The sequence below is a fragment of the Schistocerca nitens genome, chromosome 6, assembly GCF_023898315.1.
Source record: "Schistocerca nitens isolate TAMUIC-IGC-003100 chromosome 6, iqSchNite1.1, whole genome shotgun sequence".
Classification (NCBI taxonomy): domain Eukaryota; kingdom Metazoa; phylum Arthropoda; class Insecta; order Orthoptera; family Acrididae; genus Schistocerca; species Schistocerca nitens.
This window is the reverse complement of record NC_064619.1, coordinates 758,420,217-758,564,395: the sequence shown is the minus strand read 5'-3', so window position 1 is coordinate 758,564,395 and position 144,179 is coordinate 758,420,217.

The following is a 144,179-nucleotide window of genomic DNA, read 5'->3' as shown; positions in this document are numbered from 1 at the left end:
AGCAATACTACCTCGGAGACAAGTCCGCTGGAGGACGATGTATTGAATCGCGACGCTAATTGTGTGTTCCATGGTCATTAAGAGCCTCTGATCTTTACAATTAACTGTCAGTTTTGCGTCGTATTCGGAAAACTAGACTCACAGGAGAACGACCATAAGGTGCCCGAGGCAGCAAGAGACCCTTGGAGACAGGTCGGCTGTAGGACGATATATTGAATCTCGACGCAAATTGTGTGTTCCATGATCATTAAGAGGCTCTGAACGTTACAATTAACTGTCTGTTTTGCGTCGGATTCGAAAATCTAGACTCACAGGAGAATGACCATAAGGTGCCCGAGGCAGCAATAGACTCTTGGAGGCAAGTTGGCCGGAGGACGATGTATTGAATCGCGACGCAATTTGTGTGTTCCATCGTCATTAAGAGGCTCTGAACGTTACAATTACCTTTCAGTTTTGCGTCGGATTCGAAAAACTAGACTGACAGGAGAACGACCATATGGTGCCCGAGGCAGCAATAGACCCTTGGAGACAAGTCGGCTGGAGGACGATGTATTGAATGGCGACGCAGTTTGTGTGTTCCATCGTCATTAAGAGGCTCTGAACGTTACAATTAACTGTCAGTTTTGCGTCGGATTCGAAAATCTAGAAACACAGGAGAACGACCACAAGGTGCTCGAGGCAGCACTAGACCCTTCGAGAAAAGTCGCCTGGAGGACGATGTATTGAATCGCGACGCAAATTGTGTGTTCCATCGTCATTATCAGGCCCTGAACGTTACAATTAACTGTCAGCTTTGCGTCGTATTAGGAAAACTAGACTCACAGGAGAACGACCATAAGGTGCCCGAGGCAGCAAGAGACTCTTGGAGACAAGTCGGCTGGAGGACGATGTATTGAATGGCGACGCAGTTTGTGTGTTCCATCGTCATTAAGAGGCTCTGAACGTTACAATTAACTGTCAGTTTTGCGTCGGATTCGAAAATCTAGACTCATAGGAGAACGACCATAAGGTGCTCGAGGCAGCACTAGACCCTTCGAGACAAATCGCCTGGAGGACGATGTATTGAATCGCGACGCAATATTGTGTGTTCCATCGTCATTAAGAAGCTCTGAACGTTACAATTAACTGTCAGTTTTGCGCCGGATTCGAAAAACTAGACTCATAGGAGAACGACCAAAAGGAGCCCGGGGCAGCAATACTACCTCGGAGACAAGTCCGCTGGAGGACGATGTATTGAATCGCGACGCAAATTGTGTGTTCCATCGTCATTATCAGCCTCTGATCGTTACAATTAACTGTCAGTTTTGCGTCGTATTCGGAAAACTAGACTCACAGGAGAACGACCATAAGGTGCCCGAGGCAGCAAGAGACCCTTGGAGACAGGTCGGCTGTAGGACGATGTATTGAATCTCGACGCAATTTGTGTGTTCCATCTTCATTAAGAGGCTCTGAACGTTACAATTAACTGTCTGTTTTGCGTCGGATTCGAAAATCTAGACTCACAGGAGAACGACCATAAGGTGCCCGAGGCAGCAATAGACTCTTGGAGACAAGTCGGCCGGAGGACGATGTATTGAATCGCGACGAAATTTGTGTGTTCCATCGTCATTAAGAGGCTCTGAACGTTACAATTACCTTTCAGTATTGCGTCGGATTCGAAAAACTAGACTCACAGGAGAACGACCATATGGTGCCCGAGGCAGCAATAGACGCTTGGAGACAAGTCGGCTGGAGGACGATGTATTGAATGGCAACGCAGTTTGTGTGTTCCATCGTCATTAAGAGGCTCTGAACGTTACAATTAACTGTCAGTTTTGCGTCGGATTCGAAAAACTAGACTCACAGGAGAACGACCAAAAGGTGCCCGGGGCAGCAATACTACCTCGGAGACAAGTCGGCTGGAGCACGATGTATTGAATCGCGACGCAAATTGTGTGTTCCATCGTCATTATCAGGCTCTGAACGTTACAATTAACTGTCAGTTTTGCGTCGTATTAGGAAAACTAGACTCACAGGAGAACGACCATAAGGTGCCCGAGGCAGCAAGAGACTCTTGGAGACAAGTCGGCTGGAGGACGATGTATTGAATGGCGACGCAGTTTGTGTGTTCCATCGTCATTAAGAGGCTCTGAACGTTACAATTAACTGTCAGTTTTGCGTCGGATTCGAAAATCTAGACTCATAGGAGAACGACCATAAGGTGCTCGAGGCAGCACTAGACCCTTCGAGACAAATCGCCTGGAGGACGATGTATTGAATCGCGACGCAATATTGTGTGTTCCATCGTCATTAAGAGGCTCTGAACGTTACAATTAACTGTCAGTTTTGCGCCGGATTCGAAAAACTAGACTCATAGGAGAACGACCAAAAGGAGCCCGGGGCAGCAATACTACATCGGAGACAAGTCCGCTGGAGGACGATGTATTGAATGGCGACGCAGTTTGTGTGTTCCATCGTCATTAAGAGGCTCTGAACGTTACAATTGACTGTCAGTTTTGCGCCGGATTCGAAAAACTAGACTCATAGGAAAACGACCAAAAGGTGCCCGGGGCAGCAATACTACCTCGGAGACAAGTCGGCTGGAGCACGATGTATTGAATCGCGACGCAAATTGTGTGTTCCATCGTCATTGTCAGCCTCTGATCGTTACAATTAACTGTCAGTTTTGCGTCGTATTCGGAAAACTAGACTCACAGGAGAACGACCATAAGGTGCCCGAGGCAGCAAGAGACACTTGGAGACAGGTCGGCTGTAGAACGATGTATTGAACCTCGACGCAATTTGTGTGTTCCATCTTCATTAAGAGGCTCTGAACGTTACAATTAACTGTCTGTTTTGCGTCGGATTCGAAAATCTAGACTCACAGGAGAACGACCATAAGGTGCCCGAGGCAGCAATAGACTCTTGGAGGCAAGTCGGCCGGAGGACGATGTATTGAATCGCGACGAAATTTGTGTGTTCCATCGTCATTAAGAGGCTCTGAACGTTACAATTACCTTTCAGTATTGCGTCGGATTCGAAAAACTAGACTCACAGGAGAACGACCATATGGTGCCCGAGGCAGCAATAGACCCTTGGAGACAAGTCGGCTGGAGGACGATGTATTGAATGGCGACGCAGTTTGTGTGTTCCATCGTCATTAAGAGGCTCTGAACGTTACAATTAACTGTCAGTTTTGCGTCGGATTCGAAAATCTAGACTCACAGGAGAACGACCACAAGGTGCTCGAGGCAGCACTAGACCCTTCGAGAAAAGTCGCCTGGAGGACGATGTATTGAATCGCGACGCAATTTGTGTGTTCCATCGTCATTTAGAGGCTCTCATCGTTACAATGAACTGTCTGTTTTGCTTCGGATTCGAAAATCTAGACTCACAGGAGTACGACCATAAGGTGCCCGAGGCAGCAATAGACCCTTGGAGACAAGTCGGCCGGAGGACGATGTATTGAATCGCGACGAAATTTGTGTGTTCCATCGTCATTAAGAGGCTCTGAACGTTACAATTACCTTTCAGTTTTGCGTCGTATTCGGAAAACTAGACTCACAGGAGAACGACCATAAGGTGCCCGTGGCAGCAAGAGACCCTTGGAGACAGGTCGGCTGTAGGACGATGTATTGAATGGCGACGCAGTTTGTGTGTTCCATCGTCTTTAAGAGGCTCTGAACGTTACAATTAACTCTCAGTTTTGCGTCGGATTCGAAAATCTTGACTCATAGGAGAACGACCATAAGGTGCTCGAGGCAGCACTAGACCCTTCGAGACAATTCGCCTGGAGGACGATGTATTGAATCGCGACGCAATATTGAGTGTTCCATCGTCATTAAGAGGCTCTGATCGTTACAATTAACTGTCAGTTTTGCGTCGTATTCGGAAAACTAGACTCACAGGAGAACGACCATAAGGTGCCCGAGGCAGCAAGAGACCCTTGGAGACAGGTCGGCTGTAGGACGATGTATTGAATGGAGACGCAGTTTGTGTGTTCCATCGTCATTAAGAGGCTCTGAACGTTACAATTAACTGTCAGTTTTGCGTCGGATTCGAAAATCTAGACTCACAGGAGAACGACCGCAAGGTGCTCGAGGCAGCACTAGACCCTTCGAGACAAGTCGCCTCGAGGACGATGTATTGAATCGCGATGCAATTTGTGTGTTCCATCGTCATTAAGAGGCTCTCAACGTTACAATTAAATGTCAGTTTTTTGTCGCATTCGAAAAACTAGACTCATGGGAGAAAGACGATAGAGTGACCGAGGTAGCAATAGACTCTTAGAGACAAGTCAGTTGGTGGAGGATGTACTGAATCGCCACGCAGTTTGTGTGTTCCATCGTCATTAAGAAGCTCTGAACGTTACAATTAACTGTCAGTTTTGCGTCGGATTCGAAAATCTAGACTCATAGGAGAACGACCATAAGGTGCTCGAGGCAGCACTAGACCCTTCGAGACAAATCGCCTGGAGGACGATGTATTGAATCGCGACGCAATATTGTGTGTTCCATCGTCATTAAGAGGCTCTGAACGTTACAATTAACTGTCAGTTTTGCGCCGGATTCGAAAAACTAGACTCATAGGAGAACGACCAAAAGGAGCCCAGGGCAGCAATACTACCTCGGAGACAAGTCCGCTGGAGGACGATGTATTGAATGGCGACGCAGTTTGTGTGTTCCATCGTCATTAAGAGGCTCTGAACGTTACAATTAACTGTCAGTTTTGCGTCGGATTCGAAAATCTAGACACACAGGAGAACGACCACAAGGTGCTCGAGGCAGCACTAGACCCTTCGAGAAAAGTCGCCTGGAGGACGATGTATTGAATCGCGACGCAAATTGTGTGTTCCATCGTCATTATCAGGCTCTGAACGTTACAATTAACTGTCAGTTTTGCGTCGTATTAGGAAAACTAGACTCACAGGAGAACGACCATAAGGTGCCCGAGGCAGCAAGAGACTCTTGGAGACAAGTCGGCTGGAGGACGATGTATTGAATGGCGACGCAGTTTGTGTGTTCCATCGTCATTAAGAGGCTCTGAACGTTACAATTAACTGTCAGTTTTGCGTCGGATTCGAAAATCTAGACTCATAGGAGAACGACCATAAGGTGCTCGAGGCAGCACTAGACCCTTCGAGACAAATCGCCTGGATGACGATGTATTGAATCGCGACGCAATATTGTGTGTTCCATCGTCATTAAGAGGCTCTGAACGTTACAATTAACTGTCAGTTTTGCGCCGGATTCGAAAAACTAGACTCATAGGAGAACGACCAAAAGGAGCCCGGGGCAGCAATACTACCTCGGAGACAAGTCCACTGGAGGACGATGTATTGAATCGCGACGCAAATTGTGTGTTCCATCGTCATTATCAGCCTCTGATCGTTACAATTAACTGTCAGTTTTGCGTCGTATTCGGAAAACTAGACTCACAGGAGAACGACCATAAGGTGCCCGAGGCAGCAAGAGACCCTTGGAGACAGGTCGGCTGTAGGACGATGTATTGAATCTCGACGCAATTTGTGTGTTCCATCTTCATTAAGAGGCTCTGAACGTTACAATTAACTGTCTGTTTTGCGTCGGATTCGAAAATCTAGACTCACAGGAGAACGACCATAAGGTGCCCGAGGCAGCAATAGACTCTTGGAGACAAGTCGGCCGGAGGACGATGTATTGAATCGCGACGAAATTTGTGTGTTCCATCGTCATTAAGAGGCTCTGAACGTTACAATTACCTTTCAGTATTGCGTCGGATTCGAAAAACTAGACTCACAGGAGAACGACCATATGGTGCCCGAGGCAGCAATAGACCCTTGGAGACAAGTCGGCTGGAGGACGATGTATTGAATGGCGACGCAGTTTGTGTGTTCCATCGTCATTAAGAGGCTCTGAACGTTACAATTAACTGTCAGTTTTGCGTCGGATTCGAAAAACTAGACTCACAGGAGAACGACCAAAAGGTGCCCGGGGCAGCAATACTACCTCGGAGACAAGTAGGCTGGAGCACGATGTATTGAATCGCGACGCAAATTGTGTGTTCCATCGTCATTATCAGGCTCTGAACGTTACAATTAACTGTCAGTTTTGCGTCGTATTAGGAAAAATAGACTCACAGGAGAACGACCATAAGGTGCCCGAGGCAGCAAGAGACTCTTGGAGACAAGTCGGCTGGAGGACGATGTATTGAATCTCGACGTAATTTGTGTGTTCCATCTTCATTAAGAGGCTCTGAACGTTACAATTAACTGCCAGTTTTGCGTCGGATTCGAAAAACTAGACTCACAGGAGAACGACCATATGGTGCCCGAGGCAGCAATAGACCCTTGGAGACAAGTCGGCTGGAGGACGATGTATTGAATGGCGACGCAGTTTTTGTGTTCCATCGTCATTAAGAGGCTCTGAACGTTATAATTAATTGTCAGTTTTGCGTCGGATTCGAAAATCTAGACTCACAGGAGAACGACCATAAGGTGCTCGAGGCAGCACTAGACCCTTGGAGACAAGTCGGCTGGAGGACGATGTATTGAATGGCGACGCAGTTTGTGTGTTCCATCGTCATTAAGGGGCTCTGAACGTTACAATTAACTGTCAGTTTTGCGTCGGATTCGAAAATCTAGACTCACAGGAGAACGACCATAAGGTGCTCGAGGCAGCACTAGACCCTTCGAGACAAGTCGCCTGGAGGACGATGTATTGAATCGCGACGCAATTTGTGTGTTTCATCGTCATTAAGAGGCTCTGAACGTTACAATTACCTTTCAGTTTTGCGGCGGATTCGAAAAACTAGACTCACAGGAGAACGACCATAAGGTGCCCGATGCAGCAATAGACTCTTGGAGACAAGTCGGCCGGAGGACGATGTATTGAATCGCAACGCAATTTGTGTGTTCCATCGTCATTAAGAGGCTCTGAACGTTACAATTAACTGTCAGTTTTGCGCCGGATTCGAAAAACTAGACTCATAGGAGAACGACCAAAACGAGCCCGGGGTAACAATAGTACCTCGGAGACAAGTCCGCTGGAGGACGATGTATTGAATCGCGACGCAAATTGTGTGTTCCATCGTCATTATCAGCCTCTGATCGTTACAATTAACTGTCAGTTTTGCGTCGTATTCGGAAAACTAGACTCACAGGAGAACGACCATAAGGTGCCCGAGGCAGCAAGAGACCCTTGGAGACAGGGCGGCTGTAGGACGATGTATTGAATCTCGCGCAATTTGTGTGTTCCATCTTCATTAAGAGGCTCTGAACGTTACAATTAACTGTCTGTTTTGCGTCGGATTCGAAAATCTAGACTCACAGGAGAACGACCATAAGGTGCCCGAGGCAGCAATAGACTCTTGGAGACAAGTCGGCCGGAGGACGATGTATTGAATCGCGACGGGATTTGTGTGTTCCATCGTCATTAAGAGGCTATGAACGTTACAATTTCAGTATTGCATCGGATTCGAAAAACTAGACTCATAGGAGAACGACCATATGGTGCCCGAGGCAGCAATAGACCCTTGGAGACAAGTCGGCTGGAGGACGATGTATTGAAGTGCGACGCAGTTTGTGTGTTCCATCGTCATTAAGAGTCTCTGAACGTTACAATTAACTGTCAGTTTTGCGTCGGATTCGAAAATCTAGACTCACAGGAGAATGACCACAAGGTACTCGAGGCAGCACTAGACCCTTCGAGAGAAGTCGCCTGGAGGACGATGTTCTGAATCGCGACGCAATTTGTGTGTTCCATCGTCATTAAGAGGCTCTCAACGTTACAATTACCTTTCAGTTTTGCGTCGGATTCGAAAAACTAGACTCACAGGAGAACGACCATAAGGTACCCGAGGCAGCAATAGACTCTTGGAGACAAGTCGGCCGGAGGACGATGTATTGAATCGCGACTCAATTTGTGTGTTCCATCCTCATTAAGAGGCCCTGAACGTTACAATTACCTATCAGTTTTGCGTCGGATTCGAAAAACTAGACTCACAGGAGTACGACCATATGGTGCCCGAGGCAGCAATAGACCCTTGGAGACAAGTCGGATGGAGGACGATGTATTGAATGGGGACGCAGTTTGTGTGTTCCATCGTCATTAAGAGGCTCTGAACGTTACAATTAACTGTCAGTTTTGCGTCGCATTCCAAAATCTAGACTCACAGGAGAACGACCATAAGGTGCTCGAGGCAGCACTAGACCCTTCGAGACAATTCGCCTGGAGGACGATGTATTGAATCGCGACGTAATATTGTGTGTTCCATCGTCATTAAGAGGCTCTGATCGATATAATTAACTGTCAGTTTTGCGTCGTATTCGGAAAACTAGACTCACAGGAGAACGACCATAAGGTGCCCGAGGCAGAAAGAGACCCTTGGAGACAGGTCGGCTGTAGGACGATGTATTGAACCTCGACGCAATTTGTGTGCTCCATCTTCATTAAGAGGCTCTGAACGTTACAATTAACTGTCTGTTTTGCTTCGGATTCGAAAATCTAGACTCACAGGAGAACGACCATAAGGTGCCCGAGGCAGCAATAGACTCTTGGAGACAAGTCGGCCGGAGGACGATGTATTGAATCGCGACGAAATTTGTGTGTTCCATCGTCATTAAGAGACTCTGAACGTTACAATTACCTTTCAGTATTGCGTCGGATTCGAAAAACTAGACTCAAAGGAGAACGACCATATGGTGCCCGAGGCAGCAATAGACCCTTGGAGACAAGACGGCTGGAGAACGATGTATTGAATGGCGGCGCAGTTTGTGTGTTCCATCGTCATTAAGAGGCTCTGAACGTTACAATTAAATGTCAGTTTTTTGTCGCATTCGAAAAACTAGACTCATGGCAGAAAGACGATAGAGTGACCGAGGTAGCAATAGACCCTTAGAGACAAGTCAGTTGGAGGAGGATGTACTGAATCGCGACGCAGTTTGTGTGTTCCATCGTCATTAAGAAGCTCTGAACGTTACAATTAACTGTCTGTTTTGCGTCGGATTCGAAAATCTAGACTCATAGGAGAACGACCATAAGGTGCTCGAGGCAGCACTAGACCCTTCGAGACAAATCGCCTGGAGGACGATGTATTGAATCGCGACGCAATATTGTGTGTTCCATCGTCATTAAGAGGCTCTGAACGTTACAATTAACTGTCAGTTTTGCGCCGGATTCGAAAAACTAGACTCATAGGAGAACGACCAAAAGGAGCCCGGGGCAGCAATACTACCTCGGAGACAAGTCCGCTGGAGGACGATGTATTGAATCGCGACGCAAATTGTGTGTTCCATCGTCATTATCAGCCTCTGATCGTTACAATTAACTGTCAGTTTTGCGTCGTATTCGGAAAACTAGACTCACAGGAGAACGACCATAAGGTGCCCGAGGCAGCAAGAGACCCTTGGAGACAGGTCGGCTGTAGGACGATGTATTGAATCTCGACGCAATTTGTGTGTTCCATCTTCATTAAGAGGCTCTGAACGTTACAATTAACTGTCTGTTTTGCGTCGGATTCGAAAATCTAGACTCACAGGAGAACGACCATAAGGTGCCCGAGGCAGCAATAGACTCTTGGAGACAAGTCGGCCGGAGGACGATGTATTGAATCGCGACGAAATTTGTGTGTTCCATCGTCACTAAGAGGCTCTGAACGTTACAATTACCTTTCAGTATTGCGTCGGATTCGAAAAACTAGACTCACAGGAGAACGCGGCAGCAATAGACCCTTGGAGACAAGTCGGCTGGAGGACGATGTATTGAATGGCGACGCAGTTTGTGTGTTCCATCGTCATTAAGAGGCTCTGAACGTTACAATTAACTGTCAGTTTTGCGTCGGATTCGAAAATCTAGACTCATAGGAGAACGACCATAAGGTGCTCGAGGCAGCACTAGACCCTTCGAGACAAATCGCCTGGAGGACGATGTATTGAATCGCGACGCAATATTGTGTGTTCCATCGTCATTAAGAGGCTCTGAACGTTACAATTAACTGTCAGTTTTGCGCCGGATTCGAAAAACTAGACTCACAGGAGAACGACCAAAAGGAGCCCGGGGCAGCAATACTACCTCGGAGACAAGTCCGCTGGAGGACGATGTATTGAATCGCGACGCAAATTGTGTGTTCCATCGTCATTATCAGCCACTGATCGTTACAATTAACTGTCAGTTTTGCGTCGTATTAGGAAAACTAGACTCACAGGAGAACGACCATAAGGTGCCCGAGGCAGCAAGAGACCCTTGGAGACAGGTCGGCTGTAGGACGATATATTGAATCTCGACGCAATTTGTGTGTTCCATCTTCATTAAGAGGCTCTGAACGTTACAATTAACTGTCTGTTTTGCGTCGGATTCGAAAATCTAGACTCACAGGAGAACGACCATAAGGTGCCCGAGGCAGCAATAGACTCTTGGAGGCAAGTCGGCCGGAGGACGATGTATTGAATCGCGACGAAATTTGTGTGTTCCATCGTCATTAAGAGGCTCTGAACGTTACAATTACCTTTCAGTGTTGCGTCGGATTCGAAAAACTAGACTCACAGGAGAACGACCATATGGTGCCCGAGGCAGCAATAGACCCTTGGAGACAAGTCGGCTGGAGGACGATGTATTGAATCGCGACGAAATTTGTGTGTTCCATCGTCATTAAGAGGCTTTGAACGTTACAATTACCTATCAATTTTGCGTCGGATTCGAAAAACTAGACTCACAGCAGAACGACCATATGGTGCCCGAGGCAGCAATAGACCCTTGGAGACAAGTCGGCTGGAGGACGATGTATTGAATCGCGACGCAATATTGTGTGTTCCATCTTCATTAAGAGGCTCTGAACGTTACAATTAACTGTCAGTTTTGCGCCGGATTCGAAAAACTAGACTCATAGGAGAACGACCAAAAGGTGCCCGGGGCAGCAATACTACCTCGGAGACAAGTACGCTGGAGGACGATGTATTGAATCGCTACGCAATTTGTGTGTTCCATCGTCATTGTCAGCCTCTGATCGTTACAATTAACTGTCAGTTTTGCTTCGTATTCGGAAAACTAGACTCACAGGAGAACGACCATAAGGTGCCCGAGGCAGCAAGAGACCCTTGGAGACAGGTCGTCTGTAGGACGATGTATTGAATCTCGACGTAATTTGTGTGTTCCATCTTCATTAAGAGGCTCTGAACGTTACAATTAACTGCCAGTTTTGCGTCGGATTCGAAAAACTAGACTCACAGGAGAACGACCATATGGTGCCCGAGGCAGCAATAGACCCTTGGAGACAAGTCGGCTGGAGGACGATGTATTGAATGGCGACGCAGTTTTTGTGTTCCATCGTCATTAAGAGGCTCTGAACGTTATAATTAATTGTCAGTTTTGCGTCGGATTCGAAAATCTAGACTCACAGGAGAACGACCATAAGGTGCTCGAGGCAGCACTAGACCCTTGGAGACAAGTCGGCTGGAGGACGATGTATTGAATGGCGACGCAGTTTGTGTGTTCCATCGTCATTAAGGGGCTCTGAACGTTACAATTAACTGTCAGTTTTGCGTCGGATTCGAAAATCTAGACTCACAGGAGAACGACCATAAGGTGCTCGAGGCAGCATTAGACCCTTCGAGACAAGTCGGCTGGAGGACGATGTATTGAATCGCGACGCAATTTGTGTGTTTCATCGTCATTAAGAGGCTCTGAACGTTACAATTACCTTTCAGTTTTGCGGCGGATTCGAAAAACTAGACTCACAGGAGAACGACCATAAGGTGCCCGATGCAGCAATAGACTCTTGGAGACAAGTCGGCCGGAGGACGATGTATTGAATCGCAACGCAATTTGTGTGTTCCATCGTCATTAAGAGGCTCTGAACGTTACAATTAACTGTCAGTTTTGCGCCGGATTCGAAAAACTAGACTCATAGGAGAACGACCAAAACGAGCCCGGGGTAACAATAGTACCTCGGAGACAAGTCCGCTGGAGGACGATGTATTGAATCGCGACGCAAATTGTGTGTTCCATCGTCATTATCAGCCTCTGATCGTTACAATTAACTGTCAGTTTTGCGTCGTATTCGGAAAACTAGACTCACAGGAGAACGACCATAAGGTGCCCGAGGCAGCAAGAGACCCTTGGAGACAGGGCGGCTGTAGGACGATGTATTGAATCTCGCGCAATTTGTGTGTTTCATCTTCATTAAGAGGCTCTGAACGTTACAATTAACTGTCTGTTTTGCGTCGGATTCGAAAATCTAGACTCACAGGAGAACGACCATAAGGTGCCCGAGGCAGCAATAGACTCTTGGAGACAAGTCGGCCGGAGGACGATGTATTGAATCGCGACGAAATTTGTGTGTTCCATCGTCATTAAGAGGCTCTGAACGTTACAATTACCTTTCAGTATTGCGTCGGATTCGAAAAACTAGACTCACAGGAGAACGCGGCAGCAATAGACCCTTGGAGACAAGTCGGCTGGAGGACGATGTATTGAATGGCGACGCAGTTTGTGTGTTCCATCGTCATTAAGAGGCTCTGAACGTTACAATTAACTGTCAGTTTTGCGTCGGATTCGAAAATCTAGACTCATAGGAGAACGACCATAAGGTGCTCGAGGCAGCACTAGACCCTTCGAGACAAATCGCCTGGAGGACGATGTATTGAATCGCGACGCAATATTGTGTGTTCCATCGTCATTAAGAGGCTCTGAACGTTACAATTAACTGTCAGTTTTGCGCCGGATTCGAAAAACTAGACTCATAGGAGAACGACCAAAAGGAGCCCGGGGCAGCAATACTACCTCGGAGACAAGTCCGCTGGAGGACGATGTATTGAATCGCGACGCAAATTGTGTGTTCCATCGTCATTATCAGCCACTGATCGTTACAATTAACTGTCAGTTTTGCGTCGTATTAGGAAAACTAGACTCACAGGAGAACGACCATAAGGTGCCCGAGGCAGCAAGAGACCCTTGGAGACAGGTCGGCTGTAGGACGATATATTGAATCTCGACGCAATTTGTGTGTTCCATCTTCATTAAGAGGCTCTGAACGTTACAATTAACTGTCTGTTTTGCGTCGGATTCGAAAATCTAGACTCACAGGACAACGACCATAAGGTGCCCGAGGCAGCAATAGACTCTTGGAGGCAAGTCGGCCGGAGGACGATGTATTGAATCGCGACGAAATTTGTGTGTTCCATCGTCATTAAGAGGCTCTGAACGTTACAATTACCTTTCAGTATTGCGTCGGATTCGAAAAACTAGACTCACAGGAGAACGACCATATGGTGCCCGAGGCAGCAATAGACCCTTGGAGACAAGTCGGCTGGAGGACGATGTATTGAATCGCGACGAAATTTGTGTGTTCCATCGTCATTAAGAGGCTTTGAACGTTACAATTACCTATCAATTTTGCGTCGGATTCGAAAAACTAGACTCACAGCAGAACGACCATATGGTGCCCGAGGCAGCAATAGACCCTTGGAGACAAGTCGGCTGGAGGACGATGTATTGAATCGCGACGCAATATTGTGTGTTCCATCTTCATTAAGAGGCTCTGAACGTTACAATTAACTGTCAGTTTTGCGCCGGATTCGAAAAACTAGACTCATAGGAGAACGACCAAAAGGTGCCCGGGGCAGCAATACTACTTCGGAGACAAGTACGCTGGAGGACGATGTATTGAATCGCGACGCAATTTGTGTGTTCCATCGTCATTGTCAGCCTCTGATCGTTACAATTAACTGTCAGTTTTGCTTCGTATTCGGAAAACTAGACTCACAGGAGAACGACCATAAGGTGCCCGAGGCAGCAAGAGACCCTTGGAGACAGGTCGTCTGTAGGACGATGTATTGAATCTCGACGTAATTTGTGTGTTCCATCTTCATTAAGAGGCTCTGAACGTTACAATTAACTGCCAGTTTTGCGTCGGATTCGAAAAACTAGACTCACAGGAGAACGACCATATGGTGCCCGAGGCAGCAATAGACCCTTGGAGACAAGTCGGCTGGAGGACGATGTATTGAATGGCGACGCAGTTTTTGTGTTCCATCGTCATTAAGAGGCTCTGAACGTTATAATTAATTGTCAGTTTTGCGTCGGATTCGAAAATCTAGACTCACAGGAGAACGACCATAAGGTGCTCGAGGCAGCACTAGACCCTTGGAGACAAGTCGGCTGGAGGACGATGTATTGAATGGCGACGCAGTTTGTGTGTTCCATCGTCATTAAGGGGCTCTGAACGTTACAATTAACTGTCAGTTTTGCGTCGGATTCGAAAATCTAGACTCACAGGAGAACGACCATAAGGTGCTCGAGGCAGCATTAGACCCTTCGAGACAAGTCGCCTGGAGGACGATGTATTGAATCGCGACGCAATTTGTGTGTTTCATCATCATTAAGAGGCTCTGAACGTTACAATTACCTTTCAGTTTTGCGGCGGATTCGAAAAACTAGACTCACAGGAGAACGACCATAAGGTGCCCGATGCAGCAATAGACTCTTGGAGACAAGTCGGCCGGAGGACGATGTATTGAATCGCAACGCAATTTGTGTGTTCCATCGTCATTAAGAGGCTCTGAACGTTACAATTAACTGTCAGTTTTGCGCCGGATTCGAAAAACTAGACTCATAGGAGAACGACCAAAACGAGCCCGGGGTAACAATAGTACCTCGGAGACAAGTCCGCTGGAGGACGATGTATTGAATCGCGACGCAAATTGTGTGTTCCATCGTCATTATCAGCCTCTGATCGTTACAATTAACTGTCAGTTTTGCGTCGTATTCGGAAAACTAGACTCACAGGAGAACGACCATAAGGTGCCCGAGGCAGCAAGAGACCCTTGGAGACAGGGCGGCTGTAGGACGATGTATTGAATCTCGCGCAATTTGTGTGTTTCATCTTCATTAAGAGGCTCTGAACGTTACAATTAACTGTCTGTTTTGCGTCGGATTCGAAAATCTAGACTCACAGGAGAACGACCATTAGGTGCCCGAGGCAGCAATAGACTCTTGGAGACAAGTCGCCTGGAGGACGATGTATTGAATCGCGACTCAATTTGTGTGTTCCATCCTCATTAAGAGGCTCTGAACGTTACAATTACCTATCAGTTTTGCGTCGGATTCGAAAAACTAGACTCACAGGAGAACGACCATATGGTGCCCGAGGCAGCAATAGACCCTTGGAGACAAGTCGGCTGGAGGACGATGTATTGAATGGGGACGCAGTTTGTGTGTTCCATCGTCATTAAGAGGCTCTGAACGTTACAATTAACTGTCAGTTTTGCGTCGCATTCCAAAATCTAGACTCACAGGAGAACGACCATAAGGTGCTCGAGGCAGCACTAGACCCTTCGAGACAAGTCGCCTGGAGGACGATGTATTGAATCGCGACGCAATATTGTGTGTTCCATCGTCATTAAGAGGCTCTGATCGTTATAATTAACTGTCAGTTTTGCGTCGTATTCGGAAAACTAGACTCACAGGAGAACGACCATAAGGTGCCCGAGACAGAAAGAGACCCTTGGAGACAGGTCGGCTGTAGGACGATGTATTGAACCTCGACGCAATTTGTGTGCTCCATCTTCATTAAGAGGCTCTGAACGTTACAATTAACTGTCTGTTTTGCTTCGGATTCGAAAATCTAGACTCACAGGAGAACGACCATAAGGTGCCCGAGGCAGCAATAGACTCTTGGAGACAAGTCGGCCGGAGGACGATGTATTGAATCGCGACGAAATTTGTGTGTTCCATCGTCATTAAGAGGCTCTGAACGTTACAATTACCTTTCAGTATTGCGTCGGATTCGAAAAACTAGACTCACAGGAGAACGACCATATGGTGCCCGAGGCAGCAATAGACCCTTGGAGACAAGTCGGCTGGAGGACGATGTATTGAATGGCGACGCAGTTTGTGTGTTCCATCGTCATTAAGAGGCTCTTAACGTTACAATTAAATGTCAGTTTTTTGTCGCATTCGAAAAACTAGACTCATGGGAGAAAGACGATAGAGTGACCGAGGTAGCAATAGACCCTTAGAGACAAGTCAGTTGGAGGAGGATGTACTGAATCGCGACGCAGTTTGTGTGTTCCATCGTCATTAAGAAGCTCTGAACGTTACAATTAACTGTTAGTTTTGCGTCGGATTCGAAAATCTAGACTCATAGGAGAACGACCATAAGGTGCTCGAGGCAGCACTAGACCCTTCGAGACAAATCGCCTGGAGGACGATGTATTGAATCGCGACGCAATATTGTGTGTTCCATCGTCATTAAGAGGCTCTGAACGTTACAATTAACTGTCAGTTTTGCGCCGGATTCGAAAAACTAGACTCATAGGAGAACGACCAAAAGGAGCCCGGGGCAGCAATACTACCTCGGAGACAAGTCCGCTGGAGGACGATGTATTGAATCGCGACGCAAATTGTGTGTTCCATCGTCATTATCAGCCACTGATCGTTACAATTAACTGTCAGTTTTGCGTCGTATTAGGAAAACTAGACTCACAGGAGAACGACCATAAGGTGCCCGAGGCAGCAAGAGACCCTTGGAGACAGGTCGGCTGTAGGACGATATATTGAATCTCGACGCAATTTGTGTGTTCCATCTTCATTAAGAGGCTCTGAACGTTACAATTAACTGTCTGTTTTGCGTCGGATTCGAAAATCTAGACTCACAGGAGAACGACCATAAGGTGCCCGAGGCAGCAATAGACTCTTGGAGGCAAGTCGGCCGGAGGACGATGTATTGAATCGCGACGATATTTGTGTGTTCCATCGTCATTAAGAGGCTCTGAACGTTACAATTACCTTTCAGTATTGCGTCGGATTCGAAAAACTAGACTCACAGGAGAACGACCATATGGTGCCCGAGGCAGCAATAGACCCTTGGAGACAAGTCGGCTGGAGGACGATGTATTGAATGGCGACGCAGTTTGTGTGTTCCATCGTCATTAAGAGGCTCTGAACGTTACAATTAACTGTCAGTTTTGCGTCGGATTCGAAAATCTAGACTCACAGGAGAACGACCACAAGGTGCTCGAGGCAGCACTAGACCCTTCGAGACAAGTCGCCTGGAGGACGATGTATTGAATCGCGACGCAATTTGTGTGTTCCATCGTCATTAAGAGGCTCTCAACGTTACAATTAACTGTCTGTTTTGCTTCGGATTCGAAAATCCAGACTCACAGGAGAACGACCATAAGGTGCCCGAGGCAGCAATAGACCCTTGGAGACAAGTCGGCCGGAGGACGATGTATTGAATCGCGACTCAATTTGTGTGTTCCATCGTCATCAAGAGGCTCTGAACCTTACAATTACCTTTCAGTTTTGCGTCGGATTCGAAAAACTAGACTCACAGGAGAACGACCATAAGGTGCTCGAGGCAGCATTAGAGCATTCGAGACAAGTCGCCTGGAGGACGATGTATTGAATCGCGACGCAATATTGTGTGTTCCATCGTCATTAAGAGGCTCTGGTCGTTACAATTAACTGTCAGTTTTGCGTCGTATTCGGAAAACTAGACTCACAGGAGAACGACCATAAGGTGCTCGAGGCAGCACTAGACCCTTCGAGACAAGTCACCTGGAGGACGATGCATTGAATCGCGACGCAATTTGTGTGTTCCATCGTCATTAAGAGGCTCTCAACGTTACAATTAAATGTCAGTTTTTTGTCGCATTCGAAAAACTAGACTCATGGGAGAAAGACGATAGAGTGACCGAGGTAGCAATAGACCCTTAGAGACATGTCAGTTGGAGGAGGATGTACTGAATCGCGACGCAGTTTGTGTGTTCCATCGTCATTAAGAAGCTCTGAAAGTTACAATTAACTGTCAGTTTTGCGTCGGATTCGAAAATCTAGACTCACAGGAGAACGACCATAAGGTGCTCGATGCAGCACTAGACCCTTCGAGACAAGTCGCCTGGAGGACGATGTATTGAATCGCGACGCAATATTGTGTGTTCCATCGTCATTAAGAGGCTCTGAACGTTACAATTGACTGTCAGTTTTGCGCCGGATTCGAAAAACCAGACTCATAGGAGAACGACCAAAAGGTGCCCGGGGCAGCAATACTACCTCGGAGACAAGTCGGCTGGAGAACGATGTATTGAATCGCGACGCAAATTGTGTGTTCCATCGTCATTATCAGGCTCTGAACGTTACAATTAACTGTCAGTTTTGCGTCGTATTAGGAAAACTAGACTCACAGGAGAACGACCATAAGGTGCCCGAGGCAGCAAGAGACCCTTGGAGGCAAGTCGGCTGGAGGACGATGTATTGAATGGCGACGCAGTTTGTGTGTTCCATCGTCATTAAGAGGCTCTGAACGTTACAATTAACTGTCAGTTTTGCGTCGGATTCGAAAATCTTGACTCATAGGAGAACGACCATAAGGTGCTCGAGGCAGCACTAGACCCTTCGAGACAAATCGCCTGGAGGACGATGTATTGAATCGCGACGCAATATTGTGTGTTCCATCGTCATTAAGAGGCTCCGAACGTTACAATTAACTGTCAGTTTTGCGCCGGATTCGAAAAACTAGACTCATAGGAGAACGACCAAAAGGAGCCCGGGGCAGCAATACTACCTCGGAGACAAGTCCGCTGGAGGACGATGTATTGAATCGCGACGCAAATTGTGTGTTCCATCGTCATTGTCAGCCTCTGATCGTTACAATTAACTGTCAGTTTTGCGTCGTATTCGGAAAACTAGACTCACAGGAGAACGACCATAAGGTGCCCGAGGCAGCAAGAGACCCTTGGAGACAGGTCGGCTGTAGGACGATGTATTGAATCTCGACGCAATTTGTGTGTTCCATCTTCATTAAGAGGCTCTGAACGTTACAATTTACTGTATGTTTTGCGTCGGATTCGAAAATCTAGACTCACAGGAGAACGACCATAAGGTGCTCGAGGCAGCACTAGACCCTTCGAGACAAATCGCCTGGAGGACGATGTATTGAATCGCGACGCAATATTGTGTGTTCCATCGTCATTAAGAGGCTCTGAACGTTACAATTAACTGTCAGTTTTGCGCCGGATTCGAAAAACTAGACTCATAGGAGAACGACCAAAACGAGCCCGGGGTAACAATACTACATCGGAGACAAGTCCGCTGGAGGACGATGTATTGAATCGCGACGCAAATTGTGTGTTCCATCGTCATTATCAGCCTCTGATCGTTACAATTAACTGTCAGTTTTGCGTCGTATTCGGAAAACTAGACTCACAGGAGAACGACCATAAGGTGCCCGAGGCAGCAAGAGACCCTTGGAGACAGGTCGGCCGTAGGACGATGTATTGAATCTCGACGCAATTTGTGTGTTCCATCTTCATTAAGAGGCTCTGAACGTTACAATTAACTGTCGGTTTTGCGTCGGATTCGAAAATCTAGACTCACAGGAGAACGACCATAAGGTGCCCGAGGCAGCAATAGACTCTTGGAGACAAGTCGGCCGGAGGACGATGTATTGAATCGCGACGAAATTTGTGTGTTCCATCGTCATTAAGAGGCTCTGAACGTTACAATTTCAGTATTGCATCGGATTCGAAAAACTAGACTCACAGGAGAACGACCATATGGTGCCCGAGGCAGCAATAGACCCTTGGAGACAAGTCGGCTGGAGGACGATGTATTGAATGGCGACGCAGTTTGTGTGTTCCATTGTCATTAAGAGGCTCTGAACGTTACAATTAACTGTCAGTTTTGCGTCGGAATCGAAAATCTAGACTCACAGGAGAATGACCACAAGATGCTCGAGGCAGCGCTAGACCCTTCGAGAGAAGTCGCCTGGAGCACGATGTTCTGAATCGCGACGCAATTTGTGTGTTCCATCGTCATTAAGAGGCTCTCAACGTTACAATTACCTTTCAGTTTTGCGTCGGATTCGAAAAACTAGACTCACAGGAGAACGACCATATGGTGCCCGAGGCAGCAATAGACCCTTGGAGACAAGTCGGCTGTAGGACGATGTATTGAATCTCGACGCAATTTGTGTGCTCCATCTTCATTAAGAGGCTCTGAACGTTACAATTAACTGTCTGTTTTGCTTCGGATTCGAAAATCTAGACTCACAGGAGAACGACCATAAGGTGCCCGAGGCAGCAATAGACTCTTGGAGACAAGTCGGCCGGAGGACGATGTATTGAATCGCGACGAAATTTGTGTGTTCCATCGTCATTAAGAGGCTCTGAACGTTACAATTACCTTTCAGTATTGCGTCGGATTCGAAAAACTAGACTCACAGGAGAACGACCATATGGTGCCCGAGGCAGCAATAGACCCTTGGAGACAAGTCGGTTGGAGGACGATGTATTGAATGGCGACGCTGTTTGTGTGTTCCATCGTCATTAAGAGGCTCTGAACGTTACAATTAAATGTCAGTTTTATGTCGCATTCGAAAAACTAGACTCATGGGAGAAAGACGATAGAGTGACCGAAGTAGCAATAGACCCTTAGAGACAAGTCAGTTGGAGGAGGATGTACTGAATCGCGACGCAGTTTGTGTGTTCCATCGTCATTAAGAAGCTCTGAACGTTACAATTAACTGTTAGTTTTGCGTCGGATTCGAAAATCTAGACTCACAGGAGAACGACCATAAGTTGCTCGAGGCAGCACTAGACCCTTCGAGACAAGTCGCCTGGATGACGATGTATTGAATCGCGACGCAATATTGTGTGTTCCATCGTCATTAAGAGGCTCTGAACGTTACAATTAACTGTCAGTTTTGCGCCGGATTCGAAAAACTAGACTCATAGGAGAACGACCAAAAGATGCCCGGGGCAGCAATACTACTTCGGAGACAAGTCCGCTGGAGGACGATGTATTGAATCGCGACGCAAATTGTGTGTTCCATCATCATTATCAGCCTCTGATCGTTAAAATTAACTGTCAGTTTTACGTCGTATTCGGAAAACTAGACTCACAGGAGAACGACCACAAGGTGACCGAGGCAGCAAGAGACCCTTGGAGACAGGTCGGCTGTAGGACGATGTATTGAATCTCGACGCAATTTGTGTGTTCCATCGTCATTAAGAGGCTCTGAACGTTACAATTAACTGTCTGTTTTGCGTCGGATTCGAAAATCTAGACTCACAGGAGAACGACCATATGGTGCCCGAGGCAGCAATAGACCCTTGGAGACAAGTCGGCTGGAGGACGATGTATTGAATGGCGACGCAGTTTGTGTGTTCCATCGTCATTAAGAGGCTCTGAACGTTACAATTAACTGTCAATTTTGCGTCGGATTCGAAAATCTAGACTCATAGGAGAACGACCATAAGGTGCTCGAGGCAGCACTAGACCCTTCGAGACAAATCGCCTGGAGGACGATGTATTGAATCGCGACGCAATATTGTGTGTTCCATCGTCATTAAGAGTCTCTGAACGTTACAATTAACTGTCAGTTTTGCGGCGGATTCGAAAAACTAGACTTATAGTAGAACGACCAAAAGGAGCCCGGGGCAGCAATACTACCTCGGAGACAAGTCCGCTGGAGGACGATATATTGAATCGCGACGCAAATTGTGTGTTCCATCGTCATTATCAGCCTCTGATCGTTACAATTAAATGTCAGTTTTGCGTCGTATTCGGAAAACTAGACTCACAGGAGAACGACCATAAGGTGCCCGAGGCAGCAAGTGACCCTTGGAGACAGGTCGGCTGTAGGACGATGTATTGTATCTCGACGCAATTTGTGTGTTCCATCTTCATTAAGAGGCTCTGAACGTTACAATTAACTGTCTGTTTTGCGTCGGATTCGAAAATCTAGACTCACAGGAGAACGACCATAAGGTGCCCGAGGCAGCAATAGACTCTTGGAGACAAGTCTGCAGGAGGACGATGTATTGAATCGCGACGAAATTTGTGTGTTCCATCGTCATTAAGAGGCTCTGAACGATACAATTACCTTTCAGTATTGCGTCGGATTCGAAAAACTAGACTCACAGGAGAACGACCATATGGTGCCCGCGGCAGCAATAGACCCTTGGAGACAAGTCGCCTCGAGGACGTTGTATTGAATCGCGATGCAATTTGTGTGTTCCATCGTCATTAAGAGGCTCTCAACGTTACAATTAAATGTCAGTTTTTTCTCGCATTCGAAAAACTAGACTCATGGGAGAAAGACGATAGAGTGACCGAGGTAGCAATAGACCCTTAGAGACAAGTCAGTTGGAGGAGGATGTACTGAATCGCCACGCAGTTTGTGTGTCCCATCGTCATTAAGAAGCTCTGAATGTTACAATAAACTGTCTGTTTTGCGTCGGATTCGAAAATCTAGACTCACAGGAGAACGACCATAAGAAGCTCGAGGCAGCACTAGACCCTTCGAGACAAGTCGCCTGGAGGACGATGTATTGAATCGCGACGCAATATTGTGTGTTCCATCGTCATTAAGAGGCTCTGAACGTTACAATTAACTGTCAGTTTTGCGCCGGATTCGAAAAACTAGACTCATAGGAGAACGACCAAAAGGTGCCCGGGGCAGCAATACTACCTCGGAGACAAGTCCGCTGGAGGACGATGTATTGAATCGCGACGCAAATTGTGTGTTCCATCGTCATTAAGAGCCTCTGATCGTTACAATTAACTGTCAGTTTTGCGTCGTATTCGGAAAACTAGACTCACAGGAGAACGACCATAAGGTGCCCGAGGCAGCAAGAGACCCTTGGAGACAGGTCGGCTGTAGGACGATATATTGAATCTCGACGCAAATTGTGTGTTCCATCGTCATTAAGAGGCTCTGAACGTTACAATTAACTGTCTGTTTTGCGTCGGATTCGAAAATCTAGACTCACAGGAGAATGACCATAAGGTGCCCGAGGCAGCAATAGAGTCTTGGAGGCAAGTTGGCCGGAGGACGATGTATTGAATCGCGACGCAATTTGTGTGTTCCATCGTCATTAAGAGGCTCTGAACGTTACAATTACCTTTCAGTTTTGCGTCGGATTCGAAAAACTAGACTCACAGGAGAACGACCATATGGTGCCCGAGGCAGCAATAGACCCTTGGAGACAAGTCCGCTGGAGGACGATGTATTGAATGGCGACGTAGTTTGTGTGTTCCATCGTCATTAAGAGGCTCTGAACGTTACAATTAACTGTCAGTTTTGCGTCGGATTCGAAAAACTAGACTCATAGGAGAACGACCAAAAGGAGCCCGGGGCAGCAATACTACCTCGGAGACAAGTCCGCTGGAGGACGATGTATTGAATGGCGACGCAGTTTGTGTGTTCCATCGTCATTAAGAGGCTCTGAACGTTACAATTGACTGTCAGTTTTGCGCCGGATTCGAAAAACTAGACTCATAGGAGAACGACCAAAAGGTGCCCGGGGCAGCAATACTACCTCGGAGACAAGTCGGCTGGAGCACGATGTATTGAATCGCGACGCAAATTGTGTGTTCCATCGTCATTATCAGCCTCTGATCGTTACAATTAACTGTCAGTTTTGCGTCGTATTCGGAAAACTAGACTCACAGGAGAACGACCATAAGGTGCCCGAGGCAGCAAGAGACCCTTGGAGACAGGTCGGCTGTAGGACGATGTATTGAATCTCGACGCAATTTGTGTGTTCCATCTTCATTAAGAGGCTCTGAACGTTACAGTTAACTGTCTGTTTTGCGTCGGATTCGAAAATCTAGACTCACAGGAGAACGACCATAAGGTGCCCGAGGCAGCAATAGACTCTTGGAGACAAGTCGGCCGGAGGACGATGTATTGAATCGCGACGAAATTTGTGTGTTCCATCGTCATTAAGAGGCTCTGAACGTTACAATTACCTTTCAGTATTGCGTCGGATTCGAAAAACTAGACTCACAGGAGAACGACCATATGGTGCCCGAGGCAGCAATAGACCCTTGGAGACAAGTCGGCTGGAGGACGATGTATTGAATGGCGACGCAGTTTGTGTGTTCCATCGTCATTAAGAGGCCCTGAACGTTACAATTAACTGTCAGTTTTGCGTCGGATTCGAAAATCTAGACTCACAGGAGAACGACCACAAGGTGCTCGAGGCAGCACTAGACCCTTCGAGAAAAGTCGCCTGGAGGACGATGTATTGAATCGCGACGCAATTTGTGTGTTCCATCTTCATTAAGAGGCTCTCAACGTTACAATTAACTGTCTGTTTTGCTTCGGATTCGAAAATCTAGACTCACAGGAGTACGACCATAAGGTGCCCGAGGCAGCAATAGACCCTTGGAGACAAGTCGGCCGGAGGACGATGTATTGAATCGCGACTCAATTTGTGTGTTCCATCGTCATTAAGAGGCTCTGAACGTTACAATTACCTTTGAGTTTTGCGTCGGATTCGAAAAACTAGACTCACAGGAGAACGACCATAAGGTGCTCGAGGCAGCATTAGACCATTCGAGACAAGTCGCCTGGAGGACGATGTATTGAATCGCGACGCAATATTGTGTGTTCCATCGTCATTAAGAGGCTCTGATCGTTACAATTAACTGTCAGTTTTGCGTCGTATTCGGAAAACTAGACTCACAGGAGAACGACCATAAGGTGCCCGAGGCAGCAAGAGACCCTTGGAGACAGGTCGGCTGTAGGACGATGTATTGAATGGCGACGCAGTTTGTGTGTTCCATCGTCATTAAGAGGCTCTGAACGTTACAATTAACTGTCAGTTTTGCGTCGGATTCGAAAATCTAGACTCACAGGAGAACGACCGCAAGGTGCTCGAGGCAGCACTAGACCCTTCGAGACAAGTCGCCTCGAGAACGATGTATTGAATCGCGATGCAATTTGTGTGTTCCATCGTCATTAAGAGGCTCTCAACGTTACAATTAAATGTCAGTTTTTTGTCGCATTCGAAAAACTAGACTCATGGGAGAAAGACGATAGAGTGACCGAGGTAGCAATAGACTCTTAGAGACAAGTCAGTTGGAGGAGGATGTACTGAATCGCCACGCAGTTTGTGTGTTCCATCGTCATTAAGAAGCTCTGAACGTTACAATTAACTGTCAGTTTTGCGTCGGATTCGAAAATCTAGACTCACAGGAGAACGACCATAAGAAGCTCGAGGCAGCACTAGACCCTTCGAGACAAGTCGCCTGGAGGACGATGTATTGAATCGCGACGCAATATTGTGTGTTCCATCGTTATTAAGAGGCTCTGAACGTTACAATTAACTGTCAGTTTTGCGCCGGATTCGAAAAACTAGACTGATAGGAGAACGACCAAAAGGTGCCCGGGGCAGCAATACTACCTCGGAGACAAGTCCGCTGGAGGACGATGTATTGAATCGCGACGCTAATTGTGTGTTCCATCGTCATTAAGAGCCTCTGATCGTTACAATTAACTGTCAGTTTTGCGTCGTATTCGGAAAACTAGACTCACAGGAGAACGACCATAAGGTGCCCGAGGCAGCAAGAGACCCTTGGAGACAGGTCGGCTGTAGGACGATATATTGAATCTCGACGCAAATTGTGTGTTCCATGATCATTAAGAGGCTCTGAACGTTACAATTAACTGTCTGTTTTGCGTCGGATTCGAAAATCTAGACTCACAGGAGAATGACCATAAGGTGCCCGAGGCAGCAATAGACTCTTGGAGGCAAGTTGGCCGGAGGACGATGTATTGAATCGCGACGCAATTTGTGTGTTCCATCGTCATTAAGAGGCTCTGAACGTTACAATTACCTTTCAGTTTTGCGTCGGATTCGAAAAACTAGACTGACAGGAGAACGACCATATGGTGCCCGAGGCAGCAATAGACCCTTGGAGACAAGTCGGCTGGAGGACGATGTATTGAATGGCGACGCAGTTTGTGTGTTCCATCGTCATTAAGAGGCTCTGAACGTTACAATTAACTGTCAGTTTTGCGTCGGATTCGAAAATCTAGACTCATAGGAGAACGACCATAAGGTGCTCGAGGCAGCACTAGACCCTTCGAGACAAATCGCCTGGAGGACGATGTATTGAATCGCGACGCAATATTGTGTGTTCCATCGTCATTAAGAAGCTCTGAACGTTACAATTAACTGTCAGTTTTGCGCCGGATTCGAAAAACTAGACTCATAGGAGAACGACCAAAAGGAGCCCGGGGCAGCAATACTACCTCGGAGACAAGTCCGCTGGAGGACGATGTATTGAATCGCGACGCAAATTGTGTGTTCCATCGTCATTATCAGCCTCTGATCGTTACAATTAACTGTCAGTTTTGCGTCGTATTCGGAAAACTAGACTCACAGGAGAACGACCATAAGGTGCCCGAGGCAGCAAGAGACCCTTGGAGACAGGTCGGCTGTAGGACGATGTATTGAATCTCGACGCAATTTGTGTGTTCCATCTTCATTAAGAGGCTCTGAACGTTACAATTAACTGTCTGTTTTGCGTCGGATTCGAAAAACTAGACTCACAGGAGAACGACCAAAAGGTGCCCGGGGCAGCAATACTACCTCGGAGACAAGTCGGCTGGAGCACGATGTATTGAATCGCGACGCAAATTGTGTGTTCCATCGTCATTATCAGGCTCTGAACGTTACAATTAACTGTCAGTTTTGCGTCGTATTAGGAAAACTAGACTCACAGGAGAACGACCATAAGGTGCCCGAGGCAGCAAGAGACTCTTGGAGACAAGTCGGCTGGAGGACGATGTATTGAATGGCGACGCAGTTTGTGTGTTCCATCGTCATTAAGAGGCTCTGAACGTTACAATTAACTGTCAGTTTTGCGTCGGATTCGAAAATCTAGACTCATAGGAGAACGACCATAAGGTGCTCGAGGCAGCACTAGACCCTTCGAGACAAATCGCCTGGAGGACGATGTATTGAATCGCGACGCAATATTGTGTGTTCCATCGTCATTAAGAGGCTCTGAACGTTACAATTAACTGTCAGTTTTGCGCCGGATTCGAAAAACTAGACTCATAGGGGAACGACCAAAAGGAGCCCGGGGCAGCAATACTACATCGGAGACAAGTCCGCTGGAGGACGATGTATTGAATGGCGACGCAGTTTGTGTGTTTCATCGTCATTAAGAGGCTCTGAACGTTACAATTGACTGTCAGTTTTGCGCCGGATTCGAAAAACTAGACTCATAGGAGAACGACCAAAAGGTGCCCGGGGTAGCAATACTAACTCGGAGACAAGTCGGCTGGAGCACGATGTATTGAATCGCGACGCAAATTGTGTGTTCCATCGTCATTGTCAGCCTCTGATCGTTACAATTAACTGTCAGTTTTGCGTCGTATTCGGAAAACTAGACTCACAGGAGAACGACCATAAGGTGCCCGAGGCAGCAAGAGACACTTGGAGACAGGTCGGCTGTAGAACGATGTATTGAACCTCGACGCAATTTGTGTGTTCCATCTTCATTAAGAGGCTCTGAACGTTACAATTAACTGTCTGTTTTGCGTCGGATTCGAAAATCTAGACTCACAGGAGAACGACCATAAGGTGCCCGAGGCAGCAATAGACTCTTGGAGGCAAGTCGGCCGGAGGACGATGTATTGAATCGCGACGAAATTTGTGTGTTCCATCGTCATTAAGAGGCTCTGAACGTTACAATTACCTTTCAGTATTGCGTCGGATTCGAAAAACTAGACTCACAGGAGAACGACCATATGGTGCCCGAGGCAGCAATAGACCCTTGGAGACAAGTCGGCTGGAGGACGATGTATTGAATGGCGACGCAGTTTGTGTGTTCCATCGTCATTAAGAGGCTCTGAACGTTACAATTAACTGTCAGTTTTGCGTCGGATTCGAAAATCTAGACTCACAGGAGAACGACCACAAGGTGCTCGAGGCAGCACTAGACCCTTCGAGAAAAGTCGCCTGGAGGACGATGTATTGAATCGCGACGCAATTTGTGTGTTCCATCGTCATTAAGAGGCTCTCATCGTTACAATGAACTGTCTGTTTTGCTTCGGATTCGAAAATCTAGACTCACAGGAGTACGACCATAAGGTGCCCGAGGCAGCAATAGACCCTTGGAGACAAGTCGGCCGGAGGACGATGTATTGAATCGCGACGAAATTTGTGTGTTCCATCGTCATTAAGAGGCTCTGAACGTTACAATTACCTTTCAGTTTTGCGTCGTATTCGGAAAACTAGACTCACAGGAGAACGACCATAAGGTGCCCGTGGCAGCAAGAGACCCTTGGAGACAGGTCGGCTGTAGGACGATGTATTGAATGGCGACGCAGTTTGTGTGTTCCATCGTCTTTAAGAGGCTCTGAACGTTACAATTAACTCTCAGTTTTGCGTCGGATTCGAAAATCTTGACTCATAGGAGAACGACCATAAGGTGCTCGAGGCAGCACTAGACCCTTCGAGACAATTCGCCTGGAGGACGATGTATTGAATCGCGACGCAATATTGTGTGTTCCATCGTCATTAAGAGGCTCTGATCGTTACAATTAACTGTCAGTTTTGCGTCGTATTCGGAAAACTAGACTCACAGGAGAACGACCATAAGGTGCCCGAGGCAGCAAGAGACCCTTGGAGACAGGTCGGCTGTAGGACGATGTATTGAATGGCGACGCAGTTTGTGTGTTCCATCGTCATTAAGAGGCTCTGAACGTTACAATTAACTGTCAGTTTTGCGTCGGATTCGAAAATCTAGACTCACAGGAGAACGAACGCAAGGTGCTCGAGGCAGCACTAGACCCTTCGAGACAAGTCGCCTCGAGGACGATGTATTGAATCGCGATGCAATTTGTGTGTTCCATCGTCATTAAGAGGCTCTCAACGTTACAATTAAATGTCAGTTTTTTGTCGCATTCGAAAAACTAGACTCATGGGAGAAAGACGATAGAGTGACCGAGGTAGCAATAGACTCTTAGAGACAAGTCAGTTGGAGGAGGATGTACTGAATCGCCACGCAGTTTGTGTGTTCCATCGTCATTAAGAAGCTCTGAACGTTACAATTAACTGTCAGTTTTGCGTCGGATTCGAAAATCTAGACTCATAGGAGAACGACCATAAGGTGCTCGAGGCAGCACTAGACCCTTCGAGACAAATCGCCTGGAGGACGATGTATTGAATCGCGACGCAATATTGTGTGTTCCATCGTCATTAAGAGGCTCTGAACGTTACAATTAACTGTCAGTTTTGCGCCGGATTCGAAAAACTAGACTCATAGGAGAACGACCAAAAGGAGCCCGGGGCAGCAATACTACCTCGGAGACAAGTCCGCTGGAGGACGATGTATTGAATGGCGACGCAGTTTGTGTGTTCCATCGTCATTAAGAGGCTCTGAACGTTACAATTAACTGTCAGTTTTGCGTCGGATTCGAAAATCTAGACACACAGGAGAACGACCACAAGGTGCTCGAGGCAGCACTAGACCCTTCGAGAAAAGTCGCCTGGAGGACGATGTATTGAATCGCGACGCAAATTGTGTGTTCCATCGTCATTATCAGGCTCTGAACGTTACAATTAACTGTCAGTTTTGCGTCGTATTAGGAAAACTAGACTCACAGGAGAACGACCATAAGGTGCCCGAGGCAGCAAGAGACTCTTGGAGACAAGTCGGCTGGAGGACGATGTATTGAATGGCGACGCAGTTTGTGTGTTCCATCGTCATTAAGAGGCTCTGAACGTTACAATTAACTGTCAGTTTTGCGTCGGATTCGAAAATCTAGACTCATAGGAGAACGACCATAAGGTGCTCGAGGCAGCACTAGACCCTTCGAGACAAATCGCCTGGAGGACGATGTATTGAATCGCGACGCAATATTGTGTGTTCCATCGTCATTAAGAGGCTCTGAACGTTACAATTAACTGTCAGTTTTGCGCCGGATTCGAAAAACTAGACTCATAGGAGAACGACCAAAAGGAGCCCGGGGCAGCAATACTACCTCGGAGACAAGTCCGCTGGAGGACGATGTATTGAATCGCGACGCAAATTGTGTGTTCCATCGTCATTATCAGCCTCTGATCGTTACAATTAACTGTCAGTTTTGCGTCGTATTCGGAAAACTAGACTCACAGGAGAACGACCATAAGGTGCCCGAGGCAGCAAGAGACCCTTGGAGACAGGTCGGCTGTAGGACGATGTATTGAATCTCGACGCAATTTGTGTGTTCCATCTTCATTAAGAGGCTCTGAACGTTACAATTAACTGTCTGTTTTGCGTCGGATTCGAAAATCTAGACTCACAGGAGAACGACCATAAGGTGCCCGAGGCAGCAATAGACTCTTGGAGACAAGTCGGCCGGAGGACGATGTATTGAATCGCGACGAAATTTGTGTGTTCCATCGTCATTAAGAGGCTCTGAACGTTACAATTACCTTTCAGTATTCCGTCGGATTCGAAAAACTAGACTCACAGGAGAACGACCATATGGTGCCCGAGGCAGCAATAGACCCTTGGAGACAAGTCGGCTGGAGGACGATGTATTGAATGGCGACGCAGTTTGTGTGTTCCATCGTCATTAAGAGGCTCTGAACGTTACAATTAACTGTCAGTTTTGCGTCGGATTCGAAAAACTAGACTCACAGGAGAACGACCAAAAGGTGCCCGGGGCAGCAATACTACCTCGGAGACAAGTCGGCTGGAGCACGATGTATTGAATCGCGACGCAAATTGTGTGTTCCATCGTCATTATCAGGCTCTGAACGTTACAATTAACTGTCAGTTTTGCGTCGTATTAGGAAAAATAGACTCACAGGAGAACGACCATAAGGTGCCCGAGGCAGCAAGAGACTCTTGGAGACAAGTCGGCTGGAGGACGATGTATTGAATGGCGACGCAGTTTGTGTGTTCCATCGTCATTAAGAGGCTCTGAACGTTACAATTAACTGTCAGTTTTGCGTCGGATTCGAAAATCTAGACTCATAGGAGAACGACCATAAGGTGCTCGAGGCAGCACTAGACCCTTCGAGACAAATCGCCTGGAGGACGATGTATTGAATCGCGACGCAATATTGTGTGTTCCATCGTCATTAAGAGGCTCTGATCGTTACAATTAACTGTCAGTTTTGCGCCGGATTCGAAAAACTAGACTCATAGGAGAACGACCAAAAGGAGCCCGGGCCAGCAATACTACCTCGGAGACAAGTCCGATGAAGGACGATGTATTGAATCGCGACGCAAATTGTGTGTTCCATCGTCATTATCAGCCTCTGATCGTTACAATTAACTGTCAGTTTTGCGTCGTATTCGGAAAACTAGACTCACAGGAGAACGACCATAAGGTGCCCGAGGCAGCAAGAGACCCTTGGAGACAGGTCGGCTGTAGGACGATGTATTGAATCTCGACGCAATTTGTGTGTTCCATCTTCATTAAGAGGCTCTGAACGTTACAATTAACTGTCTGTTTTGCGTCGGATTCGAAAATCTAGACTCACAGGAGAACGACCATAAGGTGCCCGAGGCAGCAATAGACTCTTGGAGGCAAGTCGGCCGGAGGACGATGTATTGAATCGCGACGAAATTTGTGTGTTCCATCGTCATTAAGAGGCTCTGAACGTTACAATTACCTTTCAGTATTGCGTCGGATTCGAAAAACTAGACTCACAGGTGAACGAACATATGGTGCCCGAGGCAGCAATAGACCCTTGGAGACAAGTCGGCTGGAGGACGATGTATTGAATGGCGACGCAGTTTGTGTGTTCCATCGTCATTAAGAGGCTCTGAACGTTACAATTAACTGTCAGTTTTGCGTCGGATTCGAAAATCTAGACTCACAGGAGAACGACCACAAGGTGCTCGAGGCAGCACTAGACCCTTCGAGAAAAGTCGCCTGGAGGACGATGTATTGAATCGCGACGCAATTTGTGTGTACCATCGTCATTAAGAGGCTCTCAACGTTACAATTAAATGTCAGTTTTTTGTCGCATTCGAAAAACAAGACTCATGGGAGAAAGACGATAGAGTGACCGAGGTAGCAATAGACTCTTAGAGCCAAGTCAGTTGGAGGAGGATGTACTGAATCGCCACGCAGTTTGTGTGTTCCATCGTCATTAAGAAGCTCTGAACGTTACAATTAACTGTCAGTTTTGCGTCGGATTCGAAAATCTAGACTCATAGGAGAACGACCATAAGAAGCTCGAGGCAGCACTAGACCCTTCGAGACAAATCGCCTGGAGGACGATGTATTGAATCGCGACGCAATATTGTGTGTTCCATCGTCATTAAGAGGCTCTGAACGTTACAATTAACTGTCAGTTTTGCGCCGGATTCGAAAAACTAGACTCATAGGAGAACGACCAAAAGGAGCCCGGGGCAGCAATACTACCTCGGAGACAAGTCCGCTGGAGGACGATGTATTGAATCGCAACGCAAATTGTGTGTTCCATCGTCATTATCAGCCTCTGATCGTTACAATTAACTGTCAGTTTTGCGTCGTATTCGGAAAACTAGACTCACAGGAGAACGACCATAAGGTGCCCGAGGCAGCAAGAGACCCTTGGAGACAGGTCGGCTGTAGGACGATGTATTGAATCTCGACGCAATTTGTGTGTTCCATCTTCATTAAGAGGCTCTGAACGTTACAATTAACTGTCTGTTTTGCGTCGGATTCGAAAATCTAGACTCACAGGAGAACGACCATAAGGTGCCCGAGGCTGCAATAGACTCTTGGAGGCAAGTCGGCCGGAGGACGATGTATTGAATCGCGACGAAATTTGTGTGTTCCATCGTCATTAAGAGGCTCTGAACGTTACAATTACCTTTCAGTATTGCGTCGGATTCGAAAAACTAGACTCACAGGAGGACGACCATATGGTGCCCGAGGCTGCAATAGACCCTTGGAGACAAGTCGGCTGGAGGACGATGTATTGATTGGCGACGCAGTTTGTGTGTTCCATCGTCATTAAGAGGCTCTGAACGTTACAATTAACTGTCAGTTTTGCGTCGGATTCTAAAAACTAGACTCACAGGAGAACGACCAAAAGGTGCCCGGGGCAGCAATACTACCTCGGAGACAAGTCGGCTGGAGCACGATGTATTGAATCGCGACGCAAATTGTGTGTTCCATCGTCATTATCAGGCTCTGAACGTTACAATTAACTGTCAGTTTTGCGTCGTATTAGGAAAAATAGACTCACAGGAGAACGACCATAAGGTGCCCGAGGCAGCAAGAGACTCTTGGAGACAAGTCGGCTGGAGGACGATGTATTGAATGGCGACGCAATATTGTGTGTTCCATCGTCATTAAGAGGCTCTGAACGTTACAATTAACTGTCAGTTTTGCGTCGGATTCGAAAATCTTGACTCATAGGAGAACGACCATAAGGTGCTCGAGGCAGCACTAGACCTTTCGAGACAAATCGCCTGGAGGACGATGTATTGAATCGCGACGCAATATTGTGTGTTCCATCGTCATTAAGAGGCTCTGAACGTTACAATTAACTGTCAGTTTTGCGCCGGATTCGAAAAACTAGACTCATAGGAGAACGACCAAAAGGAGCCCGGGGCAGCAATACTACCTCGGAGACAAGTCCGCTGGAGGACGATGTATTGAATGGCGACGCAGTTTGTGTGTTCCATCGTCATTAAGAGGCTCTGAACGTTACAATTGACTGTCAGTTTTGCGCCGGATTCGAAAAACTAGACTCATAGGAGAACGACCAAAAGGTGCCCGGGGCAGCAATACTACCTCGGAGACAAGTCGGCTGGAGCACGATGTATTGAATCGCGACGCAAATTGTGTGTTCCATCGTCATTATCAGGCTCTGATCGTTACAATTAACTGTCAGTTTTGCGTCGTATTCGGAAAACTAGACTCACAGGAGAACGACCATAAGGTGCCCGAGACAGCAAGAGACCCTTGGAGACAGGTCGGCTGTAGGACGATGTATTGAATCTCGACGCAATTTGTGTGTTCCATCTTCATTAAGAGGCTCTGAACGTTACAATTAACTGTCTGTTTTGCGTCGGATTCGAAAATCTAGACTCACAGGAGAACGACCATAAGGGCGCGAGGCAGCAATAGACTCTTGGAGGCAAGTCGGCCGGAGGACGATGTATTGAATCGCGACGAAATTTGTGTGTTCCATCGTCATTAAGAGGCTCTGAACGTTACAATTACCTTTCAGTATTGCGTCGGATTCGAAAAACTAGACTCACAGGAGAACGACCATATGGTGCCCGAGGCAGCAATAGACCCTTGGAGACAAGTCGGCTGGAGGACGATGTATTGAATGGCGACGCAGTTTGTGTGTTCCATCGTCATTAAGAGGCTCTGAACGTTACAATTAACTGTCAGTTTTGCGTCGGATTCGAAAAACTAGACTCACAGGAGAACGACCATATGGTGCCCGAGGCAGCAATAGACCCTTGGAGACAAGTCGGCCGGAGGACGATGTATTGAATCGCGACTCAATTTGTGTGTTCCATCGTCATTAAGAGGCTCTGAACGTTACAATTACCTTTCAGTTTTGCGTCGGATTCGAAAAACTAGACTCACAGGAGAACGACCATAAGGTGCTCGAGGCAGCGTTAGACCATTCGAGACAAGTCGCCTGGAGGACGATGTATAGAATCGCGACGCAATATTGTGTGTTCCATCGTCATTAAGAGGCTCTGATCGTTACAATTAACTGTCAGTTTTGCGTCGTATTCGGAAAACTAGACTCACAGGAGAACGACCATAAGGTGCCCGAGGCAGCAAGAGACCCTTGGAGACAGGTCGGCTGTAGGACGATGTATTGAATCTCGACGCAATTTGTGTGTTCCATCTTCATTAAGAGGCTCTGAACGTTACAATTAACTGTCTGTTTTGCGTCGGATTCGAAAATCTAGACTCACAGGTGAACGACCATAAGGTGCCCGAGGCAGCAATAGACTCTTGGAGACAAGTCGGCCGGAGGACGATGTATTGAATCGCGACGAAATTTGTGTGTTCCATAGTCATTAAGGGGCTCTGAACGTTACAATTACCTTTCAGTATTGCGTCGGATTCGAAAAACTAGATTCACAGGAGAACGTCCATATGGTGCCCGCGGCAGCAATAGACCCTTGGAGACAAGTCGGCTGGAGGACGATGTATTGAATGGCGACGCAGTTTGTGTGTTCCATCGTCATTAAGAGGCTCTGAACGTTACAATTAACTCTCAGTTTTGCGTCGGATTCGAAAATCTTGACTCATAGGAGAATGACCATAAGGTGCTCGAGGCAGCACTAGACCCTTCGAGACAATTCGCCTGGAGGACGATGTATTGAATCGCGACGCAATATTGTGTGTTCCATCGTCATTAAGAGGCTCTGAACGTTACAATTAACTGTCAGTTTTGCGCCGGATTCGAAAAACTAGACTCATAGGAGAACGACCAAAAGGAGCCCGGGGCAGCAATACTACCTCGGAGACAAGTCCGCTGGAGGACGATGTATTGAATGGCGACGCAGTTTGTGTGTTCCATCGTCATTAAGAGGCTCTGAACGTTACAATTGACTGTCAGTTTTGCGCCGGATTCGAAAAACTAGACTCATAGGAGAACGACCAAAAGGTGCCCGGGGTAGCAATACTACCTCGGAGACAAGTCGGCTGGAGCACGATGTATTGAATCGCGACGCAAATTGTGTGTTCCATCGTCATTATCAGCCTCTGATCGTTACAATTAACTGTCAGTTTTGCGTCGTATTCGGAAAACTAGACTCACAGGAGAACGACCATAAGGTGCCCGAGGCAGCAAGAGAACCTTGGAGACAGGTCGGCTGTAGAACGATGTATTGAACCTCGACGCAATTTGTGTGTTCCATCTTCATTAAGAGGCTCTGAACGTTACAATTAACTGTCTGTTTTGCGTCGGATTCGAAAATCTAGACTCACAGGAGAACGACCATAAGGTGCCCGAGGCAGCAATAGACTCTTGGAGGCAAGTCGGCCGGAGGACGATGTATTGAATCGCGACGAAATTTGTGTGTTCCATCGTCATTAAGAGGCTCTGAACGTTACAATTACCTTTCAGTATTGCGTGGGATTCGAAAAACTAGACTCACAGGAGAACGACCATATGGTGCCCGAGGCAGCAATAGACCCTTGGAGACAAGTCGGCTGGAGGACGATGTATTGAATGGCGACGCAGTTTGTGTGTTCCATCGTCATTAAGAGGCTCTGAACGTTACAATTAACTGTCAGTTTTGCTTCGGATTCGAAAATCTAGACTCACAGGAGAACGACCACAAGGTGCTCGAGGCAGCACTAGACCCTTCGAGAAAAGTCGCCTGGAGGACGATGTATTGAATCGCGACGCAATTTGTGTGTTCCATCGTCATTAAGAGGCTCTCAACGTTACAATTAAATGTCAGTTTTTTGTCGCATTCGAAAAACTAGACTCATGGGAGAAAGACGATAGAGTGACCGAGGTAGCAATAGACTCTTAGAGACAAGTCAGTTGGTGGAGGATGTACTGAATCGCCACGCAGTTTGTGTGTTCCATCGTCATTAAGAAGCTCTGAACGTTACAATTAACTGTCAGTTTTGCGTCGGATTCGAAAATCTAGACTCTTAGGAGAACGACCATAAGAAGCTCGAGACAGCACTAGACCCTTCGAGACAAATCGCCTGGAGGACGATGTATTGAATCGCGACGCAATATTGTGTGTTCCATCGTCATTAAGAGGCTCTGAACGTTACAATTAACTGTCAGTTTTGCGCCGGATTCGAAAAACTAGACTCATAGGAGAACGACCAAAAGGAGCCCGGGGCAGCAATACTACCTCGGAGACAAGTCCGCTGGAGGACGATGTATTGAATCGCGACGCAAATTGTGTGTTCCATCGTCATTATCAGCCTCTGATCGTTACAATTAACTGTCAGTTTTGCGTCGTATTCGGAAAACTAGACTCACAGGAGAACGACCATAAGGTGCCCGAGGCAGCAAGAGACCCTTGGAGACAGGTCGGCTGTAGGACGATGTATTGAATCTCGACGCAATTTGTGTGTTCCATCTTCATTAAGAGGCTCTGAACGTTACAATTAACTGTCTGTTTTGCGTCGGATTCGAAAATCTAGACTCACAGGAGAACGACCATAAGGTGCCCGAGGCAGCAATAGACTCTTGGAGGCAAGTCGGCCGGAGGACGATGTATTGAATCGCGACGAAATTTGTGTGTTCCATCGTCATTAAGAGGCTCTGAACGTTACAATTACCTTTCAGTATTGTGTCGGATTCGAAAAACTAGACTCACAGGAGGACGACCATATGGTGCCCGAGGCTGCAATAGACCCTTGGAGACAAGTCGGCTGGAGGACGATGTATTGATTGGCGACGCAGTTTGTGTGTTCCATCGTCATTAAGAGGCTCTGAACGTTACAATTAACTGTCAGTTTTGCGTCGGATTCGAAAAACTAGACTCACAGGAGAACGACCAAAAGGTGCCCGGGGCAGCAATACTACCTCGGAGACAAGTCGGCTGGAGCACGATGTATTGAATCGCGACGCAAATTGTGTGTTCCATCGTCATTATCAGGCTCTGAACGTTACAATTAACTGTCAGTTTTGCGTCGTATTAGGAAAAATAGACTCACAGGAGAACGACCATAAGGTGCCCGAGGCAGCAAGAGACTCTTGGAGACAAGTCGGCTGGAGGACGATGTATTGAATGGCGACGCAGTTTGTGTGTTCCATCGTCATTAAGAGGCTCTGAACGTTACAATTGACTGTCAGTTTTGCGTCGGATTCGAAAATCTTGACTCATAGGAGAACGACCATAAGGTGCTCGATGCAGCACTAGACCCTTCGAGACAAATCGCCTGGAGGACGATGTATTGAATCGCGACGCAATATTGTGTGTTCCATCGTCATTAAGAGGCTCTGAACGTTACAATTAACTGTCAGTTTTGCGCCGGATTCGAAAAACTAGACTCATAGGAGAACGACCAAAAGGAGCCCGGGGCAGCAATACTACCTCGGAGACAAGTCCGCTGGAGGACGATGTATTGAATGGCGACGCAGTTTGTGTGTTCCATCGTCATTAAGAGCCTCTGATCGTTACAATTAACTGTCAGTTTTGCGTCGTATTCGGAAAACTAGACTCACAGGAGAACGACCATAAGGTGCCCGAGGCAGCAAGAGACCCTTGGAGACAGGTCGGCTGTAGGACGATATATTGAATCTCGACGCAAATTGTGTGTTCCATGATCATTAAGAGGCTCTGAACGTTACAATTAACTGTCTGTTTTGCGTCGGATTCGAAAATCTAGACTCACAGGAGAACGACCATAAGGTGCCCGAGGCAGCAAGAGAACCTTGGAGACAGGTCGGCTGTAGAACGATGTATTGAACCTCGACGCAATTTGTGTGTTCCATCTTCATTAAGAGGCTCTGAACGTTACAATTAACTGTCTGTTTTGCGTCGGATTCGAAAATCTAGACTCACAGGAGAACGACCATAAGGTGCCCGAGGCAGCAATAGACTCTTGGAGGCAAGTCGGCCGGAGGACGATGTATTGAATCGCGACGAAATTTGTGTGTTCCATCGTCATTAAGAGGCTCTGAACGTTACAATTACCTTTCAGTATTGCGTGGGATTCGAAAAACTAGACTCACAGGAGAACGACCATATGGTGCCCGAGGCAGCAATAGACCCTTGGAGACAAGTCGGCAGGAGGACGATGTATTGAATGGCGACGCAGTTTGTGTGTTCCATCGTCATTAAGAGGCTCTGAACGTTACAATTAACTGTCAGTTTTGCTTCGGATTCGAAAATCTAGACTCACAGGAGAACGACCACAAGGTGCTCGAGGCAGCACTAGACCCTTCGAGAAAAGTCGCCTGGAGGACGATGTATTGAATCGCGACGCAATTTGTGTGTTCCATCGTCATTAAGAGGCTCTCAACGTTACAATTAAATGTCAGTTTTTTGTCGCATTCGAAAAACTAGACTCATGGGAGAAAGACGATAGAGTGACCGAGGTAGCAATAGACTCTTAGAGACAAGTCAGTTGGTGGAGGATGTACTGAATCGCCACGCAGTTTGTGTGTTCCATCGTCATTAAGAAGCTCTGAACGTTACAATTAACTGTCAGTTTTGCGTCGGATTCGAAAATCTAGACTCTTAGGAGAACGACCATAAGAAGCTCGAGACAGCACTAGACCCTTCGAGACAAATCGCCTGGAGGACGATGTATTGAATCGCGACGCAATATTGTGTGTTCCATCGTCATTAAGAGGCTCTGAACGTTACAATTAACTGTCAGTTTTGCGCCGGATTCGAAAAACTAGACTCATAGGAGAACGACCAAAAGGAGCCCGGGGCAGCAATACTACCTCGGAGACAAGTCCGCTGGAGGACGATGTATTGAATCGCGACGCAAATTGTGTGTTCCATCGTCATTATCAGCCTCTGATCGTTACAATTAACTGTCAGTTTTGCGTCGTATTCGGAAAACTAGACTCACAGGAGAACGACCATAAGGTGCCCGAGGCAGCAAGAGACCCTTGGAGACAGGTCGGCTGTAGGACGATGTATTGAATCTCGACGCAATTTGTGTGTTCCATCTTCATTAAGAGGCTCTGAACGTTACAATTAACTGTCTGTTTTGCGTCGGATTCGAAAATCTAGACTCACAGGAGAACGACCATAAGGTGCCCGAGGCAGCAATAGACTCTTGGAGGCAAGTCGGCCGGAGGACGATGTATTGAATCGCGACGAAATTTGTGTGTTCCATCGTCATTAAGAGGCTCTGAACGTTACAATTACCTTTCAGTATTGTGTCGGATTCGAAAAACTAGACTCACAGGAGGACGACCATATGGTGCCCGAGGCTGCAATAGACCCTTGGAGACAAGTCGGCTGGAGGACGATGTATTGATTGGCGACGCAGTTTGTGTGTTCCATCGTCATTAAGAGGCTCTGAACGTTACAATTAACTGTCAGTTTTGCGTCGGATTCGAAAAACTAGACTCACAGGAGAACGACCAAAAGGTGCCCGGGGCAGCAATACTACCTCGGAGACAAGTCGGCTGGAGCACGATGTATTGAATCGCGACGCAAATTGTGTGTTCCATCGTCATTATCAGGCTCTGAACGTTACAATTAACTGTCAGTTTTGCGTCGTATTAGGAAAAATAGACTCACAGGAGAACGACCATAAGGTGCCCGAGGCAGCAAGAGACTCTTGGAGACAAGTCGGCTGGAGGACGATGTATTGAATGGCGACGCAGTTTGTGTGTTCCATCGTCATTAAGAGGCTCTGAACGTTACAATTGACTGTCAGTTTTGCGTCGGATTCGAAAATCTTGACTCATAGGAGAACGACCATAAGGTGCTCGATGCAGCACTAGACCCTTCGAGACAAATCGCCTGGAGGACGATGTATTGAATCGCGACGCAATATTGTGTGTTCCATCGTCATTAAGAGGCTCTGAACGTTACAATTAACTGTCAGTTTTGCGCCGGATTCGAAAAACTAGACTCATAGGAGAACGACCAAAAGGAGCCCGGGGCAGCAATACTACCTCGGAGACAAGTCCGCTGGAGGACGATGTATTGAATGGCGACGCAGTTTGTGTGTTCCATCGTCATTAAGAGCCTCTGATCGTTACAATTAACTGTCAGTTTTGCGTCGTATTCGGAAAACTAGACTCACAGGAGAACGACCATAAGGTGCCCGAGGCAGCAAGAGACCCTTGGAGACAGGTCGGCTGTAGGACGATATATTGAATCTCGACGCAAATTGTGTGTTCCATGATCATTAAGAGGCTCTGAACGTTACAATTAACTGTCTGTTTTGCGTCGGATTCGAAAATCTAGACTCACAGGAGAATGACCATAAGGTGCCCGAGGCAGTAATAGTCTCTTGGAGGCAAGTTGGCCGGAGGACGATGTATTGAATCGCGACGCAATTTGTGTGTTCCATCGTCATTAAGAGGCTCTGAACGTTACAATTACCTTTCAGTTTTGCGTCGGATTCGAAAAACTAGACTGACAGGAGAACGACCATATGGTGCCCGAGGCAGCAATAGACCCTTGGAGACGAGTCGGCTGGAGGATGATGTATTGAATGGCGACGCAGTTTGTGTGTTCCATCGTCATTAAGAGGCTCTGAACGTTACAATTAACTGTCAGTTTTGCGTCGGATTCGAAAATCTAGACTCATAGGAGAACGACCATAAGGTGCTCGAGGCAGCACTAGACCCTTCGAGACAAATCGCCTGGAGGACGATGTATTGAATCGCGACGCAATATTGTGTGTTCCATCGTCATTAAGAGGCTCTGAACGTTACAATTAACTGTCAGTTTTGCGGCGGATTCGAAAAACTAGACTCATAGGAGAACGACCAAAAGGAGCCCGGGGCAGCAATACTACCTCGGAGACAAGTCCGCTGGAGGACGATGTATTGAATCGCGACGCAAATTGTGTGTTCCATCGTCATTATCAGCCTCTGATCGTTACAATTAACTGTCAGTTTTGCGTCGTATTCGGAAAACTAGACTCACAGGAGAACGACCATAAGGTGCCCGAGGCAGCAAGAGACCCTCGGAGACAGGTCGGCTGTAGGACGATGTATTGAATCTCGACGCAATTTGTGTGTTCCATCGTCATTAAGAGGCTCTGAACGTTACAATTAACTGTTTTGCGTCGGATTCGAAAATCTAGACTCACAGGAGAACGACCATAAGGTGCCCGAGGCAGCAATAGACTCTTGGAGACAAGTCGGCCGGAGGACGATGTATTGAATCGCGACGAAATTTGTGTGTTCCATCGTCATTAAGAGGCTCTGAACGTTACAATTACCTTTCAGTATTGCGTCGGATTCGAAAAACTAGATTCACAGGAGAACGACCATATGGTGCCCGCGGCAGCAATAGACCCTTGGAGACAAGTCGGCTGGAGGACGATGTATTGAATGGCGACGCAGTTTGTGTGTTCCATCGTCATTAAGAGGCTCTGAACGTTACAATTAACTGTCAGTTTTGCGTCGGATTCGAAATCTTGACTCATAGGAGAACGACCATAAGGTGCTCGAGGCAGCACTAGACCCTTCGAGACAAATCGCCTGGAGGACGATGTATTGAATCGCGACGCAATATTGTGTGTTCCATCGTCATTAAGAGGCTCTGAACGTTACAATTAACTGTCAGTTTTGCGCCGGATTCGAAAAACTAGACTCATAGGAGAACGACCAAAAGGAGCCCGGGGCAGCAATACTACCTCTGAGACAAGTCCGCTGGAGGACGATGTATTGAATCGCGACGCAAATTGTGTGTTCCATCGTCATTATCAGCCTCTGATCGTCACAATTAACTGTCAGTTTTGCGTCGTATTCGGGAAACTAGACTCACAGGAGAACGACCATAAGGTGCCCGAGGCAGCAAGAGACCCTTGGAGACAGGTCGGCTGTAGGACGATGTATTGAATCTCGACACAATTTGTGTGTTCCTTCTTCATTAAGAGGCTCTGAACGTTACAATTAACTGTCTGTTTTGCGTCGGATTCGAAAATCTAGACTCACAGGAGAACGACCATAAGGTGCCCGAGGCAGCAATAGACTCTTGGAGACAAGTCGGCCGGAGGACGATGTATTGAATCGCGACGAAATTTGTGTGTTCCATCGTCATTAAGAGGCTCTGAACGTTACAATTACCTTTCAGTATTGCGTCGGATTCGAAAAACTAGACTCACAGGAGAACGACCATATGGTGCCCGAGGCAGCAATAGACCCTTGGAGACAAGACGGCTGGAGGACGATGTATTGAATGGCGACGCAGTTTGTGTGTTCCATCGTCATTAAGAGGCTCTGAACGTTACAATTAACTGTCAGTTTTGCGTCGGATTCGAAAATCTAGACTCACAGGAGAACGACCACAAGGTGCTCGAGGCAGCACTAGACCCTTCGAGACAAGTCGCCTGGAGGACGATGTATTGAATCGCGACGCAATTTGTGTGTTCCATCGTCATTAAGAGGCTCTCAACGTTACAATTAACTGTCTGTTTTGCTTCGGATTCGAAAATCTAGACTCACAGGAGAACGACCATAAGGTGCCCGAGGCAGCAATAGACCCTTGGAGACAAGTCGGCCGGAGGACGATGTATTGAATCGCGACGCAATTTGTGTGTTCCATCGTCATTAAGAGGCTCTGAACGTTACAATTACCTTTCAGTATTGCGTCGGATTCGAAAATCTAGACTCACAGGAGAACGACCATAAGGTGCCCGAGGCAGCAATAGACTCTTGGAGACAAGTCGGCCAGAGGACGATGTATTGAATCGCGACGAAATTTGTGTGTTCCATCGTCATTAGGAGGCTCTGAACGTTACAATTACCTTTCGGTATTGCGTCGGATTCGAAAAACTAGACTCACAGGAGAACGACCATATGGTGCCCGAGGCAGCAATAGACCCTTGGAGACAAGTCGGCTGGAGGACGATGTATTGAATGGCGACGCAGTTTGTGTGGTCCATCGTCATTAAGAGGCTCTGAACGTTACAATTGTCAGTTTTGCGTCGGATTCGAAAATCTAGACTCACAGGAGAACGACCACAAGGTGCTCGAGGCAGCACTAGACCCTTCGAGACAAGTCGCCTGGAGGACGATGTATTGAATCGCGACGTAATTTGTGTGTTCCATCGTCATTAAGAGGCTCTCAACGTTACAATTAAATGTCAGTTTTTGTCGCATTCGGAAAACTAGACACAAGGGAGTAAGACGATAGAGTGACCGAGGTAGCAATAGACCCTTAGAGACAAGTCAGTTGGAGGAGGATGTACTGAGTCGCGACGCAGTTTGTGTGTTCCATCGTCATTAAGAAGCTCTGAACGTTACAATTAACTGTCAGTTTTGCGTCGGATTCGAAAATCTAGACTCACAGGAGAACGACCATAAGGTGCTCGAGGCAGCACTAGACCCTTCGAGACAAGTCGCCTGGAGGACGATGTATTGAATCGCGACGCAATATTGTGTGTTCCATCGTCATTAAGAGGCTCTGAACGTTACAATTAACTGTCAGTTTTGCGCCGGATTCGAAAAACTAGACTCATAGGAGAACGACCAAAAGGTGCCCGGGGCAGCAATACTACCTCGGAGACAAGTCCGCTGGAGGACGATGTATTGAATCGCGACGCAAATTGTGTGTTCCATCGTCATTATCAGCCTCTGATCGTTACAATTAACTGTCAGTTTTGCGTCGTATTCGAAAAACTAGACTCACAGGAGAACGACCATAAGGTGCCCGAGGCAGCAAGAGACCCTTGGAGACAGGTTGGCTGTAGGACGATATATTGAATCTCGACGCAATTTGTGTGTTCCATCGTCATTAAGAGGCTATGAACGTTACAATTAACTGTCTGTTTTGCGTCGGATTCGAAAATCTAGACTCACAGGAGAACGACCATAAGGTGCCCGGGGCAGCAATAGACTCTTTGAGACAAGTTGGCCGGAGGACGATGTATTGAATCGCGACGCAATTTGTGTGTTCCATCGTCATTAAGAGGCTCTGAACGTTGCAATTACCTTTCAGTTTTGCGTCGGATTCGAAAAACTAGACTCACAGGAGAACGACCATATGGTGCCCGTGGCAGCAATAGACCCTTGGAGACAAGTCGGCTGGAGGACGATGTATTGATTGGCGACGCAGTTTGTGTGTTCCATCGTCATTAAGAGGCTCTGAACGTTACAATTGACTGTCAGTTTTGCGCCGGATTCGAAAAACTAGTCTCATAGGAGAACGACCAAAAGGTGCCCGGGGCAGCAATACTACCTCGGAGACAAGTCGGCTGGAGGACGATGTATTGAATCGCGACGCAAATTGTGTGTTCCATCGTCATTATCAGGCTCTGAACGTTACAATTAACTGTCAGTTTTGCGTCGTATTAGGAAAACTAGACTCACATGAGAACGACCATAAGGTGCCCGAGGCAGCAAGAGACCCTTGGAGACAGGTCGGCTGTAGGACGATGTATTGGATCTCGACGCAATTTGTGTGTTCCATCGTCATTAAGAGCCTCTGAACGTTACAATTAACTTTCAGTTTTGCGTCGGATTCGAAAATCTAGACTCACAGGAGAACGACCATAAGGTGCTCGAGGCAACACTAGACCCTTCGAGACAAGTCGCCTGGAGGACGATGTATTGAATCGCGACGCAATATTGTGTGTTCCATCGTCATTAAGAGGCTCTGAACGTTACAATTAACTGTCAGTTTTGCGCCGGATTCGAAAAACTAGACTCATAGGAGAACGACCAAAAGATGCCCGGGGCAGCAATACTACCTCGGAGACAAGTCCGCTGGAGGACGATGTATTGAATCGCGACGCAAATTGTGTGTTCCATCGTCATTAAGAGCCTCTGAACGTTACAATTAACTGTCAGTTTTGCGTCGTATTAGGAAAACAAGACTCACAGGAGAACGACCATAAGGTGCCCGAGGCAGCAAGAGACCCTTGGAGACAAGTCGGCTGGAGGACGATGTATTGAATGGCGACGCAGTTTGTGTGTTCCATCGTCATTAAGAGGCTCTGAACGTTACAATTGACTGTCAGTTTTGCGTCGGATTCGAAAATCTAGACTCACAGGAGAACGACCATATGGTGCCCGTGGCAGCAATAGACCCTTGGAGACAAGTCGGCTGGAGGACGATGTATTGATTGGCGACGCAGTTTGTGTGTTCCATCGTCATTAAGAGGCTCTGAACGTTACAATTGACTGTCAGTTTTGCGCCGGATTCGAAAAACTAGACTCATAGGAGAACGACCAAAAGGATCCCGGGGCAGCAATACTACCTCGGAGACAAGTCCGCTGGAGGACGATGTATTGAATCGCGACGCAAATTGTGTGTTCCATCGTCAATATCAGCCTCTGATCGTTACAATTAACCCGTCAGTTTTGCGTCGTATTCGGAAAACCAGAATCACAGGAGAACGACCAAAAGGTGCCCGGGGCAGCAAGACTACCTCGGAGACAAGTCCGCTGGAGGACGATGTATTGAATCGCGACGCAATATTGTGTGTTCCATCGTCATTAAGAGCCTCTGAACGTTACAATTAACTGTCAGTTTTGCGTCGGATTCGAAAATCTAGACTCACAGGAGAACGACCATAAGGTGCTCGAGGCAACACTAGACCCTTCGAGACAAGTCGCCTGGAGGACGATGTATTGAATCGCGACGCAATATTGTGTGTTCCATCGTCATTAAGGGGCTCTCAACGTTACAATTAAATGTCAGTTTTTTGTAGCATTCGAAAAACTAGACTCATGGGAGAAAGACGATAGAGTGACCTAGGTAGCAATAGACCGTTAGAGACAAGTCAGTTGGAGGAGGATGTACTGAATCGCGACGCAGTTTGTGTGTTCCATCGTCATTAAGAAGCTCTGAACGTTACAATTAACTGTCAGTTTTGCGTCGGATTCGAAAATTTAGACTCACAGGAGAACGACCATAAGGTGCTCGAGGCAGCAATAGACTCTTGGTAGCAAGTTGGCCGGAGGACGATGTATTGAATCGCGACGCAATTTGTGTGTTCCATCGTCATTAAGAGGATCTGAACGTTACAATTACTGTCAGTTTTGCGCCGGATTCGAAAAACTAGACTCATAGGAGAACGACCAAAAGGTGCCCGGGGCAGCAATACTACCTCGGAGACAAGTCCGCTGGAGGACGATGAATTGAATCGCGACGCAAATTGTGTGTTCCATCGTCATTATCAGCCTCTGATCGTTACAATTAACTGTCAGTTTTGCGTCGTATTCGGAAAACTAGACTCACAGCCTGAGGCAGCAAGAGACCCTTGGAGACAGGTCGGCAGTAGGACGATATATTGAATCTCGACGCAATTTGTGTGTTCCATCGTCTTTAAGAGGCTCTGAACGTTACAATTAACTGTCTGTTTTGCGTCGTATCGAAAATCTAGACTCACAGGAGAACGACCATAAGGTGCCCGAGGCAGCAATAGACTCTTGGAGGCAAGTTGGCCGGAGGACGATGTATTGAATCGCGACGCAATTTGTGTGTTCCATCGTCATTAAGAGGCTCTGAACGTTACTATTACCTTTCAGTTTTCCGTCGGATTCGAAAAACTAGACTCACAGGAGAACGACCATATGGTGCCCGAGGCAGCAATAGACCCTTGGAGACAAGTCGGCTGGAGGACGATGTATTGAATGGCGACGCAGTTTGTCTGTTCCATCGTCATTAAGAGGCTCTGAACGTTACAATTGACTGTCAGTTTTGCGCCGGATTCGAAAAACTAGACTCATAGGAGAACGACCATAAGGTGCCCGGGGCAGCAATACTACCTCGGGACAAGTCGGCTGGAGCACGATGTATTGAATCGCGACGCAAATTGTGTGTTCCATCGTCATTATCAGCCTCTGAACGTTACAATTAACGGTCAGTTTTGCGTCGTATTAGGAAAACTAGACTCACAGGAGAACGACCATAAGGTGCCCGAGGTAGCAAGAGACCCTTGGAGACAAGTCGGCTGGAGGACGATGTATTGAATGGCGACGCAGTTTGTGTGTTCCATCGTCATTAAGAGGCTCTGAACGTTACAATTAACTGTCAGTTTTGCGTCGGATTCGAAAATCTAGACTCATAGGAGAACGATCATAAGGTGCTCGAGGCAGCACTAGACCCTTCGAGACAAGTCGCCTGGAGGACGATGTATTGAATCGCGACGCAAATTGTGTGTTCCATCGTCATTATCAGCCTCTGATCGTTACAATGAACTGTCAGTTTTGCGTCGTATTCGGGAAACTAGACTCACAGGAGAACGACCATAAGGTGCCCGAGGCAGCAAGAGACCCTTGGAGACAGGTCGGCTGTAGGACGATGTATTGAATCTCGGCGCAATTTGTGTGTTCCTTCTTCATTAAGAGTCTCTGAACGTTACAATTAACTGTCTGTTTTGCGTCGGATTCGAAAATCTAGACTCACAGGAGAACGACCATAAGGTGCTCGAGGCAGCAATAGACTCTTGGAGACAAGTCGGCTGGAGGACGATGTATTGAATGGCGACGCAGTTTGTGTGTTCCATCGTCAATAAGAGGCTCTGAACGTTACAATTAACTGTCAGTTTTGCGTCGGATTCGAAAATCTAGACTCACAGGAGAACGACCACAAGGTGCTCGAGGCAGCACTAGACCCTTCGAGACAAGTCGCCTGGAGGACGCTGTATTGAATCGCGACGCAATTTGTGCGTTCCATCGTCATTAAGAGGCTCTCAACGTTACAATTAACTGTCTGTTTTGCTTCGGATTCGAAAATCTAGACTCACAGAAGAACGACCATAAGGTGCCCGAGGCAGCAATAGACCCTTGGAGACAAGTCGGCCGGAGGACGATGTATTGAATCGCGACGCAATTTGTGTGTTCCATCGTCATTAAGAGGCTCTGAACGTTACAATTACCTTTCTGTATTGCGTCGGATTCGAAAATCTAGACTCACAGGAGAACGACCATATGGTGCCCGAGGCAGCAATAGACCCTTGGAGACAAGTCGGCTGGAGGACGATGTATTGAATGGCGACTCAGTTTGTGTGTTCCATCGTCATTAAGAGGCTCTGAACGTTACAATTGTCAGTTTTGCGTCGGATTCGAAAATCTAGACTCACAGGAGAACGACCACAAGGTGCTCGAGGCAGCACTAGACCCTTCGAGACAAGTCGCCTGGAGGACGATGTATTGAATCGCGACGCAATTTGTGTGTTCCATCGTCATTAAGAGGCTCTCAACGTTACAATTAAATGTCAGTTTTTTGTCGCATTCGAAAAACTAGACTCATGGGAGTAAGACGATAGAGGGACCGAGGTAGCAATAGACCCTTAGAGACAAGTCAGTTGGAGGAGGATGTACTGAATCGCGACGCAGTTTGTGTGTTCCATCGTCATTAAGAAGCTCTGAACGTTACAATTAACTGTCAGTTTTGCGTCGGATTCGAAAATCTAGACTCACAGGAGAACGACCATAAGGTGCTCGAGGCAGCACTAGACCCTTCGAGACAAGTCGCCTGGAGGACGATGTATTGAATCGCGACGCAATATTGTGTGTTCCATCGTCATTAAGAGGCTCTGAACATTACAATTAACTGTCAGTTTTGCGCCGGATTCGAAAAACTAGACTCATAGGAGAACGACCAAAAGGTGCCCGGGGCAGCAATACTACCTCGGAGACAAGTCCGCTGGAGGACGATGTATTGAATCGCGACGCAAATTGTGTGTTCCATCGTCATTATCAGCCTCTGATCGTTACAATTAACTGTCAGTTTTGCGTCGTATTCGGAAAACTAGACTCACAGGAGAACGACCATAAGGTGCCCGAGGCAGCAAGAGACCCTTGGAGACAGGTCGGCTGTAGGACGATATATTGAATCTCGACGCAATTTGTGTGTTCCATCGTCATTAAGAGGCTCTGAACGTTACAATTAACTGTCTGTTTTGCGTCGGATTCGAAAATCTAGACTCACAGGAGAACGACCATAAGGTGCCCGAGGCAGCAATAGACTCTTGGAGACAAGTTGGCCGGAGGACGATGTATTGAATCGCGACGCAATTTGTGTGTTCCATCGTCATTAAGAGGCTCTGAACGTTACAATTACCTTTCAGTTTTCCGTCGGATTCGAAAAACTAGACTCACAGGAGAACGACCATATGGTGCCCGAGGCAGCAATAGACCCTTGGAGACAAGTCGGCTGGAGGACGATGTATTGAATGGCGACGCAGTTTGTCTGTTCCATCGTCATTAAGAGGCTCTGAACGTTACAATTGACTGTCAGTTTTGCGCCGGATTCGAAAAACTAGACTCATAGGAGAACGACCAAAAGGTGCCCGGGGCAGCAATACTACCTCGGAGACAAGTCGGCTGGAGCACGATGTATTGAATCGCGACGCAAATTGTGTGTTCCATCGTCATTATCAGCCTCTGAACGTTACAATTAACGGTCAGTTTTGCGTCGTATTAGGAAAACTAGACTCACAGGAGAACGACCATAAGGTGCCCGAGGTAGCAAGAGACCCTTGGAGACAAGTCGGCTGGAGGACGATGTATTGAATGGCGACGCAGTTTGTGTGTTCCATCGTCATTAAGAGGCTCTGAACGTTACAATTAACTGTCAGTTTTGCGTCGGATTCGAAAATCTAGACTCATAGGAGAACGATCATAAGGTGCTCGAGGCAGCACTAGACCCTTCGAGACAAGTCGCCTGGAGGACGATGTATTGAATCGCGACGCAAATTGTGTGTTCCATCGTCATTATCAGCCTCTGATCGTTACAATTAACTGTCAGTTTTGCGTCGTATTCGGGAAACTAGACTCACAGGAGAACGACCATAAGGTGCCCGAGGCAGCAAGAGACCCTTGGAGACAGGTCGGCTGTAGGACGATGTATTGAATCTCGACGCAATTTGTGTGTTCCTTCTTCATTAAGAGTCTCTGAACGTTACAATTAACTGTCTGTTTTGCGTCGGATTCGAAAATCTAGACTCACAGGAGAACGACCATAAGGTGCTCGAGGCAGCAATAGACTCTTGGAGACAAGTCGGCTGGAGGACGATGTATTGAATGGCGACGCAGTTTGTGTGTTCCATCGTCAATAAGAGGCTCTGAACGTTACAATTAACTGTCAGTTTTGCGTCGGATTCGAAAATCTAGACTCACACGAGAACGACCACAAGGTGCTCGAGGCAGCACTAGACCCTTCGAGACAAGTCGCCTGGAGGACGATGTATTGAATCGCGACGATAATTGTGTGTTCCATCGTCATTAAGAGGCTCTGAACGTTACAATTACCTTTCAGTATTGCGTCGGATTCGAAAACTAGACTCACAGGAGAACGACCATATGGTGCCCAAGGCAGCAATAGACCCTTGGAGACAAGTCGGCTGGAGGACGATGTATTGAATGGCGACGCAGTTTGTGTGTTCCATCGTCAATAAGAGGCTCTGAACGTTACAATTAACTGTCAGTTTTGCGTCGGATTCGAAAATCTAGACTCACAGGAGAACGACCACAAGGTGCTCGAGGCAGCACTAGACCCTTCGAGACAAGTCGTCTGGAGGACGCTGTATTGAATCGCGACGCAATTTGTGCGTTCCATCGTCATTAAGAGGCTCTCAACGTTACAATTAACTGTCTGTTTTGCTTCGGATTCGAAAATCTAGACTCACAGAAGAACGACCATAAGGTGCCCGAGGCAGCAATAGACCCTTGGAGACAAGTCGGCCGGAGGACGATGTATTGAATCGCGACGCAATTTGTGTGTTCCATCGTCATTAAGAGGCTCTGAACGTTACAATTACCTTTCTGTATTGCGTCGGATTCGAAAATCTAGACTCACAGGAGAACGACCATAAGGTGCCCGAGGCAGCAATTGACTCTTGGAGACAAGCCGGTCGGAGGACGATGTATTGAATCGCGACGAAATTTGTGTGTTCCATCGTCATTAGGAGGCTCTGAACGTTACAATTACCTTTCAGTATTGCGTCGGATTCGAAAAACTAGACTCACAGGAGAACGACCATATGGTGCCCGAGGCAGCAATAGACCCTTGGAGACAAGTCGGCTGGAGGACGATGTATTGAATGGCGACTCAGTTTGTGTGTTCCATCGTCATTAAGAGGCTCTGAAAGTTACAATTGTCAGTTTTGCGTCGGATTCGAAAATCTAGACTCACAGGAGAACGACCACAAGGTGCTCGAGGCAGCACTAGACCCTTCGAGACAAGTCGCCTGGAGGACGATGTATTGAATCGCGACGCAATTTGTGTGTTCCATCGTCATTAAGAGGCTCTCAACGTTACAATTAAATGTCAGTTTTTTGTCGCATTCGAAAAACTAGACTCATGGGAGTAAGACGATAGAGGGACCGAGGTAGCAATAGACCCTTAGAGACAAGTCAGTTGGAGGAGGATGTACTGAATCGCGACGCAGTTTGTGTGTTCCATCGTCATTAAGAAGCTCTGAACGTTACAATTAACTGTCAGTTTTGCGTCGGATTCGAAAATCTAGACTCACAGGAGAACGACCATAAGGTGCTCGAGGCAGCACTAGACCCTTCGAGACAAGTCGCCTGGAGGACGATGTATTGAATCGCGACGCAATATTGTGTGTTCCATCGTCATTAAGAGGCTCTGAACATTACAATTAACTGTCAGTTTTGCGCCGGATTCGAAAAACTAGACACATAGGAGAACGACCAAAAGGTGCCCGGGGCAGCAATACTACCTCGGAGACAAGTCCGCTGGAGGACGATGTATTGAATCGCGACGCAAATTGTGTGTTCCATCGTCATTATCAGCCTCTGATCGTTACAATTAACTGTCAGTTTTGCGTCGTATTCGGAAAACTAGACTCACAGGAGAACGACCATAAGGTGCCCGAGGCAGCAAGAGACCCTTGGAGACAGGTCGGCTGTAGGACGATATATTGAATCTCGACGCAATTTGTGTGTTCCATCGTCATTAAGAGGCTCTGAACGTTACAATTAACTGTCTGTTTTGCGTCGGATTCGAAAATCTAGACTCACAGGAGAACGACCATAAGGTGCCCGAGGCAGCAATAGACTCTTGGAGACAAGTTGGCCGGAGGACGATGTATTGAATCGCGACGCAATTTGTGTGTTCCATCGTCATTAAGAGGCTCTGAACGTTACAATTACCTTTCAGTTTTGCGTCGGATTCGAAAAACTAGACTCACAGGAGAACGACCATATGGTGCCCGTGGCAGCAATAGACCCTTGGAGACAAGTCGGCTGGAGGACGATGTATTGAATGGCGACGCAGTTTGTGTGTTCCATCGTCATTAAGAGGCTCTGAACGTTACAATTGACTGTCAGCTTTGCGCCGGATTCGAAAAACTAGACATATAGGAGAACGACCAAAAGGTGCCCGGGGCAGCAATACTACCTCGGAGACAAGTCGGCTGGAGGACGATGTATTGAATCGCGACGCAAATTGTGTGTTCCATCGTCATTATCAGGCTCTGAACGTTACAATTAACTGTCAGTTTTGCGTCGTATTAGGAAAACTAGACTCACAGGAGAACGACCATAAGGAGCCCGAGGCAGCAAGAGACCCTTCGAGACAGGTCGGCTGTAGGACGATGTATTGGATCTCGACGCAATTTGTGTGTTCCATCGTCATTAAGAGCCTCTGAACGTTACAATTAACTGTCAGTTTTGCGTCGGATTCGAAAATCTAGACTCACAGGAGAACGACCATAAGGTGCTCGAGGCAACACTAGACCCTTCGAGACAAGTCGCCTGGAGGACGATGTATTGAATCGCAACGCAATATTGTGTGTTCCATCGTCATTAAGAGGCTCTGAACGTTACAATTAACTGTCAGTTTTGCGCCGGATTCGAAAAACTAGACTCATAGGAGAACGACCAAAAGATGCCCGGGGCAGCAATACTACCTCGGAGACAAGTCCGCTGGAAGACGATGTATTGAATCGCGACGCAAATTGTGTGTTCCATCGTCATTATCAGCCTCTGATCGTTACAATTAACTGTCAGTTTTGCGTCGTATTCGGTAAACTAGACTCACAGGAGAACGACCATAAGGTGCCCGAGGCAGCAATAGACTCTTGGAGACAAGTTGGCCGGAGGACGATGTATTGAATCGCGACGCAATTTGTGTGTTCCATCGTCATTAAGAGGCTCTGAACGTTACAATTACCTTACAGTTTTGCGTCGGATTCGAAAAACTAGACTCACAGGAGAACGACCATATGGTGCTCGAGGCAGCGCTAGACCCTTCGAGACAAGTCGCCTGGAGGACGATGTATTGAATCGCGACGCAATATTGTGTGTTCCATCGTCATTAAGAGGCTCTGATCGTTACAATTAACTGTCAGTTTTGCGTCGTATTCGGAAAACTAGACTCACAGGAGAACGACCATAAGGTGCCCGAGGCAGAAAGAGACCCTTGGAGACAGGTCGGCTGTAGGACGATGTATTGAATCTCGACGCAATTTGTGTGCTCCATCTTCATTAAGAGGCTCTGAACGTTACAATTAACTGTCTGTTTTGCGTCGGATTCGAAAATCTAGACTCACAGGAGAACGACCATAAGGTGCCCGAGGCAGCAATAGACTCTTGGAGACAAGTCGGCCGGAGGACGATGTATTGAATCGCGACGAAATTTGTGTGTTCCATCGTCATTAAGAGGCTCTGAACGTTACAATTACCTTTCAGTATTGCGTCTGATTCGAAAAACTAGACTCACAGGAGAACGACCATATGGTAACCGAGGCAGCAATAGACCCTTGGAGACAAGTCGGCTGGAGGACGATGTATTGAATGGCGACGCAGTTTGTGTGTTCCATCGTCATTAAGAGGCTCTGAACGTTACAATTAACTGTCAGTTTTGCGTCTGATTCGAAAATCTAGACTCACAGGAGAACGACAACAAGGTGCTCGAGGCAGCACTAGACCCTTCGAGACAAGTCGCCTGGAGGACGATGTATTGAATCGCGACGCAATTTGTGTGTTCCATCGTCATTAAGAGGCTCTCAACGTTATAATTAAATGTCAGTTTTTTGTCGCATTCGAAAAACTAGACTCATATGAGAAAGACGATAGAGTGACCGAGGTAGCAATAGACCCTTAGTGACAAGTCAGTTGGACGAGGATGTACTGAATCGCGACGCAGTTTGTGTGTTCCATCGTCATTAAGAGGCTCTGAACGTTACAATTGTCAGTTTTGCGTCGGATTCGAAAATCTAGACTCACAGGAGAACGACCATAAGGTGCTCGAGGCAGCACTAGACCCTTCGAGACAAGTCGCCTGGAGGACGATGTATTGAATTAAGAGGCTCTGAACGTTACAATTAACTGTCAGTTTTGCGCCGGATTCAAAAAACTAGACTCATAGGAGAACGACCAAAAGGTGCCCGGGGCAGCAATACTACCTCGTAGACAAGTCCGCTGGAGGACGATGTATTGAATCGCGACGCAAATTGTGTGTTCCATCGTCATTATCAGTCTCTGATCGTTACAATTAACTGTCAGTTTTGCGTCGTTTTCGGAAAACTAGACTCACAGGAGAACGACCATAAGGTGCCCGAGGCAGCAAGAGACCCTTGGAGACAGGTCGGCTGTAGGACGATGTATTGAATCTCGACGCAATTTGTGTGTTCCTCCTTCATTAAGAGTCTCTGAACGTTACAATTAACTGTCTGTTTTGCGTCGGATTCGAAAATCTAGACTCACAGGAGAACGACCATAAGGTGCCCGAGACAGCAATAGACTCTTGGAGACAAGTCGGCCGGAGGACGATGTATTGAATCGCGACGAAAATTGTGTGTTCCATCGTCATTAAGAGGCTCTGAACGTTACAATTACCTTTCAGTATTGCGTCGGATTCGAAAACTAGACTCACAGGAGAACGACCATATGGTGCCCAAGGCAGCAATAGACCCTTGGAGACAAGTCGGCTGGAGGACGATGTATTGAATGGCGACGCAGTTTGTGTGTTCCATCGTCAATAAGAGGCTCTGAACGTTACAATTAACTGTCAGTTTTGCGTCGGATTCGAAAATCTAGACTCACAGGAGAACGACCAAAAGGTGCTCGAGGCAGCACTAGACCCTTCGAGTCAAGTCGCCTGGAGGACGATGTATTGAATCGCGACGCAATTTGTGTGTTCCATCGTCATTAAGAGGCTCTCAACGTTACAATTAACTGTCTGTTTTGCTTCGGATTCGAAAATCTAGACTCACAGGAGAACGACCATAAGGTGCCCGAGGCAGCAATAGACACTTGGATTCAAGTCGGCCGGAACGATGTATTGAATCGCGACGCAATTTGTGTGTTCCATCGTCATTAAGAGGCTCTGAACGTTACAATTACCTTTCAGTATTGCGTCGGATTCGAAAATCTAGACTCACAGGAGAACGACCGTAAGGTGCCCGAGGCATTAATAGACTCTTGGAGACAAGTCGGTCGGAGGACGATGTATTGAACCGCGACGAAATTTGTGTGTTCCATCGTCATTAGGAGGCTCTGAACGTTACAATTACCTTTCAGTATTGCGTCGGATTCGAAAAACTAGACTCACAGGAGAACGACCATATGGTGCCCGAGGCAGCAATAGACCCTTGGAGACAAGTCGGCTGGAGGACGATGTATTGAATGGCGACGCAGTTTGTCTGTTCCATCGTCATTAAGAGGCTCTGAACGTTACAATTGACTGTCAGTTTTGCGCCGGATTCGAAAAACTAGACTCATAGGAGAACGACCAAAAGGTGCCCGGGGCAGCAATACTACCTCGGAGACAAGTCGGCTGGAGCACGATGTATTGAATCGCGACGCAAATTGTGTGTTCCATCGTCATTATCAGCCTCTGAACGTTACAATTAACTGTCAGTTTTGCGTCGTATTAGGAAAACTAGACTCACAGGAGAACGACCATAAGGTGCCCGAGGTAGCAAGAGACCCTTGGAGACAAGTCGGCTGGAGGACGATGTATTGAATGGCGACGCAGTTTGTGTGTTCCATCGTCATTAAGAGCCTCTGAACGTTACAATTAACTGTCAGTTTTGCGTCGGATTCGAAAATCTAGACTCATAGGAGAACGACCATAAGGTGCTCGAGGCAGCACTAGACCCTTCGAGACAAATCGCCTGGAGGACGATGTATTGAATCGCGACGCAATATTGTGTGTTCCATCGTCATTAAGAGGCTCTGAACGTTACAATTGACTGTCAGTTTTGCGCCGGATTCGAAAAACTAGACTCATAGGAGAACGACCAAAAGGAGCCCGGGGCAGCAATACTACCTCGGAGACAAGTCCGCTGGAGGACGATGTATTGAATCGCGACGCAAATTGTGTGTTCCATCGTCATTATCAGCCTCTGATCGTTACAATTAACTGTCAGTTTTGCGTCGTATTCGGGAAACTAGACTCACAGGAGAACGACCATAAGGTGCCCGAGGCAGCAAGAGACCCTTGGAGACAGGTCGGCTGTAGGACGATGTATTGAATCTCGACGCAATTTGTGTGTTCCTTCTTCATTAAGAGTCTCTGAACGTTACAATTAACTGTCTGTTTTGCGTCGGATTCGAAAATCTAGACTCACAGGAGAACGACCATAAGGTGCCCGAGGCAGCAATAGACTCTTGGAGACAAGTCGGCTGGAGGACGATGTATTGAATGGCGACGCAGTTTGTGTGTTCCATCGTCAATAAGAGGCTCTGAACGTTACAATTAACTGTCAGTTTTGCGTCGGATTCGAAAATCTAGACTCACAGGAGAACGACCACAAGGTGCTCGAGGCAGCACTAGACCCTTCGAGACAAGTCGCCTGGAGGACGATGTATTGAATCGCGACGAAAATTGTGTGTTCCATCGTCATTAAGAGGCTCTGAACGTTACAATTACCTTTCAGTATTGCGTCGGATTCGAAAACTAGACTCACAGGAGAACGACCATATGGTGCCCAAGGCAGCAATAGACCCTTGGAGACAAGTCGGCTGGAGGACGATGTATTGAATGGCGACGCAGATTGTGTGTTCCATCGTCAATAAGAGGCTCTGAACGTTACAATTAACTGTCAGTTTTGCGTCGGATTCGAAAATCTAGACTCACAGGAGAACGACCACAAGGTGCTCGAGGCAGCACTAGACCCTTCGAGACAAGTCGCCTGGAGGACGATGTATTGAATCGCGACGCAATTTGTGTGTTCCATCGTCATTAAGAGGCTCTCAACGTTACAATTAACTGTCTGTTTTGCTTCGGATTCGAAAATCTAGACTCACAGGAGAACGACCATAAGGTGCCCGAGGCAGCAATAGACCCTTGGAGACAAGTCGGCCGGAGGACGATGTATTGAATCGCGACGCAATTTGTGTGTTCCATCGTCATTAAGAGGCTCTGAACGTTACAATTACCTTTCAGTATTGCGTCGGATTCGAAAATCTAGACTCACAGGAGAACGACCATAAGGTGCCCGAGGCAGCAATAGACTCTTGGAGACAAGTCGGTCGGAGGACGATGTATTGAATCGCGACGAAATTTGTGTGTTCCATCGTCATTAGGAGGCTCTGAACGTTACAATTACCTTTCAGTTTTGCGTCGGATTCGAAAATCTAGACTCACAGGAGAACGACCACAAGGTGCTCGAGGCAGCACTAGACCCTTCGAGACAAGTCGCCTGGAGACGATGTATTGAATAGCGACGCAATTTGTGTGTTCCATCGTCATTAAGAGGCTCTCAACGTTACAATTAAATGTCAGTTTTTTGTCGCATTCGAAAAACTACACTCATGGGAGTAAGACGATAGAGTGACCGAGGTAGCAATAGACCCTTAGAGACAAGTCAGTTGGAGGAGGATGTACTGAATCGCGACGCAGTTTGTGTGTTCCATCGTCATTAAGAAGCTCTGAACGTTACAATTAACTGTCAGTTTTGCGTCGGATTCGAAAATCTAAACTCACAGGAGAACGACCATAAGGTGCTCGAGGCAGCACTAGACCCTTCGAGACAAGTCGCCTGGAGGACGATGTATTGAATCGCGACGCAATATTGTGTGTTCCATCGTCATTAAGAGGCTCTGAACGTTACAATTAACTGTCGGTTTTGCGCCGGATTCGAAAAACTAGACTCATAGGAGAACGACCAAAAGGTGCCCGGGGCAGCAATACTACCTCGGAGACAAGTCCGCTGGAGGACGATGTATTGAATCGCGACGCAAATTGTGTGTTCCATCGTCATTATCAGCCTCTGATCGTTACAATTAACTGTCAGTTTTGCGTCGTATTCGGAAAACTAGACTCACAGGAGAACGACCATAAGGTGCCCGAGGCAGCAAGAGACACTTGGAGACAGGTCGGCTGTAGGACGATATATTGAATCTCGTCGCAATTTGTGTGTTCCATCGTCATTAAGAGGCTCTGAACGTTACAATTAACTGTCTGTTTTGCGTCGGATTCGAAAATCTAGACTCACAGGAGAACGACCATAAGGTGCCCGAGGCAGCAATAGACTCTTGGAGACAAGTTGGCCGGAGGACGATGTATTGAATCGCGACGCAATTTGTGTGTTCCATCGTCATTAAGAGGCTCTGAACGTTACAATTACCTTTCAGTTTTGCGTCGGATTCGAAAAACTAGACTCACAGGAGAACGACCATATGGTGCCCGTGGCAGCAATAGACCCTTGGAGACAAGTCGGCTGGAGGACGATGTATTGAATGGCGACGCAGTTTGTGTGTTCCATCGTCATTAAGAGGCTCTGAACGTTACAATTGACTGTCAGCTTTGCGCCGGATTCGAAAAACTAGACATATAGGAGAACGACCAAAAGGTGCCCGGGGCAGCAATACTACCTCGGAGACAAGTCGGCTGGAGGACGATGTATTGAATCGCGACGCAAATTGTGTGTTCCATCGTCATTATCAGGCTCTGAACGTTACAATTAACTGTCAGTTTTGCGTCGTATTAGGAAAACTAGACTCACAGGAGAACGACCATAAGGTGCCCGAGGCAGCAAGAGACCCTTGGAGACAGGTCGGCTGTAGGACGATGTATTGGATCTCGACGCAATTTGTGTGTTCCATCGTCATTAAGAGCCTCTGAACGTTACAATTAACTGTCAGTTTTGCGTCGGATTCGAAAATCTAGACTCACAGGAGAACGACAATAAGGTGCTCGAGGCAACACTAGACCCTTCGAAACAAGTCGCCTGGAGGACGATGTATTGAATCGCAACGCAATATTGTGTGTTCCATCGTCATTAAGAGGCTCTGAACGTTACAATTAACTGTCAGTTTTGCGCCGGATTCGAAAAACTAGACTCATAGGAGAACGACCAAAAGATGCCCGGGGCAGCAATACTACCTCGGAGACAAGTCCGCTGGAAGACGATGTATTGAATCGCGACGCAAATTGTGTGTTCCATCGTCATTTTCAGCCTCTGATCGTTACAATTAACTGTCAGTTTTGCGTCGTATTCGGTAAACTAGACTCACAGGAGAACGACCATAAGGTGCCCGAGGCAGCAATAGACTCTTGGAGACAAGTTGGCCGGAGGACGATGTATTGAATCGCGACGCAATTTGTGTGTTCCATCGTCATTAAGAGGCTCTGAACGTTACAATTACCTTACAGTTTTGCATCGGATTCGAAAAACTAGACTCACAGGAGAACGACCATATGGTGCTCGAGGCAGCACTAGACCCTTCGAGACAAGTCGCCTGGAGGACGATGTATTGAATCGCGACGCAATATTGTTTGTTCCATCGTCATTAAGAGGCTCTGATCGTTACAATTAACTGTCAGTTTTGCGTCGTATTCGGAAAACTAGACTCACAGGAGAACGACCATAAGGTGCCCGAGGCAGAAAGAGACCCTTGGAGACAGGTCGGCTGTAGGACGATGTATTGAATCTCGACGCAATTTGTGTGCTCCATCTTCATTAAGAGGCTCTGAACGTTACAATTAACTGTCTGTTTTGCGTCGGATTCGAAAATCTAGACTCACAGGAGAACGACCATAAGGTGCCCGAGGCAGCAATAGACTCTTGGAGACAAGTCGGCCGGAGGACGATGTATTGAATCGCGACGAAATTTGTGTGTTCCATCGTCATTAAGAGGCTCTGAACGTTACAATTACCTTTCAGTATTGCGTCTGATTCGAAAAACTAGACTCACAGGAGAACGACCATATGGTAACCGAGGCAGCAATAGACCCTTGGAGACAAGTCGGCTGGAGGACGATGTATTGAATGGCGACGCAGTTTGTGTGTTCCATCGTCATTAAGAGGCTCTGAACGTTACAATTAACTGTCAGTTTTGCGTCTGATTCGAAAATCTAGACTCACAGGAGAACGACAACAAGGTGCTCGAGGCAGCACTAGACCCTTCGAGACAAGTCCCCTGGAGGACGATGTATTGAATCGCGACGCAATTTGTGTGTTCCATCGTCATTAAGAGTCTCTCAACGTTATAATTAAATGTCAGTTTTTTGTCGCATTCGAAAAACTAGACTCATGGGAGAAAGACGATAGAGTGACCGAGGTAGCAATAGACCCTTAGTGACAAGTCAGTTGGATGAGGATGTACTGAATCGCGACGCAGTTTGTGTGTTCCATCGTCATTAAGAGGCTCTGAACGTTACAATTGTCAGTTTTGCGTCGGATTCGAAAATCTAGACTCACAGGAGAACGACCATAAGGTGCTCGAGGCAGCACTAGACCCTTCGAGACAAGTCGCCTGGAGGACGATGTATTGAATTAAGAGGCTCTGAACGTTACAATTAACTGTCAGTTTTGCGCCGGATTCAAAAAACTAGACTCATAGGAGAACGACCAAAAGGTGCCCGGGGCAGCAATACTACCTCGTAGACAAGTCCGCTGGAGGACGATGTATTGAATCGCGACGCAAATTGTGTGTTCCATCGTCATTATCAGTCTCTGATCGTTACAATTAACTGTCAGTTTTGCGTCGTATTCGGAAAACTAGACTCACAGGAGAACGACCATAAGGTGCCCGGGGCAGCAAGAGACCCTTGGAGACAGGTCGGCTGTAGGACGATGTATTGAATCTCGACGCAATTTGTGCGTTCCTTCTTCATTAAGAGTCTCTGAACGTTACAATTAACTGTCTGTTTTGCGTCGGATTCGAAAATCTAGACTCACAGGAGAACGACCATAAGGTGCCCGAGGCAGCAATAGACTCTTGGAGACAAGTCGGCCGGAGGACGATGTATTGAATCGCGACGAAAATTGTGTGTTCCATCGTCATTAAGAGGCTCTGAACGTTACAATTACCTTTCAGTATTGCGTCGGATTCGAAAACTAGACTCACAGGAGAACGACCATATGGTGCCCAAGGCAGCAATAGACCCTTGGAGACAAGTCGGCTGGAGGACGATGTATTGAATGGCGACGCAGTTTGTGTGTTCCATCGTCAATAAGAGGCTCTGAACGTTACAATTAACTGTCAGTTTTGCGTCGGATTCGAAAATCTAGACTCACAGGATAACGACCACAAGGTGCTCGAGGCAGCACTAGACCCTTTGAGTCAAGTCGCCTGGAGGACGATGTATTGAATCGCGACGCAATTTGTGTGTTCCATCGTCATTAAGAGGCTCTCAACGTTACAATTAACTGTCTGTTTTGCTTCGGATTCGAAAATCTAGACTCACAGGAGAACGACCATAAGGTGCCCGAGGCAGCAATAGACCCTTGGATTCAAGTCGGCCGGAGGACGATGTATTGAATCGCGACGCAATTTGTGTGTTCCATCGTCATTAAGAGGCTCTGAACGTTACAATTACCTTTCTGTAGTGCGTCGGATTCGAAAATCTAGACTCACAGGAGAACGACCGTAAGGTGAACGAGGCATTAATAGACTCTTGGAGACAAGTCGGTCGGAGGACGATGTATTGAATCGCGACGAAATTTGTGTGTTCCATCGTCATTAGGAGGCTCTGAACGTTACAATTACCTTTCAGTATTGCGTCGGATTCGAAAAACTAGACTCACAGGAGAACGACCATATGGTGCCCGAGGCAGCAATAGACCCTTGGAGACAAGTCGGCTGGAGGACGATGTATTGAATGGCGACTCAGTTTGTGTGTTCCATCGTCATTAAGAGGCTCTGAACGTTACAATTGTCAGTTTTGCGTCGGATTCGAAAATCTAGACTCACAGGAGAACGACCACAAGGTGCTCGAGGCAGCACTAGACCCTTCGAGACAAGTCGCCTGGAGGACGATGTATTGAATCGCGACGCAATTTGTGTGTTCCATCGTCATTAAGAGGCTCTCAACATTACAATTAAATGTCAGTTTTTTGTCGCATTCGAAAAACTAGACTCATGGGAGTAAGACGATAGAGTGACCGAGGTAGCAATAGACCCTTAGAGACAAGTCAGTTGGAGGAGGATGTACTGAATCGCGACGCAGTTTGTGTGTTCCATCGTCATTAAGAAGCTCTGAACGTTACAATTAACTGTCAGTTTTGCGTCCGATTCGAAAATCTAGACTCACAGGAGAACGACCATAAGGTGCTCGAGGCAGCACTAGACCCTTCGAGACAAGTCGCCTGGAGGACGATGTATTGAATCGCGACGAAATTTGTGTGTTCCATCGTCATTAAGAGGCTCTGAACGTTACAATTACCTTTCAGTATTGCGTCTGATTCGAAAAACTAGACTCACAGGAGAACGACCATATGGTAACCGAGGCAGCAATAGACCCTTGGAGACAAGTCGGCTGGAGGACGATGTATTGAATGGCGACGCAGTTTGTGTGTTCCATCGTCATTAAGAGGCTCTGAACGTTACAATTAACTGTCAGTTTTGCGTCTGATTCGAAAATCTAGACTCACAGGAGAACGACCATATGGTGCCCGTGGCAGCAATAGACCCTTGGAGACAAGTCGGCTGGAGGACGATGTATTGAATGGCGACGCAGTTTGTGTGTTCCATCGTCATTAAGAGGCTCTGAACGTTACAATTGACTGTCAGCTTTGCGCCGGATTCGAAAAACTAGACATATAGGAGAACGACCAAAAGGTGCCCGGGGCAGCAATACTACCTCGGAGACAAGTCGGCTGGAGGACGATGTATTGAATCGCGACGCAAATTGTGTGTTCCATCGTCATTATCAGGCTCTGAACGTTACAATTAACTGTCAGTTTTGCGTCGTATTAGGAAAACTAGACTCACAGGAGAACGACCATAAGGTGCCCGAGGCAGCAAGAGACCCTTGGAGACAGGTCGGCTGTAGGACGATGTATTGGATCTCGACGCAATTTGTGTGTTAAATCGTCATTAAGAGCCTCTGAACGTTACAATTAACTGTCAGTTTTGCGTCGGATTCGAAAATCTAGACTCACAGGAGAACGACAATAAGGTGCTCGAGGCAACACTAGACCCTTCGAAACAAGTCGCCTGGAGGACGATGTATTGAATCGCAACGCAATATTGTGTGTTCCATCGTCATTAAGAGGCTCTGAACGTTACAATTAACTGTCAGTTTTGCGCCGGATTCGAAAAACTAGACTCATAGGAGAACGACCAAAAGATGCCCGGGGCAGCAATACTACCTCGGAGACAAGTCCGCTGGAAGACGATGTATTGAATCGCGACGCAAATTGTGTGTTCCATCGTCATTTTCAGCCTCTGATCGTTACAATTAACTGTCAGTTTTGCGTCGTATTCGGTAAACTAGACTCACAGGAGAACGACCATAAGGTGCCCGAGGCAGCAATAGACTCTTGGAGACAAGTTGGCCGGAGGACGATGTATTGAATCGCGACGCAATTTGTGTGTTCCATCGTCATTAAGAGGCTCTGAACGTTACAATTACCTTACAGTTTTGCATCGGATTCGAAAAACTAGACTCACAGGAGAACGACCATATGGTGCTCGAGGCAGCACTAGACCCTTCGAGACAAGTCGCCTGGAGGACGATGTATTGAATCGCGACGCAATATTGTTTGTTCCATCGTCATTAAGAGGCTCTGATCGTTACAATTAACTGTCAGTTTTGCGTCGTATTCGGAAAACTAGACTCACAGGAGAACGACCATAAGGTGCCCGAGGCAGAAAGAGACCCTTGGAGACAGGTCGGCTGTAGGACGATGTATTGAATCTCGACGCAATTTGTGTGCTCCATCTTCATTAAGAGGCTCTGAACGTTACAATTAACTGTCTGTTTTGCGTCGGATTCGAAAATCTAGACTCACAGGAGAACGACCATAAGGTGCCCGAGGCAGCAATAGACTCTTGGAGACAAGTCGGCCGGAGGACGATGTATTGAATCGCGACGAAATTTGTGTGTTCCATCGTCATTAAGAGGCTCTGAACGTTACAATTACCTTTCAGTATTGCGTCTGATTCGAAAAACTAGACTCACAGGAGAACGACCATATGGTAACCGAGGCAGCAATAGACCCTTGGAGACAAGTCGGCTGGAGGACGATGTATTGAATGGCGACGCAGTTTGTGTGTTCCATCGTCATTAAGAGGCTCTGAACGTTACAATTAACTGTCAGTTTTGCGTCTGATTCGAAAATCTAGACTCACAGGAGAACGACAACAAGGTGCTCGAGGCAGCACTAGACCCTTCGAGACAAGTCCCCTGGAGGACGATGTATTGAATCGCGACGCAATTTGTGTGTTCCATCGTCATTAAGAGTCTCTCAACGTTATAATTAAATGTCAGTTTTTTGTCGCATTCGAAAAACTAGACTCATGGGAGAAAGACGATAGAGTGACCGAGGTAGCAATAGACCCTTAGTGACAAGTCAGTTGGATGAGGATGTACTGAATCGCGACGCAGTTTGTGTGTTCCATCGTCATTAAGAGCCTCTGAACGTTACAATTGTCAGTTTTGCGTCGGATTCGAAAATCTAGACTCACAGGAGAACGACCATAAGGTGCTCGAGGCAGCACTAGACCCTTCGAGACAAGTCGCCTGGAGGACGATGTATTGAATTAAGAGGCTCTGAACGTTACAATTAACTGTCAGTTTTGCGCCGGATTCAAAAAACTAGACTCATAGGAGAACGACCAAAAGGTGCCCGGGGCAGCAATACTACCTCGTAGACAAGTCCGCTGGAGGACGATGTATTGAATCGCGACGCAAATTGTGTGTTCCATCGTCATTATCAGTCTCTGATCGTTACAATTAACTGTCAGTTTTGCGTCGTATTCGGAAAACTAGACTCACAGGAGAACGACCATAAGGTGCCCGGGGCAGCAAGAGACCCTTGGAGACAGGTCGGCTGTAGGACGATGTATTGAATCTCGACGCAATTTGTGCGTTCCTTCTTCATTAAGAGTCTCTGAACGTTACAATTAACTGTCTGTTTTGCGTCGGATTCGAAAATCTAGACTCACAGGAGAACGACCATAAGGTGCCCGAGGCAGCAATAGACTCTTGGAGACAAGTCGGCCGGAGGACGATGTATTGAATCGCGACGAAAATTGTGTGTTCCATCGTCATTAAGAGGCTCTGAACGTTACAATTACCTTTCAGTATTGCGTCGGATTCGAAAACTAGACTCACAGGAGAACGACCATATGGTGCCCAAGGCAGCAATAGACCCTTGGAGACAAGTCGGCTGGAGGACGATGTATTGAATGGCGACGCAGTTTGTGTGTTCCATCGTCAATAAGAGGCTCTGAACGTTACAATTAACTGTCAGTTTTGCGTCGGATTCGAAAATCTAGACTCACAGGATAACGACCACAAGGTGCTCGAGGCAGCACTAGACCCTTTGAGTCAAGTCGCCTGGAGGACGATGTATTGAATCGCGACGCAATTTGTGTGTTCCATCGTCATTAAGAGGCTCTCAACGTTACAATTAACTGTCTGTTTTGCTTCGGATTCGAAAATCTAGACTCACAGGAGAACGACCATAAGGTGCCCGAGGCAGCAATAGACCCTTGGATTCAAGTCGGCCGGAGGACGATGTATTGAATCGCGACGCAATTTGTGTGTTCCATCGTCATTAAGAGGCTCTGAACGTTACAATTACCTTTCTGTAGTGCGTCGGATTCGAAAATCTAGACTCACAGGAGAACGACCGTAAGGTGAACGAGGCATTAATAGACTCTTGGAGACAAGTCGGTCGGAGGACGATGTATTGAATCGCGACGAAATTTGTGTGTTCCATCGTCATTAGGAGGCTCTGAACGTTACAATTACCTTTCAGTATTGCGTCGGATTCGAAAAACTAGACTCACAGGAGAACGACCATATGGTGCCCGAGGCAGCAATAGACCCTTGGAGACAAGTCGGCTGGAGGACGATGTATTGAATGGCGACTCAGTTTGTGTGTTCCATCGTCATTAAGAGGCTCTGAACGTTACAATTGTCAGTTTTGCGTCGGATTCGAAAATCTAGACTCACAGGAGAACGACCACAAGGTGCTCGAGGCAGCACTAGACCCTTCGAGACAAGTCGCCTGGAGGACGATGTATTGAATCGCGACGCAATTTGTGTGTTCCATCGTCATTAAGAGGCTCTCAACATTACAATTAAATGTCAGTTTTTTGTCGCATTCGAAAAACTAGACTCATGGGAGTAAGACGATAGAGTGACCGAGGTAGCAATAGACCCTTAGAGACAAGTCAGTTGGAGGAGGATGTACTGAATCGCGACGCAGTTTGTGTGTTCCATCGTCATTAAGAAGCTCTGAACGTTACAATTAACTGTCAGTTTTGCGTCCGATTCGAAAATCTAGACTCACAGGAGAACGACCATAAGGTGCTCGAGGCAGCACTAGACCCTCGAGACAAGTCGCCTGGAGGACGATGTATTGAATCGCGACGAAATTTGTGTGTTCCATCGTCATTAAGAGGCTCTGAACGTTACAATTACCTTTCAGTATTGCGTCTGATTCGAAAAACTAGACTCACAGGAGAACGACCATATGGTAACCGAGGCAGCAATAGACCCTTGGAGACAAGTCGGCTGGAGGACGATGTATTGAATGGCGACGCAGTTTGTGTGTTCCATCGTCATTAAGAGGCTCTGAACGTTACAATTAACTGTCAGTTTTGCGTCTGATTCGAAAATCTAGACTCACAGGAGAACGACCATATGGTGCCCGTGGCAGCAATAGACCCTTGGAGACAAGTCGGCTGGAGGACGATGTATTGAATGGCGACGCAGTTTGTGTGTTCCATCGTCATTAAGAGGCTCTGAACGTTACAATTGACTGTCAGCTTTGCGCCGGATTCGAAAAACTAGACTCATAGGAGAACGACCAAAAGGTGCCCGGGGCAGCAATACTACTTTGGAGACAAGTCGGCTGGAGGACGATGTATTGAATCGCGACGCAAATTGTGTGTTCCATCGTCATTATCAGGCTCTGAACGTTACAATTAACTGTCAGTTTTGCGTCGTATTAGGAAAACTAGACTCACAGGAGAACGACCATAAGGTGCCCGAGGCAGCAAGAGACCCTTGGAGACAGGTCGGCTGTAGGACGATGTATTGGATCTCGACGCAATTTGTGTGTTCCATCGTCATTAAGAGCCTCTGAACGTTACAATTAACTGTCAGTTTTGCGTCGGATTCGTAAATCTAGACTCACAGGAGAACGACCATAAGGTGCTCGAGGCAACACTAGACCCTTCGAGACAAGTCGCCAGGAGGACGATGTATTGAATCGCAACGCAATATTGTGTGTTCCATCGTCATTAAGAGGCTCTGAACGTTACAATTAACTGTCAGTTTTGCGCCGGATTCGAAAAACTAGACTCATAGGAGAACGACCAAAAGATGCCCGGGGCAGCAATACTACCTCGGAGACAAGTCCGCTGGAAGACGATGTATTGAATCGCGACGCAAATTGTGTGTTCCACCGTCATTATCAGCCTCTGATCGTTACAATTAACTGTCAGTTTTGCGTCGTATTCGGAAAACTAGACTCACAGGAGAACGACCATAAGGTGCCCGAGGCAGCAATAGACTCTTGGAGACAAGTTGGCCGGAGGACGATGTATTGAATCGCGACGCAATTTGTGTGTTCCATCGTCATTAAGAGGCTCTGAACGTTACAATTACCTTACAGTTTTGCGTCGGATTCGAAAAACTAGACTCACAGGAGAACGACCATATGGTGCTCGAGGCAGCACTAGACCCTTCGAGACAAGTCGCCTGGAGGACGATGTATTGAATCGCGACGCAATATTGTGTGTCCCATCGTCATTAAGAGGCTCTGATCGTTACAATTAACTGTCAGTTTTGCGTCTGATTCGAAAATCTAGACTCACAGGAGAACGACCACAAGGTGCTCGAGGCAGCAGTAGACCCTTCGAGACAAGTCGCCTGGAGGACGATGTATTGAATCGCGACGCAATTTGTGTGTTCCATCGTCATTAAGAGGCTCTGAACGTTACAATTACCTTTCAGTATTGCGTCTGATTCGAAAAACTAGACTCACAGGAGAACGACCATATGGTAACCGAGGCAGCAATAGACCCTTGGAGACAAGTCGGCTGGAGGACGATGTATTGAATGGCGACGCAGTTTGTGTGTTCCATCGTCATTAAGAGGCTCTGAACGTTACAATTAACTGTCAGTTTTGCGTCTGATTCGAAAATCTAGACTCACAGGAGAACGACCACAAGGTGCTCGAGGCAGCAGTAGACCCTTCGAGACAAGTCGCCTGGAGGACGATGTATTGAATCGCGACGCAATTTGTGTGTTCCATCGTCATTAACAGGCTCTCAACGTTACAATTAAATGTCAGTTTTTTGTCGCATTCGAAAAACTAGACTCATGGGAGAACGACCATAAGGTGCTCGAGGCAACACTAGACCCTTCGAGACAAGTCGCCAGGAGGACGATGTATTGAATCGCAACGCAATATTGTGTGTTCCATCGTCATTAAGAGGCTCTGAACGTTACAATTAACTGTCAGTTTTGCGCCGGATTCGAAAAACTAGACTCATAGGAGAACGACCAAAAGATGCCCGGGGCAGCAATACTACCTCGGAGACAAGTCCGCTGGAAGACGATGTATTGAATCGCGACGCAAATTGTGTGTTCCATCGTCATTATCAGCCTCTGATCGTTACAATTAACTGTCAGTTTTGCGTCGTATTCGGAAAACTAGACTCACAGGAGAACGACCATAAGGTGCCCGAGGCAGCAATAGACTCTTGGAGACAAGTTGGCCGGAGGACGATGTATTGAATCGCGACGCAATTTGTGTGTTCCATCGTCATTAAGAGGCTCTGAACGTTACAATTACCTTACAGTTTTGCGTCGGATTCGAAAAACTAGACTCAAAGGAGAACGACCATATGGTGCTCGAGGCAGCAATAGACCCTTCGAGACAAGTCGCCTGGAGGACGATGTATTGAATCGCGACGCAATATTGTGTGTTCCATCGTCATTAAGAGGCTCTGATCGTTACAATTAACTGTCAGTTTTGCGTCGTATTCGGAAAACTAGACTCACAGGAGAACGACCATAAGGTGCCCGAGGCAGAAAGAGACCCTTGGAGACAGGTCGGCTGTAGGACGATGTATTGAATCTCGACGCAATTTGTGTGCTCCATCTTCATTAAGAGGCTCTGAACGTTACAATTAACTGTCTGTTTTGCGTCGGATTCGAAAATCTAGACTCACAGGAGAACGACCATAAGGTGCCCGAGGCAGCAATAGACTCTTGGAGACAAGTCGGCCGGAGGACGATGTATTGAATCGCGACGAAATTTGTGTGTTCCATCGTCATTAAGAGGCTCTGAACGTTACAATTACCTTTCAGTATTGCGTCTGATTCGAAAAACTAGACTCACAGGAGAACGACCATATGGTAACCGAGGCAGCAATAGACCCTTGGAGACAAGTCGGCTGGAGGACGATGTATTGAATGGCGACGCAGTTTGTGTGTTCCATCGTCATTAAGAGGCTCTGAACGTTACAATTAACTGTCAGTTTTGCGTCTGATTCGAAAATCTAGACTCACAGGAGAACGACCACAAGGTGCTCGAGGCAGCAGTAGACCCTTCGAGACAAGTCGCCTGGAGGACGATGTATTGAATCGCGACGCAATTTGTGTGTTCCATCGTCATTAAGAGGCTCTCAACGTTACAATTAAATGTCAGTTTTTTGTCGCATTCGAAAAACTAGACTCATGGGAGAAAGACGATAGAGTGACCGAGGTAGCAATAGACCCTTAGTGACAAGTCAGTTGGACGAGGATGTACTGAATCGCGACGCAGTTTGTGTGTTCCATCGTCATTAAGAGGCTCTGAACGTTACAATTGTCAGTTTTGCGTCGGATTCGAAAATCTAGACTCACAGGAGAACGACCATAAGGTGCTCGAGGCAGCACTAGACCCTTCGAGACAAGTCGCCTGGAGGACGATGTATTGAATTAAGAGGCTCTGAACGTTACAATTAACTGTCAGTTTTGCGCCGGATTCAAAAAACTAGACTCATAGGAGAACGACCAAAAGGTGCCCGGGGCAGCAATACTACCTCGTTGACAAGTCCGCTGGAGGACGATGTATTGAAATCGCGACGCAAATTGTGTGTTCCATCGTCATTATCAGTCTCTGATCGTTACAATTAACTGTCAGTTTTGCGTCGTATTCGGAAAACTAGACTCACAGGAGAACGACCATAAGGTACCCGAGGCAGCAAGAGACCCTTGGAGACAGGTCGGCTGTAGGACAATGTATTGAATCTCGACGCAATTTGTGTGTTCCATCGTCATTAAGAGGCTCTAAACGTTACAATTAACTGTCTGTTTTGCGTCGGATTCGAAAATTTAGACTCACAGGTGAACGACCATAAGGTGCCCGAGGCAGCAATAGACTCTTGGAGACAAGTTGGCCGGAGGACGATGTATTGAATCGCGACGCAATTTGTGTGTTCCATCGTCATTAAGAGGCTCTGAACGTTACAATTACCTATCAGTTTTGCGTCGGATTCGAAAAACTAGACTCACAGGAGAACGACCATATGGTGCCCGAGGCAGCAATAGACCCTTGGAGACAAGTCGGCTGGAGGACGATGTATTGAATGGCGACGCAGTTTGTGTGTTCCATCGTCATTAGGAGGCTCTGAACGTTACAATTAACTGTCAGTTTTGCGTCGGATTCGAAAATCTAGACTCACAGGAGAACGACCATAAGGTGCTCGAGGCAGCAGTAGACCCTTCGAGACAAGTCGCCTGGAGGACGATGTATTGAATCGCGACGCAATATTGTGTGTTCCATCGTCATTAAGAGGCTCTGAACGTTACAATTAACTGTCAGTTTTGCGCCGGATTCGAAAAACTAGACTCATAGGAGAACGACCACAAGGAGCACGGGGCAGCAATACCACCTCGGAGACAAGTCCGCTGGAGGACAATGTATTGAATCGCGACGCAAATTGTGTGTTACATCGTCATTATCAGCCTCTGATCGTTACAATTAACTGTCAGTTTTGCGTCGTATTCGGAAAACTAGACTCACAGGAGAACGACCATAAGGTGCCCGAGGCAGCAAGAGACCCTTGGAGACAGGTCGGCTGTAGGACGATGTATTGGATCTCGACGCAATTTGTGTGTTCCATCGTCATTAAGAGCCTCTGAACGTTACAATTAACTGTCAGTTTTGCGTCGGATTCGAAAATCTAGACTCACAGGAGAACGACCATAAGGTGCTCGAGGCAACACTAGACCCTTCGAGACAAGTCGCCAGGAGGACGATGTATTGAATCGCAACGCAATATTGTGTGTTCCATCGTCATTAAGAGGCTCTGAACGTTACAATTAACTGTCAGTTTTGCGCCGGATTCGAAAAACTAGACTCATAGGAGAACGACCAAAAGATGCCCGGGGCAGCAATACTACCTCGGAGACAAGTCCGCTGGAAGACGATGTATTGAATCGCGACGCAAATTGTGTGTTCCATCGTCATTATCAGCCTCTGATCGTTACAATTAACTGTCAGTTTTGCGTCGTATTCGGAAAACTAGACTCACAGGAGAACGACCATAAGGTGCCCGAGGCAGCAATAGACTCTTGGAGACAAGTTGGCCGGAGGACGATGTATTGAATCGCGACGCAATTTGTGTGTTCCATCGTCATTAAGAGGCTCTGAACGTTACAATTACCTTACAGTTTTGCGTCGGATTCGAAAAACTAGACTCAAAGGAGAACGACCATATGGTGCTCGAGGCAGCAATAGACCCTTCGAGACAAGTCGCCTGGAGGACGATGTATTGAATCGCGACGCAATATTGTGTGTTCCATCGTCATTAAGAGGCTCTGATCGTTACAATTAACTGTCAGTTTTGCGTCGTATTCGGAAAACTAGACTCACAGGAGAACGACCATAAGGTGCCCGAGGCAGAAAGAGACCCTTGGAGACAGGTCGGCTGTAACACAATGTATTGAATCTCGACGCAATTTGTGTGTTCCATCGTCATTAAGAGGCTCTGAACGTTACAATTAACTGTCAGTTTTGCGCCGGATTCGAAAAACTAGACTCATAGGAGAACGACCAAAAGGTGCCCGGGGCAGCAATACTACCTCGGAGACAAGTCCGCTGGAGGACGATGTATTGAATCGCGACGCAAATTGTGTGTTCCATCGTCATTATCAGCCTCTGATCGTTACAATTAACTGTAAGTTTTGCGTCGTATTCGGAAAACTAGACTCACAGGAGAACGACCATAAGGTGCCCGAGACAGCAAGAGACCCTTGGAGACAGGTCGGCTGTAGGACGATATATTGACTCGACGCAATTTGTGTGTTCCATCGTCATTAAGAGGCTCTGAACGTTACAATTAACTGTCTATTTTGCTTCGGATTCGAAAATCTAGACTCACAGGAGAACGACCATAAGGTGCCCGAGGCAGCAATAGACTCTTGGAGACAAGTTGGCCGGAGGACGATGTATTGAATCGCGACGCAATTTGTGTGTTCCATCGTCATTAAGAGGCTCTGAACGTTACAATTACCTTTCAGTTTTGCGTCGGATTCGAAAAACTAGACTCACAGGAGAACGACCATATGGTGCCCGAGGCAGCAATAGACCCTTGGAGACAAGTCGGCTGGAAGACGATGTATTGAATGGCGACGCAGTTTGTGTGTTCCATCGTCATTAAGAGGCTCTCAACGTTACAACTGACTGTCAGTTTTGCGTCGGATTCGAAAAACTAGACTCATAGGAGAACGACCAAAAGATTCCCGGGGCTGCAATACTACCTCGGAGACAAGTCCGCTGGAGGACGATGTATTGAATCGCGACGCAAATTGTGTTTTCCATCGTCATTATCAGCCTCAGATCGTTACAATTAACTGTCAGTTTTGCGTCGTATTCGGAAAACTAGACTCACAGGAGAACGACCATAAGGTGCCCGAGGCAGAAAGAGACCCTTGGAGACAGGTCGGCTGTAGGACGATGTATTGAATCTCGACGCAATTTGTGTGCTCCATCTTCATTAAGAGGCTCTGAACGTTACAATTAACTGTCTGTTTTGCGTCGGATTCGAAAATCTAGACTCATAGGAGAACGACCATAAGGTGTCCGAGGCAGCAATAGACTCTTGGAGACAAGTCGGCCGGAGGACGATGTATTGAATCGCGACGCAAATTGTGTGTTCCATCGTCATTATCAGTCTCTGATCGTTACAATTAACTGTCAGTTTTGCGTCGTATTCGGAAAACTAGACTCACAGGAGAACGACCATAAGGTGCCCGTGGCAGCAAGAGACCCTTGGAGACAGGTCGGCTGTAGGACAATGTATTGAATCTCGACGCAATTTGTGTGTTCCATCGTCATTAAGAGGCTCTAAACGTTACAATTAACTGTCTGTTTTGCGTCGGATTCGAAAATTTAGACTCACAGGTGACCGACCATAAGGTGCCCGAGGCAGCAATAGACTCTTGGAGACAAGTTGGCCGGAGGACGATGTATTGAATCGCGACGCAATTTGTGTGTTCCATCGTCATTAAGAGGCTCTGAACGTTACAATTACCTATCAGTTTTGCGTCGGATTCGAAAAACTAGACTCACAGGAGAACGACCATATGGTGCCCGAGGCAGCAATAGACCCTTGGAGACAAGTCGGCTGGAGGACGATGTATTGAATGGCGACGCAGTTTGTGTGTTCCATCGTCATTAGGAGGCTCTGAACGTTACAACTAACTGTCAGTTTTGCGTCGGATTCGAAAATCTAGACTCAGAGGAGAACGACCATAAGGTGCTCGAGGCAGCACTAGACCCTTCGAGACAAGTCGCCTGGAGGACGATGTATCGAATCGCGACGCAATATTGTGTGTTCCATCGTCATTAAGAGGCTCTGAACGCTACAATTAACTGTCAGTTTTGCGCCGGATTCGAAAAACTAGACTCATAGGAGAAGGACCACAAGGAGCACGGGGCAGCAATACCACCTCGGAGACAAGTCCGCTGGAGGACAATGTATTGAATCGCGACGCAAATTGTGTGTTACATCGTCATTATCAGCCTCTGATCGTTACAATTAACTGTCAGTTTTGCGTCGTATTCGGAAAACTAGACTCACAGGAGAACGACCATAAGGTGCCCGAGGCGGCAAGAGACCCTTGGAGACAGGTCAGCTGTAGGACGATGTATTGAATCTCGACGCAATTTGTGTGTTCCATCTTCATTAAGAGGCTCTGAACGTTACAATTAACTGTCTGTTTTGCGTCCGATTCGAAAATGTAGACTCACAGGAGAACGACCATAAGGTGCCCAAGGCAGCAATAGACCCTTGGAGACAAGGCGGCTGGAGGACGATGTATTGAATCGCGACGAAATTTGTGTGTTCCATCGTCATTAAGTGGCTCTGAACGTTACAATTAACTGTCAGTTTTGCGTCGGATTCGAAAATCTACACTCACAGGAGAACGACCATAAGGTGCTCGACGCAGCACTAGACCATTGGCGACAAGTCGGCTGGAGGACGATGTATTGAATGGCGACACAGTTTGTGTGTTCCATCGTCATTAAGAGGCTCTGAACGTTACAATTAACTGTCAGTTTTGCGTCGGATTCGAAAATCTAGACTCACAGGTGAACGACCACGAGGTGCTCGAGGCAGCACTAGACCCTTCGAGACAAGTCGCCTGGCGGACGATGTATTGAATCGCGACGCAATTTGTGTGCTCCATCGATATTAAGAGGCTCTCAACGTTACAATTAAATGTCAGTTTTTTGTCGCATTCGAAAAACTAGACTCATGGGAGAAAGACGATAGAGTGACCGAGGTAGCAATAGACCCTTAGAGACAAGTCAGTTGGAGGAGGATGTACTGAATCGCGACGCAATTTGTGTGTTCCATCGTCATTAAGAGGCTCTGAATGTTACAATTAACTGTCAGTTTTGCGCCGGATTCGAAAAACTAGACTCATAGGAGAACGACCAAAAGGTGCCCGGGGCAGCAATACTACCTCGGAGACAAGTCGGCTGGAGGACGATGTATTGAATCGCGACGCAAATTGTGTGTTCCATCGTCATTATCAGGCTCTGAACGTTACAATTAACTGTCAGTTTTGCGTCGTATTCGGAAAACTAGACTCACAGGAGAACGACCATAAAGTGCCCGAGGCAGCAAGAGACCCTTGGAGACAGGTCGGCTGTAGGACGATGTATTGGATCTCGACGCAATTTGTGTGTTCCATCGTCATTAGGAGGCGCTGAACTTTACAATTAACTGTCAGTTTTGCGTCTTATTCGAAAATCTAGACTCACAGGAGAACGACCTTAAGGTGCTCGAGGCAGCACTAGACCATTGGCGACAAGTCGGCTGGAGGACGATGTATTGAATCGCGACGCAATATTGTGTGTTCCATCGTCATTAAGAGGCTCTGAACGTTACAAGTAACTGTCAGTTTTATGTCGCATTCGAAAAACTAGACTCATAGGAGAAAGACGATAGAGTGACCGAGGTAGCAATAGACCCTTAGAGACTAGTCGGCTGGAGTACGATGTATTGAATCGCGATGCAATTTGTGTGTTCCATCGTCATTAACAGGTTCTGAACGTTACAATTAACTGTCAGTTTTGAGTCGGATTCGAAAATCTAGACTCACAGGAAAACGACCATAAGGTGCCCGAGGCAGCACTAGACCCTTGGAGACAGGTCGGCTGGAGGACGATGTATTGAATCGCGACGCAATTTGTGTGTTCCAGCGTCATTAAGAGGCTCTGAACGTTACAATTAACTGTCAGTTTTGCGCCGGATTCGAAAAACTACACACCTAGGAGAACGACCAAAAGGTGCCCGGGGCAGCAATAGTACATCGGAGACCAATCGGCTGGAGGAATCGCGAAGCAATTTGTCTGTTCCATCGTCATTAACAGGCTCTGTTCGTTACAATTAACTGTCAGTTATGCGTCGTATTCGGAAAATTAGATTCACAGCAGAACGACCATAAGGTGCACGAGGCAGCAATAGACCCTTGGAGACAGGTCGGCTGTCGGACGATGTATTGAATCTCGACGGAATTTGTGTGTTCCATCATCATTGAGAGGTTCTCAACGTTACAACTAAATGTCAGTTTTTTGTCGCATTCGAAAAACCAGATTCATGGGAGAAAGACGATAGAGTGACCGAGGTAGCAATAGACCCTTAGAGACAAGTCAGTTGGAGGACGATGTACTGAATCGCGACGCAATTTGTGATTTCCATCGTCATTAAGAGGCTCTGAACGTTACAATTACCTTTCAGTTTTGCGTCGGATTCGAAAAACTAGACTCACAGGAGAACGACCATATGGTGCCCGAGGCAGCAATAGACACTTGGAGACAAGTCGGCTGGAGGACGATGTATTGAATGGCGACGCAGTTTGTGTGTTCCATCGTCATTAAGAGGCTCTGAACGTTACAATTAACTGTCAGTTTTGCGTCGGATTCGAAAATCTAGACTCACAGGAGAACGACCATAAGGTGCTCGAGGCAGCACTAGACCCTTCGAGACAAGTCGCCTGGAGGACGATGTATTGAATAGCGACGCAATATTGTGTGTTCCATCGTCATTAAGAGGCTCTGATCGTTACAATTAACTGTCAGTTTTGCGTCGTAGTCGGAATACTAGACTCACAGGAGAACGACCATAAGGTGCCCGAGGCAGAAAGAGACCCTTGGAGACAGGTCGGCTGTAGGACGATTTATTGAATCGCGACGCAATTTGTGTGCTCCATCTTCATTAAGAGGCTCTGAACGTTACAAATAACTGTCAGTTTTGCTTCGGATTCGAAAATCTAGACTTACAGGAGTACCACCATAAGGTGCCCGTGGCAGCAATAGACTCTTGGAGACAAGGCGGCCGGAGGACGATGTATTCAATCGCGACGAAATTTGTGTGTTCCATCGTCATTAGGAGGCTCTGAACGTTACAATTACCCTTCAGAATTGCGTCGGATTCGAAAAACTAGACTCACAGGAGAACGACCATATGGTGCCCGAGGCAGCAATAGACCCTTGGAGACAAGTCGGCTGGAGGACGATGTATTGAATGGCGACGCAGTTTGTGTGTTCCATCGTCATTAAGAGGCTCTGAACGTTACAATTAACTGTCAGTTTTGCGTCGGATTCGAAAATCTAGACTCACAGGAGAACGACCACAAGGTGCTCGAGGCAGTACTAGACCCGTCGAGACAAGTCGCCTGGAGGACGATGCATTGAATCGCGACGCAATTTGTGTGTTCCATCGTCATTAAGAGGCTCTCAACGTTACAATTAAATGTCAGTTTTTTGTCGCATTCGAAAAACTAGACTCATGGGAGAAAGACGATAGAGTGACCGAGGTAGCAATAGACCCTTGGAGACAAGTCAGTTGGAGGAGGATGTACTGAATCGCGACGCAGTTTGTGTGTTCCATCGTCATTAAGAAGCTCTGAACGTTACAATTAACTGTCTGTTTTGCGTCGGATTCGAAAATCTAGACTCACAGGAGAACGACCATAAGGTGATCGAGGCAGCACTAGACCCTTCGAGACAAGTCGCCTGGAGGACGATGTATAGAATCGCGACGCAATATTGTGTGTTCCATCGTCATTAAGAGGCTCTGAACGTTACAATTAACTGTCAGTTTTGCGCCGGATTCGAAAAACTAGACTCATAGGAGAACGACCAAAAGGTGCCCGGGGCAGCAATACTACCTCGGAGACTAGTCCGCTGGAGGACGATGTATTGAATCGCGACGCAAATTGTGTGTTCCATCGTCATTATCAGCCTCTGATCGTTACAATTAACTGTCAGTTTTGCGTCGTATTCGGAAAACTAGACTCACAGGAGAACGACCATAAGGTGCCCGAGACAGCAAGAGACCCTTGGAGACAGGTCGGCTGTAGGACGATATATTGACTCGACGCAATTTGTGTGTTCCATCGTCATTAAGAGGCTCTGAACGTTACAATTAACTGTCTATTTTGCTTCGGATTCGAAAATCTAGACTCACAGGAGAACGACCATAAGGTGCCCGAGGCAGCAATAGACTCTTGGAGACAAGTTGGCCGGAGGACGATGTATTGAATCGCGACGCAATTTGTGTGTTCCATCGTCATTAAGAGGCTCTGAACGTTACAATTACCTTTCAGTTTTGCGTCGGATTCGAAAAACTAGACTCACAGGAGAACGACCATATGGTGCCCGAGGCAGCAATAGACCCTTGGAGACAAGTCAGCTGGAGGACGATGTATTGAATGGCGACGCAGTTTGTGTGTTCCATCGTCATTAAGAGGCTCTCAACGTTACAACTGACTGTCAGTTTTGCGCCGGATTCGAAAAACTAGACTCATAGGAGAACGACCAAAAGGTGCCCGGGGCAGCAATACTACCTCGGAGACAAGTCGGCTGGAGGACGATGTATAGAATCGCGACGCAAATTGTGTGTTCCATCGTCATTATCAGGCTCTGAACGTTACAATTAACTGTCAGTTTTGCGTCGTATTAGGAAAACTAGACTCACAGGAGAACGACCATAAGGTGCCCGAGGCAGCAAGAGACCCTTGGAGACAGGTCGGCTATAGGACGATGTATTGGATCTCGACGCAATTTGTGTGTTCCATCGTCATTAAGAGCCTCTGAACGTTACAATTAACTGTCTGTTTTGCGTCGGATTCGAAAATCTAGACTCACAGGAGAACGACCGTAAGGTGCTCGAGGCAACACTAGACCCTTCGAGACAAGTCGCCTGGAGGACGATGTATTGAATGGCGACGCAATATTGTGTGTTCCATCGTCATTAAGAGGCTCTGAACGTTACAATTAACTGTCAGTTTTGCGCCGGATTCGAAAAACTAGACTCATAGGAGAACGACCAAAAGATGCCCGGGGCTGCAATACTACCTCGGAGACAAGTCCGCTGGAGGACGATGTATTGAATCGCGACGCAAATTGTGTTTTCCATCGTCATTATCAGCCTCTGATCGTTACAATTAACTGTCAGTTTTGCGTCGTATTCGGAAAACTAGACTCACAGGAGAACGACCATAAGGTGCCCGAGGCAGAAAGAGACCCTTGGAGACAGGTCGGCTGTAGGACTATGTATTGAATCTCGACGCAATTTGTGTGCTCCATCTTCATTAAGAGGCTCTGAACGTTACAATTAACTGTCTGTTTTGCGTCGGATTCGAAAATCTAGACTCACAGGAGAACGACCATAAGGTGCCCGAGGCAGCAATAGACTCTTGGAGACAAGTCGGCCGGAGGACGATGTATTGAATCGCGACGCAAATTGTGTGTTCCATCGTCATTAAGAGGCTCTGAACGTTACAATTACCTATTAGTTTTGCGTCGGATTCGAAAAACTAGACTCACAGGAGAACGACCATATGGTGCCCGAGGCAGCAATAGGCCCTTGGAGACAAGTCGGCTGGAGGACGATGTATTGAATGGCGACGCAGTTTGTGTGTTCCATCGTCATTAGGAGGCTCTGAACGTTACAATTAACTGTCAGTTTTGCGTCGGATTCGAAAAACTAGACTCATAGGAGAACGACCAAAAGGTGCCCGGGGCAGCAATACTACCTCGTAGACAAGTCCGCTGGAGGACGATGTATTGAAATCGCGACGCAAATTGTGTGTTCCATCGTCATTATCAGTCTCTGATCGTTACAATTAACTGTCAGTTTTGCGTCGTATTCGGAAAACTAGACTCACAGGAGAACGACCATAAGGTACCCGAGGCAGCAAGAGACCCTTGGAGACAGGTCGGCTGTAGGACAATGTATTGAATCTCGACGCAATTTGTGTGTTCCATCGTCATTAAGAGGCTCTAAACGTTACAATTAACTGTCTGTTTTGCGTCGGATTCGAAAATTTAGACTCACAGGTGAACGACCATAAGGTGCCCGAGGCAGCAATAGACTCTTGGAGACAAGTTGGCCGGAGGACGATGTATTGAATCGCGACGCAATTTGTGTGTTCCATCGTCATTAAGAGGCTCTGAACGTTACAATTACCTATCAGTTTTGCGTCGGATTCGAAAAACTAGACTCACAGGAGAACGACCATATGGTGCCCGAGGCAGCAATAGACCCTTGGAGACAAGTCGGCTGGAGGACGATGTATTGAATGGCGACGCAGTTTGTGTGTTCCATCGTCATTAGGAGGCTCTGAACGTTACAATTAACTGTCAGTTTTGCGTCGGATTCGAAAATCTAGACTCACAGGAGAACGACCATAAGGTGCTCGAGGCAGCAGTAGACCCTTCGAGACAAGTCGCCTGGAGGACGATGTATTGAATCGCGACGCAATATTGTGTGTTCCATCGTCATTAAGAGGCTCTGAACGTTACAATTAACTGTCAGTTTTGCGCCGGATTCGAAAAACTAGACTCATAGGAGAACGACCACAAGGAGCACGGGGCAGCAATACCACCTCGGAGACAAGTCCGCTGGAGGACAATGTATTGAATCGCGACGCAAATTGTGTGTTACATCGTCATTATCAGCCTCTGATCGTTACAATTAACTGTCAGTTTTGCGTCGTATTCGGAAAACTAGACTCACAGGAGAACGACCATAAGGTGCCCGAGGCGGCAAGAGACCCTTGGAGACAGGTCAGCTGTAGGACGATGTATTGAATCTCGACGCAATTTGTGTGTTCCATCTTCATTAAGAGGCTCTGAACGTTACAATTAACTGTCTGTTTTGCGTCCGATTCGAAAATGTAGACTCACAGGAGAACGACCATAAAGTGCCCGAGGCAGCAATAGACCCTTGGAGACAAGGCGGCTGGAGGACGATGTATTGAATCGCGACGAAATTTGTGTGTTCCATCGTCATTAAGTGGCTCTGAACGTTACAATTAACTGTCAGTTTTGCGTCGGATTCAAAAATCTAGACTCACAGGAGAACGACCATAAGGTGCTCGACGCAGCACTAGACCATTGGCGACAAGTCGGCTGGAGGACGATGTATTGTATGGCGACACAGTTTGTGTGTTCCATCGTCATTAAGAGGCTCTGAACGTTACATTTAACTGTCAGTTTTGCGTCGGATTCGAAAATCTATACTCACAGGTGAACGACCACAAGGTGCTCGAGGCAGCACTAGACCCTTCGAGACAAGTCGCCTGGCGGACGATGTATTGAATCGCGACGCAATTTGTGTGCTCCATCGTCATTAAGAGGCTCTCAACGTTACAATTAAATGTCAGTTTTTTGTCGCATTCGAATAACTAGACTCATGGGAGAAAGACGATAGAGAGACCGACGTAGCAATAGACCCTTAGAGACAAGTCAGTTGGAGGAGGATGTACTGAATCACGACGCAATTTGTGTGTTCCATCGTCATTAAGAGGCTCTGAATGTTACAATTAACTGTCAGTTTTGCGCCGGATTCGAAAAACTAGACTCATAGGAGAACGACCAAAAGGTGCCCGGGGCAGCAATACTACCTCGGAGACAAGTCGGCTGGAGGACGATGTATTGAATCGCGACGCAAATTGTGTGTTCCATCGTCATTATCAGGCTCTGAACGTTACAATTAACTGTCGGTTTTGCGTCGTATTCGGAAAACTAGACTCACAGGAGGACGACCATAAAGTGCCCGAGGCAGCAAGAGACCCTTGGAGACAGGTCGGCTGTAGGACGATGTATTGGATCTCGACGCAATTTGTGTGTTCCATCGTCATTAAGAGGCGCTGAACGTTACAATTAACTGTCAGTTTTGCGTCGGATTCGAAAATCTAGACTCACAGGAGAACGACCATAAGGTGCTCGAGGCAGCACTAGACCATTGGCGACAAGTCGGCTGGAGGACGATGTATTGAATCGCGACGCAATATTGTGTGTTCCATCGTCATTAAGAGGCTCTGAACGTTACAAGTAACTGTCAGTTTTATATCGCATTCGAAAAACTAGACTCATAGGAGAAAGACGATAGAGTGACCGAGGTAGCAGTAGACCCTTAGAGACTAGTCGGCTGGAGTACGATGTATTGAATCGCGATGCAATTAGTGTGTTCCATCGTCATTAACAGGCTCTGAACGTTACAATTAACTGTCAGTTTTGAGTCGGATTCGAAAATCTAGACTCACAGGAAAACGAACATAAGGTGCCCGAGGCAGCACTAGACCCTTGGAGACAGGTCGGCTGGAGGACGATGTATTGAATCGCGACGCAATTTGTGTGTTCCAGCGTCATTAAGAGGCTCTGAACGTTACAATTAACTGTCAGTTTTGCGCCGGATTCGAAAAACTACACACCTAGGAGAACGACCAAAAGGTGCCCGGGGCAGCAAGAGACTCTTGGAGACAGGTCGGCTGTAGGACAATGTATTGAATCTCGACGCAATTTGTGTGTTCCATCGTCATTAAGAGGCTCTGAACGTTACAATTAACTGTCAGTTTTGCTCCGGATTCGAAAAACTAGACTCATAGGAGAACGACCAAAAGGTGCCCGGGGCAGCAATACTACCTCGGAGACAAGTCCGCTGGAGGACGATGTATTGAATCGCGACGCAAATTGTGTGTTCCATCGTCATTATCAGCCTCTGATCGTTACAATTAACTGTCAGTTTTGCGTCGTATTCGGAAAACTAGACTCACAGGAGAACGACCATAAGGTGCCCGAGACAGCAAGAGACCCTTGGAGACAGGTCGGCTGTAGGACGATATATTGACTCGACGCAATTTGTGTGTTCCATCGTCATTAAGAGGCTCTGAACGTTACAATTAACTGTCTATTTTGCTTCGGATTCGAAAATCTAGACTCACAGGAGAACGACCATAAGGTGCCCGAGGCAGCAATAGACTCTTGGAGACAAGTTGGCCGGAGGACGATGTATTGAATCGCGACGCAATTTGTGTGTTCCATCGTCATTAAGAGGCTCTGAACGTTACAATTACCTTTCAGTTTTGCGTCGGATTCGAAAAACTAGACTCACAGGAGAACGACCATATGGTGCCCGAGGCAGCAATAGACCCTTGGAGACAAGTCGGCTGGAAGACGATGTATTGAATGGCGACGCAGTTTGTGTGTTCCATCGTCATTAAGAGGCTCTCAACGTTACAACTGACTGTCAGTTTTGCGTCGGATTCGAAAAACTAGACTCATAGGAGAACGACCAAAAGGTGCCCGGGGCAGCAATACTACCTCGGAGACAAGTCGGCTGGAGGACGATGTATAGAATCGCGACGCAAATTGTGTGTTCCATCGTCATTATCAGGCTCTGAACGTTACAATTAACTGTCAGTTTTGCGTCGTATTAGGAAATCTAGACTCACAGGAGAACGACCATAAGGTGCCCGAGGCAGCAAGAGACCCTTGGAGACAGGTCGGCTATAGGACGATGTAATGGATCTGGACGCAATTTGTGTGTTCCATCGTCATTAAGAGCCTCTGAACGTTACAATTAACTGTCAGTTTTGCGTCGGATTCGAAAATCTAGACTCACAGGAGAACGACCATAAGGTGCTCGAGGCAACACTAGACCCTTCGAGACAAGTCGCCTGGAGGACGATGTATTGAATCGCGACGCAATATTGTGTGTTCCATCGTCATTAAGAGGCTCTGAACGTTACAATTAACTGTCAGTTTTGCGCCGGATTCGAAAAACTAGACTCATAGGAGAACGACCAAAAGATTCCCGGGGCTGCAATACTACCTCGGAGACAAGTCCGCTGGAGGACGATGTATTGAATCGCGACGCAAATTGTGTTTTCCATCGTCATTATCAGCCTCAGATCGTTACAATTAACTGTCAGTTTTGCGTCGTATTCGGAAAACTAGACTCACAGGAGAACGACCATAAGGTGCCCGAGGCAGAAAGAGACCCTTGGAGACAGGTCGGCTGTAGGACGATGTATTGAATCTCGACGCAATTTGTGTGCTCCATCTTCATTAAGAGGCTCTGAACGTTACAATTAACTGTCTGTTTTGCGTCGGATTCGAAAATCTAGACTCACAGGAGAACGACCATAAGGTGTCCGAGGCAGCAATAGACTCTTGGAGACAAGTCGGCCGGAGGACGATGTATTGAATCGCGACGCAAATTGTGTGTTCCATCGTCATTATCAGTCTCTGATCGTTACAATTAACTGTCAGTTTTGCGTCGTATTCGGAAAACTAGACTCACAGGAGAACGACCATAAGGTGCCCGTGGCAGCAAGAGACCCTTGGAGACAGGTCGGCTGTAGGACAATGTATTGAATCTCGACGCAATTTGTGTGTTCCATCGTCATTAAGAGGCTCTAAACGTTACAATTAACTGTCTGTTTTGCGTCGGATTCGAAAATTTAGACTCACAGGTGACCGACCATAAGGTGCCCGAGGCAGCAATAGACTCTTGGAGACAAGTTGGCCGGAGGACGATGTATTGAATCGCGACGCAATTTGTGTGTTCCATCGTCATTAAGAGGCTCTGAACGTTACAATTACCTATCAGTTTTGCGTCGGATTCGAAAAACTAGACTCACAGGAGAACGACCATATGGTGCCCGAGGCAGCAATAGACCCTTGGAGACAAGTCGGCTGGAGGACGATGTATTGAATGGCGACGCAGTTTGTGTGTTCCATCGTCATTAGGAGGCTCTGAACGTTACAACTAACTGTCAGTTTTGCGTCGGATTCGAAAATCTAGACTCAGAGGAGAACGACCATAAGGTGCTCGAGGCAGCACTAGACCCTTCGAGACAAGTCGCCTGGAGGACGATGTATCGAATCGCGTCGCAATATTGTGTGTTCCATCGTCATTAAGAGGCTCTGAACGCTACAATTAACTGTCAGTTTTGCGCCGGATTCGAAAAACTAGACTCATAGGAGAACGACCACAAAGAGCACGGGGCAGCAATACCACCTCGGAGACAAGTCCGCTGGAGGACAATGTATTGAATCGCGACGCAAATTGTGTGTTACATCGTCATTATCAGCCTCTGATCGTTACAATTAACTGTCAGTTTTGCGTCGTATTCGGAAAACTAGACTCACAGGAGAACGACCATAAGGTGCCCGAGGCGGCAAGAGACCCTTGGAGACAGGTCAGCTGTAGGACGATGTATTGAATCTCGACGCAATTTGTGTGTTCCATCTTCATTAAGAGGCTCTGAACGTTACAATTAACTGTCTGTTTTGCGTCCGATTCGAAAATGTAGACTCACAGGAGAACGACCATAAGGTGCCCAAGGCAGCAATAGACCCTTGGAGACAAGGCGGCTGGAGGACGATGTATTGAATCGCGACGAAATTTGTGTGTTCCATCGTCATTAAGTGGCTCTGAACGTTACAATTAACTGTCAGTTTTGCGTCGGATTCGAAAATCTACACTCACAGGAGAACGACCATAAGGTGCTCGACGCAGCACTAGACCATTGGCGACAAGTCGGCTGGAGGACGATGTATTGAATGGCGACACAGTTTGTGTGTTCCATCGTCATTAAGAGGCTCTGAACGTTACAATTAACTGTCAGTTTTGCGTCGGATTCGAAAATCTAGACTCACAGGTGAACGACCACGAGGTGCTCGAGGCAGCACTAGACCCTTCGAGACAAGTCACCTGGCGGACGATGTATTGAATCGCGACGCAATTTGTGTGCTCCATCGATATTAAGAGGCTCTCAACGTTACAATTAAATGTCAGTTTTTTGTCGCATTCGAAAAACTAGACTCATGGGAGAAAGACGATAGAGTGACCGAGGTAGCAATAGACCCTTAGAGACAAGTCAGTTGGAGGAGGATGTACTGAATCGCGACGCAATTTGTGTGTTCCATCGTCATTAAGAGGCTCTGAATGTTACAATTAACTGTCAGTTTTGCGCCGGATTCGAAAAACTAGACTCATAGGAGAACGACCAAAAGGTGCCCGGGGCAGCAATACTACCTCGGAGACAAGTCGGCTGGAGGACGATGTATTGAATCGCGACGCAAATTGTGTGTTCCATCGTCATTATCAGGCTCTGAACGTTACAATTAACTGTCAGTTTTGCGTCGTATTCGGAAAACTAGACTCACAGGAGAACGACCATAAAGTGCCCGAGGCAGCAAGAGACCCTTGGAGACAGGTCGGCTGTAGGACGATGTATTGGATCTCGACGCAATTTGTGTGTTCCATCGTCATTAGGAGGCGCTGAACGTTACAATTAACTGTCAGTTTTGCGTCGGATTCGAAAATCTAGACTCACAGGAGAACGACCTTAAGGTGCTCGAGGCAGCACTAGACCATTGGCGACAAGTCGGCTGGAGGACGATGTATTGAATCGCGACGCAATATTGTGTGTTCCATCGTCATTAAGAGGCTCTGAACGTTACAAGTAACTGTCAGTTTTATGTCGCATTCGAAAAACTAGACTCATAGGAGAAAGACGATAGAGTGACCGAGGTAGCAATAGACCCTTAGAGACTAGTCGGCTGGAGTACGATGTATTGAATCGCGATGCAATTTGTGTGTTCCATCGTCATTAACAGGTTCTGAACGTTACAATTAACTGTCAGTTTTGAGTCGGATTCGAAAATCTAGACTCACAGGAAAACGACCATAAGGTGCCCGAGGCAGCACTAGACCCTTGGAGACAGGTCGGCTGGAGGACGATGTATTGAATCGCGACGCAATTTGTGTGTTCCAGCGTCATTAAGAGGCTCTGAACGTTACAATTAACTGTCAGTTTTGCGCCGGATTCGAAAAACTACACACCTAGGAGAACGACCAAAAGGTGCCCGGGGCAGCAATAGTACATCGGAGACCAATCGGCTGGAGGAATCGCGAAGCAATTTGTCTGTTCCATCGTCATTAACAGGCTCTGTTCGTTACAATTAACTGTCAGTTATGCGTCGTATTCGGAAAATTAGATTCACAGCAGAACGACCATAAGGTGCACGAGGCAGCAATAGACCCTTGGAGACAGGTCGGCTGTCGGACGATGTATTGAATCTCGACGGAATTTGTGTGTTCCATCATCATTGAGAGGTTCTCAAAGTTACAACTAAATGTCAGTTTTTTGTCGCATTCGAAAAACCAGATTCATGGGAGAAAGACGATAGAGTGACCGAGGTAGCAATAGACCCTTGGAGACAAGTCAGTTGGAGGACGATGTACTGAATCGCGACGCAATTTGTGATTTCCATCGTCATTAAGAGGCTCTGAACGTTACAATTACCTTTCAGTTTTGCGTCGGATTCGAAAAACTAGACTCACAGGAGAACGACCATATGGTGCCCGAGGCAGCAATAGACACTTGGAGACAAGTCGGCTGGAGGACGATGTATTGAATGGCGACGCAGTTTGTGTGTTCCATCGTCATTAAGAGGCTCTGAACGTTACAATTAACTGTCAGTTTTGCGTCGGATTCGAAAATCTAGACTCACAGGAGAACGACCACAAGGTGCTCGAGGCAGTACTAGACCCGTCGAGACAAGTCGCCTGGAGGACGATGCATTGAATCGCGACGCAATTTGTGTGTTCCATCGTCATTAAGAGGCTCTCAACGTTACAATTAAATGTCAGTTTTTTGTCGCATTCGAAAAACTAGACTCATGGGAGAAAGACGATAGAGTGACCGAGGTAGCAATAGACACTTGGAGACAAGTCAGTTGGAGGAGGATGTACTGAATCGCGACGCAGTTTGTGTGTTCCATCGTCATTAAGAAGCTCTGAACGTTACAATTAACTGTCTGTTTTGCGTCGGATTCGAAAATCTAGACTCACAGGAGAACGACCATAAGGTGATCGAGGCAGCACTAGACCCTTCGAGACAAGTCGCCTGGAGGACGATGTATAGAATCGCGACGCAATATTGTGTGTTCCATCGTCATTAAGAGGCTCTGAACGTTACAATTAACTGTCAGTTTTGCGCCGGATTCGAAAAACTAGACTCATAGGAGAACGACCAAAAGGTGCCCGGGGCAGCAATACTACCTCGGAGACTAGTCCGCTGGAGGACGATGTATTGAATCGCGACGCAAATTGTGTGTTCCATCGTCATTATCAGCCTCTGATCGTTACAATTAACTGTCAGTTTTGCGTCGTATTCGGAAAACTAGACTCACAGGAGAACGACCATAAGGTGCCCGAGACAGCAAGAGACCCTTGGAGACAGGTCGGCTGTAGGACGATATATTGACTCGACGCAATTTGTGTGTTCCATCGTCATTAAGAGGCTCTGAACGTTACAATTAACTGTCTATTTTGCTTCGGATTCGAAAATCTAGACTCACAGGAGAACGACCATAAGGTGCCCGAGGCAGCAATAGAATCTTGGAGACAAGTTGGCCGGAGGACGATGTATTGAATCGCGACGCAATTTGTGTGTTCCATCGTCATTAAGAGGCTCTGAACGTTACAATTACCTTTCAGTTTTGCGTCGGATTCGAAAAACTAGACTCACAGGAGAACGACCATATGGTGCCCGAGGCAGCAATAGACCCTTGGAGACAAGTCAGCTGGAGGACGATGTATTGAATGGCGACGCAGTTTGTGTGTTCCATCGTCATTAAGAGGCTCTCAACGTTACAACTGACTGTCAGTTTTGCGCCGGATTCGAAAAACTAGACTCATAGGAGAACGACCAAAAGGTGCCCGGGGCAGCAATACTACCTCGGAGACAAGTCGGCTGGAGGACGATGTATAGAATCGCGACGCAAATTGTGTGTTCCATCGTCATTATCAGGCTCTGAACGTTACAATTAACTGTCAGTTTTGCGTCGTATTAGGAAAACTAGACTCACAGGAGAACGACCATAAGGTGCCCGAGGCAGCAAGAGACCCTTGGAGACAGGTCGGCTATAGGACGATGTATTGGATCTCGACGCAATTTATGTGTTCCATCGTCATTAAGAGCCTCTGAACGTTACAATTAACTGTCTGTTTTGCGTCGGATTCGAAAATCTAGACTCACAGGAGAACGACCGTAAGGTGCTCGAGGCAACACTAGACCCTTCGAGACAAGTCGCCTGGAGGACGATGTATTGAATGGCGGCGCAATATTGTGTGTTCCATCGTCATTAAGAGGCTCTGAACGTTACAATTAACTGTCAGTTTTGCGCCGGATTCGAAAAACTAGACTCATAGGAGAACGACCAAAAGATGCCCGGGGCTGCAATACTACCTCGGAGACAAGTCCGCTGGAGGACGATGTATTGAATCGCGACGCAAATTGTGTTTTCCATCGTCATTATCAGCCTCTGATCGTTACAATTAACTGTCAGTTTTGCGTCGTATTCGGAAAACTAGACTCACAGGAGAACGACCATAAGGTGCCCGAGGCAGAAAGAGACCCTTGGAGACAGGTCGGCTGTAGGACTATGTATTGAATCTCGACGCAATTTGTGTGCTCCATCTTCATTAAGAGGCTCTGAACGTTACAATTAACTGTCTGTTTTGCGTCGGATTCGAAAATCTAGACTCACAGGAGAACGACCATAAGGTGCCCGAGGCAGCAATAGACTCTTGGAGACAAGTCGGCCGGAGGACGATGTATTGAATCGCGACGCAAATTGTGTGTTCCATCGTCATTAAGAGGCTCTGAACGTTACAATTACCTATTAGTTTTGCGTCGGATTCGAAAAACTAGACTCACAGGAGAACGACCATATGGTGCCCGAGGCAGCAATAGACCCTTGGAGACAAGTCGGCTGGAGGACGATGTATTGAATGGCGACGCAATATTGTGTGTTCCATCGTCATTAAGAGGCTCTGAACGTTACAATTAACTGTCAGTTTTGCGCCGGATTCGAAAAACTAGACTCATGGGAGAACGACCACAAGGAGCACGGGGCAGCAATACCACCTCGGAGACAAGTCCGCTGGAGGACAATGTATTGAATCGCGACGCAAATTGTGTGTTACATCGTCATTATCAGCCTCTGATCGTTACAATTAACTGTCAGTTTTGCGTCGTATTCGGAAAACTAGACTCACAGGAGAACGACCATAAGGTGCCCGAGGCAGCAAGAGACCCTTGGAGACAGGTCAGCTGTAGGACGATGTATTGAATCTCGACGCAATTTGTGTGTTCCATCTTCATTAAGAGGCTCTGAACGTTACAATTAATTGTCTGTTTTGCGTCCGATTCGAAAATGTAAACTCACAGGAGAACGACCATAAGGTGCCCGAGGCAGCAATAGACCCTTGGAGACAAGGCGGCTGGAGGACGATGTATTGAATCGCGACGAAATTTGTGTGTTCCATCGTCATTAAGTGGCTCTGAACGTTACAATTAACTGTCAGTTTTGCGTCGGATTCGAAAATCTAGACTCACAGGAGAACGACCATAAGGTGCTCGACACAGCACTAGACCATTGGCGACAAGTCGGCTGGAGGACGATGTATTGAATGGCGACACAGTTTGTGTGTTCCATCGTCATTAAGAGGCTCTGAACGTTACAATTAAGTGTCAGTTTTGCGTCGGATTCGAAAATCTAGACTCACAGGTGAACGACCACAAGGTGCTCGAGGCAGCACTAGACCCTTCGAGACAAGTCGCCTGGCGGACGATCTATTGAATCGCGACGCAATTTGTGTGCTCCATCGATATTAAGAGGCTCTCAACGTTACAATTAAATGTCAGTTTTTTGTCGCATTCGAAAAACTAGACTCATGGGAGAAAGACGATAGAGTGACCGAGGTAGCAATAGACCCTTAGAGACAAGTCAGTTGGAGGAGGATGTACTGAATCGCGACGCAATTTGTGTGTTCCATCGTCATTAAGAGGCTCTGAATGTTACAATTAACTGTCAGTTTTGCGCCGGATTCGAAAAACTAGACTCACAGGAGAACGACCACAAGGTGCTCGAGGCAGCACTAGACCCTTCGAGACAAGTCGCCTGGAGGACGATGTATTGAATCGCGACGCAATTTGTGTGTTCCATCGTCATTAAGAGGCTCTGAACGTTACAATTGTCAGTTTTGCGTCGGATTCGAAAATCTAGACTCACAGGAGAACGACCATAAGGTGCTCGAGGCAGCACTAGACCCTTCGAGACAAGTCGCCTGGAGGACGATGTATTGAATTAAGAGGCTCTGAACGTTACAATTAACTGTCAGTTTTGCGCCGGATTCAAAAAACTAGACTCATAGGAGAACGACCAAAAGGTGCCCGGGGCAGCAATACTACCTCGTAGACAAGTCCGCTGGAGGACGATGTATTGAAATCGCGACGCAAATTGTGTGTTCCATCGTCATTATCAGTCTCTGATCGTTACAATTAACTGTCAGTTTTGCGTCGTATTCGGAAAACTAGACTCACAGGAGAACGACCATAAGGTACCCGAGGCAGCAAGAGACCCTTGGAGACAGGTCGGCTATAGGACAATGTATTGAATCTCGACGCAATTTGTGTGTTCCATCGTCATTAAGAGGCTCTAAACGTTACAATTAACTGTCTGTTTTGCGTCGGATTCGAAAATTTAGACTCATAGGTGAACGACCATAAGGTGCCCGAGGCAGCAATAGACTCTTGGAGACAAGTTGGCCGGAGGACGATGTATTGAATCGCGACGCAATTTGTGTGTTCCATCGTCATTAAGAGGCTCTGAACGTTACAATTACCTATCAGTTTTGCGTCGGATTCGAAAAACTAGACTCACAGGAGAACGACCATATGGTGCCCGAGGCAGCAATAGACCCTTGGAGACAAGTCGGCTGGAGGACGATGTATTGAATGGCGACGCAGTTTGTGTGTTCCATCGTCATTAGGAGGCTCTGAACGTTACAATTAACTGTCAGTTTTGCGTCGGATTCGAAAATCTAGACTCACAGGAGAACGACCATAAGGTGCTCGAGGCAGCAGTAGACCCTTGGAGACAAGTCGGCTGGAGGACGATGTATTGAATCGCGACGCAATATTGTGTGTTCCATCGTCATTAAGAGGCTCTGAACGTTACAATTAACTGTCAGTTTTGCGCCGGATTCGAAAAACTAGACTCATAGGAGAACGACCACAAGGAGCACGGGGCAGCAATACCACCTCGGAGACAAGTCCGCTGGAGGACAATGTATTGAATCGCGACGCAAATTGTGTGTTACATCGTCATTATCAGCCTCTGATCGTTACAATTAACTGTCAGTTTTGCGTCGTATTCGGAAAACTAGACTCACAGGAGAACGACCATAAGGTGCCCGAGGCGGCAAGAGACCCTTGGAGACAGGTCAGCTGTAGGACGATGTATTGAATCTCGACGCAATTTGTGTGTTCCATCTTCATTAAGAGGCTCTGAACGTTACAATTAACTGTCTGTTTTGCGTCCGATTCGAAAATGTAGACTCACAGGAGAACGACCATAAAGTGCCCGAGGCAGCAATAGACCCTTGGAGACAAGGCGGCTGGAGGACGATGTATTGAATCGCGACGAAATTTGTGTGTTCCATCGTCATTAAGTGGCTCTGAACGTTACAATTAACTGTCAGTTTTGCGTCGGATTCAAAAATCTAGACTCACAGGAGAACGACCATAAGGTGCTCGACGCAGCACTAGACCATTGGCGACAAGTCGGCTGGAGGACGATGTATTGTATGGCGACACAGTTTGTGTGTTCCATCGTCATTAAGAGGCTCTGAACGTTACATTTAACTGTCAGTTTTGCGTCGGATTCGAAAATCTATACTCACAGGTGAACGACCACAAGGTGCTCGAGGCAGCAATAGACCCTTCGAGACAAGTCGCCTGGCGGACGATCTATTGAATCGCGACGCAATTTGTGTGCTCCATCGATATTAAGAGGCTCTCAACGTTACAATTAAATGTCAGTTTTTTGTCGCATTCGAAAAACTAGACTCATGGGAGAAAGACGATAGAGTGACCGAGGTAGCAATAGACCCTTAGAGACAAGTCAGTTGGAGGACGATGTATTGAAACGCGACGAAATTTGTGTGTTCCATCGTCATTAAGAGGCTCTGAACGTTACAATTACCTTTCAGTATTGCGTCTGATTCGAAAAACTAGACTCACAGGAGAACGACCATATGGTAACCGAGGCAGCAATAGACCCTTGGAGACAAGTCGGCTGGAGGACGATGTATTGAATGGCGACGCAGTTTGTGTGTTCCATCGTCATTAAGAGGCTCTGAACGTTACAATTAACTGTCAGTTTTGCGTCTGATTCGAAAATCTAGACTCACAGGAGAACGACCACAAGGTGCTCGAGGCAGCACTAGACCCTTCGAGACAAGTCGCCTGGAGGACGATGTATTGAATCGCGACGCAATTTGTGTGTTCCATCGTCATTAAGAGGCTCTCAACGTTACAATTAAATGTCAGTTTTTTGTCGCATTCGAAAAACTAGACTCATGGGAGAAAGACGATAGAGTGACCGAGGTAGCAATAGACCCTTAGTGACAAGTCAGTTGGACGAGGATGTACTGAATCGCGACGCAGTTTGTGTGTTCCATCGTCATTAAGAGGCTCTGAACGTTACAATTGTCAGTTTTGCGTCGGATTCGAAAATCTAGACTCACAGGAGAACGACCATAAGGTGCTCGAGGCAGCACTAGACCCTTCGAGACAAGTCGCCTGGAGGACGATGTATTGAATTAAGAGGCTCTGAACGTTACAATTAACTGTCAGTTTTGCGCCGGATTCAAAAAACTAGACTCATAGGAGAACGACCAAAAGGTGCCCGGGGCAGCAATACTACCTCGTAGACAAGTCCGCTGGAGGACGATGTATTGAAATCGCGACGCAAATTGTGTGTTCCATCGTCATTATCAGTCTCTGATCGTTACAATTAACTGTCAGTTTTGCGTCGTATTCGGAAAACTAGACTCACAGGAGAACGACCATAAGGTACCCGAGGCAGCAAGAGACCCTTGGAGACAGGTCGGCTGTAGGACAATGTATTGAATCTCGACGCAATTTGTGTGTTCCATCGTCATTAAGAGGCTCTAAACGTTACAATTAACTGTCTGTTTTGCGTCGGATTCGAAAATTTAGACTCACAGGTGAACGACCATAAGGTGCCCGAGGCAGCAATAGACTCTTGGAGACAAGTTGGCCGGAGGACGATGTATTGAATCGCGACGCAATTTGTGTGTTCCATCGTCATTAAGAGGCTCTGAACGTTACAATTACCTATCAGTTTTGCGTCGGATTCGAAAAACTAGACTCACAGGAGAACGACCATATGGTGCCCGAGGCAGCAATAGACCCTTGGAGACAAGTCGGCTGGAGGACGATGTATTGAATGGCGACGCAGTTTGTGTGTTCCATCGTCATTAGGAGGCTCTGAACGTTACAATTAACTGTCAGTTTTGCGTCGGATTCGAAAATCTAGACTCACAGGAGAACGACCATAAGGTGCTCGAGGCAGCAGTAGACCCTTCGAGACAAGTCGCCTGGAGGACGATGTATTTAATCGCGACGCAATATTGTGTGTTCCATCGTCATTAAGAGGCTCTGAACGTTACAATTAACTCAGTTTTGCGCCGGATTCGAAAAACTAGACTCATAGGAGAACGACCACAAGGAGCACGGGGCAGCAATACCACCTCGGAGACAAGTCCGCTGGAGGACAATGTATTGAATCGCGACGCAAATTGTGTGTTACATCGTCATTATCAGCCTCTGATCGTTACAATTAACTGTCAGTTTTGCGTCGTATTCGGAAAACTAGACTCACAGGAGAACGACCATAAGGTGCCCGAGGCGGCAAGAGACCCTTGGAGACAGGTCAGCTGTAGGACGATGTATTGAATCTCGACGCAATTTGTGTGTTCCATCTTCATTAAGAGGCTCTGAACGTTACAATTAACTGTCTGTTTTGCGTCCGATTCGAAAATGTAGACTCACAGGAGAACGACCATAAAGTGCCCGAGGCAGCAATAGACCCTTGGAGACAAGGCGGCTGGAGGACGATGTATTGAATCGCGACGAAATTTGTGTGTTCCATCGTCATTAAGTGGCTCTGAACGTTACAATTAACTGTCAGTTTTGCGTCGGATTCAAAAATCTAGACTCACAGGAGAACGACCATAAGGTGCTCGACGCAGCACTAGACCATTGGCGACAAGTCGGCTGGAGGACGATGTATTGTATGGCGACACAGTTTGTGTGTTCCATCGTCATTAAGAGGCTCTGAACGTTACATTTAACTGTCAGTTTTGCGTCGGATTCGAAAATCTATACTCACAGGTGAACGACCACAAGGTGCTCGAGGCAGCACTAGACCCTTCGAGACAAGTCGCCTGGCGGACGATGTATTGAATCGCGACGCAATTTGTGTGCTCCATCGTCATTAAGAGGCTCTCAACGTTACAATTAAATGTCAGTTTTTTGTCGCATTCGAAAAACTAGACTCATGGGAGAAAGACGATAGAGTGACCGACGTAGCAATAGACCCTTAGAGACAAGTCAGTTGGAGGAGGATGTACTGAATCACGACGCAATTTGTGTGTTCCATCGTCATTAAGAGGCTCTGAATGTTACAATTAACTGTCAGTTTTGCGCCGGATTCGAAAAACTAGACTCATAGGAGAACGACCAAAAGGTGCCCGGGGCAGCAATACTACCTCGGAGACAAGTCGGCTGGAGGACGATGTATTGAATCGCGACGCAAATTGTGTGTTCCATCGTCATTATCAGGCTCTGAACGTTACAATTAACTGTCGGTTTTGCGTCGTATTCGGAAAACTAGACTCACAGGAGGACGACCATAAAGTGCCCGAGGCAGCAAGAGACCCTTGGAGACAGGTCGGCTGGAGTACGATGTATTGAATCGCGATGCAATTAGTGTGTTCCATCGTCATTAACAGGCTCTGAACGTTACAATTAACTGTCAGTTTTGAGTCGGATTCGAAAATCTAGACTCACAGGAAAACGAACATAAGGTGCCCGAGGCAGCACTAGACCCTTGGAGACAGGTCGGCTGGAGGACGATGTATTGAATCGCGACGCAATTTGTGTGTTCCAGCGTCATTAAGAGGCTCTGAACGTTACAATTAACTGTCAGTTTTGCGCCGGATTCGAAAAACTACACACCTAGGAGAACGACCAAAAGGTGCCCGGGGCAGCAAGAGACTCTTGGAGACAGGTCGGCTGTAGGACAATGTATTGAATCTCGACGCAATTTGTGTGTTCCATCGTCATTAAGAGGCTCTGAACGTTACAATTAACTGTCAGTTTTGCGCCGGATTCGAAAAACTAGACTCATAGGAGAACGACCAAAAGGTGCCCGGGGCAGCAATACTACCTCGGAGACAAGTCCGCTGGAGGACGATGTATTGAATCGCGACGCAAATTGTGTGTTCCATCGTCATTATCAGCCTCTGATCGTTACAATTAACTGTCAGTTTTGCGTCGTATTCGGAAAACTAGACTCACAGGAGAACGACCATAAGGTGCCCGAGACAGCAAGAGACCCTTGGAGACAGGTCGGCTGTAGGACGATATATTGACTCGACGCAATTTGTGTGTTCCATCGTCATTAAGAGGCTCTGAACGTTACAATTAACTGTCTATTTTGCTTCGGATTCGAAAATCTAGACTCACAGGAGAACGACCATAAGGTGCCCGAGGCAGCAATAGACTCTTGGAGACAAGTTGGCCGGAGGACGATGTATTGAATCGCGACGCAATTTGTGTGTTCCATCGTCATTAAGAGGCTCTGAACGTTACAATTACCTTTCAGTTTTGCGTCGGATTCGAAAAACTAGACTCACAGGAGAACGACCATATGGTGCCCGAGGCAGCAATAGACCCTTGGAGACAAGTCGGCTGGAAGACGATGTATTGAATGGCGACGCAGTTTGTGAGTTCCATCGTCATTAAGAGGCTCTCAACGTTACAACTGACTGTCAGTTTTGCGTCGGATTCGAAAAACTAGACTCATAGGAGAACGACCAAAAGGTGCCCGGGGCAGCAATACTACCTCGGAGACAAGTCGGCTGGAGGACGATGTATAGAATCGCGACGCAAATTGTGTGTTCCATCGTCATTATCAGGCTCTGAACGTTACAATTAACTGTCAGTTTTGCGTCGTATTAGGAAATCTAGACTCACAGGAGAACGACCATAAGGTGCCCGAGGCAGCAAGAGACCCTTGGAGACAGGTCGGCTATAGGACGATGTAATGGATCTGGACGCAATTTGTGTGTTCCATCGTCATTAAGAGCCTCTGAACGTTACAATTACCTTTCAGTTTTGCGTCGGATTCGAAAATCTAGACTCACAGGAGAACGACCATAAGGTGCTCGAGGCAACACTAGACCCTTCGAGACAAGTCGCCTGGAGGACGATGTATTGAATCGCGACGCAATATTGTGTGTTCCATCGTCATTAAGAGGCTCTGAACGTTACAATTAACTGTCAGTTTTGCGCCGGATTCGAAAAACTAGACTCATAGGAGAACGACCAAAAGATTCCCGGGGCTGCAATACTACCTCGGAGACAAGTCCGCTGGAGGACGATGTATTGAATCGCGACGCAAATTGTGTTTTCCATCGTCATTATCAGCCTCAGATCGTTACAATTAACTGTCAGTTTTGCGTCGTATTCGGAAAACTAGACTCACAGGAGAACGACCATAAGGTGCCCGAGGCAGAAAGAGACCCTTGGAGACAAGTCGGCCGGAGGACGATGTATTGAATCGCGACGCAAATTGTGTGTTCCATCGTCATTATCAGTCTCTGATCGTTACAATTAACTGTCAGTTTTGCGTCGTATTCGGAAAACTAGACTCACAGGAGAACGACCATAAGGTGCCCGTGGCAGCAAGAGACCCTTGGAGACAAGTCGGCTGGAGGACGATGTATTGAATGGCGACGCAGTTTGTGTGTTCCATCGTCATTAGGAGGCTCTGAACGTTACAACTAACTGTCAGTTTTGCGTCGGATTCGAAAATCTAGACTCAGAGGAGAACGACCATAAGGTGCTCGAGGCAGCACTAGACCCTTCGAGACAAGTCGCCTGGAGGACGATGTATCGAATCGCGACGCAATATTGTGTGTTCCATCGTCATTAAGAGGCTCTGAACGCTACAATTAACTGTCAGTTTTGCGCCGGATTCGAAAAACTAGACTCATAGGAGAACGACCACAAGGAGCACGGGGCAGCAATACCACCTCGGAGACAAGTCCGCTGGAGGACAATGTATTGAATCGCGACGCAAATTGTGTGTTACATCGTCATTATCAGCCTCTGATCGTTACAATTAACTGTCAGTTTTGCGTCGTATTCGGAAAACTAGACTCACAGGAGAACGACCATAAGGTGCCCGAGGCGGCAAGAGACCCTTGGAGACAGGTCAGCTGTAGGACGATGTATTGAATCTCGACGCAATTTGTGTGTTCCATCTTCATTAAGAGGCTCTGAACGTTACAATTAACTGTCTGTTTTGCGTCCGATTCGAAAATGTAGACTCACAGGAGAACGACCATAAGGTGCCCAAGGCAGCAATAGACCCTTGGAGACAAGGCGGCTGGAGGACGATGTATTGAATCGCGACGAAATTTGTGTGTTCCATCGTCATTAAGTGGCTCTGAACGTTACAATTAACTGTCAGTTTTGCGTCGGATTCGAAAATCTACACTCACAGGAGAACGACCATAAGGTGCTCGACGCAGCACTAGACCATTGGCGACAAGTCGGCTGGAGGACGATGTATTGAATGGCGACACAGTTTGTGTGTTCCATCGTCATTAAGAGGCTCTGAACGTTACAATTAACTGTCAGTTTTGCGTCGGATTCGAAAATCTAGACTCACAGGTGAACGACCACGAGGTGCTCGAGGCAGCACTAGACCCTTCGAGACAAGTCGCCTGGCGGACGATGTATTGAATCGCGACGCAATTTGTGTGCTCCATCGATATTAAGAGGCTCTCAACGTTACAATTAAATGTCAGTTTTTTGTCGCATTCGAAAAACTAGACTCATGGGAGAAAGACGATAGAGTGACCGAGGTAGCAATAGACCCTTAGAGACAAGTCAGTTGGAGGAGGATGTACTGAATCGCGACGCAATTTGTGTGTTCCATCGTCATTAAGAGGCTCTGAATGTTACAATTAACTGTCAGTTTTGCGCCGGATTCGAAAAACTAGACTCATAGGAGAACGACCAAAAGGTGCCCGGGGCAGCAATACTACCTCGGAGACAAGTCGGCTGGAGGACGATGTATTGAATCGCGACGCAAATTGTGTGTTCCATCGTCATTATCAGGCTCTGAACGTTACAATTAACTGTCAGTTTTGCGTCGTATTCGGAAAACTAGACTCACAGGAGAACGACCATAAAGTGCCCGAGGCAGCAAGAGACCCTTGGAGACAGGTCGGCTGTAGGACGATGTATTGGATCTCGACGCAATTTGTGTGTTCCATCGTCATTAGGAGGCGCTGAACGTTACAATTAACTGTCAGTTTTGCGTCGGATTCGAAAATCTAGACTCACAGGAGAACGACCTTAAGGTGCTCGAGGCAGCACTAGACCATTGGCGACAAGTCGGCTGGAGGACGATGTATTGAATCGCGACGCAATATTGTGTGTTCCATCGTCATTAAGAGGCTCTGAACGTTACAAGTAACTGTCAGTTTTATGTCGCATTCGAAAAACTAGACTCATAGGAGAAAGACGATAGAGTGACCGAGGTAGCAATAGACCCTTAGGGACTAGTCGGCTGGAGTACGATGTATTGAATCGCGATGCAATTTGTGTGTTCCATCGTCATTAACAGGTTCTGAACGTTACAATTAACTGTCAGTTTTGAGTCGGATTCGAAAATCTAGACTCACAGGAAAACGACCATAAGGTGCCCGAGGCAGCACTAGACCCTTGGAGACAGGTCGGCTGGAGGACGATGTATTGAATCGCGACGCAATTTGTGTGTTCCAGCGTCATTAAGAGGCTCTGAACGTTACAATTAACTGTCAGTTTTGCGCCGGATTCGAAAAACTACACACCTAGGAGAACGACCAAAAGGTGCCCGGGGCAGCAATAGTACATCGGAGACAAATCGGCTGGAGGAATCGCGAAGCAATTTGTCTGTTCCATCGTCATTAACAGGCTCTGTTCGTTACAATTAACTGTCAGTTATGCGTCGTATTCGGAAAATTAGATTCACAGCAGAACGACCATAAGGTGCACGAGGCAGCAATAGACCCTTGGAGACAGGTCGGCTGTCGGACGATGTATTGAATCTCGACGGAATTTGTGTGTTCCATCATCATTGAGAGGTTCTAAACGTTACAACTAAATGTCAGTTTTTTGTCGCATTCGAAAAACCAGATTCATGGGAGAAAGACGATAGAGTGACCGAGGTAGCAATAGACCCTTGGAGACAAGTCAGTTGGAGGACGATGTACTGAATCGCGACGCAATTTGTGATTTCCATCGTCATTAAGAGGTTCTGAACGTTACAATTACCTTTCAGTTTTGCGTCGGATTCGAAAAACTAGACTCACAGGAGAACGACCATATGGTGCCCGAGGCAGCAATAGACACTTGGAGACAAGTCGGCTGGAGGGCGATGTATTGAATGGCGACGCAGTTTGTGTGTTCCATCGTCATTAAGAGGCTCTGAACGTTACAATTAACTGTCAGTTTTGCGTCGGATTCGAAAATCTAGACTCACAGGAGAACGACCATAAGGTGCTCGAGGCAGCACTAGACCCTTCGAGACAAGTCGCCTGGAGGACGATGTATTGAATAGCGACGCAATATTGTGTGTTCCATCGTCATTAAGAGGCTCTGATCGTTACAATTAACTGTCAGTTTTGCGTCGTAGTCGGAATACTAGACTCACAGGAGAACGACCATAAGGTGCCCGAGGCAGAAAGAGACCCTTGGAGACAGGTCGGCTGTAGGACGATTTATTGAATCGCGACGCAATTTGTGTGCTCCATCTTCATTAAGAGGCTCTGAACGTTACAAATAACTGTCAGTTTTGCTTCGGATTCGAAAATCTAGACTTACAGGAGAACCACCATAAGGTGCCCGAGGCAGCAATAGACTCTTGGAGACAAGGCGGCCGGAGGACGATGTATTCAATCGCGACGAAATTTGTGTGTTCCATCGTCATTAGGAGGCTCTGAACGTTACAATTACCCTTCAGAATTGCGTCGGATTCGAAAAACTAGACTCACAGGAGGACGACCATATGGTGCCCGAGGCAGCAATAGACCCTTGGAGACAAGTCGGCTGGAGGACGATGTATTGAATGGCGACGCAGTTTGTGTGTTCCATCGTCATTAAGAGGCTCTGAACGTTACAATTAACTGTCAGTTTTGCGTCGGATTCGAAAATCTAGACTCACAGGAGAACGACCACAAGGTGCTCGAGGCAGTACTAGACCCGTCGAGAATGCATTGAATCGCGACGCAATTTGTGTGTTCCATCGTCATTAAGAGGCTCTCAACGTTACAATTAAATGTCAGTTTTTTGTCGCATTCGAAAAACTAGACTCATGGGAGAAAGACGATAGAGTGACCGAGGTAGCAATAGACACTTGGAGACAAGTCAGTTGGAGGAGGATGTACTGAATCGCGACGCAGTTTGTGTGTTCCATCGTCATTAAGAAGCTCTGAACGTTACAATTAACTGTCTGTTTTGCGTCGGATTCGAAAATCTAGACTCACAGGAGAACGACCATAAGGTGATCGAGGCAGCACTAGACCCTTCGAGACAAGTCGCCTGGAGGACGATGTATAGAATCGCGACGCAATATTGTGTGTTCCATCGTCATTAAGAGGCTCTGAACGTTACAATTAACTGTCAGTTTTGCGCCGGATTCGAAAAACTAGACTCATAGGAGAACGACCAAAAGGTGCCCGGGGCAGCAATACTACCTCGGAGACTAGTCCGCTGGAGGACGATGTATTGAATCGCGACGCAAATTGTGTGTTCCATCGTCATTATCAGCCTCTGATCGTTACAATTAACTGTCAGTTTTGCGTCGTATTCGGAAAACTAGACTCACAGGAGAACGACCATAAGGTGCCCGAGACAGCAAGAGACCCTTGGAGACAGGTCGGCTGTAGGACGATATATTGACTCGACGCAATTTGTGTGTTCCATCGTCATTAAGAGGCTGTCTATTTTGCTTCGGATTCGAAAATCTAGACTCACAGGAGAACGACCATAAGGTGCCCGAGGCGAATCGCGACGCAATTTGTGTGTTCCATCGTCATTAAGAGGCTCTGAACGTTACAATTACCTTTCAGTTTTGCGTCGGATTCGAAAAACTAGACTCACAGGAGAACGACCATATGGTGCCCGAGGCAGCAATAGACCCTTGGAGACAAGTCAGCTGGAGGACGATGTATTGAATGGCGACGCAGTTTGTGTGTTCCATCGTCATTAAGAGGCTCTCAACGTTACAACTGACTGTCAGTTTTGCGCCGGATTCGAAAAACTAGACTCATAGGAGAACGACCAAAAGGTGCCCGGGGCAGCAATACTACCTCGGAGACAAGTCGGCTGGAGGACGATGTATAGAATCGCGACGCAAATTGTGTGTTCCATCGTCATTAAGAGGCTCTGAACGTTACAATTAACTTTCAGTTATTTGTCCCATTCGAAAAACTAGACTCATAGGAGAAAGACGATAGAGTGACCGAGGTAGCAATAGACCCTTAGAGACAAGTCGGCTGGAGGACGATGTATTGAATCGCGACGCAATTTGTGTGTTCCATCGTCATTAAGAGGCTCTGAACGTTACAATTACCTATTAGTTTTGCGTCGGATTCGAAAAACTAGACTCACAGGAGAACGACCATATGGTGCCCGAGGCAGCAATAGACCCTTGGAGACAAGTCGGCTGGAGGACGATGTATTGAATGGCGACGCAGTTTGTGTGTTCCATCGTCATTAGGAGGCTCTGAACGTTACAATTAACTGTCAGTTTTGCGTCGGATTCGAAAATCTAGACTCACAGCAGAACGACCATAAGGTGCTCGAGGCAGCACTAGACCCTTCGAGACAAGTCGCCTGGAGGACGATGTATTGAATCGCGACGCAATATTGTGTGTTCCATCGTCATTAAGAGGCTCTGAACGTTACAATTAACTGTCAGTTTTGCGCCGGATTCGAAAAACTAGACTCATGGGAGAACGACCACAAGGAGCACGGGGCAGCAATACCACCTCGGAGACAAGTCCGCTGGAGGACAATGTATTGAATCGCGACGCAAATTGTGTGTTACATCGTCATTATCAGCCTCTGATCGTTACAATTAACCGTCAGTTTTGCGTCGTATTCGGAAAACTAGACTCACAGGAGAACGACCATAAGGTGCCCGAGGCAGCAAGAGACCCTTGGAGACAGGTCAGCTGTAGGACGATGTATTGAATCTCGACGCAATTTGTGTGTTCCATCTTCATTAAGAGGCTCTGAACGTTACAATTAATTGTCTGTTTTGCGTCCGATTCGAAAATGTAAACTCACAGGAGAACGACCATAAGGTGCCCGAGGCAGCAATAGACCCTTGGAGACAAGGCGGCTGGAGGACGATGTATTGAATCGCGACGAAATTTGTGTGTTCCATCGTCATTAAGTGGCTCTGAACGTTACAATTAACTGTCAGTTTTGCGTCGGATTCGAAAATCTAGACTCACAGGAGAACGACCATAAGGTGCTCGACACAGCACTAGACCATTGGCGACAAGTCGGCTGGAGGACGATGTATTGAATGGCGACACAGTTTGTGTGTTCCATCGTCATTAAGAGGCTCTGAACGTTACAATTAAGTGTCAGTTTTGCGTCGGATTCGTAAATCTAGACTCACAGGTGAACGACCACAAGGTGCTCGAGGCAGCACTAGACCCTTCGAGACAAGTCGCCTGGCGGACGATCTATTGAATCGCGACGCAATTTGTGTGCTCCATCGATATTAAGAGGCTCTCAACGTTACAATTAAATGTCAGTTTTTTGTCGCATTCGAAAAACTAGACTCATGGGAGAAAGACGATAGAGTGACCGAGGTAGCAATAGACCCTTAGAGACAAGTCAGTTGGAGGAGGATGTACTGAATCGCGACGCAATTTGTGTGTTCCATCGTCATTAAGAGGCTCTGAATGTTACAATTAACTGTCAGTTTTGCGCCGGATTCGAAAAACTAGACTCATAGGAGAACGACCAAAAGGTGCCCTGGGCAGCAATACCACCTCGGAGACAAGTCGGCTGGAGGACGATGTATTGAATCGCGACGCAAATTGTGTGTTCCATCGTCATTATCAGGCTCTGAACGTTACAATTAACTGTCAGTTTTGCGTCGTATTCGGAAAACTAGACTCACAGGAGAACGACCATAAAGTGCCCGAGGCAGCAAGAGACCCTTGGAGACAGGTCGGCTGTAGGACGATGTATTGGATCTCGACGCAATATTGTGTGTTCCATCGTCATTAACAGGCTCTGAACGTTACAATTAACTGTCAGTTTTGAGTCGGATTCGAAAATCTAGACTCACAGGAAAACGACCATAAGGTGCCCGAGGCAGCACTAGACCCTTGGAGACAGGTCGGCTGGAGGACGATGTATTGAATCTCGACGGAATTTGTGTGTTCCATCGTCATTGAGAGGCTCTCAACGTTACAATTAAATGTCAGTTTTTTGTCGCATTCGAAAAACCAGACTCATGGGAGAAAGACGATAGAGTGACCGAGGTAGCAATAGACCCTTAGAGACAAGTCAGTTGGAGGACGATGTACTGAATCGCGACGCAATTTGTGTGTTCCATCGTCATTAAGAGGCTCTGAACGTTACAATTACCTTTCAGTTTTGCGTCGGATTCGAAAAACTAGACTCACAGGAGAACGACCACAAGGTGCACGAGGCAGCAATAGACTCTTTTAGACAAGTCGGCCGGAGGACGATGTATTGAATCGCGACGCAATTTGTGTGTTCCATCGTCATTAAGAGGCTCTGAACGTTACAATTACCTATCAGTTTTGCGTCGGATTCGAAAAACTTGACTCACAGGAGAACGACCATATGGTGCCCGAGGCAGCAATAGACCCTTGGAGACAAGTCGGCTGGAGGACGATGTATTGAATGGCGACGCAGTTTGTGTGTTCCATCGTCATTAAGAGGCTCTGAACGTTACAATTAACTGTCAGTTTTGCGTCGGATTCGAAAATCTAGACTCACAGGAGAACGACCATAAGGTGCTCGAGGCAGCTCTAGACCCTTCGAGACAAGTCGCCTGGAGGACGATGTATAGAATCGCGACGCAATATTGTGTGTTCCATCGTCATTAAGAGGCTCTGATCGTTACAATTAACTGTCAGTTTTGCGTCGTAGTCGGAATACTAGACTCACAGGAGAACGACCATAAGGTGCCCGAGGCAGAAAGAGACCCTTGGAGACAGGTCGGCTGTAGGACGATTTATTGAATCGCGACGCAATTTGTGTGCTCCATCTTCATTAAGAGGCTCTGAACGTTACAATTAACTGTCAGTTTTGCTTCGGATTCCAAAATCTAGACTTACAGGAGAACCACCATAAGGTGCCCGAGGCAGCAATAGACTCTTCGAGACAAGGCGGCCGGAGGACGATGTATTGAATCGCGACGAAATTTGTGTGTTCCATCGTCATTAGGAGGCTCTGAACGTTACAATTACCTTTCAGAATTGCGTCGGATTCGAAAAACTAGACTCACAGGAGAACGACCATATGGTGCCCGAGGCAGCAATAGACCCTTGGAGACAAGTCGGCTGGAGGACGATGTATTGAATGGCGACGCAGTTTGTGTGTTCCATCGTCATTAAGAGGCTCTGAACGTTACAATTAACTGTCAGTTTTGCGTCGGATTCGAAAATCTAGACTCACAGGAGAACGACCACAAGGTGCTCGAGGCAGTACTAGACCCTTCGAGACAAGTCGCCTGGAGGACGATGCATTGAATCGCGACGCAATTTGTGTGTTCCATCGTCATTAAGAGGCTCTCAACGTTACAATTAAATGTCAGTTTTTTGTCGCATTCGAAAAACTAGACTCATGGGAGAAAGACGATAGAGTGACCGAGGTAGCAATAGACCCTTAGAGACAAGTCAGTTGGAGGACGATGTACTGAATCGCGACGCAATTTGTGTGTTCCATCGTCATTAAGAGGCTCTGAACGTTACAATTACCTTTCAGTTTTGCGTCGGATTCGAAAAACTAGACTCACAGGAGAACGACCACAAGGTGCACGAGGCAGCAATAGACTCTTTTAGACAAGTCGGCCGGAGGACGATGTATTGAATCGCGACGCAATTTGTGTGTTCCATCGTCATTAAGAGGCTCTGAACGTTACAATTACCTATCAGTTTTGCGTCGGATTCGAAAAACTTGACTCACAGGAGAACGACCATATGGTGCCCGAGGCAGCAATAGACCCTTGGAGACAAGTCGGCTGGAGGACGATGTATTGAATGGCGACGCAGTTTGTGTGTTCCATCGTCATTAAGAGGCTCTGAACGTTACAATTAACTGTCAGTTTTGCGTCGGATTCGAAAATCTAGACTCACAGGAGAACGACCATAAGGTGCTCGAGGCAGCTCTAGACCCTTCGAGACAAGTCGCCTGGAGGACGATGTATAGAATCGCGACGCAATATTGTGTGTTCCATCGTCATTAAGAGGCTCTGATCGTTACAATTAACTGTCAGTTTTGCGTCGTAGTCGGAATACTAGACTCACAGGAGAACGACCATAAGGTGCCCGAGGCAGAAAGAGACCCTTGGAGACAGGTCGGCTGTAGGACGATTTATTGAATCGCGACGCAATTTGTGTGCTCCATCTTCATTAAGAGGCTCTGAACGTTACAATTAACTGTCAGTTTTGCTTCGGATTCCAAAATCTAGACTTACAGGAGAACCACCATAAGGTGCCCGAGGCAGCAATAGACTCTTCGAGACAAGGCGGCCGGAGGACGATGTATTGAATCGCGACGAAATTTGTGTGTTCCATCGTCATTAGGAGGCTCTGAACGTTACAATTACCTTTCAGAATTGCGTCGGATTCGAAAAACTAGACTCACAGGAGAACGACCATATGGTGCCCGAGGCAGCAATAGACCCTTGGAGACAAGTCGGCTGGAGGACGATGTATTGAATGGCGACGCAGTTTGTGTGTTCCATCGTCATTAAGAGGCTCTGAACGTTACAATTAACTGTCAGTTTTGCGTCGGATTCGAAAATCTAGACTCACAGGAGAACGACCACAAGGTGCTCGAGGCAGTACTAGACCCTTCGAGACAAGTCGCCTGGAGGACGATGCATTGAATCGCGACGCAATTTGTGTGTTCCATCGTCATTAAGAGGCTCTCAACGTTACAATTAAATGTCAGTTTTTTGTCGCATTCGAAAAACTAGACTCATGGGAGAAAGACGATAGAGTGACCGAGGTAGCACTAGACCCTTCGAGACAAGTCGCCTGGAGGACGATGTATAGAATCGCGACGCAATATTGTGTGTTCCATCGTCATTAAGAGGCTCTGAACGTTACAATTAACTGTCAGTTTTGCGCCGGATTCGAAAAACTAGACTCATAGGAGAACGACCAAAAGGTGCCCGGGGCAGCAATACTACCTCGGAGACAAGTCCGCTGGAGGACGATGTATTGAATCGCGACGAAAATTGTGTGTTCCATCGTCATTATCAGCCTCTGATCGTTACAATTAACTGTCAGTTTTGCGTCGTATTCGGAAAACTAGACTCACAGGAGAACGACCATAAGGTGCCCGAGACAGCAAGAGACCCTTGGAGACAGGTCGGCTGTAGGACGATATATTGACTCGACGCACTAAGTGTGTTCCATCGTCATTAAGAGGCTCTGAACGTTACAATTAACTGTCTATTTTGCTTCGGATTCGAAAATCTAGACTCACAGGACAACGACCATAAGGTGCCCGAGGCAGCAATAGACTCTTGGAGACAAGTTGGCCGGAGGACGATGTATTGAATCGCGACGCAATTTGTGTGTTCCATCGTCATTAAGAGGCTCTGAACGTTACAATTACCTTTCAGTTTTGCGTCGGATTCGAAAAACTAGACTCACAGGAGAACGACCATATGGTGCCCGAGGCAGCAATAGACCCTTGGAGACAAGTCGGCTGGAGGACGATGTATTGAATGGCGACGCAGTTTGTGTGTTCCATCGTCATTAAGAGGCTCTCAACGTTACAACTGACTGTCAGTTTTGCGCCGGATTCGAAAAACTAGACTCATAGGAGAACGACCAAAAGGTGCCCGGGGCAGCAATACTACCTCGGAGACAAGTCGGCTGGAGGACGATGTATAGAATCGCGACGCAAATTGTGTGTTCCATCGTCATTATCAGGCTTTGAACGTTACAATTAACTGTCAGTTTTGCGTCGTATTAGGAAAACTAGACTCACAGGAGAACGACCATAAGGTGCCCGAGGCAGCAAGAGACCCTTGGAGACAGGTCGGCTATAGGACGATGTATTGGATCTCGACGCAATTTGTGTGTTCCATCGTCATTAAGATCCTCTGAACGTTACAATTAACTGTCAGTTTTGCGTCGGATTCGAAAATCTAGACTCACAGGAGAACGACCATAAGGTGCTCGAGGCAACACTAGACCCTTCGAGACAAGTCGCCTGGAGGACGATGTATTGAATCGCGACGCAATATTGTGTGTTCCATCGTCATTAAGAGGCTCTGAACGTTACAATTAACTGTCAGTTTTGCGCCGGATTCGAAAAACTAGACTCATAGGAGAACGACCAAAAGATGCCCATGGCTGCAAAACTACCTCGGAGACAAGTCCGCTGGAGGACGATGTATTGAATCGCGACGCAAATTGTGTTTTCCATCGTCATTATCAGCCTCTGATCGTTACAATTAACTGTCAGTTTTGCGTCGTATTCGGAAAACTAGACTCACAGGAGAACGACCATAAGGTGCCCGAGACAGCAAGAGACCCTTGGAGACAGGTCGGCTGTAGGACGATATATTGACTCGACGCACTAAGTGTGTTCCATCGTCATTAAGAGGCTCTGAACGTTACAATTAACTGTCTATTTTGCTTCGGATTCGAAAATCTAGACTCACAGGAGAACGACCATAAGGTGCCCGAGGCAGCAATAGACTCTTGGAGACAAGTTGGCCGGAGGACGATGTATTGAATCGCGACGCAATTTGTGTGTTCCATCGTCATTAAGAGGCTCTGAACGTTACAATTACCTTTCAGTTTTGCGTCGGATTCGAAAAACTAGACTCACAGGAGAACGACCATATGGTGCCCGAGGCAGCAATAGACCCTTGGAGACAAGTCGGCTGGAGGACGATGTATTGAATGGCGACGCAGTTTGTGTGTTCCATCGTCATTAAGAGGCTCTCAACGTTACAACTGACTGTCAGTTTTGCGCCGGATTCGAAAAACTAGACTCATAGGAGAACGACCAAAAGGTGCCCGGGGCAGCAATACTACCTCGGAGACAAGTCGGCTGGAGGACGATGTATAGAATCGCGACGCAAATTGTGTGTTCCATCGTCATTATCAGGCTTTGAACGTTACAATTAACTGTCAGTTTTGCGTCGTATTAGGAAAACTAGACTCACAGGAGAACGACCATAAGGTGCCCGAGGCAGCAAGAGACCCTTGGAGACAGGTCGGCTATAGGACGATGTATTGGATCTCGACGCAATTTGTGTGTTCCATCGTCATTAAGAGCCTCTCAACGTTACAATTAACTGTCAGTTTTGCGTCGGATTCGAAAATCTAGACTCACAGGAGAACGACCATAAGGTGCTCGAGGCAACACTAGACCCTTCGAGACAAGTCGCCTGGAGGACGATGTATTGAATCGCGACGCAATATTGTGTGTTCCATCGTCATTAAGAGGCTCTGAACGTTGCAGTTAACTGTCAGTTTTGCGCCGGATTCGAAAAACTAGACTCATAGGAGAACGACCAAAAGATGCCCATGGCTGCAAAACTACCTCGGAGACAAGTCCGCTGGAGGACGATGTATTGAATCGCGACGCAAATTGTGTTTTCCATCGTCATTATCAGCCTCTGATCGTTACAATTACCTTTCAGTATTGCGTCCGATTCGAAAAACTAGACTCACAGGAGAACGACCATATGGTAACCGAGGCAGCAATAGACCCTTGGAGACAAGTCGGCTGGAGGACGATGTATTGAATGGCGACGCAGTTTGTGTGTTCCATCGTCATTAAGAGGCTCTGAACGTTACAATTAACTGTCAGTTTTGCGTCGGATTCGAAAATATAGACTCACAGGAGAACGACCACAAGGTGCTCGAGGCAGCACTAGACCCTTCGAGACAAGTCGCCTGGAGGACGATGTATTGAATCGCGACGCAATTTGTGTGTTCCATCGTCATTAAGAGGCTCTCAACGTTACAATTAAATGTCAGTTTTTTGTCGCATTCGAAAAACTAGACTCATGGGAGAAAGACGATAGAGTGACCGAGGTAACAATAGACCCTTAGCGACAAGTCAGTTGGAGGAGGATGTACTGAATCGCGACGCAGTTTGTGTGTTCCATCGTCATTAAGAGACTCTGAACGTTACAATTGTCAGTTTTGCGTCGGATTCGAAAATCTAGACTCACAGGAGAACGACCATAAGGTGCTCGAGGCAGCACTAGACCCTTCGAGACAAGTCGCCTGGAGGACGATGTATTGAATCGCGACGCAATATTGTGTGTTCCATCGTCATTAAGAGGCTCTGAACGTTACAATTAACTGTCAGTTTTGCGCCGGATTCGAAAATCTAGACTCATAGGAGAACGACGAAAAGGTGCCCGGGGCAGCAATACTACCTCGCAGACAAGTCCGCTGGAGGACGATGTATTGAATCGCGACGCAAATTGTGTGTTCCATCTTCATTATCAGCCTCTGATCGTTACAATTAACTGTCAGTTTTGCGTCGTATACGGAAAACTAGACTCACAGGAGAACGACCATAAGGTGCCCGAGGCAGAAAGAGACCCTTGGAGACAGGTCGGCTGTAGGACGATGTATTGAATCTCGACGCAATTTGTGTGCTCCATCTTCATTAAGAGGCTCTGAACGTTACAATTACCTTTCAGTATTGCGTCCGATTCGAAAAACTAGACTCACAGGAGAACGACCATATGGTAACCGAGGCAGCAATAGACCCTTGGAGACAAGTCGGCTGGAGGACGATGTATTGAATGGCGACGCAGTTTGTGTGTTCCATCGTCATTAAGAGGCTCTGAACGTTACAATTAACTGTCAGTTTTGCGTCGGATTCGAAAATCTAGACTCACAGGAGAACGACCACAAGGTGCTCGAGGCAGCACTAGACCCTTCGAGACAAGTCGCCTGGAGGACGATGTATTGAATCGCGACGCAATTTGTGTGTTCCATCGTCATTAAGAGGCTCTCAACGTTACAATTAAATGTCAGTTTTTTGTCGCCTTCGAAAAACTAGACTCATGGGAGAAAGACGATAGAGTGACCGAGGTAGCAATAGACCCTTAGTGACAAGTCGGCTGGAGTACGATGTATTGAATCGCGACGCAATTTGTGTGTTCCATCGTCATTAACAGGCTCTGAACGTTACAATTAACTGTCGGTTTTGAGTCGGATTCGAAAATCTAGACACACAGGAAAACGACCATAAGGTGCCCGAGGCAGCACTTGACCCTTGGAGACAGGTCGTCTGGAGGACGATGTATTGAATCGCGACGCAATTTGTGTGTTCCATCGTCATTAAGAGGCTCTGAACGTTACAATTACCTTTCAGTTTTGCGTCGGATACGAAAAACTAGACTCACAGGAGAACGACCATAAGGTGCCCGAGGCAGCAATAGACTCTTGGAGACAAGTTGGCCGGAGGACGATGAATTGAATCTCGACGCAATTTGTGTGTTCCATCTTCATTAAGAGGCTCTGAACGTTACAATTACCTTTCAGTTTTGCGTCGGATTCGAAAAACTAGACGCACAGGAGAACGACCATATGGTGCTCGAGGCAGCACTAGACCCTTCGAGACATGTCGCCTGGAGGACGATGTATTGAATCGCGACGCAATATTGTGTGTTCCATCGTCATTAAGAGGCTCTGATCGTTACAATTAACTGTCAGTTTTGCGTCGTATTCGGAAAACTAGACTCACAGGAGAACGACCATAAGATGCCCGAGGCAGAAAGAGACCCTTGGAGACAGGTCGGCTGTAGGACGATGTATTGAATCGCGACGCAATTTGTGTGTTCCATCGTCATTAACAGGCTCTGAACGTTACAATTAACTGTCAGTTTTGAGTCGGATTCGAAAATCTAGACTCTCAGGAAAACGACCATAAGGTGCCCGAGGCAGCACTAGACCCTTGGAGACAGGTCGGCTGGAGGACGATGTATTGAATCGCGACGCAATTTGTGTGTTCCATCGTCATTAAGAGGCTCTGAACGTTACAATTAACTGTCAGTTTTGCGCCGGATTCGAAAAACTACACACCTAGGAGAACAACCATAAGGTGCCCGGGGCAGCAATAGTACATCGGAGACCAATCGGCTGGAGGAATCGCGAGGCAATTTGTCTGTTCCATCGTCATTAACAGGCTCTGTTCGTTACAATTAACTGTCAGTTATGCGTCGTATTCGGAAAACTAGATTCACAGCAGAACGACCATAAGGTGCCCGAGGCAGCAATAGACCCTTGGAGACATGTCGGCTGTCGGACGATGTATTGAATCTCGACGCAATTTGTGTGTTCCATCGTCATTAAGAGGCTCTCAACGTTACAATTAAATGTCAGTTTTTTGTCGCATTCGAAAAACCAGACTCATGGGAGAAAGACGATAGAGTGACCGAGGTAGCAATAGACTCTTGGAGACAAGTCGGCCGGAGGACGATGTATTGAATCGCGACGCAATGTTGTGTGTTCCATCGTCATTAAGAGGCTCTGAACGTTACAATTACCTATCAGTTTTGCGTCGGATTCAAAAAACTAGACTCACAGGAGAACGACCATATGGTGCCCGAGGCAGCAATAGACCCTTGGAAACAAGTCGGCTGGAGGACGATGTATTGAATGGCGACGCAGTTTGTGTGTTCCATCGTCATTAAGAGGCTCTGAACGTTACAATTACCTTTCAGTTTTGCGTCGGATTCGAAAAACTAGACTCACAGGAGAACGACCATATGGTGCTCGAGGCAGCACTAGACCCTTCGAGACAAGTCGCCTGGAGGACGATGTATTGAATCGCGACGCAATATTGTGTGTTCCATCGTCATTAAGAGGCTCTGATCGTTAGAATTAACTGTCAGTTTTGCGTCGTATTCGGAAAACTAGACTCACAGGAGAACGACCATAAGGTGCCCGAGGCAGAAAGAGACCCTAGGAGACAGGTCGGCTGTAGGACGATGTATTGAATCTCGACGCAATTTGTGTGCTCCATCATCATTAACAGGCTCTGAACGTTACAATTAACTGTCTGTTTTGCGTCGGATTCGAAAATCTAGACTCACAGGAGAACGACCATAAGGTGCCCGAGGCAGCAATAGACTCTTGGAGACAAGTCGGCCGGAGGACGATGTATTGAATCGCGACGAAATTTGTGTGTTCCATCGTCATTAAGAGGCTCTGAACGTTACAATTACCTTTCAGTATTGCGTCTGATTCGAAAAACTAGACTGACAGGAGAACGACCATATGGTGCCCGAGGCAGCAATAGACCCTTGGAGACAAGTCGGCTGGAGGACGATGTATTGAATGGCGACGCAGTTTGTGTGTTCCATCGTCATTAAGAGGCTCTGAACGTTACAATTAACTGTCAGTTTTGCGTCGGATTCGAAAATCTAGGCTCACAGGAGAACGACCACAAGGTGCTCGAGGCAGCACTAGACCCTTCGAGAAAAGTCGCCTAGAGGACGATGTATTGAATCGCGACGCAATTTGTGTGTTCCATCGTCATTAAGATGCTCTCAACGTTACAATAAAATGTCAGTTTTTTGTCGCATTCGAAAAACTAGACTCATGGGAGAAAGACGATAGAGTGACCGAGGTAGCAATAGACCCTTAGAGACAAGTCAGTTGGAGGAGGATATACTGAATCGCGACGCAGTTTGTGTGTTCCATCGTCATTAAGAGGCTCTGAACGTTACAATTAACCGTCAGTTTTGCGTCGGATTCGAAAATCTAGACTCACAGGAGAACGACCATAAGGTGCTCGAGGCAGCACTAGACCCTTCGAGACAAGTAGCCTGGAGGACGATGTATTGAATCGCTACGCAATATTGTGTGTTCCATCGTCATTAAGAGGCTCTGAACGTTACAATTAACTGTCAGTTTTGCGCCGGATTCGAAAAACTAGACTCATAGGAGAACGACCAAAAGGAGCCCGGGGCAGCAATACTACCTCGGAGACAATTCCGCTGGAGGACGATGTATTGAATCGCGACGCAAATTGTGTCTTCCATCGTCATTATCAGCCTCTGATCGTTACAATTAACTGTCAGTTTTGCGTCGTATTCGGAAAACTAGACTCACAGGAGAACGACCATAAGGTGCCCGAGGCAGCAAGAGAACCTTGGAGACAGGTTGGCTGTAGGACGATGTATTGAATCTCGACGCAATTTGTGTGTTCCATCGTCATTAAGAGTCTCTGAACGTTACAATTAACTGTCTGTTTTGCGTCGGTTTCGAAAATCTAGACTCACAGGAGAACGACCATAAGGTGCTCGAGGGAGCAATAGACTCTTGGAGACAAGTTGGCCGGAGGACGATGTATTGAATCGCGACGCAATTTGTGTGTTCCATCGTCATTAAGAGGCTCTGAACGTTACAATTACCTTTCAGTTTTGCGTTGGATTCGAAAAACTAGACTCACAGGAGAACGACCATATGGTGCCCGAGGCAGCAATAGACCCTTGGAGACAAGTCGGCTGGAGGAATATGTATTGAATGGCGACGCAGTTTGTGTGTTCCATCGTCATTAAGAGGCTCTTAACGTTACAATTAACTGTCAGTTTTTTGTCGGATTCGAAAATCTAGACTCACAGGAGAACGACCATAAGGTGCTCGAGGCAGCACTAGACCTTTCGAGACAAGTCGCTTGGAGGACGATGTATTGAATCGCGACGCAATTTGTGTGTTCCATCGTCATTAAGAGGTTTTCAATGTTACAATTAAATGTCAGTTTTTTGTCGCATTCGAAAAACCAGACTCATGGGAGAAAGACGATAGAGTGACCGAGGTAGCAATAGACCCTTAGAGACAAGTCAGTTGGAGGACGATGTACTGAATCGCGACGCAATTTGTATGTTCCATCGTCATTAAGAGACTCTGAAAGTTACAATTACCTTTCAGTTTTGCGTCGGATTCGAAAAACTAGACTCACACGAGAACGACCATTAGGTGCCCGAGGCAGCAATAGACTCTTTTAGACAAGTCGGCCGGAGGACGATGTATTGAATCGCGACGCAATTTGTGTGTTCCATCGTCATTAAGAGGCTCTGAACGTTACAATTACCTATCAGTTTTGCGTCGGATTCGAAAAACTAGACTCACAGGAGAACGACCATATGGTGCCCGAGGCAGCAATAGACCCTTGGAGACAAGTCGGCTGGAGGACGATGTATTGAATGGCGACGCAGTTTGTGTGTTCCATCGTCATTAAGAGGCTCTGAACGTTACAATTAACTGTCAGTTTTGCGTCGGATCCGAAAAACTAGTCTCATGGGAGAAAGACGATAGAGTGACCGAGGTAGCAATAGACCCTTAGAGACAAGTCAGTTGGAGGACGATGTACTGAATCGCGACGCAATTTGTGTGTTCCATCGTCATTAAGAGGCTCTGAACGTTACTATTACCTTTCAGTTTTGCGTCGGATTCGAAAAACTAGACTCACTGGACAACGACCATAAGGTGCCCGAAGCAGAAAGAGACCCTTGGAGACAGGTCGGCTGTAGGACGATGTATGGAATCTCGACGCAATTTGTGTGCTCCATCTTCATTAAGAGGCTCTGAACGTTACAATTAACTGTCTGTTTTGCGTCGGATTAGAAAATCTAGACTCACAGGAGAACGACCATAAGGTGCCCGAGGCAGCAATAGACCCTTGGAGACAAGTCGGCTGGAGGACCATGTATTGAATGGCGACGCAGTTTGTGTGTTCCATCGTCATTAAGAGGCTCTGAACGTTACAATTAACTGTCAGTTTTGCGTCGGATTCGAAAATCTAGGCTCACAGGAGAACGACCACAAGGTGCTCGAGGCAGCACTAAACCCTTCGCGACAAGTCGCCTGGAAGACGATGTATTGAATCGCGACGCAATTTGTGTGTTCCATCGTCATTAAATGCTCTCAACGTTACAATAAAATGTCAGTTTTTTGTCGCATTCGAAAAACTAGACTCATGGGAGAAAGACGATAGAGTGACCGAGGTAGCAATAGACCCTTAGAAACAAGTCAGTTGGAGGAGGATATACTGAATCGCGACGCAGTTTGTGTGTTCCATCGTCATTAAGAGGCTCTGAACGTTACAATTAACTGTCAGTTTTGCGTCGGATTCGAAAATCTAGACTCACAGGAGAACGACCATAAGGTGCACGAGGCAGCACTAGACCTTTCGAGACAAGTCGCCTGGAGGACGATGTATTGAATCGCGACGCAATATTGTGTGTTCCATCGTCATTAAGAGGCTCTGATCGTTACAATTAACTGTCAGTTTTGCGTCGTATTCGGAAAACTAGACTCACAGGAGAACGACCATAAGATACCCGAGGCAGAAAGAGACCCTTGGAGACAGGTCGGCTGTAGGACGATGTATTGAATCGCGACGCAATTTGTGTGTTCCATCGTCATTAACAGGCTCTGAACGTTACAATTAACTGTCAGTTTTGAGTCGGATTCGAAAATCTAGACTCTCAGGAAAACGACCATAAGGTGCCCGAGGCAGCACTAGACCCTTGGAGACAGGACGGCTGGAGGACGATGTATTGAATCGCGACGCAATTTGTGTGTTCCATCGTCATTAAGAGGCTCTGAACGTTACAATTAACTGTCAGTTTTGCGCCGGATTCGAAAAACTACACACCTAGGAGAACAACCATAAGGTGCCCGGGGCAGCAATAGTACATCGGAGACCAATCGGCTGGAGGAATCGCGAGGCAATTTGTCTGTTCCATCGTCATTAACAGGCTCTGTTCGTTACAATTAACTGTCAGTTATGCGTCGTATTCGGAAAACTAGATTCACAGCAGAACGACCATAAGGTGCCCGAGGCAGCAATAGACCCTTGGAGACATGTCGGCTGTCGGACGATGTATTGAATCTCGACGCAATTTGTGTGTTCCATCGTCATTAAGAGGCTCTCAACGTTACAATTAAATGTCAGTTTTTTGTCGCATTCGAAAAACCAGACTCATGGGAGAAAGACGATCGAGTTACCGAGGTAGCAATAGACCCTTAGTGACAAGTCGGCTGGAGTACGATGTATTGAATCGCGACGCAATTTGTGTGTTCCATCGTCATTAACAGGCTCTGAACGTTACAATTAACTGTCAGTTTTGAGTCGGATTCGAAAATCTAGACACACAGGAAAACGGCCATAAGGTGCCCGAGGCAGCACTTGACCCTTGGAGACAGGTCGTCTGGAGGACGATGTATTGAATCGCGACGCAATTTGTGTGTTCCATCGTCATTAAGAGGCTCTGAACGTTACAATTACCTTTCAGTTTTGCGTCGGATACGAAAAACTAGACTCACAGGAGAACGACCATAAGGTGCCCGAGGCAGCAATAGACTCTTGGAGACAAGTTGGCCGGAGGACGATGAATTGAATCTCGACGCAATTTGTGTGTTCCATCTTCATTAAGAGGCTCTGAACGTTACAATTACCTTTCAGTTTTGCGTCGGATTCGAAAAACTAGACTCACAGGAGAACGACCATATGGTGCTCGAGGCAGCACTAGACCCTTCGAGACATGTCGCCTGGAGGACGATGTATTGAATCGCGACGCAATATTGTGTGTTCCATCGTCATTAAGAGGCTCTGATCGTTACAATTAACTGTCAGTTTTGCGTCGTATTCGGAAAACTAGACTCACAGGAGAACGACCATAAGATGCCCGAGGCAGAAAGAGACCCTTGGAGACAGGTCGGCTGGAGGACGATGTATTGAATCGCGACGCAATTTGTGTTTTCCATCGTCATTAAGAGGCTCTGAACGTTACAATTAACTGTCAGTTTTGCGCCGGATTCGAAAAACTACACACCTAGGAGAACAACCATAAGGTGCCCGGGGCAGCAATAGTACATCGGAGACCAATCGGCTGGAGGAATCGCGAGGCAATTTGTCTGTTCCATCGTCATTAACAGGCTCTGTTCGTTACAATTAACTGTCAGTTATGCGTCGTATTCGGAAAACTAGATTCACAGCAGAACGACCATAAGGTGCCCGAGGCAGCAATAGACCCTTGGAGACATGTCGGCTGTCGGACGATGTATTGAATCTCGACGCAATTTGTGTGTTCCATCGTCATTAAGAGGCTCTCAACGTTACAATTAAATGTCAGTTTTTTGTCGCATTCGAAAAACCAGACTCATGGGAGAAAGACGATAGAGTGACCGAGGTAGCAATAGACTCTTGGAGACAAGTCGGCCGGAGGACGATGTATTGAATCGCTACGCAATATTGTGTGTTCCATCGTCATTAAGAGGCTCTGAACGTTACAATTACCTACCAGTTTTGCGTCGGATTCAAAAAACTAGACTCACAGGAGAACGACCATATGGTGCCCGAGGCAGCAATAGACCCTTGGAAACAAGTCGGCTGGAGGACGATGTATTGAATGGCGACGCAGTTTGTGTGTTCCATCGTCATTAAGAGGCTCTGAACGTTACAATTACCTTTTAGTTTTGCGTCGGATTCGAAAAACTAGACTCACAGGAGAACGACCATATGGTGCTCGAGGCAGCACTAGACCCTTCGAGACAAGTCGCCTGGAGGACGATGTATTGAATCGCGACGCAATATTGTGTGTTCCATCGTCATTAAGAGGCTCTGATCGTTAGAATTAACTGTCAGTTTTGCGTCGTATTCGGAAAACTAGACTCACAGGAGAACGACCATAAGGTGCCCGAGGCAGAAAGAGACCCTTGGAGACAGGTCGGCTGTAGGACGATGTATTGAATCTCGACGCAATTTGTGTGCTCCATCATCATTAACAGGCTCTGAACGTTACAATTAACTGTCTGTTTTGCGTCGGATTCGAAAATCTAGACTCACAGGAGAACGACCATAAGGTGCCCGAGGCAGCAATAGACTCTTGGAGACAAGTCGGCCGGAGGACGATGTATTGAATCGCGACGAAATTTGTGTGTTCCATCGTCATTAAGAGGCTCTGAACGTTACAATTACCTTTCAGTATTGCGTCTGATTCGAAAAACTAGACTGACAGGAGAACGACCATATGGTGCCCGAGGCAGCAATAGACCCTTGGAGACAAGTCGGCTGGAGGACGATGTATTGAATCGCTACGCAATATTGTGTGTTCCATCGTCATTAAGAGGCTCTGAACGTTACAATTAACTGTCAGTTTTGCGCCGGATTCGAAAAACTAGACTCATAGGAGAACGACCAAAAGGTGCCCGGGGCAGCAATACTACCTCGGAGACAAGTCCGCAGGAGGACGATGTATTGAATCGCGACGCAAATTGTGTCTTCCATCGTCATTATCAGCCTCTGATCGTTACAATTAACTGTCAGTTTTGCGTCGTATTCGGAAAACTAGACTCACAGGAGAACGACCATAAGGTGCCCGAGGCAGCAAGAGAACCTTGGAGACAGGTTGGCTGTAGGACGATGTATTGAATGTCGACGCAATTTGTGTGTTCCATCGTCATTAAGAGTCTCTGAACGTTACAATTAACTGTCTGTTTTGCGTCGGTTTCGAAAATCTAGACTCACAGGAGAACGACCATAAGGTGCTCGAGGGAGCAATAGACTCTTGGAGACAAGTTGGCCGGAGGACGATGTATTGAATCGCGACGCAATTTGTGTGTTCCATCGTCATTAAGAGGCTCTGAACGTTACAATTACCTTTCAGTTTTGCGTTGGATTCGAAAAACTAGACTCACAGGAGAACAAACATATGGTGCCCGAGGCAGCAATAGACCCTTGGAGACAAGTCGGCTGGAGGAATATGTATTGAATGGCGACGCAGTTTGTGTGTTCCATCGTCATTAAGAGGCTCTCAACGTTACAATTAACTGTCAGTTTTTTGTCGGATTCGAAAATCTAGACTCACAGGAGAACGACCATAAGGTGCTCGAGGCAGCACTAGACCCTTCGAGACAAGTCGCCTGGAGGACGATGTATTGAATGGCGACGCAGTTTGTGTGTTCCATCGTCATTAAGAGGCTCTGAACGTTACAATTAACTGTCAGTTTTGCGTCGGATCCGAAAAACTAGTCTCATGGGAGAAAGACGATAGAGTGACCGAGGTAGCAATAGACCCTTAGAGACAAGTCAGTTGGAGGACGATGTACTGAATCGCGACGCAATTTGTGTGTTCCATCGTCATTAAGAGGCTCTGAACGTTACAATTACCTTTCAGTTTTGCGTCGGATTCGAAAAACTAGACTCACTGGACAACGACCATAAGGTGCCCGAAGCAGAAAGAGACCCTTGGAGACAGGTCGGCTGTAGGACGATGTATTGAATCTCGACGCAATTTGTGTGCTCCATCTTCATTAAGAGGCTCTGAACGTTACAATTAACTGTCTGTTTTGCGTCGGATTCGAAAATCTAGACTCACAGGAGAACGACCATAAGGTGCCCGAGGCAGCAATAGACCCTTGGAGACAAGTCGGCTGGAGGACCATGTATTGAATGGCGACGCAGTTTGTGTGTTCCATCGTCATTAAGAGGCTCTGAACGTTACAATTAACTGTCAGTTTTGCGTCGGATTCGAAAATCTAGGCTCACAGGAGAACGACCACAAGGTGCTCGAGGCAGCACTAAACCCTTCGCGACAAGTCGCCTGGAGGACGATGTATTGAATCGCGACGCAATTTGTGTGTTCCATCGTCATTAAATGCTCTCAACGTTACAATAAAATGTCAGTTTTTTGTCGCATTCGAAAAACTAGACTCATGGGAGAAAGACGATAGAGTGACCGAGGTAGCAATAGACCCTTAGAGACAAGTCAGTTGGAGGAGGATATACTGAATCGCGACGCAGTTTGTGTGTTCCATCGTCATTAAGAGGCTCTGAACGTTACAATTAACTGTCAGTTTTGCGTCGGATTCGAAAATCTAGACTCACAGGAGAACGACCATAAGGTGCTCGAGGCAGCACTGGACGCTTCGAGACAAGTCGCCTGGAGGACGATGTATTGAATCGCGACGCAATATTGTGTGTTCCATCGTCATTAAGAGGCTCTGAACGTTACAATTAACTGTCAGTTTTGCGCCGGATTCGAAAAACTAGACTCATAGGAGACCGACCAAACGGTGCCCGGGGCAGCAATACTACCTCGGAGACAAGTCCGCTGGAGGACGATGTATTGAATCGCGACGCAAATTGTGTGTTCCATCGTCATTATCAGGCTCTGATCGTTACAATTAACTGTCAGTTTTGCGTCGTATTCGGAAAACTAGACTCACAGGAGAACGACAATAAGGTGCCCGAGGCAGCAAGAGACCCTTGGAGACAGGTCGGCTGTAGGACGATGTATTGAATCTCGACGCAATTTGTGTGTTCCATCGTCATTCAGAGGCTCTGAACGTTACAATTAACTGTCTGTTTTGCGTCGGTTTCGAAAATGTAGACTCACAGGAGAACGACCATAAGGTGCTCGAGGCAGCACTAGACCCTTCGAGACAAGTCGCCTGGAGGACGATGTATTGAATCGCCACGCAGTATTGTGTGTTCCATCGTCATTAAAAGGCTCTGAACGTTACAATTAACTGTCAGTTTTGCGACGGATTCGAAAATCTAGACTCACAGGAGAACGACCATAAGGTGCTCGAGGCAGCACTAGACCCTTCGAGACAAGTCGCCTGGAGGACGATGTATTGAATCGCGACGCAATTTGTGTGTTCCATCGTCATTAAGAGGCTCTCAACGTTACAATTAAATGTCAGTATTTTGTCGCATTCGAAAAACTAGTCTCATGGGAGAAAGACGATAGAGTGACCGAGGTAGCAATAGACCCTTAGACACAAGTCTGTTGGAGGACGATGTACTGAATCGCGACGCAATTTTTGTGTTCCATCGTCATTAAGAGGCTCTGAACGTTACAATTACCTTTCAGTTTTGCGTCGGATTCGAAAAACTAGACTCACAGGACAACGACCATAAGGTGCCCGAGGCAGCAATAGATTCTTGGAGACAAGTTGGCCGGAGGACGATGTATTGAATCGCGACGCAATTTGTGTGTTCCTTCGTCATTAAGAGGCTCTGAACGTTACAATTACCTTCCAGTTTTGCGTCGGATTCGAAAAACTAGACTCACAGGAGAACGACCATATGGTGCTCGAGGCAGCACTAGACCCTTCGAGACAAGTCGCCTGGAGGACGATGTATTGAATCGCGACGCAATATTGTGTGTTCCATCGTCATTAAGAGGCTCTGATCGTTACAATTAACTGTCAGTTTTGCGTCGTATTCGGAAAACTAGACTCACAGGAGAACGACCATAAGGTGCCCGAGGCAGAAAGAGACCCTTGGAGACAGGTCGGCTGTAGGACGATGTATTGAATCTCGACGTAATTTGTGTGCTCCATCTTCATTAAGAGGCTCTGAACGTTACAATTAACTGTCTGTTTTGCGTCGGATTCGAAAATCTAGACTCACAGGAGAACGACCATAAGGTGCCCGAGGCAGCAATAGACTCTTGGAGACAAGTCGGCCGCAGGACGATGTATTGAATCGCGACGAAATTTGTGTGTTCCATCGTCATTAAGAGGCTCTGAACGTTACAATTACCTTTCAGTATTGCGTCTGATTCGAAAAACTAGACTCACAGGAGAACGACCATATGGTGCCCGAGGCAGCAATAGACCCTTGGAGACAAGTCGGCTGGAGGACGATGTATTGAATGGCGACGCAGTTTGTGTGTTCCATCGTCATTAAGAGGCTCTGAACGTTACAATTAACTGTCAGTTTTGCGTCGGATTCGAAAATCTAGGCTCACAGGAGAACGACCACAAGGTGCTCGAGGCAGCACTAGACCCTTCGAGACAAGTCGCCTGGAGGACGATGTATTGAATCGCGACGCAATATTGTGTGTTCCATCGTCATTAAGAGGCTCTGAACGTTACAATTAACTGTCAGTTTTGCGCCGGATTCGAAAAACAAGACTCATAGGAGAACGACCAAAAGGTGCCCGGGGCAGCAATACTACCTCGGAGACAAGTCCGCTGGAGGACGATGTATTGAATCGCGACGCAAATTGTGTCTTCCATCGTCATTATCAGCCTCTGATCGTTACAATTAACTGTCAGTTTTGCGTCGTATTCGGAAAACTAGACTCACAGGACAACAAGATTAGATTAGATTAGATTAGATTAGATTAATACTAGTTCCATGGATCATGAATACGATATTTCGTAATGATGTGGAACGAGTCGAATTTTCCAATACATGACATAATTAGGTTAATTTAACAACATACTTAAGTTAATATAACAACTTTATTTGATTGTGTTTTTTTGTATTTCTTTATTTTTTTATTTATTTTTTTTTAAATATTTTTTTTTCTTAATTTATATCTAAAAATTCCTCTATGGAGTAGAAGGAGTTGTCATTCAGAAATTCTTTTAATTTCTTCTTAAATACTTGTTGGTTATCTGTCAGACTTTTGATACTATTTGGTAAGTGACCAAAGACTTTAGTGCCAGTATAATTCACCCCTTTCTGTGCCAAAGTTAGATTTAATCTTGAATAGTGAAGATCATCCTTTCTCCTAGTATTGTAGTTATGCACACTGCTATTACTTTTGAATTGGGTTTGGTTGTTAATAACAAATTTCATAAGAGAGTATATATACTGAGAAGCTACTGTGAATATCCCTAGATCCTTAAATAAATGTCTGCAGGATGATCTTGGGTGGACTCCAGCTATTATTCTGATTACACGCTTTTGTGCAATAAATACTTTATTCCTCAGTGATGAATTACCCCAAAATATGATGCCATATGAAAGCAATGAGTGAAAATAGGCGTAGTAAGCTAATTTACTAAGATGTTTATCACCAAACCATAAGGTGCCCGAGGCAGAAAGAGACCCTTGGAGACAGGTCGGCTGTAGGACGACGTATTGAATCTCGACGCAATTTGTGTGTTCCATCGTCATTAAGAGGCTCTGAGCGTTACAATTAACTGTCTGTTTTGCGTCGGTTTCGAAAATCTAGACTCACAGAAGAACGACCATAAGGTGCCCGAGGCAGCAATAGACTCTTGGAGACAAGTTGGTCGGAGGACGATGTATTGAATCGCGACGCAATTTGTGTGTTCCATCGTCATTAAGAGGCTCTGAACGTTGCAATTACCTTTCAGTTTTGCGTTGGATTCGAAAAACTAGACTCACAGGAGAACGACCATATGGTGCCCGAGGCAGCAATAGACCCTTGGAGACAAGTCGGCTGGAGGAAGATGTATTGAATGGCGACGCAGTTTGTGTGTTCCATCGTCATTAAGAGGCTCTCAACGTTACAATAAAATGTCAGTTTTTTGTCGCATTCGAAAAACTAGACTCATGGGAGAAAGACGATAGAGTGAACGAAGTAGCAATAGACCCTTAGAGACATGTCAGTTGGAGGAGGATATACTGAATCGCGACGCAGTTTGTGTGTTCCATCGTCATTAAGAGGCTCTGAACGTTACAATTAACTGTCAGTTTTGCGTCGGATTCGAAAATCTAGACTCACAGGAGAACGACCATAAGGTGCTCGAGGCAGCACTAGACCCTTCGAGACAAGTCGCCTGGAGGACGATGTATTGAATCGCGACGCAATACTGTGTGTTCCATCGTCATTAAGAGGCTCTGATCGTTACAATTAACTGTCAGTTTTGCGTCGTATTCGGAAAACTAGACTCACAGGAGAACGACCATAAGGTGCCCGAGGCAGAAAGAGACCCTTGGAGACAGGTCGGCTGTAGGACGATGTATTGAATCTCGTCGCAATTTGTGTTCTCCATCTTCATTAAGAGGCTCTGAACGTTACAATTAACTGTCAGTTTTGCGTCGGATTCGAAAATCTAGACTCACAGGAGAACGACCATAAGGTGCTCGAGGCAGCACTAGACCCTTCGAGACAAGTCGCCTGGAGGACGATGTATTGAATCGCGACGCAATTTGTGTGTTCCATCGTCATTAAGAGGCTTTCAACGTTACAATTAAATGTCAGTTTTTTGTCGCATTCGAAAAACCAGACTCATGGGAGAAAGACAATAGAGTGACCGAGATAGCAATAGACCCTTAGAGACAAGTCAGTTGGAGGACGATGTACTGAATCGCGACGCAATTTGTGTGTTCCATCGTCATTAAGAGGCTCTGAAAGTTACAATTACCTTTCAGTTTTGCGTCGGATTCGAAAAACTAGACTCACAGGAGAACGACCATAAGGTGCCCGAGGCAGCAATAGACTCTTTTAGACAAGTCGGCCGGAGGACGATGTATTGAATCGCGACGCAATTTGTGTTTTCCATCGTCATTAAGAGGCTCTGAACGTTACAATTACCTATCAGTTTTGCGTCGGATTCTAAAAACTAGACTCACAGGAGAACGACCATATGGTGCCCGAGGCAGCAAGAGACCCTTGGAGACAAGTCGGCTGGAGGACGATGTATTGAATGGCGACGCAGTTTGTGTGTTCCATCGTCATTAAGAGGCTCTGAACGTTACAATTAACTGTCAGTTTTGCGTCGGATTCGAAAATCTAGACTCACAGGAGAACGACCATAAGGTGCTCGAGGCAGCACTAGACCCTTCGAGACAAGTCGCCTGGAGGACGATGTATTGAATGGCCACGCAATATTGTGTGTTCCATCGTCATTAAGAGGCTCTGAACGTTACAATTAACTGTCAGTTTTGCGCCGGATTCGAAAAACTAGACTCATAGGAGAACGACCAAAAGGAGCCCGGGGCAGCAATACTACCTCGGAGACAAGTCCGCTGCAGGACGATGTATTGAATCGCGACGCAAATTGTGTGTTCCATCGTCATTATCAGCCTCTGATCGTTACAATTAACTGTCAGTTTTGCGTCGTATTCGGAAAACTAGACTCACAGGAGAACGACCATAAGGTACCCGAGGCAGCAAGAGACCCTTGTAGACAGGTCAGCTGTAGGACGATGTATTGAATCTCGACGCAATTTGTGTGTTCCATCTTCATTAAGAGGCTCTGAACGTTACAATTAACTGTCTGTTTTGCGTCGGTTTCGAAAATCTAGACTCACAGGAGAACGACCATAAGGTGCCCGAGGCAGCAATAGACTCTTGGAGACAAGGCGGCTGGAGGACGATGTATTGAATCGCGACGCAATTTGTGTGTTCCATCGTCATTAAGAGGCTCTGAACGTTACAATTACCTTTCAGTATTGCGTCGGATTCGAAAAACTAGACTCACTGGAGAACGACCATATGGTGCCCGAGGCAGCAATAGCCCCTTGGAGACAAGTCGGCTGGAGGACGATGTATTGAATGGCGACGCAGTTTGTGTGTTCCATCGTCATTAAGAGGCTCTGAACGTAACAATTAACTGTCAGTTTTGCGTCGGATTCGAAAATCTAGACTCACAGGAGAACGACCACAAGGTGCTCGAGGCAGCACTAGACCCTTAGAGACAAGTCGCCTGGAGGACGATGTATTGAATCGCGACGCAATTTGTGTGTTCCATCGTCATTAAGAGGCTCTCAACGTTCCAATTAAATGTCAGTTTTTTGTCGCATTCGAAAAGCTAGACTGATGGGAGAAAGACGATAGAGTGACCGAGGTAGCAATAGACCCTTAGAGACAAGTCAGTTGGAGGAGGATATACTGAATCGCGACGCAATTTGTGTGTTCCATCGTCATTAAGAGGCTCTGAATGTTACAATTAACTGTCAGTTTTGCGCCGGATTCGAAAAACTAGACTCATAGGAGAACGACCAAAAGGTGCCCGGGGTAGCAATACTACCTCGGAGACAAGTCGGCTGGAGTACGATGTATTGAATCGCGACGCAATTAGTGTGTTCCATCGTCATTAAGAGGCTCTGAACGTTACAATTAACTGTCAGTTTTGAGTCGGATTCGAAAATCTAGACTCACAGGAAAACGACCATAAGGTGCCCGAGGCAGCACTAGACCCTTGGAGACAGGTCGGCTGGAGGACGATGTATTGAATCGCGACGCAATTTGTGTGTTCCATCGTCATTAAGAGGCTCTGAACGTTACAATTAACTGTCAGTTTCGCGCCTGATTTGAAAAACTACACACCTGGGAGAACGACCAAAAGGTGCCCGGGGCAGCAATAGTACATCGGAGACCAATCGGCTGGAGGAATCGCGACGCAATTTGTCTGTTCCATCGTCATTAACAGGCTCTGTTCGTTACAATTAACTGTCAGTTATGCGTCGTATTCGGAAAACTAGATTCACAGCAGAACGACCATAAAGTGCCCGAAGCAGCAATAGACCCTTGGAGACAGGTCGGCTGTCGGACGATGTATTGAATCTCGACGCAATTTGTGTGTTCCATCGTCATTAAGAGGCTCTCAACGTTACAATTAAATGTAAGTTTTTTGTTGCATTCGAAAAACTAGACTCATGGGAGAAAGACGATAGAGTGACCGAGGTAGCAATAGACCCTTATAGACATGTCAGTTGGAGGAGGATGTACTGAATCGCGACGCAATTTGTGTGTTGCATCGTCATTAAGCGGCTCTGATCGTTACAATTACCTTTCAGTTTTGCGTCGAATTCGAAAAACTAGACTCACAGGAGAACGACCATAAGGTGCCCGAGGCAGCAATACACTCTTTTAGACAAGTCGGCCGGAGGACGATGTATTGAATCGCGACGCAATTTGTCTGTTCCATTGTCATTAAGAGGCTCTGAACGTAACAATTACCTATCAGTTTTGCGTCGGATTCGAAAAACTAGACTCACAGGAGAACGACCATATGGTGCCCGAGGCAGCAATAGACCCTTGGAGACAAGTCGGCTGGAGGACGATGTATTGAATGGCGACGCAGTTTGTGTGTTCCATCGTCATTAAGAGGCTCTCAACGTTACAATTAACTGTCAGTTTTGCGTCGGATTCGAAAATCTAGACTCACAGGAGAACGACCACAAGGTGCTCGAGGCAGCACTAGACCCTTCGAGACAAGTCGCCTGGAGGACGATGTATTGAATCGCGACGCAATTTGTGTGTTCCATCGTCATTAAGAGGCTCTCAACGTTACAATTAAATGTCAGTTTTTTGTCGCATTCGAAAAACTAGACTCATGGGAGAAAGACGATAGAGTGACCGAGGTAGCAATAGACCCTTATAGACAAGTCAGTTGGAGGAGGATGTACTGAATCGCGACGAAATTTGTGTGTTCCATCGTCATTAAGAGGCACTGAACGTTACAATTCACTGTCAGTTTTGAGTCGGATTCGAAAATCTGGACTCACAGGAAAACGACCATAAGGTGCCCGAGGCAGCAATAGACTCCTGGAGACAAGTCGGCCGGAGGACGATATATTGAATGGCGACGCAGTTTGTGTGTTCCATCGTCATTAAGAGGCTCTGAACGTTACAATTAACTGTCAGTTTTGCGTCGGATTCGAAAATCTAGACTCACAGGAGAACGACCATAAGGTGCTCGAGGCAGCACTAGACCCTTCGAGACAAGTCGCCTGGAGGACGATGTATTGAATCGCGACGCAATTTGTGTGTTCCAACGCCATTAAGAGGCTCTCAACGTTACAATTAAATGTCAGTGTTTTGTCGCATTCGAAAAACTAGACTCATGGGAGAAAGACGATAGAGTGACCGAGGTAGCAATAGACCCTTAGAGACAAGTCAGCTGGAGAACGATGTACTGAATCGCGACGCAATTTGTGTGTTCCATCGTCATTAAGAGGGTCTGAACGTTACAATTAACTGTCAGTTTTGCGCCGGATTCGTAAAACTACACTCATTGGAGAACGAACAAAAGGTGACCCGGGCAGCAATACTACCTCGGAGACAAGTCGGCTGGAGGACGATGTATTGAATCACGACGCAAATTGTGTGTTCCATCACCATTATCAGGCACTGAACGTTACAATTAACAGTCAGTTTTGCGTCGTATTCGGAAAACTTGACTCACAGGAGAACGACCATGAGGTTCCCGAGGCAGCAAGAGACCCTTGGAGACAGGTCGGCTGTAGGACGATGGATTGGATCTCGCCGCAATTTGTGTGATCCATCGTCATTAAGAGCCTCTGAACGTTACAATTAACTGTCAGTTTTGCGTCGGATTCGAAAATCTAGACTCACAGGAGAACGACCATAGGGTGCTCGAGGCAGCACTAGACCCTTGGAGACAAGTCGGCTGGAGGACGATGTATTGAATCGCGACGCAATATTGTGTGTTCCATCGTCATTAAGAGGCTCTGAACGTTACAATTACCTTTCAGTTTTGCGTCGGATTCGAAAAACTAGACTCACAGGGGAACGACCATATGGTGCCCGAGGCAGCAATAGACCTTTGGAGACAAGTCGGCTGGAGGACGATGTATTGAATGGGGACGCAGTTTGTGTGTTCCATCGTCATTAAGAGGCTCTGAAAGTTACAATTAACTGTCAGTTTTGAGTCGGATTCGAAAATCTAGACACACAGGAGAATGACCATAAGGTGCTCGAGGCAGCACTAGACCCTTCGAGACAAGTCGCCTGGAGGACGATGTATGAATCGCGACGCAATATTGTGTGTTGCATCGTCATTAAGAGGCTCTGAACGTTACAATTAACTGTCAGTTTTGCGCCGTATTCGAAAAACTAGACACATAGGAGAAAGACCAAAAGGTGCCCGGGGCAGCAATACTACCTCGGAGACAAGTCGGCTGGAGGACGATGTATTGAATCGCGACGCAAATTGTGTGTTCCATCGTCATTATCAGGCTCTGAACGTTACAATTAACTGTCAGTTTTGCGTCGTATTCGGAAAACTAGACTCACAGGAGAACGACCATAAGGTGCCCGAGGCAGCAAGAGACCCTTCGAGACAGGTCGGCTGTAGGACGATGTATTGAATCATGACGCTATTTGTGTTTTCCATGGTCATTAAGAGGCACTGAACGTTACAATTAACTGTCAGTTTTGCGTCGGATTCGAAAAACTAGACTCACAGGAGAACGACCATATGGTGCCCGAGGCAGCAATAGACCCATGGAGACAAATCGGCTGGAGGACGATGTATTGAATGGCGACGCAGTTTGTGTGTTCCATCGTCATTAAAAGGCTCTGAACGTTACAATTAATTATCAGTTTTGCGTCGGATTCGAAAATCTAGACTCACAGGAGAACGACCATAAGGTGCTCGAGGCAGCACTAGACCCTTCGAGACAAGTCGCCTAGAGGACATTGTATTGAATCGCGACGCAATTTGTGTGTTCCATCGTCATTAAGAGGCTCTGAAAGTTACAATTAACGGTCAGCTTTGCGCCGGATTCGAAAAACTAGACTCATAGGAGAACGACCAAAAGGGGCCCGGGGCAGCAATACTACCTCGGAGACAAGTCGGATGGAGGATGATGTATTGAATCGCAACGCAAATTGTGTGTTCCATCGTCATTATCAGGCTCTGAACGTTACAATTAGCTGTCAGTTTTGCGTCGTATTCGGAAAACTAGACTCACAGGAGAACGACCATAAGGTGCCCAAGGCAGCAAGAGTACCTTGGAGAAAGGTCGGCTGTAGGACGATGTATTGAATCTCGACGCAAATTGTGTGTTCCATCGTCATTAAGAGGCTCTGAACGTTACAATTAACTGTCAGTTTTGCGTCGGATTCGAAAAACTAGACTCACAGGAGAACGACCATATGGTGCCCGAGGCAGCAATATACCCTTGGAGACAAGTCGGCTGCAGGACGATGTATTGAATGGCGACGCAATTTGTGTGTTCCATCGTCATTACGAGGCTCTGAACGTATAATTAACTGTCAGTTATGCGTCGGATTCGAAAATCTAGAATCACAGGAGAACGACCATAAGGTGCTCAAAGCAGCACTAGACCCTTCGAGACAAGTCGCCTGGAGGACGATGTATTGAATCGCGACGCAATTTGTGTGTTCCATCGTCATTACCAGGCTCTGAACGTTACCATTAACTGTCAGTTTTGCGTCGGATTCGAAAATCTAGACTCACAGGAGAACGACCATAAGGCCGCCGAGGCAGCACTAGACCCTTGGTGACAATTTGGCTGGAGGACAATGTATTGAATCGCGACGCAATGTGTGTGTTCCATCGTCATTAAGAGGCTGTGAACGTTACAATTACCTTTCAGTTTTGCACCGGATTCGAAAAACTAGACTCATAGGAGAACGACCAAAAGGTGCTCGGGGCAGCAATAGTACGTCGGAGACAAGTCGGCTGGAGGACGATGTATTGAATCGCGACGCAATTTGTGTGTTCCATCGTCATTACGAGGCTCTGAACGTTACAATAAACTGGCAGTTTTGCGCCGGATTCGAAAAACTAGACTTATAGGAGAACCACCAAAAGGTGCCCGGGGCAGCAATAGTACCTCGGAGAAAAGTCGGCTGGAGGATGATGTATTGAATCGCGACGCAATTTGTGTGTTCCATCGTCATTAAGAGGCTCTGAACGTTACAATTAACTGTCAGTTTTTTGTCGCATTCGAAAAACTAGACTCATAGGAGAAAGACGATAGAGTGACCGAGGTAGCAATAGACCCTTAGAGACACGTCGGCTGGAGGACGATGTATTGAATCGCGACGCAATTTGTGTGTTCCATCGTCATTAAGAGGCTCTGAACGTTACAATTAACTGTCAGTTTTGCGCCGGATTCGATAAACCAGACTCATAGGAGAACGACCGAAAGGTGCCCGGGACAGCAATACTACCTCGGAGACAAGTCCGCTGGAGGACGATGTATTGAATCGCGACGCAATTTGTGTGTTCCATCGTCATTATCAGCCTCAGATCGTTTCAATTAACTGTCAGTTTTGCGTCGTATTCGGAAAACTAGAGTCACAGGAGAACGACCATAAGGTGCCCGAGGCAGCAAGAGACCCTTGGTGACAGGTCGGCTGTAGGACGATGTATTGAATCTCGACGCAATTTGTGTGTTCCATCGTCATTAAGAGGCTCTGAACGTTACAATTAACTGTCTGTTTTACGTCGGATTCGAAAATCTAGACTCACAGGAGAACGACCATAAGGTTCCCGAGGCAGCAATAGACCCTTGGAGACAAGTCGGCCGGAGGACGATGTATTGAATCGCGACGCAATTTGTGTGTTCCATCGTCATTAAGAGGCTCTGAACGTTACAATTACCTTTCAGTTTTGCGTCGGATTCGAAAAACTAGACTCACAGGAGAACGACCATATGGTGCCCGAGGCAGCAATAGACCCTTGGAGACAAGTCGGCTGGAGGACGATGTATTGAATGGCGACGCAGTTTGTGTGTTCCATCGTCATTACGAGGCTCTGAATGTTACAATTAACAATCAGTTTTGCGTCGGATTCGAAAATCTAGACTCACAGGAGAACGACCATAAGGTGCTCGAGGCAGCACTAGACCCTTCGAGACAAGTCGCCTGGAGGACGATATAATGAATCGCGACGCAATATTGTGTGTTCCATCGTCATTAAGAGGCTCTGAACGTTACAATTAAATGTCAGTTTTGCGTCGTATTCGGAAAATTAGACTCACAGGAGAACGACCATAAGGTGCCCCAGGCAGCAAGAGACCTTGGAGACAGGTCGGCTGTAGGACGATGTATTGAATCTCGACGCAATTTGTGTTTTCCATCGTCATTAAGAGGCTCTGAACGTTACAATTAACTGTCAGTTTTGCGTCGGATTCGAAAATCTAGACTCACAGGAGAACGACCATAAAGTGCTCGAGGCAGCACTAGACCCTTCGAGACAAGTCGCCTGGAGGACATTGTATTGAATCGCGACGCAATTTGTGTGTTCCATTGTCATTATCAGGCTCTGAACGTTACCATTAACTGTCAGTTTTGCGTCGTATTCGGAAAACTAGACTCACAGGAGAACGACCATAAGGTGCTCGTGGCAGCACTAGACCCTTCGAGACAAGTCGCCTGGGGGACATTGTATTGAATCGCGACGCAATTTGTGTGTTCCGTCGTCATTAAGAGGCTCTGAAAGTTACAATTAACTGTCAGTTTTGCGCCGGATTCGAAAAACTAGACTCATAGGAGAACGACCAAAAGGTGCCCGGGGCAGCAATACTACCTCGGAGACAAGTCGGCTGGAGGACGATGTATTGAATCGCAACACAAATTGTGTGTTCCATCGTCCTTATCAGGCTCTGAACGTTACAATTAACTGTCAGTTTTGCGTCGTATTCGGAAAACTAGACTTACAGGAGAACGACCATACGGTGCCCGAGGCAGCAAGAGATCCTTGGAGAAAGGTCGGCTGTAGGACGATGTATTGAATATCGACGCAATTTGTGTGTTCCATCGTCATTAAGAGGCTCTGAACGTGACAATTAACTTTCAGTTTTGCGTCGGATTCGAAAAACTAGACTCACATGAGAACGACCATATGGTGCCCGAGGCAGCAATAGACCCTTTTAGACAAGTCGGCTGGAGGACGATGTATTGAATGGCGACGCAGTTTGTGTGTTCCATCGTCATTAAGAGGCTCTGAACGTTACAATTAACTGTCAGTTTTGCGTCGGATTCGAAAATCTAGACTCACTGGAGGACGACCATAAGGTGCTCGAGGCAACACTAGACCCTTCGAGACAAGTCGCCTGGAGGACATTGTATTGAAACGCGACGCAATTTGTGTGTTCCGTCGTCATTAAGAGGCTCTGAAAGTTACAATTAACTGTCAGTTTTGCGCCGGATTCGAAAAACTAGACTCATAGGAGAACGACCAAAAGGTGCCCGGGGCAGCAATACGACCTCGGAGACAAGTCGACTGGAGGACGATGTATTGAATCGCAACGCAAATTGTGTGTTCCATCGTCATTATCAGGCTCTGAACGTTACAAATAACTGTCAGTTTTTTGTCGCATTCGAAAAACTAGACTCATAGGACAAAGACGATAGAGTGACCTAGGTAGAAATAGACCCTTAGAGACAAGTCAGCTGGAGGATGATGTACAGAATCGCGACGCAATTTGTGTGTTCCATCGTCATTAAGAGGCTCTCAACGTTACAATTAACTGTCAGTTTTGCGCCGGATTCGAAAAACTAGACTGATAGGAGAACGACCAAAAGGTGCCCGGGGCAGCAATACGACCTCGGAGACAAGTCGGCTGGAGGACGATGTATTGAATCGCAACGCAAATTGTGTGTTCCATCGTCATTATCAGGCTCTGAACGTTACAATTAACTGTCAGTTATGCGTCGTATTCGGAAAACTAGACTCACAGGAGAACGACCTTAAGGTGCCCGCGGCAGCAAGAGTCCCTTGGATTCAGGTCGGCTGTAGGACGATGTATTGGATCTCGACGCAATTTGTGTGTTCCATCGTCATAAAGAGGCTCTGAGCGTTACAATTAACTGTCAGTTCTGCGTCGGATTCGAAAAACTAGACTCACAGGAGAACGACCATAAGGTGCCCGAGGAAGCTATAGACCCTTGGAGACAAGTCGGCTGGAGGACAATGTTTTGAATGGCGACGCAGTTTGTGTGTTCCATCGTCATTAAGAGGCTCTGAACGTTACAATTAACTGTCAGTTTTGCGTCGGATTCGAAATACTAGACTCACAGGAGAACGACCACATGGTGCCCGAGGCAGCAATAGACCCTTGGAGACAAGTCGGCTGGAGGATGATGTACTGAATCGCGACGCAATTTGTGTGTTCCGTCGTCATTAAGAGGCTCTGAACGTTACAATTAACTGTCAGTTTTGCGCCGGATTCGAAAAACTAGACTCATAGGAGAACGACCAAAACCTGCCCGGGGCAGCAATACTAGCTCGGAGACAAGTCGGCTGGAGGACGATGTATTGAATCGCGACGCAAATTGTGTGTTCCATTGTCATTATCAGGCTCTGAACGTTACAATTAACTGTCAGTTTTGCGTCGGATTCGCAAAACTAGACTCACAGGAGAACGACCATAAGGTGCCCGAGGCAGCAAGAGACCCTTGGAGACGGGTCGGCTGTAGGACGATGTATTGGATCTCGACGCAATTTGTGTGTTCCATCGTCATTAAGAGGCTCTGAACGTTACAATTAACTGTCAGTTTTGCGTCGGATTCGAAAATCTAGACTCACAAGAGAACGACCAGAAGGTGCTCGAGGCAGCACTAGACCCTTCGAGACAAGTCGCTGGAGGACATTGTATTGAATCGCGACGCAATTTGTGTGTTCCATCGTCATTAAGAGGCTCTCAACGTTACAATTAACTGTCAGTTTTGCGCCGGATTCGAAAAACTAGACTGATAGGAGAACGACCAAAAGGTGCCCGGGGCAGCAATACGACCTCGGAGACAAGTCGGCTGGAGGACGATGTATTGAATCGCAACGCAAATTGTGTGTTCCATCGTCATTATCAGGTTCTGAACGTTACAATTAACTGTCAGTTATGCGTCGTATTCGGAAAACTAGACTCACCGGAGAACGACCTTAAGGTGCCCGCGGCAGCAAGAGTCCCTTGGATACAGGTCGGCTGTAGGACGATGTATTGGATCTCGACGCAATTTGTGTGTTCCATCGTCATAAAGAGGCTCTGAACGTTACAATTAACTGTCAGTTCTGCGTCGGATTCGAAAAACTAGACTCACAGGAGAACGACCATAAGGTGCCCGAGGAAGCTATAGACCCGTGGAGACAAGTCGGCTGGAGGACGATGTTTTGAATGGCGACGCAGTTTGTGTGTTCCATCGTCATTAAGAGGCTCTGAACGTTACAATTAACTGTCAGTTTTGCGTCGGATTCGAAAATCTAGACTCACAGGAGAACGACCATAAGGTGCTTGAGGTAGCACTAGACCCTTCGAGACAAGTCGCCTGAAGGACATTGTATTGAATCGCGACGCAATTTGTGTGTTCCGTCGTCATTAAGAGGCTCTGAAAGTTACAATTAACTGTCCGTTTTGCGCCTGATTCGAAAAACTAGACTCATAGGAGAACGACCAAAAGGTGCCCGGGGCAGCAATACTACCTCGGAGACAAGTCGGCTGGAGGACGATGTATTGAATCGCAACGCAAATTAAGTGTTCCATCGTCATTATCAGGCTCTGAACGTTACAATTAACTGTCAGTTATGCGTCGTATTCGGAAAACTAGACTCACAGGAGAACGACCTTAAGGTGACCGCGGCAGCAAGAGTCCCTTGGATACAGGTCGGCTGTAGGACGATGTATTGGATCTCGCCCCATTGTGTGTGTTCCATCGTCATAAAGAGGCTCTGAACGTTACAATTAACTGTCAGTTCTGCGTCGGATTCGAAAAACTGGACTCACAGGGGAACGACCATAAGGTGCCCGAGGAAGCTATAGACCCTTGGAGACAAGTCGGCTGGAGGACGATGTTTTGAATGGCGACGCAGTTTGTGTGTTCCATCGTCATTAAGAGGCTCTGAACGTTACAATTAACTGTCAGTTTTGCGTCGGATTCGAAATACTAGACTCACAGGAGAACGACCACATGGTGCCCGAGGCAGCAATAGACCCTTGGAGACAAGTCGGCTGGAGGATGATGTACTGAATCGCGACGCAATTTGTGTGTTCCGTCGTCATTAAGAGGCTCTGAACGTTACAATTAACTGTCAGTTTTGCGTCGGATTCGAAATACTAGACTCACAGGAGAACGACCATATGGTGCCCGAGGCAGCAATAGACCCTTGGAGACAAGTCGGCTGGAGGATGATGTACTGAATCGCGACGCAATTTGAGTGTTCCGTCGTCATTAAGAGGGTCTGAACGTTACAATTAACTGTCAGTTTTGCGCCGGATTCGTAAAACTAGACTCATTGGAGAACGAACAAAAGGTGACCCGGGCAGCAATACTACCTCGGAGACAAGTCGGCTGGAGGACGATGTATTGAATCACGACGCAAATTGTGTGTTCCATCACCATTATCAGGCACTGAACGTTACAATTAACAGTCAGTTTTGCGTCGTATTCGGAAAACTTGACTCACAGGAGAACGACCATGAGGTTCCCGAGGCAGCAAGAGACCCTTGGAGACAGGTCGGCTGTAGGACGATGGATTGGATCTCGCCGCAATTTGTGTGATCCATCGTCATTAAGAGCCTCTGAACGTTACAATTAACTGTCAGTTTTGCGTCGGATTCGAAAATCTAGACTCACAGGAGAACGACCATAGGGTGCTCGAGGCAGCACTAGACCCTTGGAGACAAGTCGGCTGGAGGACGATGTATTGAATCGCGACGCAATATTGTGTGTTCCATCGTCATTAAGAGGCTCTGAACGTTACAATTACCTTTCAGTTTTGCGTCGGATTCGAAAAACTAGACTCACAGGGGAACGACCATATGGTGCCCGAGGCAGCAATAGACCTTTGGAGACAAGTCGGCTGGAGGACGATGTATTGAATGGGGACGCAGTTTGTGTGTTCCATCGTCATTAAGAGGCTCTGAAAGTTACAATTAACTGTCAGTTTTGAGTCGGATTCGAAAATCTAGACACACAGGAGAATGACCATAAGGTGCTCGAGGCAGCACTAGACCCTTCGAGACAAGTCGCCTGGAGGACGATGTATGAATCGCGACGCAATATTGTGTGTTGCATCGTCATTAAGAGGCTCTGAACGTTACAATTAACTGTCAGTTTTGCGCCGTATTCGAAAAACTAGACACATAGGAGAAAGACCAAAAGGTGCCCGGGGCAGCAATACTACCTCGGAGACAAGTCGGCTGGAGGACGATGTATTGAATCGCGACGCAAATTGTGTGTTCCATCGTCATTATCAGGCTCTGAACGTTACAATTAACTGTCAGTTTTGCGTCGTATTCGGAAAACTAGACTCACAGGAGAACGACCATAAGGTGCCCGAGGCAGCAAGAGACCCTTCGAGACAGGTCGGCTGTAGGACGATGTATTGAATCATGACGCTATTTGTGTTTTCCATGGTCATTAAGAGGCACTGAACGTTACAATTAACTGTCAGTTTTGCGTCGGATTCGAAAAACTAGACTCACAGGAGAACGACCATATGGTGCCCGAGGCAGCAATAGACCCATGGAGACAAATCGGCTGGAGGACGATGTATTGAATGGCGACGCAGTTTGTGTGTTCCATCGTCATTAAAAGGCTCTGAACGTTACAATTAATTATCAGTTTTGCGTCGGATTCGAAAATCTAGACTCACAGGAGAACGACCATAAGGTGCTCGAGGCAGCACTAGACCCTTCGAGACAAGTCGCCTAGAGGACATTGTATTGAATCGCGACGCAATTTGTGTGTTCCATCGTCATTAAGAGGCTCTGAAAGTTACAATTAACGGTCAGCTTTGCGCCGGATTCGAAAAACTAGACTCATAGGAGAACGACCAAAAGGGGCCCGGGGCAGCAATACTACCTCGGAGACAAGTCGGATGGAGGATGATGTATTGAATCGCAACGCAAATTGTGTGTTCCATCGTCATTATCAGGCTCTGAACGTTACAATTAGCTGTCAGTTTTGCGTCGTATTCGGAAAACTAGACTCACAGGAGAACGACCATAAGGTGCCCAAGGCAGCAAGAGTACCTTGGAGAAAGGTCGGCTGTAGGACGATGTATTGAATCTCGACGCAAATTGTGTGTTCCATCGTCATTAAGAGGCTCTGAACGTTACAATTAACTGTCAGTTTTGCGTCGGATTCGAAAAACTAGACTCACAGGAGAACGACCATATGGTGCCCGAGGCAGCAATATACCCTTGGAGACAAGTCGGCTGCAGGACGATGTATTGAATGGCGACGCAATTTGTGTGTTCCATCGTCATTACGAGGCTCTGAACGTATAATTAACTGTCAGTTATGCGTCGGATTCGAAAATCTAGAATCACAGGAGAACGACCATAAGGTGCTCAAAGCAGCACTAGACCCTTCGAGACAAGTCGCCTGGAGGACGATGTATTGAATCGCGACGCAATTTGTGTGTTCCATCGTCATTACCAGGCTCTGAACGTTACCATTAACTGTCAGTTTTGCGTCGGATTCGAAAATCTAGACTCACAGGAGAACGACCATAAGGCCGCCGAGGCAGCACTAGACCCTTGGTGACAATTTGGCTGGAGGACAATGTATTGAATCGCGACGCAATGTGTGTGTTCCATCGTCATTAAGAGGCTGTGAACGTTACAATTACCTTTCAGTTTTGCACCGGATTCGAAAAACTAGACTCATAGGAGAACGACCAAAAGGTGCTCGGGGCAGCAATAGTACGTCGGAGACAAGTCGGCTGGAGGACGATGTATTGAATCGCGACGCAATTTGTGTGTTCCATCGTCATTACGAGGCTCTGAACGTTACAATAAACTGGCAGTTTTGCGCCGGATTCGAAAAACTAGACTTATAGGAGAACCACCAAAAGGTGCCCGGGGCAGCAATAGTACCTCGGAGAAAAGTCGGCTGGAGGATGATGTATTGAATCGCGACGCAATTTGTGTGTTCCATCGTCATTAAGAGGCTCTGAACGTTACAATTAACTGTCAGTTTTTTGTCGCATTCGAAAAACTAGACTCATAGGAGAAAGACGATAGAGTGACCGAGGTAGCAATAGACCCTTAGAGACAAGTCGGCTGGAGGACGATGTATTGAATCGCGACGCAATTTGTGTGTTCCATCGTCATTAAGAGGCTCTGAACGTTACAATTAACTGTCAGTTTTGCGCCGGATTCGATAAACCAGACTCATAGGAGAACGACCGAAAGGTGCCCGGGACAGCAATACTACCTCGGAGACAAGTCCGCTGGAGGACGATGTATTGAATCGCGACGCAATTTGTGTGTTCCATCGTCATTATCAGCCTCAGATCGTTTCAATTAACTGTCAGTTTTGCGTCGTATTCGGAAAACTAGAGTCACAGGAGAACGACCATAAGGTGCCCGAGGCAGCAAGAGACCCTTGGTGACAGGTCGGCTGTAGGACGATGTATTGAATCTCGACGCAATTTGTGTGTTCCATCGTCATTAAGAGGCTCTGAACGTTACAATTAACTGTCTGTTTTACGTCGGATTCGAAAATCTAGACTCACAGGAGAACGACCATAAGGTTCCCGAGGCAGCAATAGACCCTTGGAGACAAGTCGGCCGGAGGACGATGTATTGAATCGCGACGCAATTTGTGTGTTCCATCGTCATTAAGAGGCTCTGAACGTTACAATTACCTTTCAGTTTTGCGTCGGATTCGAAAAACTAGACTCACAGGAGAACGACCATATGGTGCCCGAGGCAGCAATAGACCCTTGGAGACAAGTCGGCTGGAGGACGATGTATTGAATGGCGACGCAGTTTGTGTGTTCCATCGTCATTACGAGGCTCTGAATGTTACAATTAACAATCAGTTTTGCGTCGGATTCGAAAATCTAGACTCACAGGAGAACGACCATAAGGTGCTCGAGGCAGCACTAGACCCTTCGAGACAAGTCGCCTGGAGGACGATATAATGAATCGCGACGCAATATTGTGTGTTCCATCGTCATTAAGAGGCTCTGAACGTTACAATTAAATGTCAGTTTTGCGTCGTATTCGGAAAATTAGACTCACAGGAGAACGACCATAAGGTGCCCCAGGCAGCAAGAGACCTTGGAGACAGGTCGGCTGTAGGACGATGTATTGAATCTCGACGCAATTTGTGTTTTCCATCGTCATTAAGAGGCTCTGAACGTTACAATTAACTGTCAGTTTTGCGTCGGATTCGAAAATCTAGACTCACAGGAGAACGACCATAAAGTGCTCGAGGCAGCACTAGACCCTTCGAGACAAGTCGCCTGGAGGACATTGTATTGAATCGCGACGCAATTTGTGTGTTCCATTGTCATTATCAGGCTCTGAACGTTACCATTAACTGTCAGTTTTGCGTCGTATTCGGAAAACTAGACTCACAGGAGAACGACCATAAGGTGCTCGTGGCAGCACTAGACCCTTCGAGACAAGTCGCCTGGGGGACATTGTATTGAATCGCGACGCAATTTGTGTGTTCCGTCGTCATTAAGAGGCTCTGAAAGTTACAATTAACTGTCAGTTTTGCGCCGGATTCGAAAAACTAGACTCATAGGAGAACGACCAAAAGGTGCCCGGGGCAGCAATACTACCTCGGAGACAAGTCGGCTGGAGGACGATGTATTGAATCGCAACACAAATTGTGTGTTCCATCGTCCTTATCAGGCTCTGAACGTTACAATTAACTGTCAGTTTTGCGTCGTATTCGGAAAACTAGACTTACAGGAGAACGACCATACGGTGCCCGAGGCAGCAAGAGATCCTTGGAGAAAGGTCGGCTGTAGGACGATGTATTGAATATCGACGCAATTTGTGTGTTCCATCGTCATTAAGAGGCTCTGAACGTGACAATTAACTTTCAGTTTTGCGTCGGATTCGAAAAACTAGACTCACATGAGAACGACCATATGGTGCCCGAGGCAGCAATAGACCCTTTTAGACAAGTCGGCTGGAGGACGATGTATTGAATGGCGACGCAGTTTGTGTGTTCCATCGTCATTAAGAGGCTCTGAACGTTACAATTAACTGTCAGTTTTGCGTCGGATTCGAAAATCTAGACTCACTGGAGGACGACCATAAGGTGCTCGAGGCAACACTAGACCCTTCGAGACAAGTCGCCTGGAGGACATTGTATTGAAACGCGACGCAATTTGTGTGTTCCGTCGTCATTAAGAGGCTCTGAAAGTTACAATTAACTGTCAGTTTTGCGCCGGATTCGAAAAACTAGACTCATAGGAGAACGACCAAAAGGTGCCCGGGGCAGCAATACGACCTCGGAGACAAGTCGACTGGAGGACGATGTATTGAATCGCAACGCAAATTGTGTGTTCCATCGTCATTATCAGGCTCTGAACGTTACAAATAACTGTCAGTTTTTTGTCGCATTCGAAAAACTAGACTCATAGGACAAAGACGATAGAGTGACCTAGGTAGAAATAGACCCTTAGAGACAAGTCAGCTGGAGGATGATGTACAGAATCGCGACGCAATTTGTGTGTTCCATCGTCATTAAGAGGCTCTCAACGTTACAATTAACTGTCAGTTTTGCGCCGGATTCGAAAAACTAGACTGATAGGAGAACGACCAAAAGGTGCCCGGGGCAGCAATACGACCTCGGAGACAAGTCGGCTGGAGGACGATGTATTGAATCGCAACGCAAATTGTGTGTTCCATCGTCATTATCAGGCTCTGAACGTTACAATTAACTGTCAGTTATGCGTCGTATTCGGAAAACTAGACTCACAGGAGAACGACCTTAAGGTGCCCGCGGCAGCAAGAGTCCCTTGGATTCAGGTCGGCTGTAGGACGATGTATTGGATCTCGACGCAATTTGTGTGTTCCATCGTCATAAAGAGGCTCTGAGCGTTACAATTAACTGTCAGTTCTGCGTCGGATTCGAAAAACTAGACTCACAGGAGAACGACCATAAGGTGCCCGAGGAAGCTATAGACCCTTGGAGACAAGTCGGCTGGAGGACAATGTTTTGAATGGCGACGCAGTTTGTGTGTTCCATCGTCATTAAGAGGCTCTGAACGTTACAATTAACTGTCAGTTTTGCGTCGGATTCGAAATACTAGACTCACAGGAGAACGACCACATGGTGCCCGAGGCAGCAATAGACCCTTGGAGACAAGTCGGCTGGAGGATGATGTACTGAATCGCGACGCAATTTGTGTGTTCCGTCGTCATTAAGAGGCTCTGAACGTTACAATTAACTGTCAGTTTTGCGCCGGATTCGAAAAACTAGACTCATAGGAGAACGACCAAAACCTGCCCGGGGCAGCAATACTAGCTCGGAGACAAGTCGGCTGGAGGACGATGTATTGAATCGCGACGCAAATTGTGTGTTCCATTGTCATTATCAGGCTCTGAACGTTACAATTAACTGTCAGTTTTGCGTCGGATTCGCAAAACTAGACTCACAGGAGAACGACCATAAGGTGCCCGAGGCAGCAAGAGACCCTTGGAGACGGGTCGGCTGTAGGACGATGTATTGGATCTCGACGCAATTTGTGTGTTCCATCGTCATTAAGAGGCTCTGAACGTTACAATTAACTGTCAGTTTTGCGTCGGATTCGAAAATCTAGACTCACAAGAGAACGACCAGAAGGTGCTCGAGGCAGCACTAGACCCTTCGAGACAAGTCGCTGGAGGACATTGTATTGAATCGCGACGCAATTTGTGTGTTCCATCGTCATTAAGAGGCTCTCAACGTTACAATTAACTGTCAGTTTTGCGCCGGATTCGAAAAACTAGACTGATAGGAGAACGACCAAAAGGTGCCCGGGTCAGCAATACGACCTCGGAGACAAGTCG